This window comes from Plutella xylostella, chromosome Z (assembly GCF_932276165.1).
Source record: "Plutella xylostella chromosome Z, ilPluXylo3.1, whole genome shotgun sequence".
NCBI classification, from domain to species: Eukaryota; Metazoa; Arthropoda; class Insecta; order Lepidoptera; family Plutellidae; genus Plutella; species Plutella xylostella.
The window spans coordinates 11963301-12107479 of NC_064012.1; the positions used below are offsets into that span (position 1 = coordinate 11963301).

The window sequence follows — 144179 nt, forward strand, 5'->3', positions numbered from 1 at the left end:
TAGTGTCTCCACGCCTTTGCAATGTAACAAGACATGGGAAGCTGTTTCATCTTCCTCCATGCAACTTCTGCAAAGAGGAGTGGTGGAGATTTTCATGCGATATAGGTGTTTATTTAACCGGCAGTGGCCTGTTATGGTACCTATCACGACACGTAAGTTTGCTCTGTCCAAGCATAATAATTTGCGTGTTAGTTTAGTATTAATTAGTGGTACAAAAGCTTTTGTTTGTTTGCACTCGGCACTGTTACTCCAGAGATTGGTGTGGCATTCTGTCGTTCGGGAACGTAACCAAGAGCGAATTTGGTTGAAAGGGATCGGTACTATCGGCTCTGGGCCTATTGGTGCAGTGTCAGATCCCTTTCGTGCAAGTTCATCAGCAGCGTCGTTCCCCAGCGACCCGCTGTGCCCTTTTATCCACTGGAGGGTTATGTTATTGTTTTGTGAGGCAAGCGATTCTAGAGCTGAGTGACACTCTAGTACTAGCCCCGAAGTTATAGTTTTGCTAGACAAAGCTAGCAGAACTGCAGCACTATCAGATAGGATACGAATACGTTGATTCGTAACCTTTCTAGATTTGACTGCGTTAGCGGCCCGTGTAATAGCAACACATTCAGCCTGAAAGATTGTATTGTATTTGCCTAGTGCCAATGAAAAATGAATGTTTAGGTCATCCGAGTGGACACCAGCACCCGTACCTGACGTTTTTTTGGATCCATCAGTGTATATTCTCAGTTCATATATACTGGACTGATCTTGGTTCTTCATGCAATTGAATGTTGTAGTGCCTATTAAATATATGGATAAGCGGAATTCGATCACCAATGGCTGCCATCATTGGTTGATGTTTTATGGCTTCCAACATAATGGATGTGTGTGACGCTGTTGAGTTATTTGCCCAGAGGCTTGCTGCTCTTAGTCTAAAAGCGGCGGCAGCTGCTTCCTGTTTCACCACGAGATGTAATGGTGGAAGGTCGAGAAGTACCTCGAGTGCGGCCGTGGGTGTTGATTTCATGCATCCTGTGATGGCTACACATGCAAGCCTTTGTAGCTTTTGCAGCTTGTTTTTTACTGAGCTAAGTTCTGTTCTGGGCCACCAGACTACAGAACCGTAAGTTATGGTAGGTCGTATGACAGCTTTGTACAGCCATAATGTTAATTTTGGTTTAAGGCCCCAGGTTTTTCCTAACATTCGCTTACACTGCCAGAAAGCGATCGTAGCCTGTTTTATTTTGTTATCGAGATGTTTATTCCAGTTCAACTTGTTATCTAGCGCTATGCCAAGATATTTCACTTCAGTTGAAAGTGTTAGTTGAGTACCAAATAATGTAGGCAAGCTCATGTTATTGAGTTTTCTCTTGTTAGTGAATAGGACTAATTCTGTTTTACTGGGATTGACTTTTAGTCGATACTCCCTGCACCATTGCTCGACAATCTTCATTGCGGCCTGCATAACGCTACAATGAAGGTTCTCGAATTTCCCACTAATGAGGATGGTGAGGTCATCCGCATAGCCGACTGTATAGAAGCCGCTGCTGTTGAGTCGTCTAAGGAGGTCGTCAACTACCAGATTCCACAGTAGAGGTGAAAGGACCCCGCCTTGCGGGCAGCCTTTAGCTACAATGCATCTGGTTGTCCCGTTTAGGTTGAGTTGTACTGCTCTAAACTTTAACATATTATTTATCCAACCCCGTAGAGTAGGATTAACATTATATTTGGTTAAGGCAATGTTGATACTATCGAAGTTTGTTTTATCAAAGGCCCCTTCTATGTCTATAAAGGCACCTAGTGTTGATTCTTTGTTTGTTAGCGCACACTCAATTTTGTTCACTACGCTATGGAGTGCTGTTTCGGTCGATTTGCCAGCGGTATAGGCATGTTGGCTGTTATGTAATGGTTTTTGTTTGAGATTATTATCTCGTATGTGTCTGTCACAAAGTCTTTCTAGGGTCTTTAGTAGAAACGACGTTAAACTAATAGGTCTGTAAGACTTTGGATCCGTGTAGTCACTTTTTCCTGATTTAGGAATAAAGGTTGCTTTCACCTCTCTCCACTGTTTAGGAATGTAGTTATGTGCTAAGCAAGCCTTAAAAATGTTCGCTAAGCTTTGCACGATAACCTGTTGTCCCCACACTAGGAGCGCGGGGAATATACCATCCAAACCAGCTGATTTAAAAGGTAGAAAGCTGTTTATGGCCCATTCAATTTTTTCAACGGTTACTAATTCTTGGGCGGTTATCCAATCAGATATTGACGGGTTCGAGTGCTCGCTATTATCCCAGGTCAGATCATCAACGAGGCGGCAGTCTGGGAAATGCGTTTCAAGGAGTACTTGGCACGTTTCTTTATCGTTGTTAGTATAGGTTTTATCGGCTTTTTTTAGGCAGCCAAGGTTTTTATTTTGACCGCAGTCTAAGATTTTTCGGACTCTAGCTGCTTCGTTGTTGGATTCAATGTTTTCGCAGAATCGACGCCATGAGTCTCCTTGGCGGATTCTTATTCGTTTTTTGTAATGTTTTTGAGCTTCTTTATATAGCTCCCAGTCAGCATAGTGTCTAGTGTTTTTGGCCCTATTAAACAGCTTCCTAATCTTACGTCTCAGTCTCTCAAGCTCCGGTCCCCACCAGTGGGAGGTTCTGGGCCGAGTAGGCGGAGACGTAAGTGGACATGCTTGTTCATAAGATGTTGTTATACTTTTACTTGTCGTTGGTGTACGAGATTTTGAGTTTTTACAACAAAAATCTTAGTTTTGTTACAAATAAAATAACACAAATGTGTATCGCAGTAATTTAGTAATTTAATTGTTTTCTGTGGAAATTGTTTACGCCACACGGCTGCAGTTCGGGCCCATTTCTGGTATCGCAAATGAGATTAACTGATACGAAGAGATCTCCGTCGCTCCAACACACGCCCCATAGAAGCAGCAATTGAGCAAAATCGGGGGTCAAAAGTCTTCGTTCAGCAACTTGGGAGAAGCCACTTGACGAAGTTGAAGTCTGCAGATGGTAATATCGTTGCCTATACAATATACTAATACAGTCTCCGGCCGACCGTGCGACCTTGCGGAAGGTCGTCTTATCGCTGCGAGTTTATTGAACCTAACGGGACAATGACTACTAAAGTTGTAAAGTGCACTAGTTGCAAAATAGTTATAAACGAGGTGTTAGCGTTTGTGCAAAACAAAGTTGATGTGATGGACGAGGAAAGTCTAGTGCGTCTGTGTACTTCGTCTTTCGAGGAATCAGTAATAGAGGAAGCGAAGAGTTTATTATTTGACTGTCTGGACAAACGCAAGACAACCAGGAGGCGAGGGGGTAAGTCCCAAAGAAATATTGATGATATAATTGGCCTATTGAGAGTGTGGGTTCCTGACTACTTGGGATGTCCAATTAAACGCGAACTCCACATATAAACGTATAATGTTCGTTTCTGCACAGTATTTACAACTTAAGTATATTATAAGCATAAGCTAAGCGCGTAATAAGCAAGGCGGCGGAGCGGCGAAGCGACATAGGTCTTGCGCGGGAAGCGATTTGCGTAGCACTGGCGCGGGCGCCGGTCGACTGGGGCCCGGTTCCTCGCCCCTCGGCCGCGGCACACCCGCACCGCTTGCATGCCCCTCGCACGCCTGGAGTGGTGGCGCGCGTAGTGATGGGTGTAGCCTCCGCTAGTGATGGGACGTGGCGTGCCGCCACATCACCCCCTTCGGAGAATTATTGTCCTGCGGAATAGAAATCGGTAAATTTTACCACGCGCCCAGAACGAGTAGTTTTAGTTTGTGGCGGCGGTGATGATGATGCAGGTGATGGGTTGCAATCTTCAGCTTGTATGTAAGCGGGTTTGCAACGATCAATGGAGACGGTCACTGGTCCTCTTTTAAATAATTCTACAGTGACGGTCTTGTTTGTTCTGGATATGACGCGATGTGGTCCAGTGTATGGTGGTTCCAAGGCACTACGCATGGCATCTTTTCTTAGAAAAACATGGGTAGATGTCTGCAGGTCTTTATGGACAAAGACTGAATGTGAGCCATGCCTGGACACAGGTTGTGGTCGGAGATGTGCTAAATGCTCTCTCAACTGGGAGACGAAATCTTGTGGGTTTGCTGCAGGAGTCTTAGGAGCTTTGAGTAACTCACCGGGAATCCTCAATGGCTCACCATACAGCAGGTCAGCGGCAGAACATTTGAGGTCTTCTTTCCAGGCCGTTCGGAGACCCAGGAGAACCATTGGGAGTGCGTCAGTCCAACGCTGTTCGCCGTGCGCCATGATTGCAGCCTTCAGGGTGCGATGCAGCCGCTCAATCATGCCGTTTGCAGCAGGGTGGTAAGCGGTTGTGTGTCGCAGCTGTGTGCCGCAGAGATCTGTCAAGGCCTTGAACAGGTGTGAGGTGAATTGCCGGCCCTGGTCGCTGGTAATAATCTGGGGACAACCATAACGTGAGATCCAGGCTTCACACAATCCTTTAGCAACGGTTTCTGCTGTTATGTCCTTCAAGGGGAGTACCTCCGGCCACCTGGTGAATCGGTCAATCATTGTTAGGCAGTATTTGTAGTCGTTGGATGATGGGAGAGGGCCAATGAGGTCAATATGTATGTGGCTAAATCGCTCTCCTGTTAATTTGAAGTCTGCCAGTGGAGAAGATGTGTGTCGGCTAACTTTACACTGTTGGCAGGCTTCACAGGTTTTGACCCAGGCACGACAATCCTTGCGCACGGAGGGCCAGACAAACCTTTCTGTGATCAGCTTCGTTGTACTTCTGCTTCCAGGGTGACTCATGGAGTGGCACGAGTTGAAAATTTGTTGACGTAAGTCCTTTGGTACAAATGGGCGAGGCCTTGATAGCGAGACATCGCAGTAAAGTGAGACCATACTACCTGGCACTGGTACTTTCTCCAATTTCAGGGATGAAGATCTATTCTGGAGCAGATCCTGCAATTCTGTATCGCCCTGCTGTGCATGTGCCAGTGTAGCAAAATCTGGTGGAATGGAAATACCTTCTATGCGCGAGAGAGTGTCGGCGGTCAGGTTTTCTTTACCAGGGATATGCCGGATGTCAGTCGTAAACTGCGAAACGTAGTCCAAGTGGTTGAACTGTCTCGGTGAGCAGTGGCGGTCTTTCTGTTGAAAAGCGAATGTTATGGGTTTATGATCAGTGTATACCACGAAATGCCTTCCTTCGACCATATGGCGGAAATGTTTGACGCTTTCATAAATAGCCAGTAACTCTCGGTCATATGCGCTGTAGTTTCGCTGAGCTCTGTTCATCTTCTTGGAAAAGAAAGCTAGCGGCTGCCACTCCTCATCGACCAGCTGTTGGAGTACCGAGCCTAGGGCTGAGCTTGAAGCATCAGTCACGAGGGCGAGCGGTGCGTTCAATATGGGATGAGCTAGAAGCGTAGAATTTATGATGCTTTGCTTACACTTCTCGAAGGCTTGAAGAGTGCCTGTGGTCCAGGTGAGCGGCTGTGAACCCTTGAGCTTTGGTCCTGCTAGCATGTCGTGTAATGGGGCTTGATCTTCAGCTGCATTGCGAATGAAACGCCTGTAGAAATTTAGCATTCCAAGAAACCTTCGTAACCCGTTGACGGTTTTTGGAGGTGGAAAGTCCTGGATCACCTGGATCTTGTCGTCCATCGGTCGGGTGCCAGCTTCGGAGATTGTATAGCCAAGAAACGTTACCTCTTTGACGCCGAAACAGCATTTGTTTTCGTTGATTAGCAAGCCGTATTTGTTCAATCTCTCGAAGACTGCTTCCAGGTGTTCCAGGTGTTCCTGTTTGCTTCTGGAAAAGACCAGGATATCGTCGATGTACGAATAGCAGCAGTCTAGGCCTCGGAGCACCTCATCGAGAAATCTCTGAAATGTCTGTGCGGCATTTCGAAGCCCAAATGACATAAATGGGAATTCGAACATGCCGAAGGGTGTTGTGATCGCTGTCTTCGGAATATCAGCTGGAAAAACTGGAATCTGATTATATGCCTTTATGAGGTCGATTTTTGTGAATACAGAACATCCTGCGAGCCTGCTGGAATAGTCCTCAATGTGTCTGATCGGATACCTGTCTGGTACTGTACGTGCATTGAGGGCACGGTAATCTCCACAGGGTCTCCAGCCGTCTTTCTTAGGTGCCAGGTGTAGTGCGGATGCCCATGGTGAGTCTGATTGGCGAGCGGTACCATCTCTTATCATCTCCTCGAACTGAGTTTTTGCTATCCTCAACCTATCAGGCGCGAGACGGCGTGGTCTGCAGAAGACTGGAGGGCCTGGTAAAGTACGGATGTAGTGGACTGTCGAATGTTTGACTTCTCGCTGCACACCAGATGGCTTTGTAAGTGTGGGGTACTTGGCTAACAGGTTGTGGTACTCACTGTTACCGGATATGGCTTTGATGCTCGGCACGTGGCACTGTCCCATCGATCCTGGCGAGGAAAGTGAAGTCACGGTGTCTAGTAATCGACTGTTCCTGCAATCAATAAGTAGGCCATAATGAGCGAGGAAATCGGCACCGATAATCGGCTTGTCCACACTTGCGACGACGAAGTTCCACACGAAATCACGCCGTAGTCCAAGGTCCAGGTGTATTTTCAGAGTGCCATATGTATTAATGATAGTACCATTTGCAGCTGTGAGACTGTAGTCGGTTGGAGTCCCCGATCGCCGAAGAAACCGACGTGGCAGTACGCAGAGATCTGAGCCGGTATCAATTAAATACTGAACCTTTGATTTCCTATCCGTGACAAACAGGCGGCTGGTTGCTCGACAGTCGCTCGCCGCATTTATTGACTGTCGTGTTTGTTTCCCGAACGGAAGTTGCATGGCTTGGTGCATTTCTGTGCTTTATCGCCGAAAATATTGTGGTACCAACATATACCTGCGACACGGCTTCTGCTACGGCTGCGGCTCCTGTTCCTTGGCCTGGCTGCCACGTGGCGGAAGGGTGCGCGGTGGCGGCCATCTTGTATGGAGAGCTGCGCAATTTGCTGCGAAAGAGCAGATTCAATCCGCGCCGTGATCATGGTATCTAATCGCTGTAACAGAGCATCAAAATTATTTATAGGTACTGGCGGTGCACATCCTGATCCTGCACCCTGTAATCCTGACGTGGATGCGACCTGTAATGTAGATGGCGGCGAAATCTCACAAATTTTGTCGGCCAGCTCGGCTACTTCTTCTAAGGTGCCGGACTGTGATATTATAATTGCCTGCACGTGCGTAGGTAACCTGTTGGCCCACATTCCTCTTAAAAAATCCTCAGAAACTCCTCCGTCGGCCAATGTCTGAAGGTGTCGTAAGAACTGAGATGGTTTCCTATCACCTAATTCCTCTCCTGCCATTAACTGGCTTATTTGAAGCTCCCGTGAAACAGATACTCTCTTAGTTAATTGTTGCTTCAGCTTTTCGTATTTGTCATTAGCAGGCGGCTTCTTAATTAATTCTTTAACCTCTCGGGCATACCTGTTGTCAAGTTGCGTAACAACGAGATTAAATTTAGTAGAATCCTCCTTGATGCCGGACAGCTGAAATTGCGCCTCAGCTTGTGCAAACCAGCAATCGGGATCTACGGACCAAAATGGCGGCAAGCGCACCGCCACGCGGTCCACCGACGCGCCGGGCGTCGGGGCGGAGTCTTGAGAGGCGTCGTTGCTGTCCTCTGGTCGCTGGGGCGGTATAGCTTCGTACGTCGTAGGCCGGGCCATTTTATTTCGCGAGCGCGTAACTTTATTCGGAGGTCACCAGATGTGGGTTCCTGACTACTTGGGATGTCCAATTAAACGCGAACTCCACATATAAACGTATAATGTTCGTTTCTGCACAGTATTTACAACTTAAGTATATTATAAGCATAAGCTAAGCGCGTAATAAGCAAGGCGGCGGAGCGGCGAAGCGACATAGGTCTTGCGCGGGAAGCGATTTGCGTAGCACTGGCGCGGGCGCCGGTCGACTGGGGCCCGGTTCCTCGCCCCTCGGCCGCGGCACACCCGCACCGCTTGCATGCCCCTCGCACGCCTGGAGTGGTGGCGCGCGTAGTGATGGGTGTAGCCTCCGCTAGTGATGGGACGTGGCGTGCCGCCACAAGAGCAACGCATCATGATGAACTGCCCATATTCGTTGCACGGGATCTTCAAAAATTACCGCCAGTCACGTTTGACCATATTGATGTGACAAGAGTCCTCAAAGATATAATTGTAATTCAAAACGAGCTTAAAGGGATACAAGAACATTTTATTTCGGTATCAAACTATGCAACCATCGAACAGGTAGAAGAGTTAAAGTCAGAAATAGAAAAGCTCAAAACGATGTCGACATTATACAATTATGAGACTAATGTTAATAGGCGTAGAGGAGCTTTCTGTTTACAAGATAGTTTCGAGTTTAATAGCGGTCCTATGGGCCTACCCCCGAATGCTAACTTGTCTGTAACGGTCAGCGATGAGTCACCGACACCGGCCCAAGTGATAACTACCTTATCGCCATCTCTTGCTGACACCAAAAGGGCAGATATTTCTATCCCGCTTCCGCACATGACAAATATGGTGAGTAATCCTGCGCAGTGCCAAAACAAGATCCAGCTATCTCCCTCACGCGACTGTATTGGCGATATGCGCGTCTTGCTCCCACATGCGTCAGCTGCGAGTCCCGCTAAGGAACGCGTGGAGGCCACTACCGCGGTTACGACAGCTATGGCTCAAGCGATATCTCCCTCGCACGAGTGTAAGGACACAACACCCGTCCTTCTCCCACACTCATCAGCGGTCTGTCCTGCTAGAGAGCGCGCAGAGGCCACTACCGCGGTTACGACATCCACGACGCCCGCTACCAGAAACAACACGATACTGGTGTCGGAGGTAAACACTCCCTGTAGCTACGCCGCAGTTACTAACGTAACAACGGTAGGTGTGACTTCTAAACCATCAAACGAGGATGAATGGAAGTTAGTGAAGAGACGGTCCCCCAAAAACCGGTTTGAAGGAAAAATTGGAAAGGCTAAGGTGGATGGAAACAGTAAGTTCCGAGCAGCTGACACTATGATACCACTTTTTATTAGTAACGTCGCAAAGGAGACAACCCCGCAAGATGTTAGTGACTACATATTCAACAAAACAAAACTTATAGTGAAACCGCGAAAAATTAATATGAGAAAGGAAAGAGCCTACAATGCCTACAAGATTTTGGTACCCAAACACAAAGTATCAATATTTGTAGATAACGATCTTTTATGGCCTGATGGGATAAGTTTCAGACGGTTTGTTTACATAAATAAACAAAGTAGCCCCAACAAAAGCCCGGGCACTGTAGATAATAAGAATAGATACATAATTTTAGGTAATGGATAAAGTCACAAGATACCTAAGCACATTCGTCACATTTAATTGTAAATCGCTGAAGAGATCAATGGATAGTGTCAGGGAACTTTGCAAAACAGCGGATGTAATAGCCCTCACGGAAACATGGCTGCAGTCAGACGAAATTCAACTCTTAGGCACTGTGGATCAAGGTTTCGGATTCGTCGGCAGCTCCGCCGTGGACTCGGCCGCCGGTGTGCTACGCGGCAGGCCCCATGGCGGAGTTGCACTACTGTGGCGTAAAAGTGTCTTCCAGTGTGTGTCCGTGATCAAGTGTGAGAGTGTGCGTCTGGTGGATAAAGCTCAATATTAGTGAGCGCTCGCTATTAATATTTTCTATATATATGCCTACAGACAAAACTGAAAATTTTATAGAATTTATTGACTGTATGAGTGAGATGAATGCTATAATAGAAAATCAAGCTGTAGACTCTGTGTTCATGTTGGGTGACTGGAACTCCCACCCAGGAGAATCATTTTGTAAAGAAATGTTATCTTTCTGTTCTGAACAAAACTGGCTATGTGCTGATATGGCGATACTACCGCCCGACACGTACACCTATATTAGCGAAGCTCACAATTGCAAGCGGTGGCTTGACCATTGCATAGTTACCGGAGCGGCGTGGCGGTCGGTAGTAAGCGCCAAGGTGCATTATGACGTGTTTTGGTCGGATCATTTTCCGCTAGAAGTTGTTTGTGACATTAATATTATTAAGCCCAAGATAGTACCTCTCAACCCAAATAGAAACCAAGCAATCTGGGGTGAAAGAGACGTAGTTCAAACAAACAATTTCACAGAGTGTTGTAATTTAAAGCTAAAAGAAATAGATATACCGCGACAACTTGTAAGCTGTTGTGATGGTATGTGTGGGAATGTGGAACATCACTGTATCATAGACGAGCTGTACGGACGCATTGTCTCGGTGCTGCGTGATGCCGCAGTGGCCAGCGCTCACGTGGGGGGAGAGGCACGGAGGGGCCGGCCGGTTTGTGGCTGGAATAAACACGTACGGGAGGCTCACAGTCAGGCTCGACACTATTTTAATATCTGGGCATTACATGGTAAACCCTCCACGGGTCGTATGCACGAAGATATGTCACTTTCTAGGAAGAAGTTTAAAGCTAAATTGAAATGGTGTCAAAATAATCAAGACCAGATTAAAATGGACATCATAGCCAGTCACCATCAAGCTAAAAACTTCGGTAAATTCTGGAAAGAGACAATTAAATTGAACCCTAGAGCGGGCCTGCCTGTGAGCGTGGATGGAGTAAGTGAGCCTCGGGAAATTGCGAATGCATTTCTTGATCGCTTTAAGGTACAGTCTCCGTTGGGTCCAGCGGCGTCGCCGCGGGTGCTCGCGCCGGAGGGCCGGCGTGCCGGGGACGCACCTGTGCGAGTCTCTGCTAAGCAAGTTGCTAAAATCATTAAGCAGATGAGCCGGGGCAAGTCGCCGGGACACGACGGCCTCAGTATCGAGCATTTGCAATATGCAGGCGTGCATTTGCCAAGGGTACTGGCGCTGTTTTATACTCACTGTATAAGACACGCGTATCTACCTGAGGAGCTAATGAAGACCATTGTGGTGCCAGTGATTAAGGATAAAACTGGGGATGCCTCGGATAAAGCAAACTATAGACCGATATCACTGGCGACCATATTAGCTAAAGTGTTGGACAGTGTGCTTGACTCATATTTGGAGAAACACCTTAAACTGCACGATGCGCAATTTGGCTTTAGAGCTGGATTGTCCACGGAATCAGCCATACTATGTCTCAAGCACACTGTTCGATATTACACTGACAGGAGTACGCCTGTGTATGCATGCTTTCTGGACCTTTCGAAGGCATTTGATCTCGTGTCCTATGACATATTATGGGATAAACTTTATAGCGAGACCGATCTACCTGTAGAGCTCACAGAAACGTTCCGATTTTGGTACCAAAACCAAACGAATTCCGTACGATGGGCTGGTGCAATGTCGGACATGTATAGGTTGGAGTGCGGGGTGAGGCAGGGGGGTTTGAGCTCACCAAAACTCTTTAGCCTGTACATGAACGACCTGATCGAGAGGCTCAGCGGCGCCGCAGTCGGCTGTTCTATTGACGGTAAAATGGTCAACAATATCAGTTACGCCGACGATATGGTGCTGCTGACGCCCTCAGCACGTGGACTTGAACAGCTACTGAGCATCTGTGAAAACTATGCAACTGACCACGGACTCAGGTACAACAGCAAAAAGAGCGAGATTCTAATATTCAAGGCGGGTAGAAAAACATCACCTATTCCGCGACCCTTGATATTAGACGGCTCTCCTCTGGCGCAAGTTGACAAATTTAAATACCTGGGTCACTGGGTGAATGAGGACCTCACAGATGACCTCGACATGGAACGGGAGCGCAGTGCATTATCAGTGAGGTGCAATATGTTGGCCCGCAGGTTCGCTCGTTGCACGGAGGACGCTAAAATAACCTTGTACCTGGCATACTGCACTACATTCTATACGTGCGGCCTGTGGGTCAAGTATACGCAGAAATCCTATAATGCCCTGCGCATCCAGTATAATAATGCCTTTAGGATTCTGTTGCGGTTGCCGAGGTTCTGCAGTGCATCAGGGATGTTTGCGGGAGCGCGGACTGACGGATTCCAGGCAATCTTGCGAAAAAGAGCAGCATCACTGATGTGTAGGACTCGTGGCAGCGGCAACAGTTTCCTAAGGATTATAGCCGAGAGATTGGATGGCCCCTTCCTGCAGCATTGGTCTGGTCTGCACGTCCCGCTCATGCCAGTTCAACGTGCTTTTTAACACTGGGTTACTTGTTTGTTTGAAACTGATTATTTTTTGTGACGTTATATGCGAATAGAATATTTTACTTGTCGTTGGTGTACGAGATTTTGAGTTTTTACAACAAAAATCTTAGTTTTGTTACAAATAAAATAACACAAATGTGTATCGCAGTAATTTAGTAATTTAATTGTTTTCTGTGGAAATTGTTTACGCCACACGGCTGCAGTTCGGGCCCATTTCTGGTATCGCAAATGAGATTAACTGATACGAAGAGATCTCCGTCGCTCCAACACACGCCCCATAGAAGCAGCAATGGAGCAAAATCGGGGGTCAAAAGTCTTCGTTCAGCAACTTGGGAGAAGCCACTTGACGAAGTTGAAGTCTGCAGATGGTAATATCGTTGCCTATACAATATACTAATACAGTCTCCGGCCGACCGTGCGACCTTGCGGAAGGTCGTCTTATCGCTGCGAGTTTATTGAACCTAACGGGACAATGACTACTAAAGTTGTAAAGTGCACTAGTTGCAAAATAGTTATAAACGAGGTGTTAGCGTTTGTGCAAAACAAAGTTGATGTGATGGACGAGGAAAGTCTAGTGCGTCTGTGTACTTCGTCTTTCGAGGAATCAGTAATAGAGGAAGCGAAGAGTTTATTATTTGACTGTCTGGACAAACGCAAGACAACCAGGAGGCGAGGGGGTAAGTCCCAAAGAAATATTGATGATATAATTGGCCTATTGAGAGTGTGGGTTCCTGACTACTTGGGATGTCCAATTAAACGCGAACTCCACATATAAACGTATAATGTTCGTTTCTGCACAGTATTTACAATAGCGTACGTAAAGAATATTCAGAAATGAAATGTTCGATTCAGAAGTTAGGAACCCGTCATGAAGAGCTGAAATCAGAAATATCAACATTAAAAACTCAGTACAATTCATCAGTGACCAACATGACGGATTCGTCCAAAAAACTGATAGTATCTCGCATGATTTTAAGAGGCTGAATACTTTAGAAGCCGAACTGCAAGAGTTACAGCTCCAGAATAAAAAACTGTTGGCAGACATAAATGAGAATAATCAGAGGGACCGTATGCTTAATTTAGAGATAATTGGTATCCCGGAACAACCAGATCAAGACCTACCAAATATAATTATGGATATGGTAAAGAAACTTGGTGTTGAGTTTAATACCGATGACATTGTACATGCTCATAGAGTGACGCCCAAAGTAGCTGTGCAAGGTCGTCACAGAGTGATAATCGCGAAGCTGAAATCTCGTCTCTTGAAGGATGTAATAGTCTCCAACTCACGCAAAGCGAGACTTTGTACAAAAGACATTGGTATCCAGGGGCAACCTAAGCCGATCTACATTAACGACCACTTAACACCGTATAACAAGTTACTATTAAAAAAATGTAAGGAAGCAGCCAGTAAAAAGCAGTACCAATTCGTCTGGGCAAAAAACGGAATTATACGAGTACTCAAGAACAAAACATCTCCCCCGATCACAATCCAGGTCGAAGAAGATCTAAAAAGATTAAACTAATTTCACAAAATCGCTTCGCATCGCTGGGTCTGCTGCTGAAAGTGCTGCGACCGCTAAGCATGCCAAATATAGCATGCTTTCCAAAAATTATATATTTGTGCCTTTTGCCGTCGAAACAACGGGAGTGTGGGGTTTTGAGGCAAAACAGTTTTTGACGAGCCTCAGCCGACGCCTCAGAGAGCGAGGCCAAGACCGACGCTCGGGATCGTATCTGGCTCAAAGAATCTCTCTGGCTATACAGCGAGGCAATGCAGCCAGCATTATGGGAACCTTTGAGCCAGGTACGATAAGAGGATTTCTTTTTGATTAGGTTAAGTAGTCCTCAGCAACCTCCAATCAACAAAAATAATAGTCCTTTGCTGAGGACAGAACGGCGTGGCGCACGCTTGTGAAGGCCCTCTGTACCACTGGGGTACCATAGGACAGCAACAACAGGTTAAGTAGTTTGTAATTTGCATGTTAATTTATTTGTTAATTAATATTCATTGACATTGTTTTTCTATTTTATTTTAATTCTTTACTAACATAGACTAAGGACACATTGTTACTAACACATTTTTATGGATTTAATGGATTTTTTATGGATTTAATACATTAGGTAGTTATATTTAATTGTTGGAGAAAGGTTTTGGCATATATCGCATTGATAGCAGTAATTTATTTGCCATATTTCATCCCGCGGAGATAATTTAATACCGTATTTGCAGTGGCAATATACTTACAGATACCGCATACGATTCATATAAACATTTCAGGACTATTATTGACATTCTTTTTATATTTCACTGTCAATATCGATTGCATTTCACTTTCTTCTAACAAACTTGGCAAGAATACTTTGTCAGGTATTTATTTTGTATTTTATGCATACACTTCTACTTTTCTTCTTAAGTCTATAATGACAACCAAATTTGTGATTCGCACAACATCGCTGCAAGATAAACTTGATAATCATATAGGGTATAACAACATAAACATGCACTGCACATATATATTTTTAACTTATTTATTGCTTCATTCATTAAGTAGTATTCAATATAATATTATCACTAACGAATTAAATGTATTCTTACTATGTTTACTTGAAAATAAAGTAGGCTCATGTGGCATTGTAGCATTGTACTATACTCTCATAAGTATCTCACTTTTTTTTTAGGGATGGCTTTTGGCTCTTGGATATGTCACTCTTTCGAAAATGAATTTACAATATGTTACACGATCAGTTGATATTTTTACGTCGAAGCACGCACATATATCTGGAGTACGGGCTGTAATGTTCCGCATGTTTACTGTCTGTGCTACTGTGAATATTTTTACTTTACCCTCTTATATTAATAGTTACGGATTACCAATTACCACACTACAACTTATGTTTACCTATCACTCTGTTACACTTCGTAAATTGAAGCGTACAAAACATCATATTTACTTGAGTATGATCCTACCTACTAGGTTGAAGCGTACAAAACATCATATTTACAGTATTGTGCAAATTAATGTGAACACGAGTGAAAATTTGAAAAAAATACATCTTTTAGTTCTAAAATAAAAAACAGAGATATATTAATACAATTTAAGTTATTTTAATAGAAAATGTGTCCTCCCTGGCTTTTATAACTTCTTCAACACGTTTTGGCATAGAATCGACATGATTTTAACAGTTTTGTGATATTTACTGGTCTAAAAAACTTGTATGGATTACAGCCTCAATCATTTTAGTTTTTCTTGTGCAATCCGTTTTCCGAAGTCTAACTTTCACGATGGCCCACTTATTTTCAATAGGATTAAGTGCCGGTGAGTTCTCTGGCCATCCAAAGTCATGATATCTTGTTGTCCTTGAAATATTTAAGCATAATCTTGGACACGTGGAATGGAGCCGAATTTTGTTGAAAATCTTATTGACCATTAGCATCAACTTTTCTTAGTTTGGGACTGTTTTTCTTATATAGGTACCGGATGACTTGTGCCCATCGAAGGGATGATGTACTCGCTAAAATACAGTGACTTGCTAGAACGGAGATTAGAAGTTGAACTAAGAAAATTTTATGATAACGGTCAATAAATTTTCAACAAAATTCGGCTCGATGCCTCGTGTCCAAGATTATGCTTAAATATTTCAAGAACAACAAGATATCATGCCTTTTTATGGCCAGAGAACTCACCGGCACTTAATCCTATTGAAAATAAGTGGACCATCGTGAAAGTTAGACTTCGGAAAACCGATTGCACAAGAAAAACTAAAATGATTGAGGCTGTAATCCATACAAGTTTTTTAGACCAGTAAATATCAGAAAACTGTTAAAATCATGTCGATTCTATGCCAAAACGTGTTGAAGAAGTTATAAAAGCCAGGGAGGACACATTTTCTATTAAAATAACTTAAATTGTATTAATATATCTCTGTTTTTTTAAATTTAGAACTAATAAATGTATTTATTTCAAATTTTCGCTCGTGTTCATATTAATTTGCACAATACTGTACTTGAGTATGATCCTACCTACTAGGTATAACTTATTTCACAGCCACTTTTTCAATAACATCCGACCAAAGTTAGTATTTGGGATGTCGACACCCGAGCCTATTGTCATGTTTTTCGTAATTGAATTATTTTGTATGTCGGCAATTCATTTTATATTAGGCCTTATTATAATAAGAATATAGTACACATACAAGTATAAACGTAGAATTCTATTCTGCATTGTGGATGTGCCATTATTCCCTTGCGTAATTAACCTTAGATAATATAAGTTATTAACACATTAGAATCGTTATAAATGGCTAATAATAATCGTAATTTAAGTATCTTTTATCAGAATGTGCGTGGTCTGAGGACAAAATGTATTCAATTCCGAAATAATATTATTAGTCATGACTATGATATAATAGCAATAACGGAATCATGGCTGCACGATGGAATTTTCGACGCAGAAGTAAGCTGTAGTAGTTACGATGTGTTCCGCCTGGATCGCAACCTCAGTCTCAGCGACAAGACAACCGGCGGCGGCGTGATGCTGCTCGTGCGCAGCTCCCTGTGCGCGGCGCTGCGCCCGCCGCCCGCGCCCACCGCGCCCGCCCCATCGCCTGCAGCCGCTCCCACGGAGATGCTGACGGTGACGGTGCCGGCGCGCGCGCTCGGTTCCTCGGCAGACTTGCAATTAGCGCTTATCTACGTGCCACCAGAGACTCGCTCAATCCCTTTCGATGTAGACAACTTTAAAAACGTGGCCCGCGCTATATTTGATTCAAGCCCACATGATAATTCTGTTACTCGGTGATTTTAACCTTCCTTGTCTGCGGTGGAATGCTAATGGTCCTGTATGCTTTAAGCGAGGCTCTGTAGACATACAGAACACAGTATAATAGTGTTGTTAATCATGCTGGTAATACTTTGGATCTAGTTATCTTAAATCTGCCATTCGTCATCACTTCTTCACCTCCCGTTACAGAAGACAAGGCACACCCGTTGTTCACCATCGAACTGCAGGTTATTTCTATCTCATACTTAAAGGAAACCCCTATTCTAAAGTATAATTATAGGAAAGGAGACTATAGTTCTATCAATGAGTACCTACCTAACTAATATTGATTGGTTAGCGCAACTGTCATGTGAATGTGAAACAGAGGAAGGGGTAAATAAATTCTATGAGATAATTGGACATTGTATTAAAAAATATATACCGACAAAAGCGCATTTCTCAAAAAATAAATTTCCTGTGTGATATAGCCCGGCACTATTAAAAATAATAAAAGAAAAGCTAAAGGCGCATAAACGTTGGAAGACAATCGGCAACTTGAGGGACTACGACGAGTTTAGCTGGGTAGATCTCATTATTCCCATTACCCATTGCAGTGGTAATACTGAGACAGCATTCTTTTTCAAATCAGTCTCACTATTCCCATTGAATTACGAAACGCCGAATGGTAATAGTGAGACTTATGTTCTCCTACAAAATGTCTCATTATTCCCATTTGGAGCGGTTTTTTTTAGACGTCGGGTGTACAATAATATATTATCCTACAGAAGAAAAAAACAAATCTACGCAATGTAAAATTTTATTTGGGGTTTTAGTTATTATTTATGTATATCTAATTATTGTATTTACAATGGCGAACCAAAATTCTTCAAACTTTTGTGATGGTATTTGCATTAACATTTTACGCAGTTCGGTTGGCCGCTGTTTTGAGCATATGCAACCACCGATTCTCAATATTTCGTTTTCTGTAAAATAAAATGATGATCAATTACATAAGTACTTATGACAGTTTATTAGGTATAGTTTAGCCAATCAACAACTTTTCAACAAATGGTTTTAGGTGGACCATGTAGGTATGTAACTCAAAAGCTCGTGAAGTACCAACTCGCAGTGGGTGAGTGTGATACACTGATAGTTGATGATAATGATGATTGATTTATTGCGTACTTACAGGAGTCACTGTCAAGGATCCCTTGCATTTAGTTTTATGGCGTTTATTACAACGCCATATACAGGGTGTTAACTAGAATGCGTTTGAGCGGGAAATGGGGGTTAGTATTAGTCTAACCAAGCACGTTTCTAAGAAAAAAAACATCAGAATCTCGAATATTTATGTTTAAAGTCTAAAGTAAAGTGGAAAGTTTTACCTTAATCAAAAACATGGTCACCCTACACAAACACATAACCAATAAGACATTCGATTGCAAAAGAACACACACTGTAAATTTGTTATCAACTTCACTTTTCATAATTTATTTGATGTAACTATGATTGTAATTAATTACACAGTAGGTAATAACAATTATTAAATAAAATTGAAATTATTCATGGTGATTAATGACATACTAATCAACAATTAAAAAGCTGATTGTCATAAAGTTTGATAGATCGTACAGAATATAATTTATGACTTTCTAGGAGCTCAGAACAATAATTAAACCTTTTTACTCAGAATAAGGTAAGCGTTTAGTATTCACCCTTGATACTCACCACATTTTATTTTTCTTTTATTACCTAAAGATGCGTACAGATCGGCCCAACGAACGCCCACCGATGGACATTTATCATACATAATACAGGGGCAGATTGAGCAACGAAGGTCAACAAAACCCGTTCGTTGGCGTTCGTTTGGCCGGTCTGTATGCAGCTAAAGTTAAAAGACCACAATGCATAACAGGATGATAACAGGGTCTACTTCAATGACGAATTGGTTTACTTACACTCGCTCATCTCGATTTGTGTTGTGTACTTGCGATTGAGACGTCTTTGATGACGAATAGTACGGGAATCCTTATAATAAGTATGGCCTCACTTTAAATACCAGTAGAATAATAACAATCTCGCGTATCATAACCATCGAGTATTTATGATAGTCATTACCTTCTCTGTGGATCTAGTCTGTCAGTCAGTCATTGTTGTTTACTTGTTTACAATCATTTTTTACAATTAAGTAGGTATTACCTAAAAGGGAAAAGGTACCTACAATACTATCTTTTGATTACCAAGCCTTGTTCCTCATTTCGTTTTATGTTGTGCTGTGCTGTGAATACGTGTGACCTATGTTATGAAGCATAAAATGAAAATGTTCTGTATTCATAAAAGATAATTTTGTATCAATAAAGTGATACTTATGGAGTAAAATGAAATGTCTGCAATGGATTGGGTACTTTTAGTACCCAAAATCTCGGTAGGTACCTTGACGATGTAGCTCCACGAGTGTGGTGCTGATGCACGCATACTTTTTTATTGACCTTGGCTTTGAATTGTTTGGCCTTGATCTTGGCTTTCAAGTTCATGGTCATTCTGTCAAACGTACCTAAACCTGAATAGGGTGACTATGAAATTTTAAAATGTACTAAATAAAACTGTTTTATGTTGGTCAGCTTAAAGCAAATAAAATACGTTTTTTAATGTCTTATCGTGTTCAGTATCATCAGCTGTATCTACCCTTTCCCGCTCCAACGCAATTAAGTTAACACCCTGTATAATTTCCATTCTTATATTGAGAATGCTTTACGTATTCATAACCCTCATATAACAAAATTTTCCCTTTTCCTCTTTCGATTATCTCAATATCCATTTTGTTAATTTGTGTGATCAAAGATGAATATATCATGTAAGATTCTCATATGATAGATAGATAGATACCTTATAACTTTATTTGTAAAATGATTTACATATGAGAAATGGAAACGTCATTGAAAATCATTATTGTCATTGTGACTTATTATTACTAATTGCCTGTATAGATATCAAAACAAATAAAGAGGTCATAATATCGGGCGTTTTATTGGTCGCGAATAGTAGCGGTTATATAAACGCAATGGGGATAGTGATACAAGTAGTATCACTATTACCATCAATGGGAAAGCTCAATGGGAATAGTGAGACTGACCCGTTTAGCTTACTTCGTGCAAGGCAGTCGCGTGTTCATGACCAATGGGTTCCCCTCATCTCGCCTAATCTTTATTGCCCTAAACTCGTTTCGCATAACTCGTAAGGTCTAAACTTTTTTGGTAGAATCACCATGACTTACGTGGCAAGACTCGTTTCGTCTAAAACTCTTTTGGCACAAACTTAAAACAACTATTTGCTCAAATTGTTGGTATTGGTATAATCTTGTTTCTCTTAATATTATCTTAATAAATAATATTAATATAATAAGTATGTTGTCAATGTACAAATTGTGGTATTTTTCTCCTATATCCCGAAAATCACGATATTGAATGGTCAAAATATTGAAAGTGAATGTCCATTATAATGATTACAAACGCCATTAAACCCCATGGGATCGAAACCTAAAGATAGGTGCGACGACGAGCAAAGCGAGCACATTATCGTCAAAAGCAAAGCGGAGCGCAGCGAAGAAGCTGTGTCAAACTGATATTACGGACCATGACACGGTGTTATTTGGAATTGAACGAAATCATGACCACCAGCCGGTCAAAGTAAAGCCTCCGATAGTTAATACTACAATAGACTACGTCACCTTGGCTTCCGATTTAGAGAAAAAAGATTGGACTTCCATCTATGAGTTGACTGATGCCGATTCTGCTGCTAATTATTTTGTAGACGTAGTGAGTAATGCCATAAAACATCACACTAAAACTGTTTCTGTAAGAAATTCTATGTCAATAAAAAAACCCTGGATCAATGATGGAATGCTAAAATGCATACGAAAACGTGATTTACTACATGCAGAGGCTAGGAAGAAAGTTAACAGAGGTAACTTAATCATGCAAGCAAAATACAAAGCTTACAGAAACTTTTGCAATAACCTTATACAAAATTTAAAAAATAACTACGAATCCAATCTCATTGAAAAATCATCCGGCAATAGTAAAAAAATGTGGTCTGCTTTAAAAAAAGTATGCAATATTACTAAGAAAGACTCCAAAAGCCTAAAACTGCTAACTAACAAACCTAACCCTGCGGATTCCCTTAACGAAGTCAATCAGTACTTTACTAACGTTGGTGGTACGCTAGCTGAGAAAACATTACAGCGGCTTAATAAAACTGAGGTAGACTTGGCGAATGCTCTCTCAGTAACTTCGAGCTCCGGACCACCTAAAGACTCGTTCTTCTTTACGCCTACAGATGAGATAGAAGTCCACAAAATAATCGTGTCTCTTAAATCTGGTTCTGCTCCAGGATGGGATGGAATCACTAACTCTGTTCTAAAACACTCATATAGAGCACTGCTAAGCCCTATAACTTTTATATGCAATTTGAGTTTACAATCAGGTATTGTTCCTGCCTGCATGAAAAGGGCCAACGTCTGTCCAATTCATAAGGATGGCGACGTATTAATATCAGCCAATTACCGTCCAATCTCCCTATTATCTTCAATATCAAAGATACTTGAAAAAATAGTTAACAAACGTCTGCTCAACTATATACATAAGGAGAACATCCTCTCTGATCGGCAATTTGGTTTTCGCAATAATAGATCTACAGAGGATGCGGTAACCAGTTTAGTTGATCATATAGTGTCAGAACTGGATAACGGCAAAAAATGTGTGGGTATCTTCCTAGATCTCGCGAAAGCCTTCGACACGGTGTCTAGGGTGATCTTGCTGAAAAAACTAGAGATTATTGGTATACGTGGTGTGGCTCTAGACTGGTTTCATTCTTACCTTACTGACCGCCAGCAGAGAGTTATCCTTCAGAACCATACCAGTAAATTCAAAACCATTAAGTTTGGGGTCCCTCAAGGCAGCGTTCTAGGACCAACCTTATTTTTACTTTACATCAATAACCTCTGCCTTTTGGACATCCCGCAGGCAAACGTATTTGCTTTTGCTGATAACACCGCTCTGGTTTTCTCGGCTAAAACATGGGATGCTGCCTATGCTGCTGCCAGCTATGGTATTAGTTTGGTTGGTGACTGGCTATCCCACAATCTCCTCACACTCAATGCCGATAAGACGAAGGTAGTAAACTTTAGTATTAGTCATCGGTCTGCTCCCTCTGCTGTGATTCCTGTCTATGCTCACACTTGAAAAATTAGACAAAATTGTGATTGTATCCCTTTCCAGCAGGTAAACTCCATAAAATACCTCGGCGTTCATATAGATAAACACCTTAAATGGGTCAATCATGTAGATGCAGTAAAGAATCGCCTTAGAAAGCTAATATTCGTCTTCAAACGCCTGCGTTCAGTAGCTAATGAGTCGATTATTAAGGTTGTTTATTACGCACTGTGTCAAGCTATTGTATCTTACGGCATCTTTTGTTGGGGTGTAGCTTGCAAAAGTCTCCTAATCAAGGCTGAGCGTGCTCAGCGTGCAATATTAAAAGTAGCATACAAAAAGCCGGTACGTTACTCAACTTCTAAACTTTATAGAGAAACGAAAGTTTTAACAGTACGACAACTTTTTATTCTAGCCACAACTCTGAGATTTCATAAAATTGCCCCTGTAAATCTTGTGGAGAGATCACGCCCCCTAAGACACGAAAAATGGAAAGTTGCAACTACAAAGACTGAGTTTGGCAAAAGACGTTTCGGTTACATGGGTCCCTTCTTATACACTAGGGTTAACCAAACCTTATCCCTCTTAAAAACTACAAGACATATATGTAAACAAAAAGCTACTGCGTGGCTTATGTTACAGGACTACAAAGATAGTGAGCTACTTCTACCGCTAAATACCTAAAGCCACAAATTGTTGTTACTCGGTGGTACTAATATTTTTATATTATTTTTTGTCTGCTTCTTTTTGTTTGACTAATGTTACCTTAACTAAATGAGGATTAATAGAAAAAATTGTCTTGTCGCAAAAAATTTATAAATACTGTGTTACTACTAACCTTCATTCTCAACTTATAATTTTTTTTTTTTTTTTTTTTTATTGTATAGCATAAGACGAAAGAGACTAATCCCTACGACACAGGGAATCCTAGTGTAGGGGTTAGGGATATTATAACACTGATTCAATGTTTTGGCTATCAATAAAGATATTTGTATTTGTATTTGTATTAAGAGGAGCGGAGCGTTTCCCACATTAGGCCACAATACAAGGCACCAGTTTGCGCTATGTAGGGAGACGCTCCATCAAAGTTAAAGCCAAACGAATATTATTACTTTGTATAACCTATGCCATATCATTATTAGGCTATTCAAGATTTGGCCATACCATTATTAGGCTAAACAAGATTATGCGAAATAACTTTTTACTAAAAGAGATTTATGCCATACGATTTTCGGCGAAACGAGACCTTGACCAAACGTTACTATGCAATATAAGATTAGGCAAATAAATCTTAGGCCAAAAAAGGTAGAACCATGACCAATGCTTTGTGATGAATCATGTTGTTGCGCACGAGTGACTAACAGATGGCGTTACTAGTTGCTAAAATAGCTATTAATATGAGGAACTAAAAGATGCGCGAAATGCAGATAATAATGATTTAATAATGTCCTCCTAGCCGAATTTCGACCACGGCGGCCAATCTCAATTGAGATCAGCCATCTACGCAGGAGTAGATTATAGTGCCCAAGTGTGTGCGCAGTACACAGGAGCACTCTCTGTTCCATCACTCTCATAGCCCAATGGGACGGATTGACCGACACGACTGGAGAGAGCTAGGCGCAGGACCGACTGCTTTACATGCCCATCCATGCTTTACATGACAGCATGGATCGTTTTTCACTGTTTCGGACATCAGGTGATCAGCCTTCTATGTCCTAACCAAACTTAGAACCACAATTTAGAAACACAAATTGATGGTCCCACCCGGGAATCGAACCCGGGACCTCTGGGTCATGAAGCGAAGCTTCTACCACTAGACCACAGAGGCAATGATTTATACCGATACGCAATAGATTTTTTCGACGATGAAACCCTTATTTGGTATCGAGCTAATCGGGACATCGTGTCATCATGGGATGAATTAGTAGACCTTTTGTTGGAAACATTCCAAAAACCATTTTACCAGGAGGAACTACTGGATGAAATAAAAAACCGAACTCAGGCTAAAAGTGAAAGCGTTCTCATATACGTAACAATCATGCAAAATATGTTTAACCCACTAAACTACATGAACACCAGAAACTCGCAATCTTACAGAAAAATGTTCAGCCGTATTTTCAACAGGCCATCTGCAGGGAACACTTTTAGTCGGTTTCTAACCTGGTTCAGGTACTTCGGGTGCTTGAAAACACAAAAATTAATTGTGATAGGTTTAAAGAACCGGTATTGAGTAATAGTTCACTTGAACCAGACCTAGCCTTTAAAGGACAGGTAGGTAATTTAAGACACAATGGACATAGTAGTCTAGATATTAATGCCATAAGGCTTAACGCTATTCAGCAACCCAGCACATCAGTAAAATCTAACACTATGAAATGCTGGAATAAGAACGAAGATTATTTGTAAATATTTACAAAAACCACAGTTAATATTTTTGAAAGATTCCCGATGCAATACTTAAGTAGCGCCGCAACTTTAACAAAAAAATGCTCAAACTTATTTTGTTCATCAAATATATTAGCACGGATTTTTTGATTTTGAAGATTCGACATAGTATTTATATAATGTGAAGGTCAGGTGAATTCGAAAAACGAAATATCGAAACTTATTCATTCGATTTGAACGGTACTGATTCACAATTATGTAATACCGGAATATTTACAAAAACTAATTGATGAAATTCACACAATAAGAACGAAGATTATTTGTAAATATTTACAAAAACCACAGTTAATATTTTTGAAAGATTCCCGATGCAATACTTAAGTAGCGCCGCAACTTTTACAAAAAAAATGCTTAAACTTGTTTGTTCATCAAATATACATGATACATTACGGATTTTTGGAATTGGTTCTTTGGAACAGGCTATTGTTTTTATTTTGAAGATTCGACACTGTGTATATATAATGTGAAGGTCAGATGAATTCGAATAACGAAATATCGAAACTTATTCATTCGATTTGAACGGTACTAATTCACAATGATGTACCTCATTCAATTATTGTTAAAAAATTGTCCCTCCCCTATTTGGAGATGTGGGTCATTCATTATAAATGCCACTCATTAATAAATGTCACATTTTTACTATTATGTACAGTCAGCTGCATAAGTAGCTGTATAGCCAAACCAGGAATATAAAAACCCTCGCCATATTGCGGAAAAGCAATAGAACTTTTTTCTTGCACTGGTATCATTAATTCTATATGTCATTTGTCTATTGCTGTCAAACTGTGATGCTGTCAATGCGTAGGGTTTATTAAGCTTTTGTGAGATTTTTGTGTTTCTAAATGCCGAAATCTATCCATAGCCATGAAAGGAAACTAATTTACCGCATACACAAGTATTTGTCGGAGAAAAAGTCCGTGGGATTGGACTTTATTTCTCTTGATAACATAACTGATACTATTGTCAAAATGACTGGTAGGTATTTAGTATAATAAGAGCAAATGAATTTGGCAAATTTGTAAGCTACTGCTTTAGTTTTTATCAACTACTGTTTTTAAGGTATAGAAAGACAAAATAGAAGAAAATTACAGAAGCAGAGGATCAATAATTGAAACATTTTTTTTAAAATGGATTAAGTATTCATGTTGATGGCAGTTAAAGCGACTCATCAAGCGACAGCAAATCCGAAACATCTGAAATTCAACCATTGGCACAATCTGACCATAACATATCATATGAATCGGTTGATAAATAGATAGATAGATAGATAGATAGATTCGAATGATTATCCCTACACTTATTTTATTCAGGCAATGGGTTTAACTTTCTTATTACTTACCTAGTTCATGCATGCAAACTTGTACGAGGCTAAGTATATGTAATATGTAGTTTATATCGAATAAATCGAAGGATGGAAAATATTAAGCTACTAACTCTTGTCTTTTGAATGCTTAAAATAAAACCATTTCAGCAAATATGCCTTTAGGTCAATTTATTTATTTTCAAATTGCTGTTAATGAGTACCTACAATGTAAATACCTACACAACTGTAATCTAAATGTGGGTTTCCTCACGATGTTTTCCTTCACCGTGAGACTGTTGGTACACATGTTACTTACTTAAGTTCCAAAGAACCCATAGGATATATCCTCTCACGGAGTACTGACACTCTTTTCAAAATAAATCATAAAAAATTACAATTATAAATTTGAGCTTGGCCAATTCACATTGGTATGACTATACTTAGTGTTGCAGTCCTCAACGCGAATGTGGCGCTCTTAATACAGGGTTTTTATATTCCTGGTTTGGCTATATACTTTTGAACCTTGTCAATCTAACAAACCGCCTATTAGATCCATACATTAAAGCATTGACGGTTCCTCAGTTTGACAAGGTACAGAAGTGACGCTTCTGACGCTTTCGTTGTTTCACCGTAGTGCAGGAACTTCTTTCGGTTAGTTTTTTCCATACAAAAACAAGATGTCTAATGTTCCTACTCATCATTTAATTAGGCATCTTCAAAACTAAAATCATAATAGATCGCGCGCGGCACTACAATTAAACAACGAAAGCGTCAGACAGGTAGGAGAGACAAATCATCACTAAAAACATGACTCATCACAGCGCTGTCAGCTTACCCTCAACCACCCTCAACCTTAGAAAAGAAAAACACGGACGTACCAATCCGCCGCCATAAGAGGCAGACGGAAGTTTTTAGTTGTGTCATGTTTATACGACCGTTGTTGGTACTTTTTAAATGTTCTTAATGTTTTTTTATAACTTATTTTATACCATTAGGATCATGATAGACCAGAGTAGTTTTAAAATTATTCGAAGATCATAGACAAAACAATAGATTGATTTCCCATGAATTACTTTATTCAGCATCCTAATAAATTAACAATCTAAATTAAAACTTACAAAAAATATTTAAAATAGCACCATTGTTTGATAATAGTATATTTTTCTTCTGATTCTATTGCTATGTCTGAAACTAATTTAAATTCATTACTTTATTGAAGGTTGCATTATTAAAACTAGGGATCAATTAAAACCATTACAAACTGTAATAATATATGTATGCTGTAGATGTATCTATAATAAATAAATAAACATGGTACCTATCACAAGTACGTAACCCTTTTTGCCCATCGTACGCCACTTGAGATAAACTGGGTGAACCGTCGTAAGTCTTTTTAACCGTACAAACCTCTCAAAATCGAAAGAGCTCAACTTTAATGCTTCAAAGCACAAAAATAAAATCAGAATGAAAAAAATCGCGAAAAACAAAAACATTTTCTATTGAAACTATAATGGTTACGCGAACTTACTATGGAGAATGATTATTTAATAGGGAGTTTCTTTTTTTATAAACGGGAACACTTATTTGTCAGTCATGTGTCAGTTTGGCCCATAGTTGACACAGAAAGTTCAGACACAGTTTAGAGTTTATTATTGTTATTCAGTTACAGAGAACTGTTTGCAGAATATAGTTGTGATTAAATTTGTGTTTAAATTAGCTCTTATTTAATTTTGTGAATTAGGCTAGCAGCCTGGAATCCGCCGATGTTTTGGCAGAGGGGTACTAACCGAGTGTTGGACTACCGCCCCAAGTGCCCACCAGGAAAACAGGGGGTTCGCCACAAGCGGCAGAAAACAACTCGGATCATGTAGCCGCAAGACACGGCTTAGATCTGGAGGAGGTGAAGAATATGATACCTGACTGGGAATGGACGCCGTCATTATACTATACACGACAGCGTAAACTTATACAGGAATTGGAGTACTGTTGTAATGAGAGGATGGGAAGCACCTAAGTTTAACTCAAACCTCAGTAGTTAGGTAGATATCGGCTGTCATAAGGCCATCACTGCGGAGGTTGTGTGTTACCCAAAGGCACTATCGAAGAGGGCTACACCTATTGATGCAGTTACACCCAGGGCGAGCTGCTTCTCGGATTGAGGCTGAACACCACCGGTAGAAAGAGATGACAAGCGACATATGTCCTCATAGCCTTAGGAGGCTACTCAAGGACAGTGCGGGGTGGCTGAAGTTAGTGGGGATGTACAATTGTACATAGGTAAATACTGGAGAACACTAACGTACTGGGAAACCATGACGGATTATGTTCCACCGGTCGACATATCAAAGCTTAAGGAGGACGTAGACGACTGGTTAACAGTGACGAAGCATAATGGAGAAAGAGTGGGAGAAACAAAGTACTTTGATGACCTACACCACGGAGCCTGTGCATACTTGCGACGAGAGTGGAGTAGACCTGGTAACCTACCTGCAAAACAAGAGTGGGTAAGGAGCGGTGTTTGGATGCGGGGCAAGGCTGGCACCGGGGGGCAGACGCTGATTGAAATCGATGGCAAGTAGAAGCTTACCAGACACTATAAGGGTGTCGATGCGGCATTGAAGAGCGATAAGGAGATAGAGCTAGCACTGACGACGGTACTGCCAGAGGATTTGAAGATCATGCAGAAAAGCGAAGGGGGGAAGGTGCGGCCCGTGGTAGTGGGAGGTAACGAGTTATGGATAAAATACAGAAAAATGGACTTTCGATCAGAAATAGTGGAGCGGGGGTTATACGGCTCACAGACCAGCCTCTCTTTGCAGGTCCGGCTGGGATAGAGCACATTGACCAGGAGTGGGTGGAGTGAATCCGTGACCCCGCTACGCTCAAAGTACCTCTAGATTAGAGTGCCTTTGACAACCACCAGTCAAAAATAAATAAATGGCCGAAATCGGTCGGACTAATCATGCTGTTTTCAAGAAATGACAATGGGCAGATTGGGACCACCTTCCAATAGCATTAAGACTAACATCGTTGGATAGGTCTTGTCAATAGGAATAACTTTTGCTATGACAGCTTTGTTGTCACAGTTGTCCGTTCAGAGATATATGACTTATAAGTTCCGATACTCGTCAGTTCATCTTACTGCTATTGGAGGCTGGACCACCCTCCAATAGCAGTAAGACTAACGTCGTTGGATAGGTCTTGTCAATAGGAATAACTTTTTCTTTGACAGCTTTGTTGTCACAGTGGTCCGTTCAGAGATATATGACTTATAAGTTCCGATACTCGTCAGTTCATCTTACTGCTATTATTGGAGGCAGAATACACCTCCACCGCTGCCCTTTTTGTCTTTTATCGTCAGTTATTGTTATCCAATATGCCCAGATCTCGTCTGATAGTGTAGATAGTGTAATTATAATAATAAATAATTAAAGAATCACCAGTGCTATTATTTTTCTTCCCAAGAAAATATTTAATTAACCCCCTATCGGAACTTATATGTCATATATCTCTGAACGGACGACTGTGACAACAAAGCTGTCAAAGTAAAAGTCATTCCTATTGACAAGACCTATCCAACGACGTTAGTCTTACTGCTATTGGAGGGTGGTCCAGCCTCCAATAGCAGTAAGATGAACTGACGAGTATCGGAACTTATAAGTCATATATCTCTGAACGGACAACTGTGACAACAAAGCTGTCAAAGCAAAAGTTATCCCTATTGACAAGACCTATCCAACGACGTTAGACTTACTGCTATTGGAGGGTGGTCCAGCCTCTAATAGCAGTAAGATGAACTGACGAGTATCGGATTTTGTATAAGTCATATATCTCTGAACGGACAACTGTGACAACAAAGCTGTCAAAGCAAAAGTTATCCCTATTGACAAGACCTATTCAACGACGTTAGTCTTACTGCTATTGGAGGGTGGTCCAGCCTCCAATAGCAGTAAGATGAACTGACGAGTATCGGAACTTATAAGTCATATATCTCTGAACGGACAACTGTGACAACAAAGCTGTCAAAGCGAAAGTTATTCCTATTGACAAGACCTATCCAACGACGTTAGTCTTACTGCTATTGGAGGGTGGTCCAGCCTCCAATAGCAGTAAGATGAACTGACGAGTATCGGAACTTATAAGTCATATATCTCTGAACGGACAACTGTGACAACAAAGCTGTCAAAGCAAAAGTTATTCCTATTGACAATACCTATCCAACGACGTTAGTCTTACTGCTATTGGAGGGTGGTCCAGCCTCCAATAGCAGTAAGATGAACTGACGAGTATCGGAAATTATAAGTCATATATCTCTGAACGGACAACTGTGACAACAAAGCTGTCAAAGCAAAAGTTATTCCTATTGACAATACCTATCCAACGACGTTAGTCTTACTGCTATTGGAGGGTGGTCCAGCCTCCAATAGCAGTAAGATGAACTGACGAGTATCGGAACTTATAAGTCATATATCTCTGAACGGACAACTGTGACAACAAAGCTGTCAAAGCAAAAGTTATTCCTATTGACAAGACCTATCCAACGACGTTAGTCTTACTGCTATTGGAGGGTGGTCCCAGCTCCCATATATTTTTGCCCATCCTCTTTTAATTAATAGTTAATTTCAGTACCGATATAATACCGATATTATTTAAAGTACCTGTAATTGATGATTTTTCTCTAGTAGTACTTTATCTTAGTAGAAATGTATGGAAGTAAAACATCATTGTATCCCCCCTAGTAGCTAAATGTGGAAAAAAAATCCCCTCTTCTCTACCAATAGGGATAGACCAATAGAGATATGTGGAACAGGGGGCAAGTACCTACTTATGAAATTATAGAGGTGGACCATCACCATTGATTTTCAGTGATATAACTGAGAAATGTACAGTTGTAAAAAAAATCTACTGCTCACCCAGGTGGTCTCGAGAGTTGTACGGTGGCCAAAAAGGGGAACGTAATCTCTCTCATGTGCTAGGAAGAAATATTGAGATTATGCAGTGATTCTAAGTTTAAAAATAGATGTGTTAAATAAGGTATTTTATTAAAATATAACATACACACTTGTTTTACTTTACCCACTTGTTTATTAAACATTTAGCATAATGCGGGTAAACGTTGCAAAATATATATACGGCAATAAGAAGCAGTAAAGGTATGATATACCATTTGGTAGGTAATCTTTTGTAAATTTGCACTTCTTTACATATTGTACCCCTGTAACAAAAAAAATAAACCAAGGGTTAAATTTAGCGTGGAAGCGGTATTAATTCCATCAATAGCAATATATTGTTGTTTACCGAAAATATCAATAGCAATTTTTGTCACTGACAGTACTTTAGGAAAAGTAGTATTTTAAAATCAATTTAGCGATGTAGTTCAAATGCTATGAAGAGAAGATGAGATGTGGATGTATTGCTATTGCTAATAATTTGGTAAGTAGATTTTGACAGCTGGCCACGATAAAACAAACTCAGACAGAAAAGGAGTGCTACGATTTGTTACTTTCAGGACCTGTTTCACAATGTCTGGTTAGGGGCTACCTGTGAGATAAAAGATAAGATATAAGAGATAAGATTATTATATTTGGGAACTATATTTCTTGCCAGCTAAGTTTATTTTTGTCATAAACTTGTATCAGCAAATTAATAGACCAATCGCAACAAAATATGTTTATCCACAAATAAAATAAATAAAAAGTGCCCTCTGGTATGAATTATCAAATAATATCAATACAAATCTTAATCGAAATACCGGGTGGAAAGGCAGACAAAACCCCAAACTTTGAAAATGCATGGACTGATGTTGCTGAATACAAAGTGCAATGGTTCAGCAAATGGCAAGTGAATCTACCGCACAATAACTGGTTGCAAGGGAAATGCAACTGTACTGCATTTTTAAACAAATATACGTAGGTGGTCTGAAAAGTTTCCCACCTCAACGTGAAGATGGCAGCACACATCAATTAAAGTCAGGGAATGTAATCTTGCATCTTTTGACAGCAACACTAAGTTTCAGCGATTTTTGACGCGCGGTTTTTATTTGAACCCCACACCAGAAGCGCCACCTAGACGGACGTATGTCGACCAGATTGAAAAAGGGCCAATTTCAGAGATATATGACTTATATAAGTTCCGATAGGGGGTTAATTAAATCTGCCCATTGTAAATTATACGTCATCTACATATTAAATTCTTGACAGATGTGTCAAAAGTCAGCCAATGATCCCTGGTTATGCTCAAACCTGAAATGGCTACTGTGGCGAAATGGCTTGTATTTAAACCTCCACCCAAAAAATATTCAATTCTACCGCCAATAAATTTGAAATCTCCGCCAAAACGGATAAATCGTCACCAAATCATGTCTACTTAATATTTCAGAAATGAAAGTAATTACATTTTTACTGCATACCATAACACTGTATGAACGCCAGTTAAATTTATTAGAAACTTAAGAAGTTATATTGTATGAGTATCATTTTAGTAACCCTGCTAGACCTAGTGGTAAAGTGGTCCACTGGTGGTGGTTACCACTTTACCAGCGTGTCAAACTAGAGAATGAAGCTGCTTATAACAAATTTTTAAACATTAATGGTCTTCCCCCGGTCACTGTCTTACCCCACTTACTAATACAAAATCATAATAAAACGTTCACTAACGATAATGATCCTAAAAACCCTGGTTCGTGGGTTTCCAACGCAACGACACAGACAGACATCTGTAACCGACCCTGTAAAGAAAACAATAGCATTCCATGAATCATTCATTTATTAGGATAAAGGCGGGATAGATGACGAACTTTTTGAAATATACTTCTAATTTTAAAAATATTGGTTTTTCATAAATAATATCTATGAATCTATCTAGTTTAATCCTTTATGTTTAACCCTTAATCAAATATAGGGAAATTATTTCCCACTTGGTCTGAATCGAAAAAAATATTTTTATTTTTTTACTGGTAACTCTGATCAATATCAACATAAGAAACAAAATAATCTTGATTAAGTTTTACATTTTATTAATGGGAAAACTAAAAAAAAACCGCAAGCTGTCATCGTACGTCAATGTCAAAATCACGATTTCAATTTTTCTGTGTCAAAAACCGGTTTTCGTGACGTTATTTCAAATTTTTTGGAGAAAAAAATCTGGTAAGTACCTGACCACAATATAATTGTAAACTAAACTTGTTTTATAAATGGATTTTATGGTGATTGGCACGGCAAAACTGTTGTTTCTTGTTTTTTCGTAGGTTCAAATAAGTGGGAAATTTTTTCCCACCGTTTGTTCCTGCAGTAAAAAAATACAAAATTTATCTTTACATAAAATATAATGTTACTTTATTGAACTAAGTAATATGTATGGATTTTGATAAGTATACCTAAGCGGTTTATGACTCCTGATTCTTCTCATTTATTTGCAGCATTTTGAAAAAAAATACAAAAAGAAACGTAAAATATCGCTTACTACGAAGAATTTAAAAGAGACTGTCGAAAACATAACTAACATTTCTGATTTATCAGACACAGATTTGTAAGACGACTCATGCTATGGCAACAGTATTAATTCTCCTTCCGATGGTTACCTCAATCAACTTGACGACTGCAAAATATTGTTCTTAATACTATTGTATCATTTTATAACTTTTTTCTAACACAAAAATAATATTTATAAAAAAACAAGCAAACTAGCTTGTATAGAAACTGTAGCAACTAGCTTGTATACAAAATAATATCAAGTGGGAAATAGTTTCCCACTTGATATTATTTTGCTTTGCAATTGCGAAGAGTGGGAAATTATTTCCCACCGCAAAACCCCCCTTTCCCCCCACAAAAAAATAAACATTTTTTTCGTAATCTACGGACCCAACTTACCTAAAAACAATACATCGTTTACATTTTTCTCAAAAAAATCCTCCATTTGATTAAGGGTTTACTGTGCTTTGTCTTTTTGGACCTATAAACTATAAATACAGATTTTGCAGATTTTAGCTTTTTGTAGACCTCCATTTTTGGGGATAGATGCCTACCCCTATGGATAACTATCCATAGTGGGCAATCTGCCCCACTTTGAGAATACTAGCAAGGATAGATGCCCTTCATACTAGAGTTGGAAATAACTGCTGGTTTTGAACAACATGTTGTATCGTTGTGTTAAAATAAACTAACGGTTAATTTAATAGTTAAGTTAATTTTCCGTTTAGTTGTTTTTTGCTTCTGTGTGTGTGAGTAAGTTTTCGTTAAATTAATATTATTTTGTCTATGGCTCTACTCTTGCGTTTTTTTATTGGTCTGTCGTAACATCGTATCATTATTATACTAATATTGATTCTTGTAATGCTTATTAACACACACTGAGTCATAATCTTAAACAAGACAGTAAAATCTTTATTTACTTAGTTTATTTACATTTTCTACCTTTGAAAGCTCAAAACTATTTAAGTGTTTCTCACCTTTATGGCTATATGGAGTTAGTTAAATATAAATATATAAGAATAATCATTATATCACATTATGTATTGATTGCATTTTTATTCACTGTTACTTTAATACGGAAATGATGTAAATTGTCTAATTATTACACTCATTCAAATTTGAGCAAACTTTTAAAAAGTAAATATGTCAAAATTTGCCACAGATACACAATTTCACACAATATGCCACAGAACAGAAAAGGAAATGTAATGACCTTAATGACAGAATTATTTTTTTTACAATGTTACCCCATCAAAAAATAATGTGCCACAGAGTAAATGAAGTGAAGAGACAGATACTTTTATAATGGAAAACACAAATATTACCAGATTCAAAAATATTTTTTTCTTTTTCACCCTCAGAATAGTAATGCTCTATCATTTGTTTCAGTGTCAATTTTTAAAAAGAAAATATTGTAGTTAGTATGAACATTCTAAGGTTTGAATAAAAAAGAGGTCTGGCTTTAAGGTGCCGACACACTAGCGGACGATCGCTCTCGGACGTCTGAAAGCTGAACGACAAAGACGTCCAAGAGCGATCGTGCCACGAACTGTCCCAAAAGACAGTGCACACTATCAGTCGCGGCTGACAGCCACGTCCGTAAGCCGCGTCCGCTAGTGTGTCGGTGCCATCAAACTTTGTAATAAAATATTTTTTAGTAGAATACGACGAATAAGTACATAATAATACCATACTGAGTTTTAACCTATTATTAATACCCATTCAATAATTAAAAACATTCAAAGCCCAATAAAGATAAAATAAACACAAACCTTAATATTTTGTCTATGACAACAACAATGTCGGTAACGTTCATGTAGCTTTAAAAAAACTTCGTTATCGATACGTTCATTCATGTCAAAACAACAGTTCAAAAAAAAAACTTAAGGTGCAAACTTCCTGTCGTTTTTTATCACAGGCAATTATGATTCTTCTATGTGACAAAATAGAGCTCATATTAGTTGATATAGGTGTTCCGTTGTTTACGACTTCGTTAATTGTAGGGTTACGCACAAAAACGAGTCTTCACAAATGACAATACAGTTCATTTTCAAAAATAATTTTGAAATCATTTCGTTGTTTTTTGTGTCATAGACAAAAATGAATCTTAATAAGTGATAATAAAGATCAGTTTCAAATATTTTTAAAAATTAACTTTTAAGTCGTTTAGTTTATTTTAATAAACACAACTTTTGTTAATTCCTAACAACATGTCGTTTTTACAGTTGTAGTTTTTAACGACCATCTCTACTTCATACTGTGTATATTAATAATATTGGTGGGACCATCAATTTGTGTTTCTAAATTGTGGTTCTAAGTTTGGTTAGGACATAGAAGGCTGATCACCTGTTGTCCGAAATAGTGAAACGATCCATGCTGTCGGATGGGCATGTAAAGCAGTCGGTCCTGCGCCTAGCTCTCTCCAGTCGTGTCGGTCAATCCGTCCCATTGGGTTATGAGAGTGATGGAACAGAGAGTGCTCCTGTGTACTGCGCACACACTTGGGCACTATAATCTACTCCTGCGTAGATGGCTGATCTCAATTGAGATTGGCCGCCGTAGTCGAAATTCGGCTAGGAGGACATTATTATTAATAATATTTGAGTTTATATTTTTTGTCTTTTTTTATTTGAAATGAAAAGTATTTTGCAGTTTTAAAATCTTTTTAGTGTCATTGTCATTATGAGATGAATTAGGTACATTATCACAATGAAATTCTAAAAGTAGTTGGTTCATGTTATTTATGGAATGATAAAATTTCAGGATTTTTCATGAATTCCATGATTTTAGTCCAAGAACATACTGGAGCTCACAATCCTTCCTTTTTTGTATTTTCATGGCATATTCTACTATAATCAGTAAAAAGACCAAAAACTTAGTCAAAAGCCCTAGGGCCACCTATACCGTAAAAAATCAGGGCAACTATCCTTTTTGACAAGGATAAATGCCGTAGTATATTTTTAAATAAATAAAAAACTATGAGCCATGTAAATAGTTACATCAACATGTATAGGTACTTCGTGAAACAATAGACTGAAGTAAAAAGAAATATGACGGAATTAATATATATTTATAAAACAGTAAAAATGCACCTCTAAATTTTTAACGCGTTCGTTAAGTGCGCCGCGGTGATGAATTCACATACGAGCGAAACGGGACGTCACCACTCATCGGCGCCTGGCTACCCGAGGTGCTGGGTGCTTGCGGTTTTTAGTTATACAGTTGTTTCTAAATAGCGAGCATGGGATGTTAGGTTTTTTTTAAAATGGGGCATCTATCCAGCCTTTACCCTTAACTTGGTTAACAACTAGGGCTGCCGGTTTCCTTGGATTTGTCCTAGTTAAGAGGGCATCCCGGGAGCGATCGGATGGGGTTATATGGTGTGCCGTGCGTACAGCAGACTCTTCTTCTTCTTCGCTTTTTTGAATAATTATATTGTTGCTATAAAAGACTTTCTTTTGGTGTTCGCACGCGTTTCTGTTGTTAAGTTATCTTTGATAGATTTATCATTCTTAACAATAATAATTAAATTAGTAAATATTACTAACTGCCAGGAAATACAGCTTCTTTTCCACGTCTGTTCCTTGTAACGGCCACCAACCGCAAACTGGCCTCGATTTAGAAAACAAAAACAACTTTCTTCCATCAACTTGTTCTAATTCACATTGTTTCGCGTCAGATACAGGATAAGGCATTCTAGAAATGTCAAGGGTAAGTTCACCTGAATAAGGAAAAGATCATGTTTAATACTAGAGTTTACTAGATATCAATCTTCTGTAAATAAATGTACTAAAAAGTAATGTTATGTCATCATACCTAATGGACAAAAGTCATTGTATGTGTTGAACACTTGAATGTATAGTACTGGAACCATTTTAAAATCATCTAATCGCCCAAATGTTTTATTTTCAACGGTCATCTTCAAATACGTAAAATAACATGAAATTAATAAATTATTATTGTTAAAAATTATAACTTTTTAAATAAAAATCCTAACTAATACAGTGAAACCTGGTTAAGTGGGACCTGGATAAGTGAGAAACTTCCATAGCTGGAACTCATGCTGAGGTCCCAACACTTTGACACTGAATTACCTCTATTAGTGGGACGAGCTAAGTCTCTATAACTGGGATTTGTTCTTTCGATTTATCATCATAGTTTTACCTCTATAACTGAGACAGCGAGTAAATTTTGTATGCATAAACCTCTGTAACTGAGATAACATTGTTTTACTCATTCTTATTCTACCCACAAATTCCACACGTAATTCCAAGTACGTAAGTACAAATTTTGAGCTTCAGTTCAGTTCAATTCAATGTTTATTACGATGAAGTTTTAGTTTCGCTTTACTATACATACATGTTTAAATTAGAAAAATGACAAAACGAAAGCTACAATCGTTATCATTATGTGAAAAACTGAATTTAATATCCGTTTATGAAAGTGGGAAGACACGCGAAGAAGTTTGTGCTGAATATTAATTAATTAATAAAAATTATATATTAAATTAATTTTATTTAATGATCGCACCTGTATAACCTGTATTCTCACCTCTATTAATGGAACCTTCTGTAAATGAGACAGACATTTATCTATACCTGTATATCTGAGACACTGGGTAAGTGGAATACCTCTATAAGTGAAACGATATTGCAGGACCCTTGAAGTCTCACTTAACCAGGTTTCATAGTGTCTGTCTGTCACGCCAAAACTACTAAACCTACAAGGTGGGCCAAAAGTAATCACCCTATGCATTTGTACAAATGACCGCCATTTTCAAATTTGTTTTGATTTTGGAATTGTAAAGGTTCAAATAAACAGCTACTATCCTAACTAATATTATAAATGTGAAAGTAACTGTGTCTGTCTGTCTGTCTGTCTGTCTGTTACTCTTTCACGCCAAAACTACTGAACGGATTTGAATGAAATTTGGTATACAGACGGTCTAGACCCTGGGAAAGAACATAGGCTACTTTTTATCCCGGATTTCCCGCGGGAAAACTTTTTAAGGCGAAGCGAAGCTCGCGGGAACAGCTAGTATTATATATTTTTAAATTTTTGCCTATACTGGTACATAGGTACCCTAATAGAGAGACTCCCCTACAGAACTACTGGGAAAAAAGTTGAAGATAAATAATTAAAATAAATAATACCTCGTTTTTTTTATGATCGTAGTAGAAATTAAAAACCATGTTCCAGTCAAGTAGAAGAATCCCGGTCGGGTCTCTATGTAAATTATCTGTTGTTTGCATATTTTCTTGGTAACCGCCCAACCAACTAATAAAATAATTAATGTAACTTGTTGAATAATTTCTAAATATAAATTCAATATATTGTAATGATATATTTTGGCGAGCCTAATTAATTTAAGATGGGGTAGCTGTTAAAGACTGGCTGGAAAGGTGGAAAGCTATAAATCGCCTACGTCTAGTAGTGGACTCAAATAAGCTCAAGATGAAGATTTAATATAAAATTATATTCACAAAATATTATTTACGCTTTTATATATACGGCAATGGGCAGGGGCGTTCTTGCTTCCGTGTCTGGTCCATCGTCTATTTTGTCAAAGTGTACTCTTAGCTCATACTCAGTGCTAACAGTATCTTCAAAGGTGACGGCGGGTGGCGGAGCTTTGGTGCTTTGCAAGTCGTAAATGTCTACCCACATTTGGAGTTTACCCTAAATTAGATATCACAAGGGTAAGTGAGAATCGGCTATGTAGAGGTATTGTAGTGGCAGATAGACTTAGGTACGTTAAGGCCGCTCGGCCACCACTTTTCGTAGAGATGCAGTCGCTTATTTACCATCGATAAAGTCGCGATCCAGTCAGTAACGAACGAACAACTATCTCGATGCAAACGCGATATTATTTCGAATGCGGCACAAAAATGGTTGTGATAGGTTCTCTCCCTAGTGATGCAGTCATGCATCTCGTAGGTCGTAGTAGTCAGGCGAGCGCGAGCGGCCTAAATACGAATAAACATACAGTCAAAGTGATACGAGTGAGCAAGAATTTTGACTTGCATTAAATTAAATTATTGTATAAAAAAATAAAAACCGTTTCCAATCCCGGCTGATCAGGGTTTAAATAAAGAGATCTTGTCTCCACGTGTTCAGGAACCAGAGAGTATCCACACACTGGTAAGGTATGCCAGTTATGTAGTAAGCTAAGACATACATTTTCCTTTTTTTCTAACTCCTCCGATACAGACCCCTGTGTTTCTGAAAAAAAATATTATTAGGTCGATAGTACAAATTAGGAATAAGACGTGGAAAAGATCACAAGACAATACACTTAAAAAATTTAGCGTACCATACTCTATTTCGTCTCTGTAAACGACCCCGTTAACGATAACACTGCTACTATCCGGAAACTCAGGTGGCTTTAAATGATTTTTGCGGCACAGCTCATCCAAAATAGCTGATGGCTTTTTGCTATCTCTCCAAGGCACTGGTCCATTACTTAAAATAATTCAACAACATTAATTAGCATTTATTCTATTTCATATAAGGTAACTAACAATCGATCTTTTTTCCGAAAAGGTTTTTTAAGAAAAAAATACGCACTTTCTATATTCCATCGGCAATCCTACACGCGCTTTGTGTTTAGTGTAGACCCGGTCTTCCAGGTCTATGACAGTACTACCGATAAGTTCGTCATTCGACGCCCCATCAAAGTCGTAAACAGATACTTTAAGACGATAGTCATCGGGAATCATACAACGGAATTCATATGACCTGGTAAAATCAACAAAATGAAAATACTGCTTCTGATCATGAAGATGACACAACCGCCATGTGTACGGCAGAAAGGAAACTGATGAGATACTGATTATTAAAGAGTCAACTTATTTTTTTCGTAACTGTTAGTGGTAAGTATGTTAATCACAATTTGATTCAATATTAATTTTGTAAAATTGTTCCCAATTAACACGTTCGCTGCGTTCCGGGGACTTTCCCGCCCCGTACGATGACCATCAGTCGGTGCGGTAGTGAAAATGTTGTGTCTATTCGCTGGTGCGGATAGACGGTAGTATTTTTACGGTTTTTGGTGGTACGAATGAGATGACTAGATATTTGTGTTTCTTGCTAAAAATTAAATCAGTTGAAATCGTATTCACTCAACGGGTATTATAAAACCCGTTCCGCACCAGGAAGCAAGTTATTGTCAAGTGCGTTACGGGGTCTATTAACCCCGTATACAGGATTATTTTCCCGTACGAGGTTCTGAGCTCGGTTGAGTAAGTGCGTTTATAAGTGCAAGACGGGATATCGATAAAAAAGAAATGTATAAGTTGCTATGAAAGTTTGAGAAAATCTATGAGCAGTCGGGAAGCTGATAATAAATAATAATTATAATAAAGTGAAAACACTGTGTCGTAAGTGCAACAAAGCATACTGTTTGAAGTGCTTTAATTTAAATCATTAAACTAATATACTTACCTTAATCCTACATCCTACCTAAGTCACCTATTATGCCAAAAAGATATGTTCTTGTGTGTTGATTGAAAATAAATATTTTCTAAAATTTGTCGATAGTTCTATTCCCATCACCATAATTTTATCGATAAATAAATGATCTGTGTGTAACAGGGCTCTAAGAACCTCGTATCTGAAGTTTTCCAGTGCGTTACGGGGATAAAAGCATCCCGTACTTTAATTTTATGAATAAGGGCCTTTTTTTTGATCCGTGGTCAACTTTAACCATTAGTCAAGTCACTTGTCAAGCATGACAGCTGCATACAAATGACAATGGGCAGATTGGGACCACCCTCCAATAGTATTAAGACTAACATCGTTGGATAGATCTTGTCAATAGGAATAACTTTTGCTATGACAGCTTTGTTGTCACAGTTGTCCGTTCAGAGATATTTGACTTATAAGTTCCGATACTCGTCAGTTCATCTTACTGCTATTGGAGGCTGGACCACCCTCCAACAGCATTAAGACTAACATCGTTGGATAGGTCTTGTCAATAGGAATAACTTTTGCTATTACAGCTTTGTTGTCACAGTTGTCCGTTCAGAGATATTTGACTTATAAGTTCCGATACTCGTCAGTTCATCTTACTGCAATTGGAGGCTGGACCACCCTCCAATAGCAGTAAGACTAATGTCGTTGGATAGGTCTTGTCAACAGGAATAACTTTTGCTTTGACAGCTTTGTTGTCACAGTTGTCCGTTCAGGGATATTGGACTTATAAGTTCCGATAGTCGTCAGTTCATCTTACTGCAAAAATACATTGCGGGTTAGCGGTAATTAATAATACAATTGCTTGTTAGCTGCCATTTTCTTAATAAGCGTGACAGGTGAACTGTCACTTCACAAAGAGGTCACCATATACGATGACCACAAACACAACACTCCTCCACCATTAATTTTAAAACTACATTTTATCCTATCGGAACTTATATGTCATAAATCTCTGAACGGACAACTGTGACAACAAAGCTGTCAAAGCAAAAGTTATTCCTATTGACAAGACCTATCCAACGATGTTAGTCTTAATGCTATTGGAGGGTGGTCCAGCCTCCAATAGCAGTAAGATGAACAGACGAGTATCGGAACTTATAAGTCAAATATCTCTGAACGGACAACTGTGACAACAAAGCTGTCAAAGCAAAAGTTATTCCTACTGACAAGACCTATCCAACGACATTAGTCTTACTGCTATTGGAGGGTGGTCCAGCCTCCAATAGCAGTAAGATGAACTGACGAGTATCAGAACTTATAAGTCAAATATCTCTGAACGGACAACTGTGACAACAAAGCTGTCAAAGCAAAAGTTATTCCTGTTGACAAGACCTATCCAACGACATTAGTCTTACTGCTATTGGAGGGTGGTCCAGCCTCCAATAGCAGTAAGATGAACTGACGAGTATCGGAACTTATAAGTCAAATATCTCTGAACGGACAACTGTGACAACAAAGCTGCCAAAGCAAAAGTTATTCCTATTGACAAGACCTATCCAACGATGTTAGTCTTAATGCTGTTGGAGGGTGGTCCAGCCTCCAATGGCAGTAAGATGAACTGACGAGTATCGGAACTTATAAGTCAAATATCTCTGAACGGACAACTGTGACAACAAAGCTGTCAAAGCAAAAGTTATTCCTGTTGACAAGACCTATCCGACGACATTAGTCTTACTGCTATTGGAGGGTGGTCCAGCCTCCAATAGCAGTAAGATGAACTGACGAGTATCGGAACTTATAAGTCAAATATCTCTGAACGGACAACTGTGACAACAAAGCTGTCAAAGCAAAAGTTATTCCTATTGACAAGACCTATCCAACGACATTAGTCTTACTGCTATTGGAGGGTGGTCCAGCCTCCAATAGCAGTAAGATGAACTGACGAGTATCGGAACTTATAAGTCAAATATCTCTGAACGGACAACTGTGACAACAAAGCTGTCAAAGCAAAAGTTATTCCTGTTGACAAGACCTATCCAACGATGTTAGTCTTATTGCTATTGGAGGGTGGTCCCAGCTCCCATATATTTTTGCCCATCCTCTTTTGAGTGGTTTTTAACTAATGGTCGCCATTTTTGACCAATGGTTGAGTTAACTAGGGATCAAAAAACTGGCCCTAAGTTGATAAGTTTTCCTCCTGTCAACGTAGTGGAAAAGAGTAATGTAGCAATTTTCATACTGTTTCCGTTGGTATAAAAAATAATACAAAAAAAATGATTTTTTACAATTTTACAGGTGTTTGAAGTGAATTGGGTATGCAGGGCGTTTTTATCCCCGTAACGCACTGTAAATAATTTTATTACGGGCATGGTCGACCCCGTAACGCACCGTGGTTTAGATTGAGAGTTTGAGCTGCCGCAGTGAACGTGTTAACTTAAGTGCGGCTTGCACAACAAAGTTAATCAAAATTAAATATATTATTATCTCTTGCTCTGACAGTATAATTTTTAAGCACTTTCGAATAGAACGCTCGCACTCGAACTTTCGCAGATCTATTCACCGCCATTTTGTTGTTGACAGGTTGACAGCACTTTCGAATAGAACAATCGCACTCGATTCTATACGTTAGCTCCGTTTTTTCCGGATCTGGATGCAGAGCAAGAGGCAATTGGCAAACGATTTAATTTTGATTAACTTTGTTGTGCAAGCCGCACGAAGTATCCTAAAAAAGCAATGTGTTACATGTGGGACAAAATAGAAGGAAAGCAAGGAGCCAATGATTTGAGTTGTTGCTTAACGATTCAATTTGGCTACATGCATTGGAAGGGAGTCTTCCGGACGCTGCCCGTAGCAACGCACTGCTTTGTAGGGATTTGTATAGGCGTCGGCAAGACGCTCTAATATAAACAAAGATTTAAGGTAGTTTCTTCCAATTTCAGACTTATTTACCTCCTTATATTATTTTAAGAACCATAGTAGTCAATAAACCCGACATACTGCGCTACGTTTACAAAACAGGTACTATGAAAGTTGCTCAGTATGTCGATTTCTTTAACCTGTCGGCGGGAAGTACTCTGAGGAAATTCCAACCAATATTTTTAGTAATGTATGTATGTACCTACCTTCCAAAAATGGGATTTGATGATTGCGTTACATATTTTTTTCTATCTTCAATTTTCTTTTTACCACAACTTATAACTATATAGGGATTAATCGAGTTGTCTTTTGGTTCAAGTTTTAAACCTCTAACTACGTAACATCTCACTAGGAATCGAGTTGGATCATTTCTAGGGTAATCTTCGAAAAAACTGAAATTATAAATTAAAATTACGGCATGACACTAGACAAACAACTCCACAACCAAAAAGGAGAATGGCCAAATCTCTATGGCGCCATGACCCGCAAGAGCAGCCATTGATGAAACATATTATTATATACTGATGTGTAGCCCATGACTACAGTATATCCTGGCGTAAACTTTATTATTATGAGGCATGGGAGAACGAAGATATAGGTGCTGAAAGATCAAGTCTTTGTACTGTACTACAAGGTGTGCCAAAAGTAATCAGTTGCTCTTATTTATACAAATAGCCGCTAATTTCAAATTTGGTTTGATATTGGTGGACTAGACAAATGAAGAATTCATGTTCAGAGGCCATGGAGTAATATACTCCCCAAGGTCGCGGAATAATTGTGTATATTCAGTTTTCAGCTCGCCTTTTTTTTCGTTTTATCTGACATTTTTCCCTGCAAAATCGCCCGTTTTAGACGGTTTTTGTGGGGTTTTTTGAAGACCCGTGTTTATGTGAATAAGCCCGTGTCTCTGAAAGCCCTTAAGGACAACATTCGACACGAGTGCGAAATCTCTCGCCTGAAGCTCTCGCTGCAGTGATGAGAAATGCCATACAAGGGAGCCCATATAGCAATCAATTGTGACGGCCCCCATTTGGCCGATATCATCTTATAGACATTACCAATAAAATTGTAAAGGTTCAAATAAACATAATAAAAAACAGAATCGGAGTTTTTCAGTTAGAAAAAATATTAAAATGAGGTTCTTTAGATTATGAAGAAATCTATATTTATGATATCATGTCACATTCTAACTAGTCAATCTGTCTAATATACAAACACACACTGCATATTTAGAATTGTTTTATTTGATCCTGTAATAATTACTTTAACATGGTAGCAGAGCGCTCAATAACAATATAAATAGTGTATAATGTATAAATTTTTAAAAGTGGTTTAGATTTTTTTAAATATTTTTTCTTCATTTAGAACATCTTTATCACTGAATAAAAATAGGTTTGGTTAATGGCTGCAAAGCGGATCAGATTTGGCCATTCTCTTTTGTATTTTGTATGTAATTTGGTTACCTACCAAGAAAATATCGACTACCTTATCAATGTTACCAAATACGGCAGTGTCGTTCTGATGCATTTGACCAAAAGTACTGGATACTCAAAACTATCTGTTAACAGGGTTAGGGTTACCTGTTACTAAGCTCGACTCCTGAAGGTGTGACAGCTAAAGTGTTGTGTGGAGGCGGCCACGAATATATTGCAATTCCGACCTTAACAGAACCGCAATAAAGCTGATTATCTTTATCAGGTCTACCGACTTTTTTTCCACAATATAGTTTTAAGGATGAACACCAATCCTTAAATTTTGAAAATTCTGGCTGTGCTTCTAATTCCGATTTGTAGATCTGGATGAATAAGTACATATTTTATATTATATCGCAACCTTAACCCATACTTATAAAGCTAAAGGTTTTTTTTATCATAATGACGATATTGGATTACGTTACGGGCATATTAATGTCCGATCAAAATTTTCCGAGTTCTCCATTTAAATGAAGACGAGGACCTCAAAGAAACATGGAATTCATGACAGGTCAGCAACGGTTCGCAGTAACATTGAAGATGTACAAATAATTTTTTTGTAAAAAAATATACTTTATTATGTGTCAAGCTAGCAATGGCTACTTCCTTCGCTATAAATACCGTCTACCTAGGGGCCTACGTTTCCCGTTTGAAATCCGGAATTACCTTAATCTAAATAATAATATTATGATAGGTTGTCATTACGATATGAGGTATGGAAAAGAATGGACCAAGGGTAACGGTAAGTATGAGGTGTTGACATCTATCCGAAACAGCAATATTTTTTGGGTTGTAGGATTATTTTTGATAATTCTAATTTTCCCGGAAACTAATATCACGGAACAACTTCAACGGAATCTTTGGGAATACACGCGTATATTCTATAACTAGGTAGGTACAGCACTTATCATAAATGGTTTAGTTAACGAATGCTATTTGTCAACGACACCCCAGGAGAATGCTTTTGGGGATGTCGTTGACAATAAACATAACCTTACGTTCCATTCTCCCTGTATTAATATTTACTTTCCATTACGACTGCATTTTAAAGATTCTCGATTTTCATATATCTCTTTTTTTACCAGCTTCTAAAAATCTAGTAGGTAATTTATTTATTTGTGTACCTATACAGTGACTCTCTAATCATGGTACTGTCATTACGGAACCCGTCATTTTCATAGCGGTACAAAACGTCTTTAGGAAGCTGCCGTTCTCCTTTGAGCATGGCCAATTCACATTGGTATCACTATACTTAGTGTTGCAGTCCTCAACGCGAACGTGGCACCCTTAATACAGGGTTTTATATTCCTGGTTTGGCTTTAACGCGCATCAGAATATTACTTACTAAAACCGTAAAGATTTTATTCAAACTGTAAATTAAAGTTTTTATAAAAATTGGGATCATTTGTTGTCGACATCATTTGTAAGTGGAACTTTTTCATTGCTCGTTTGTGTAGAATGGTGAGTAGTCAGTAACAAACATTATAGTATATAAATTATGATACTTACAGTAATTCTGTATGGTTCGTCATCACTCGATATCTAAAAAACAAAAATTATAGGTATTAAAAAAAATACCACCATTATCATGATATTCGTAAGATAGTTTAAGAGATCCGATAACACAATAGTATCAACGCCTAAAATTAAAAACAATATATATAGTATCCATGGTATAATGAATTATAAGTAGGTATATCAAAATGTTGACGTAGTTAACTACGTAACTAACTACGTCAACATTTTGATATACCTACTTATACCATTTTTGACTCCATTAACGCTCCTCACTATGCAGAGTTTAAAATGACCCATTCTTTCTTTATTATATATACATAAATAAACAGACAGACCATTGGAGCGTCACAAGAATTATGATTATGAAAATTGAAAAAATAACAAAATCTACAGTTTTTCAACAAAAATATTGTGGAATAAATTTACAATCTCGACTCGAAAATGGAGCAATTATTACGAAGACAAGAGGATAGGTTAGAGGCGCTAGTGTTGATGATCCTTTTCGAATTTGATAAAAAGAAGAAATACTGTGACAAGTGACATGATAAAAATAACAAACTTTCAGAATAATAAAAAGCTCGAAGGAAAGAATATTTTTATTTTTTGTGAGATATTCATGAACAATTCTCTACATTTGTGGTCCTAACGAGTCCGGCATGGATCGACCATTACGTCATAGTACAAGATTAAATAAAGATCAAGTAAGTGGTGTCCAACAAAGTATGCCTAACAACCAACAACCGAGAGTGCCGTGCTCCAACCGATCATCGAGCACGCGCTCCAGCGCCGCGACCATGCGCCGGTTGGCGGAAGCTCAGGCAGCTCGAGAACTTGCCGAGCTAGAAGAGAAACGGCTGGACATTGATCAACGGCGCCTGGAAGCTAAGCGCGCTAAAATAGAGGCTAGGCTAGAGGAACAAAAGGCCCAAATAGAAGTCAAGGAGGTGGAGAAAGCCTCAAATCGTGCCTCGCTGTCACGAGTGGCTTAATCAAAATTATTCAACGCGGGAACAAGCTAATGATGCTGGTGAGACAGAACAGTAAAGGCCTCTACACACCAAAGCCGCTGACCCGGCGGCATAGCCCGGCGGCCTAGTGCCGGCGGGTTAACATAGTACAAAATGAGGCATGATTGTACAAAATGAGGCCGGCGGGTTGAGCCGGCGGCCTAAGCCGCCGGGTCAGCGGCTTTGGTGTGTAGAAGCCTTTAAGTAAAACCCATCAAAGCTACAACCACGACTAGTAAATACCACATTGAATATCAAAAGCCAATCATGCACGACCATAACGACGCCATAGTAAACCTCACACGTGCGATCACCAATGGACTTAAGATAGCTAATCACTCGCCCAAGCCTGAACCGATTCGAGGTGATAAATTTGCTAGGCTGCCTGTCAGCTAGAGACCTGCCCAGGTTTTCTGGTGATGCACTTGAATGGCTGCGCTTCAAACACGCCTTCGAGTCGACGACGAGAATAGGCCAGCAGGGCGATCACGAAAAATCATCAACAATAATGTTATTAAAGTGAAAATTAAATTCACATTTGAAAACAAAACCAAGAACGATGTGTAATAACAGCTCTAGATACATAATATAATTCCACAACTGATTGACAATTGTCCTCCTTTTCTTCATTTGTTAGTCGTATACCTCGAAATCAAAAAATCCTTGTAGCTTTTCACCTATTCGCATTTCACCTCGATAGCGTTTTTTGTTGTAGCGTATAATATCGGTAGTATATTTTGTTACTAGCATATATTTTTAACAGATTTTTACAACAGTAGCAAATTTTTATGTAGCATGTATTATCAATAGCTTATTTATTAAGCTGCATATATTTTGAATAGCAAGTAAGTATTTTATGGCGCATCTTATTTGGGTCGCATATTGTTGTAGTGTAAAAGAAATATCGCGATAAATGTACCTAATAATGCATTACAAACAAATATCTTTCAAGGTGAAAAGCGACTACAGTGAAGGCAGGCAGGAAAGTAAATCTACTATGATTTTTTCAGACAATTGTCAGTAGCGATCAAAAATTATACTACAAGAATAAAAATCTATTTAGAAATTTTGATATCGCGGCGAAATGCGAATAGGTGAAAAGCTACAAGGATTTTTTGATTTCGAGGTATACGACTAACAAATGCTTTTCTTTCCGAACATAACGATCTGTACCCGTATCATGAAAATTCGAGCTAACGAATAGAATCGAATGCGACTGCGACTACTGTCAACTTGACAGCACTTTCGAACACTTTTTACCTTTCGAATGAGTTTCGAAAAGAATGACCACAGAGTACATAATATTATTCTGACAATGACCTATGGAATGATAGCTGTCAAACTTTCGCAAATCTATACACCGCCATTTTGTTGTTGACAGGTTGACAGCACTTTCGAATAGACTATCGAATAGAATATGCTGCGGTTTTTCGTGATACGGGTACTGCACAACATTACGGCATAGTAACTTGATATGATGATAGTTATTTTATAATTAATAAGCTTATGAGATTCAAGATTTTAAAACTTTATTTCGCGCCAATTTGATAAAGTCGCCTTTGATAAGTTTGACAGCTATGGTACCTCTTGACCTCAGTCAACAGTGGCGCCAACTGGTGAGCAAAAAAACGGTAGTCCCCATTACTGTTGTTACGTCTATTATTTTGTATGGCCCCACTCACGCTATAGTTACCGAGCGACAACCGAGTGATGACCGAATTGGCCGGGCAACAGACTTACGCTCTAAATAAATACGGCAGATGCTCGGATCTGCCACGGTCTAACGTATTTTATTTACCTTAGAGCTGTGAAATCTTATCCACCAGTCATTGTGAAATGTAGGTATTTGGTTAATGATAACTTTTTCTTCAGCTTTAACAATAGGCAGCAGAGCGCACTCTTCGTCTAGTGTTCGATGTCTATTTCGCATTCTCCACCAACTAGATGTACTTATTTTAGATTTATTTAATCCTTCTGTACTGGACTTCCTACTTCCGTAAGAAATTTGGCCGTGTGAGTTGTTTTTGTCTTGATTTCGTTTTCTAACACACAGAAGCTGATTAACTGCAACAAGCAAAATAAGAAGGACTAAGGGAAGGACAAACTATTTACATTTTTATTTGTTAATATTCTGATTTTGATGCATCGTTCCATGTTCTTTAATATTATAAATTTTACAGGATAATGAATATATTTTTTCGCGAATTTTGACATTTTGATATCATTTTCGGGCTTAACATGCTGCACACGTAGGTTTCGGCATAGTATACCCTTTTTGCAACACCTGTAGGTATGTTAATCAATATGTGAAATATTAAGCAGATCTAAGAGACCATCACGAATATCTATCTATAATGCAGTATTTGAAATACAGAGCTGTACAGTTACTTGTGATCTAAAATGCAAATACTGGTTAAAATAAGCAAAAATAAATTTATCATGCTGGCTGTCCTGCTACTTTTGAAATTTGATTAGATAACGAAGTAATGTTCCCATATATGTCGAGAAATTTTTGATATTCTCTGTGCCTACCAACTTTTGGCGATTTATTGTGATAACTAAATTCTGACATTACATTTGTTCATCGACTAATGGAAGACGTGCACAGCGACTTCTGGATTGTTATATATTATAATTTATATAACGTTAAACGTTTGGCGGGAAAAACCATCATAGAGTAAATAATACGTATATACATAGAGTAAATAATATATACCTACATAGAGTAACAGCCGGTTCCGATAATATAGCTATCCTGGATTAAAAGTTAAATTTTATCTATCTGTAACTGCCGTTTCAATAAAAATATGTCACTATGCCTATCTAGGATTAACGGTAGATAATGCTGTAACTATTAAAATGACGTTCTTTAAATATGAAGAAATCTATATTTATGATATTATTCTACCTTGTCAATCGTGTAATATACAAAAACATTGCATAGGTTATAGAAACCGGCAGTTACTGAAACTGGCAGTTAGTCAACGACGACCACACTCGCAAAGTCACCGTCTGATATAGCTCCTTATAAAAGAATCTTATTGTTTATGAAACCCAAAAAAGATTCTATTTTTAAACTGATAGAGGTGTAAGTGACGATTCTTGGCGTCAGATTTGTCGCGAAATGAAGAACAAACCTATCATAACTAACTTAAAGCCCTTATGAAAAAAATGCGGCCTCTGGCGGAGACACATTTTGACTGTCGCCCAATCGCGTATCAACAGCCGGGTCCACACCAGACGATCCAACGCGATTCGTTTACGGGCGGCCAGGAATTTTGTACGTAAAATTACAGAACAGAGTACGTACGCATCACTATCAAGGATCGAGGAATATTAGCAATATTACCAATTAAATTACCTTGAATAAAGTTTTGAGGAACAATAGGTCCTAACATAGAGTCCCTTTTCGTTTTTGGTAGCCAATTCACAATGAACTTTGTAGGGTTCTTTCTATTATAGCCAAGAAATACACTTCTCCCAAATGTACTTTTGTCGTAGAGTTTCACTCGAAGAGTCGACCTCAAAACATCGTCAAGAGAAGCTTCAACTATGTTCGACATACGGCAGTTTAAGAAATTACAGTTGCATTTTTCCATCGGTATAGCGTCAGATTTAATCTTAACCTCATCCATTTCTAAGACGACACATGGCTTCCGAGTTGCTTTTACATCGCGCAAACCCCACCAATATACATCAACTCTGTAAAAAATGAACATTTGTTTAAATCTATCTTCTATGTACCTACATAAATAAAAATGTTGCCTAATTTTAACTAGTACACTATAGTTTTAAAACTGCATTTATAATATTAATATTTTTTTACTTGTAAGTAGTGCATACTGGCTTCAAATAGTGTGGTATGCTTTCTATATTTCCTATTTGGTCGGTATTGGTGTCATCGACGGCTGAACTATTACTGCAAAATACAGTTGAGCCAATAACAGTTTCCGGCACCTATAAGATTTTGTTTATTAGTATATTAGGTTTTAATTTCATTATCACAAACCTCAATCAGAAAGGCTAGCACCGAGCGCTTTTAAGACGTGACAAAAAATCTCCGTCTGGGAGTGTGCGACTTTTGTCACGTGTTAAATGCCCCACGCATGCCCTTCAGCAAAGAATAAAAATACTTTATGCAAACCTGTACCATCTGCAAGGACATTTGGATTTGTCCCTTCAATTGGTGATCATGCTTTATATCATACCATCGTAAGCGGGGTGCGTCCTCATACCCAATATTGTCGTTTATAACTGGTGTAGCATGGAAACGACCAACTAATTCAATTTTACTCTGAAAAAAGCGGGACAATTGTAAATTTCCATCATTAATTTGCCAATCAATAGTATTTATGAATGTTTGTAACTAATCTAGATGGACATCTACGATACTGTTATTGCGCTTTTTCGTCTAGTGTTCTTCCCGTGGCCGAGCAACCGTAAAAAACGCTAAAAATATTATCAACGTAAATTCTGAGGATACCTTAGTTTCAGTTGTAGATGCGTATATTTCGACTATTACGTCGGGCGGGCTATTTAATAATCTCTCTGAAGAAGTGAATACCATTCGAACAATCTTAATGACTTCGTCCCATATAGGGGCAACACCCTTACGAGCCTGTAAAAATATTTAAAAAAATTACAGACCCGCGACCCTGCTTAAACACACCCAGCACCTACGAACGCCTGATCGACTGATATAGGATGTGGTCAAGCTGTGATTTCGTGTGAATAAAGATGAGTCATTCATCGTTGGATAGGTTTTTTCAAGTGAGCAAAAAAATGTTATGACGACTAATCCGTCGTCCATTTTGAAATATATTCGTCGGAAGCAAGTATTTTTCAGCGACATTGCACGCTCTCTCCTAATGACAGTTAGGGCGTAATACAAAGTAATATTAAAATGGGAGAAATTTCTTTCAACTGGTTTTATTTACTGAGATAATTAAATAATATAATATTATAAGGCGAACGGAAGATATTGCGCAAGATTCTTGGGCCGACAATAAGAGAAGATGGGGGGAATGGAGGCAGAGGTACAATCGGGAGATCGAAAATATAGTGTCCGAGCCAAACATCATTCGAGAAATAAAATCTTCCCGACTCCGCTGGCTAGGACATGTGGAGAGGATGGGAGAGGATCGAGCCGGAAGAAAAGCCTATCTTGGTCAACCTTCTGAGTGTCGCCCGGTGGGGGGGCCGAGATACCGCTGGAAGGACGAAGTCGCCAAAAGAGCTGGAAGTGTCCGACTGGTCAGATTTGGCACAGAATAGAGAAGATTGGCGCACTTAAATGTCGGAGGCCAAGATCCACTTCGGGTCGCAGAGCCAGCGGAGTAAGTAAGTAGTAAGTAATATTATAATGTATGATGATCATTTGTTATAAAAATTCAAAATGAATGTGAAATAATCCTGTGAAAGTGGCTGTCTTTGTTATCATACAAATGTATTGTTGCCTGTAATATTTTAGAGTGAATATTTAATTTAGTTTAGGGCAGGTGTTGCAAAGTAACCGAAATCAATATTCGGAGGTTTTGTTATCTATGATGTCTCTCGCTCTTTGACAAGAAAACCGGTCGTACGTAATTATATTTTTATTTAAAGCGAAATCCTCTTATTATTTCTAATAAAACCCCAACAGAAAAAATAACATAAACATTAAAATTACAGAAATAAAATATAAAAACTTTCAAGGTACGATTATTCCAATTGTACAGTAAATCAGGACTAGTGACGACTGTAATCACGATTACAGTCGTGAGCATATGGTATGGTGGTTTTTTTTTACTTATAATTTAAATAATATCTCAAAACTTAATGCTAAAAGCATTTTCTTCCAGTCAATCCGCAGGAAGTACAGGAAAAATAGGTAATAAACAAAAAAAATAGAATAAGTCACTTAGGGCTGATTTTTCAATAATCAGATAAAAGTTATCAGGGCCTCTAGTACGAGTTTTGCAATTTATGTAAACGAAAAAAGTTTTGGTTTTCTTCTGTCACCTGCATACATTATCTGTCAAAAGTTTCATTATAGTTTCCGCTAGAAGCGCCACTTTGTATGTGAGAAAACTGACATTTTTATAGTTTTCGACGAACTATCAAACCTGTACTAGACGGTCTGAGGAATAAAATTGTTGCTGTCACTGTCTAATACAAACATTCAGATGTGAGAGCATCATAATTATTCCTCAGATAACTTTTATCTGACTTTTGAAAAATCAGTTCTTAATAATATAATTATAACCATCGATAGGCGAGCGCACTATCAAGCGGCAACACTAGTTATGTACTAACGCCGCTCCTGAAACTTTTCTCTTACCTTTGTTTCAGCATAATGATTTGCCGCGTAAATTCGTACAAATGCATGGAAATTTGAAATGCTTTTATCAAACTTTAATTTTGCTTTGTAAATAAATGCTCTACATTCGATCATCTGCAACACAAACATAATATATATTATTATTACTCTGTTTTATTTTATGGTAGTTGGACATTTGGTTCATGGTTCATATACCTGGCTGCTGACTGGTTTGCAACCGTTGCACACTGGGGGCCTTACATAAAAGTGATAAGTACTTTGAAAGTATTTTTTTTAAATTGAAGGTAGTGTAGTACAATAACAAATAAAACGAGGAGTAATTTTGTATGCCCTGCCTGTCAATGGACTAATGGACGCACCTTATGTAGCCAGCGGACGTCAGTTTTTTTAAACCCCTCAGGTCAGAATGGAAAATCACCCTTCATAACTGGGCCATGCAGCCAGAAAATGCTAATACAATGTGACAAAATCGTCATTTTGCCCACTGCTTGCAAACGTGTTGGAGAAAGATAATCTCAAGGACACTGTAAGACATGGTTACCGAAAGTGTGGGTAATAAACCTTTTAACCCTGACGCAGTTGATTATGGAAAATGTGTTTATAATACTCAAGAGAAACTGAATCAAAGATCAAGGAACAGTAGCAGAAATAATTCTCTTTCTACTCCCCTAAAGCCAAAGAAAAGGAATGTAGCTGCCATAAAAGTGATAAAATACCTAAGAAAGGAATTGAGTCTGGAGTTGATTTTACAGCAGTTTTGGATATAATAAAAACATCCCAAGAAAAAGTCTGCAACCAAAACGAATCCGAAAACGAATACCAGATTCTGAGCATACCAGACTCGCATGGAACCAGACTAGGAAATCACCAGAAGTAAAGATAGCAAAAAATAGCAAATGCATACATACAAAAATATGTAAATCTGCAACCTAAAATATTATGCTTCACGCCTTTGTGTAGCTATCTCCAGAACAACGTTTGAAAACAAATTTAACCTTTTTAAACCTTACGTATCCTCCTTGTGCGCTAGCTCCGTCACTGTGATGAGTGTGTTAGTTTAGATTGTGATTTTCAATTAAAGTTAAATTAATGAAAAAAATATATATAAAAAATGGACACTAGGATACCCCGTGTTGTGGGTACTAATCTCTTCCGATATTGTGCAATATAACTACTTATAAAATTAATCTTAATGATACTTAACTATATCCAACAATCATTATAAAGCGTGAATTTTTAATTAACTTAAAAATAGAAAGTACCGATCATGAATAGGTAACTGTATGTTAAACAATTCAATAAAGTTATACAATTAATAATTCAATAAGTTATACACATAATTATAATATTCAGCATCTATGCAATGAAAATATATATTATAGAATACATAAAAACAACATCAATTATAATTATATTTAACTTGAAATCAACGTTTTAATACTGTGTAATAGTAGTTTCTTATAGGTAAATCTAGTAAATCTGTGGCTTCATCTTACTATTTTTAATTATCATCTTCTAAAAGCTCCATTAGCTCTGTTTCGTGAGACCCTTTCTGTCAGTGCTGCCCGTCTCATCAATGCGCTTGGTAGTGAATGAATATATCTTTCTAAATTATCATTTGAAGGCAATTCTTAATCATTATCTTCGAGTACACTATCTCTGTCGTTTTTTTTCATGACAACTTTCTTAGCTTGTGGTTTCGTTTCGTGATTTCAGTTTCGGGCTTATATATAACATGCTACACATAACAGGACATTGTTGCGTGAATAAACACTTATATATACCATAAGTAACTCAACTAGTCCCTTATCTAGGACTTGTAAGTGGATGGGCCTGTTGAACATAATTCTGCAAGCTTGTCCACCTACTACAGAAACAAGATTATCTATTCATGGACCAACAGAGCGCCTATCTCAGCTATTGCAATACCCAGGCTTGCTGCTCCAGTTTACTCGGGAGCTAGGCTGGCTGAGTTGAAATTAAGGAGATATGTACTAAGGTTCCACTCGAGAGACACGTACAGGACCATCGCCACCTCTCAGAATAGAATAGATTAGTGGATTTTCTATAAAAGAATAAATGTTCCAGACTTGTTGACAAGATAATGCGAAATTGTTTGTCGAACTTTTTTTATTACATGACAACTATGGTTCATAAGATCCTCGTTCATACTCATAAAATAATATTGTATTTTACTAATAGGACAACTCAGTGAGGAACAGTACGAAAACTTCCAGAAAGTATACGATAAGTGATATTTAAAACAGATGTTCATTGCATGAGACCAACTGTTATCCTATCTTTTCGCAGCAAAATATCCCTTTTTTTCATGAAGATGCATTTAAAATTTTTAAAGAGAGTAATTTTGTCTGAAATTATGAAAATAAAAAATGAAATAAAATTAAGTACGTACCTAACAGTTTTTTTATTATTTTGTTTTTAAATATTTACTAAACTGTTGATTTTTGTAAAAGTTATTCGTCAATTTAAATAAGAACGTTCATCATAATAAACATTATCGCCCCAGTGTGCGTCGCATCGTCGATTAAATTTTCTTTTTATAAATAAATGTTCCAATACTTATTCTAGTCCACGGCTCAGTTTCATACTTGAGTAAAGCTACCTAAGCATGAATAGTCATAGGCAGTCATAGCACGAGACCAGAAAATAGTTTTACTTGCCGTTCCCGCAGATTTAAGCACTAATTTGTGGCCGTCCTCGAGGCGTGTTAATTTCATTCCACTCGGGATGTTGGTGTTGAATAGACTGCGCTGTTTGAACAGCCCCATCCACATGCAAAGCTCGATCTTTGCGGCCACGCAAGAACAGCTGGTGCTAGAATTCGGGTGTGCAGGGCATTTTATTGGCTGTAACAATGTAATTTAATTTCTAGTAGGTAGTGATAACTTATGGTGTAGATACGTGGACACCGGTTGGTAGGACTGGAAGGCTACTCTCTAATACGTTGCGTCGCGAAATACGAATGTTAAAGTCCATTCGTTGATGACGGCATTATCGGTACAGTGCCACAAACTTATCTGTTCCGGTGACAGCTCACGTAAATGTGTAATATTTCTTAATTCTATTAGATAGAGGGTTTGCCAGTAGTGGTAATTCGCTCTTGTGGTTTCAATAAACCCATCTAATCTATATCAATATATAATCCATTAGTAAATAATGAGATATGGATCAATTTAGTTCGCTTTCACCGGAACAGATAAGTTTGTCGCACTGTACTCTGTAACAACTTCGTGAGTGAACGAAATAATGTAATGAATGAATGTACCTATTGGTTGGGCTATCAAGTAGTTAATCGGTGAATGACCGGTTTTATTTTGATGTGATTAGAAACGGGCAATGTTTTTCGGCAATTTGTGGCTGCACCATTGGCTACTTATTGCCGGCTATCTTGATGGCAGAGCACTACCCATGGCCGAGATATGTGTTGCAATATGGCTGCAATGGCTTATGTTACAGACTCCTAAACGAGCTTCACAAACCGAAAACAATGGCTGACGAAGCCTCATCGCTTGTTACACCAATTTATTCTGAAATATCAAACCATCTTTCCTTTTTACTATTTTTATCTTTGTAAATACCGCTTTTCAAATCCCACATCTCAGGGTGTATGTTCACTCGTTTCTCGCTCAACGCCGCCGGTCGGACCACCACCAGACATATTCAGATCTAAGCAATATCTAGTCAGTATAAAATATCGAATACCAACTTAATAAATACATTTTAAAACGAGGCTTTCTAATAGTTCCATAAAAAAAAGTACTAAAATCGTCCCATAGATGGCCGCCAGTGATACAGTGGTATCAAAATAGGGGTTGGGCGACTAATGTCTACATGGAATAATGACAAAGTATAATAATGTCGACAGCTCATATAATGTCGAAAAATAATAAAGTTTTTTGTCGAGGCATAAAAATGTCCACATGTAAAATTACCATCAGATTTTTGACGAGGTATAAAAATGACGACACAGTCGCCACATTCGATCTAACAACTAGACGTACGTGCATACTCCTTGCATATCTTTCAAGTTGATTACTGGCAACTTATATACGGCCTTGCTTCCAAATAAAACGCAAAATACTTATATCAGGTTTTTTACTCTTTTAAAGGAAAAATTGAACCTCTACATCAAGGAATAACTTTGGCTACGAAGTGGCTGCAATTAATGCTGTGTATGCAGTTTTTCCAGGCCTAAACCCTTCCTTCATTGGAAGGAGACCCGTGCCCCAGCAGTGGGGACGTAATGGGTCGTGATGATGCAGTTTTTCCAGAGGCTAAGCATTCGGGTGCTTTTTTCACTTTCAGAAAGCTATTCGAAAAAAGTACAAAGTAATCTAAAGAAATATGGCACCAACTTCAAAAAGAACAGTTCCTGCTTAGGTATATTTGTACTGTCACATACGAGTAGAATTTGTGTAAACCTTAAATTATTTCTTACATTTTAGTGGTTTTTTGAAGTCGGTTTTTTAATTGTTTTAATTATTATTTTATAGTTTTTAGTTTATTTGCAAGAATTTTCAATCAAAAGTAAGGTTCCACTGATACCAAAAAGTCAATACGAATCATTCAAGCCTAAACACGAAGTAGTTGCTATATACCGTTGAGGAGTTCCCCTGACTGCCTTCCGTTTCCATCATCAGATCAGCTCAAGGTCACCATCATTTTTTTTGTTATAAGAACTATATTTACGTTCTTAATTTCATTAGAATCGGTTAATATGTGCCCAAAATGGAAATTCATACCCTGTTTTTACCCCTTTACCCACCCTTGGGGGTGAGACAAAATTCTGAAAAAAATGGGACCACCTGGGAGCTCAACCTAATACAACAAAAAAAGAATTTTCAAAATCGGTTCATAAACGGCGGAATAATCGGTGAACATACATAAAAAAAAAGATTCCCAAGAATTGAGAACCTCCTCCTTTTTTTGAATTCGTTAAAGAGGTGATGAAATAAGCCTGTTAGAATCATCTGAAGGCAGAAAATAATCAGGATGGTCTGCCTCTTACCACTTCTTCCACAAGAATACATTTTAGACAGCTGGAAAGCAATAATAAAAACAGCAGCAAATAGCGATGAATGGGCCCCATTCCGAAAATATTTTGTTAATTATTGGCTCAATAAATATCCGACGCGTACTCTGAATTGCTCAGAAACTCACCATAGAACGACCAATTTATTGGAGGGATGGCACAGACGTCTCAATATAAAGATCCCTAAGAAACCATCCCTGTTCTTTTTCATAGATAAAATAAGAAAGGAATCCATACACTTTGACTACATAATAAAAAATCACATTTTTTACTCATCCAAACCTAACAGAAAAAAATCAGTAGTGCTTTTTGAAATGGCATACAAAAATTACTTAGGGAAACTAAGCAAAAAGGCGATCACTCCGTTGGAGTTTATTAAGAAGATGCTGTACATAAGTTGGAAATATAACACGCAATGAATTCGGTGTATAGTTAATAGTAAGACGAAACTTTTACGTTTCATGTGTTTGTATTGAGAAATAAATAATTAGTTTGCAATATTTATGGTTTTTATTTTTTCGAGCTAGGCGTCATATTAGGGGCAGACCAGTAAAGCTTTGTTTTGATTGGTTCGCGTCTTGACTACACGCTCCCCACTTCCCCTCACCACTCTGGTCTACTTTATGCGATGTCTAAGAGATTTTTGGTCCGTGGGCTTAGCCCTACCTGATATGCTTTATTTTTATATTTGAAAGGTCGTCATTACTATATGTGGTCATTTTTAAACTAAGACATTTTTATGTGTCGTCATTTTTATACTTCGGTATTTTTCCTTGTCGACATTATTATACCTAGAAGTCATTTTTATGTTTGGAAAGTCGACATTATTATATTCGTCATTATTCCATGAAGACATTAGTCGCCCAACCCCAAAATGATTATCCCCCGTCAAAATTGTAAGACCTGACAAAATTGAGATTGAAATGACAATGGGCAGATTGGGGCCTCCAATAGCATTAAGACTAAGGGTCAATTCAGACGTACCACAACCACACCACAACCACGCGGTGTGGTCGGGCGTATATTGTGTATTGACAATGAATAATCCAATTCACACGTGCCACATTTTGCCGTTGTTATCGACCACCTGTGTAATACGACCACATCGCAACCACATCGCAACGGCAACGCCGCCACGCGGCGGCGGCACCGCGGCAACCTGTTCTCCGTATAAAACTGCACACGACGACGTGGTTACCACATCGCAATGACAGCGACAATGCAACCACATCGATATTTTGTCGCTGCCACAACGCAACTGCAAAAAGCCGCTGTCACACAATTCACACATAACCACAGCTTGACCACATTATGTCGCTGCGACGTGGTGTGGTTGTGGTACGTGTGAATTGACGCTAACATAGTTGGATAGGTCTTGTCAATAGGAATAACTTTTGCTTTGACAGCTTTGTTGTCACAGTTGTCCGTTCAGAGATATATGATTTATAAGTTCCGATAGGATAAAATGTAGTTTTATAATTAATGGTGAAGGAGTGTTGTGTTTGTGGTCATCGTATATGGTGACTTCTTTGTGAAGTGACAGTTCACCTGTCACGCTTATTAAGAAAATGGCAGCTAACAAGCAATGGACAACATTTCAAAAAACTAAAGCTGCTATAAATCGAAAACCATTTCGAGATTTAGCTCTAAAGGTCACAAAAAAAATGTTTTTGTATTTTTTGGATGTATCATTTTCGAGAAAATCATAAAATAGTAAAAAAGTGCTGATGACGTCATGCATCAGGTGCGATGCATTTTGATGATCAAAGCCTATAGATTTAAAAACAAAGTAACTGTCACTTTCATTTTTGATTGACGTTGACGTTTTATCGTGACGTTGTTGTTTATTTGGGTCATTTTCATTAATTCTGTTCTGACACTTTCTGACCTTTTTTTTATTTATTATTAAGAGATGACCTCTATATAATATGTCCCAAAGCATGCCACCGCCTACACAGCTGAAAAAATGCTTCTGCTTATTTTTTTACATGATAAGTACCTACTTTCCATCATCAGAAATATCAAGGTCATTTGAAAATGACCCATTTGTTGGTTGGCATGTAAACAAAGTTTAAATGTCACTTGTCAGTGTCATTTATGTTTTTTTGCGAGACTCAGGCAATAGACAAAAATAAAAATTGAGCCTAATATGTGACGTCACTTCCGGTTTTAAAATTATTAAGTTTAAAGTTAAAAATAACATGCAAAAATTTATGTATATACAAAATAAAAAAATACGGGTCCCCTAATTTTCTATAAACTTTCCGAATAACTAATAAAAATATAGGGTAAAGAAAATGAAATGTTGTCCATTGTATTATTTATAATTACCGCCAACCCGCAATGTATTTTTGAATTGCATCACAATCTGATAATAGTTATGGAAGATTTCCGCAACTGTGTGATGTGTAGGCGTGGCCTTTATCGTGGCAGATATCAGCGACATACTCTGACAGATAATATACCAAGAGCGCAACTAGAGATTGCTGCATTCAGAGTTGGAGGTGAGTGTGTCTTCTCGTTTCGTGATCTTATTCTTTTATAAGGGTGTGGCCACACGAGCGTTAGCGCACACTCTTCTGCCGCGCACAACTCACAAAATTACGCTCGTGTGGCCTCACCCTAATAAAGTAATTTTTTCGACCGAACGACCTAACCTGCATTTTTTACCATTTCCAGGTGTTATTTGACAACACCAGGAGCGTGTGCCATAGATGCTGGCAGAGAGCTGTAAATGCTGCTAGACCACCTGTTGCAGCAGAAGTACCTGAGGCTCCCGAAGAGAATGAACAAAATGTTAATGTATTCATGTTCCTGAGTACAAGAGAGCACCAAAAAACACAGGCATTGTATTTTCAACAACTGTGTTAATGATACCCGACACAGAATACCAGAGGCCATTAAACTCCACACCTTCTGTGAACACAAACTGTATATACCCGAGGAAGCTAGAGTATGCAGAGAACACCTAGAAGGCAATAACTAGGATGAGCTGCCTGATTTTTGTAATATAAGTCATGAGTATCGGAACTTATAAGTCATAATTATATCTCTGAACGGACAACTGTGACAACAAAGCTGTCAAAGCAAAAGTTATTCCTATTGCCAAGACCTATCCAACGACGTTAGTTTTACTGCTATTGGAGGGTGGTCCCAGCTCCCATATATTTTTGCCCATCCTCTTTTGAGACACCCTACTGCCGCTTCACGGGTTCGTTACTGACGTAGATTAACGTAACTATTATATCACGGTTCACCATAAAAACGGCGCTGTGATTGGTAGAACGCGCAATAAACGAGTTTATCGACGTCGACAACAGATGCGTGCTGCTACCGCTGTTTTAGATCTTCATTCGCTTTCAATGTATGGCGCTCAACATATAGGGATACAACGTATTGCCAATTCAACGTTCAGAAAATTCAACATAACGGGAATTCAACTTAAAGGTCCTGAAGGTTTTTTTAGTAAACGACGAAGTTGTTTTGTGGAGTGAGCAACATTCTTCTAGATATAGAATAACGAGTACTAGTACTACTGTACTTGTTATTCTATGGTAAGTATTAATAGTTGACGATTTTTTTAATAACATTATATTATTTTGTTAATTTTGTTTTTTGGTTTTTTGGGTGGACCCAAAAGAAACCAAATCTAGGTTCGGCCGATTATATGCCACGAAAAATAATGGTTTAATTTTAAGCAGTGAGAGCGCCATGTATATTTATGTTTTTTAATGAACTGTCAGACAGCAAGTCTCAAATTGCTACGGCGAACGAGAAAAAAAACAAAATTAGACTACGAACTCTACTCCCAGAACAACTATCACAAGATGGATTAATAGATATCATATATATAGCACCGCAGCTGGGGGCAAGAAAAGTAAGAACACACCACTGATAGAGAAATCAATCATTTGGAAGATTATTATACCTAGTTTACTTGTATGCTTATTTGGCAAGAAATTATTCTAAAAAGATCCAAGATTTTTTGTAATATATACCTATTTAAGACGTGACAAAAGTTTTATATCGCGCTCACATCGCACAGCCTCAAGAGTCAGCGCGACGGAGAACTTTTGTTACGTCTTAAATGCGCCCCGTACTAGCCCTTCAGATTGATAAATTTATCTATCAGTTGTGGAGAAATAATCTAAAAGCAAATGAGTGTCCTATCCCCCAGCCGATTTTTATGCCTAGTTTATTTGTATACTTCTTTTGAGTTTTTTACTGAGGTAGACATGGTGAGAAGGGGGCACGATAAATTTATACTAGCAAAATTCGAAACAATCCGAAACTAACGACAAGACATTTTAAAGCATATTCAGACCTAAGCGACATCTAGTCAGCACTTATTATTATATAACGTATCGTATACGACTCGGTATCGCTTAGATCTGAATACAGCTTAAATTATGGAATGAGAGGCTAAAGCGCCATTTACGCGATGCCTTTTTCTTGTACATTCAAGGGCAATAATTGAATGCAATACATTATGCGCAATAATAGATCTTCAAGAATTGTAATGTAGGCGATTATTATTTACAAAACTTATAACAAATCAAGAATGTAAAGAGTGTCATTTATTGCTTCAATTTAATTTTATGCAACAGACAAGAAACATGGCTTCGTGTACATTTTTTCTTTTTTTTGTCTTATTATTCTGTCTCAGTGTGTCAAATAATGTATCTTTCTTTCTTTCTTTCTAAATGCCGCTTAAATCATTGAATAAAATGCAACGAATTTGTCAGTTGCAAATTCGTTCCATTTTAGCCTCTCAGTCTGATGAATGCAATCGCAGAGTCGTTTCGAGCTGAGGAAAGAACGCTCATCTATTATGATATTCGAAAAAAAACGAAGCAATCCGAAACTAAAGTCAGGACATTTAAAGGCATATTCAGACCTAAGCGATATCTAGTCAGTATAACATAATAATATATAATATACGACGAGGTATCGCTTAGATCTGAATAAAGCTTAAATTATTGAATGAGAAGCTTTCTGACAGTTCATTAAAAAAAGTCGTCCTTTAGATGGCCTTTAAAAAAAACCTCTTGCTCTGACATTATACTGTCAGAGCAAGAGGTCATAGATTTAATTTTGGTTAACTTTGTTGTGCAAGACGCCCTTAATAAATAAATTTTAAAACGAGGTTTTCTGACAGTTCCATAAAAAAGTACTAAAATCGTCCCATAGATGGCCGCCAGTGATACAGTGGTATCAAAATAGTTATCCCCGTCAAAATTTTAAGACCTGACAAAATTGAGATTGAAATTTGAGACACCCTACTGCCGCTTCACGGGTTCGTTACTGACGTAGATTAACGTAACTATATCACGGTTCACCATAAACACGGCGCTGTGATTGATGGAACGCGCATTAAACGAGTTTATCGACGTCGACAACAGATCCGTGCCGCTACCGCTGTTTTAGATCTTTTCACTTTCAATATATAGGGATAGGTACAACGTATTGCCAATTCAACGTTCAGAAAATTCAACATAAAACGAATTCAACTTACTGCCGGTTTCTATAACTCTATCTATCCATTACTGGTAGTTACTTTCATACGACTTTGACATAATGAAAAGTTACAATCTGTCAAAATCGTTTGAAAGTAACTATCAGTTATACGCTGAGTTGCAGAAAGGTACTTTAAGCTAATGTCGACCTTAAATGACTAGCTGCCCTGCTTTGACAGTATACGGACAGAAAGAGACAGACATATATTTAATGCCGACATTAGCTTAATGTCCCTTTCTGCAACTCAGCGATAGATAGATAGAGTTATAGAAACTGGCAGTTAAGGGTCCTGAAGGTTTTTTAACTAAGCGACGAAGCTTTTTTGTGGAGTGAGCGACATTAACTAAAGCTGTTATATGTAAGTATCATAGAATAACGAGTATTAGTACTACTGTACTTGTTATTCTATGGTAAGTATTAATAATTGACGATTTTTTTAATAACATTATATTATTTTGTAAAACTAATAAGCTTTTTGGGGTGGACCCAAAAGAAACCAAATCTATGTTTGGCCGATAATAAGCCATGAAAAATAATCGTTTAATTTTAAGCAGTGAGAGCGCCATCTATATCTACTTTTTTCTAATGAACTGTCAGACAGCAAGTCTCAAATTGCTATGGCGAATGAGAAAAAAACAAAATTAGACTACGAACTCTACTCCCAGAACAACTATCACAAGATGGATTAATAGATATCATATAATTATATAGCACTGCAGCTGCGGGCAAGAAAAGTAAGAACACGCCACTGATAGAGAAATCAATCATTTGGAAGATTATTATGCCTAGTTTAATTGTATGCTTCTTTTGGCAAGAAATTATTCTAAAAAGATCCAAGATTTCTTTGTAATATATATTTACATGGAACCGCGGCTGGGGGATAGGACACTCATTTGCTATTAGATTATGTCTCCACAACTGATAGATAAATTAATCAATCTGAAGGGCTAGTACAGGGCGCATTTAAGACGTGACATACGAAGAGATTTTTATGCCTAGTTTTTTTGTATAGGTACTTCTTTTGAGTTTTTTACTGAGGTAGACATGTTGAGAAGGGGTCACGATAAATTTATACTAGCAAAATTCGAAACAATCTGAAACTAACGACAAGACATTTTAAAGCATATTCAGACCTGAGCGACATCTAGTCAGCACTTATATATAACGTATCGTATACGACTCGGTATCGCTTAGATCTGAATACAGCTTAAATTATGGAATGAGAGGCTAAAGCGCCATTTATGCGATGCCTTTTTCTTGTACATTCAAGGGCAATAATTGAATGCAATACATTATGCGCAATAATAGATCTTCAAGAATTGTAATGTAGGCGATTATTATTTACAAAACTTATAACAAATCAAGAATGTAAAGAGTGTCATTTATTGCTTCAATTTAATTTTATGCAACAGACAAGAAACATGGCTTCGTGTACATTTTTTCTTTTTTTTTGTCTTATTATTCTGTCTCAGTGTGTCAAATAATGTATCTTTCTTTCTTTCTTTCTAAATGCCGCTTAAATCATTGAATAAAATGCAACGAATTTGTCAGTCGCAAATTCGTTCCATTTTAGCCTCTCAGTCTGATGAATGCAATCGCAGAGTCGTTTCGAGCTGAGGAAAGAACGCTCATCTATTATGATATTCGAAAAAAAAACGAAGCAATCCGAAACTAAAGTCAGGACATTTAAAGGCATATTCAGACCTAAGCGATATCTAGTCAGTATAACATAATAATATATAATATACGACGAGGTATCGCTTAGATCTGAATAAAGCTTAAATTATTGAATGAGAAGCTTTCTGACAGTTCATTAAAAAAAGTCGTCCTATAGATGGCCTTTAAAAAAAACCTCTTGCTCTGACATTATACTGTCAGAGCAAGAGGTCATAGATTTAATTTTGGTTAACTTTGTTGTGCAAGACGCCCTTAATAAATAAATTTTAAAACGAGGTTTTCTGACAGTTCCATAAAAAAAGTACTAAAATCGTCCCATAGATACAGCCGCCAGTGATACAGTGGTATCGAAATAGTTATCCCCGTCAAAATTTTAAGACCTGACAAAATTGAGATTGAAATTTGAGACACCCTACTGCCGCTTCACGGGTTCGTTACTGACGTAGATTAACGTAACTATATCACGGTTCACCATAAACACGGCGCTGTGATTGATGGAACGCGCATTAAACGAGTTTATCGACGTCGACAACAGATCCGTGCCGCTACCGCTGTTTTAGATCTTTTCACTTTCAATATATAGGGATAGGTACAACGTATTGCCAATTCAACGTTCAGAAAATTCAACATAAAACGAATTCAACTTACTGCCGGTTTCTATAACTCTATCTATCCATTACTGGTAGTTACTTTCATACGACTTTGACATAATGAAAATTTACAATCTGTCAAAATCGTTTGAAAGTAACTATCAGTTATACGCTGAGTTGCAGAAAGGTACTTTAAGCTAATGTCGACCTTAAATGACTAGCTGCCCTGCTTTGACAGTATACGGACAGAAAGAGACAGACATATATTTAATGCCGACATTAGCTTAATGTCCCTTTCTGCAATTCAGCGATAGATAGATAGAGTTATAGAAACTGGCAGTTAAGGGTCCTGAAGGTTTTTTAACTAAGCGACGAAGCTTTTTTGTGGAGTGAGCGACATTAACTAAAGCTGTTATATGTAAGTATCATAGAATAACGAGTATTAGTACTACTGTACTTGTTATTCTATGGTAAGTATTAATAATTGACGATTTTTTTAATAACATTATATTATTTTGTAAAACTAATAAGCTTTTTGGGGTGGACCCAAAAGAAACCAAATCTATGTTTGGCCGATAATAAGCCATGAAAAATAATCGTTTAATTTTAAGCAGTGAGAGCGCCATCTATATCTACTTTTTTCTAATGAACTGTCAGACAGCAAGTCTCAAATTGCTATGGCGAACGAGAAAAAAACAAAATTAGACTACGAACTCTACTCCCAGAACAACTATCACAAGATGGATTAATAGATATCATATAATTATATAGCACTGCAGCTGCGGGCAAGAAAAGTAAGAACACGCCACTGATAGAGAAATCAATCATTTGGAAGATTATTATGCCTAGTTTAATTGTATGCTTCTTTTGGCAAGAAATTATTCTAAAAAGATCCAAGATTTTTTGTAATATATACCTATTTGCATGGAACCGCGGCTGGGGGATAGGACACTCATTTGCTATTAGATTATGTCTCCACAACTGATAGATAAATTAATCAATCTGAAGGGCTAGTACAGTACCCGTATTACGAAAAACCGCAGCATATTCTATTCGATAGTCTATTCGAAAGTGCTGTCAACCTGTCAACAACAAAATGGCGGTGTATAGATTTGCGAAAGTTTGACAGCTATCATTCCATAGGTCATTGTCAGAATAATATTATGTACTCTGTGGTCATTCTTTTCGAAACTCATTCGAAAGGTAAAAAGTGTTCGAAAGTGCTGTCAAGTTGACAATAGTCGCACTCGCATTCGATTCTATTCGTTAGCTCGAATTTTCATGATACGGGTACAGGGCGCATTTAAGACGTGACATACGAAGAGATTTTTATGCCTAGTTTTTTTGTATAGGTACTTCTTTTGAGTTTTTTACTGAGGTAGACATGGTGAGAAGGGGTCACGATAAATTTATACTAGCAAAATTCGAAACAATCTGAAACTAACGACAAGACATTTTAAAGCATATTCAGACCTGAGCGACATCTAGTCAGCACTTATATATAACGTATCGTATACGACTCGGTATCGCTTAGATCTGAATACAGCTTAAATTATGGAATGAGAGGCTAAAGCGCCATTTACGCGATGCCTTTTTCTTGTACATTCAAGGGCAATAATTGAATGCAATACATTATGCGCAATAATAGATCTTCAAGAATTGTAATGTAGGCGATTATTATTTACAAAACTTATAACAAATCAAGAATGTAAAGAGTGTCATTTATTGCTTCAATTTAATTTTATGCAACAGACAAGAAACATGGCTTCGTGTACATTTTTTCTTTTTTTTTGTCTTATTATTCTGTCTCAGTGTGTCAAATAATGTATCTTTCTTTCTTTCTTTCTAAATGCCGCTTAAATCATTGAATAAAATGCAACGAATTTGTCAGTTGCAAATTCGTTCCATTTTAGCCTCTCAGTCTGATGAATGCAATCGCAGAGTCGTTTCGAGCTGAGGAAAGAACGCTCATCTATTATGATATTCGAAAAAAAACAAAGCAATCCGAAACTAAAGTCAGGACATTTAAAGGCATATTCAGACCTAAGGGCTCCCACACATAAACACGACACGATGTCGCATCGTGCCACGACGCGGCGTCGTTTCACGATACGACGTCGCGTCGCGGAAATTTACGACTACCATCGTAAAAAAAACACGACATCGTAACGTAAAGTTCCGCGGCACGATGCCGTCGATACAACATTCATTCCCTAAAAATGGACCGCAGTAGACGCATACTGCTTCTGCTGTTAATAAGAAGACGAAGAAAGAAAAGACAGATACTCAGAAGATACTGGATCCACCCATTTCTTTCAACAATGAATAATGGGAGTCACTTTTTAAAGAAGTACAATGCCTTGAAAATAGACCACAACAAGTTCGTGTATCGACACGTAACGACGTCGCGTCGAGAATTTACGCGACGCGACGTCGTATCGTGAAACGACGCCGCGTCGTGGCACGATGCGACATCGTGTCGTGTTTATGTGTGGGAGCCCTAAGCGATATCTAGTCAGTATAACATAATAATATATAATATACGACGAGGTATCGCTTAGATCTGAATAAAGCTTAAATTATTGAATGAGAAGCTTTCTGACAGTTCATTAAAAAAAGTCGTCCTATAGATGGCCTTTAAAAAAAACCTCTTGCTCTGACATTATACTGTCAGAGCAAGAGGTCATAGATTTAATTTTGGTTAACTTTGTTGTGCAAGACGCCCTTAATAAATAAATTTTAAAACGAGGCTTTCTGACAGTTCCATAAAAAAAGTACTAAAATCGTCCCATAGATGGCCGCCAGTGATACAGTGGTATCAAAATAGTTATCCCCGTCAAAATTTTAAGACCTGACAAAATTGAGATTGAAATTTGAGACACCCTACTGCCGCTTCACGGGTTCGTTACTGACGTAGATTAACGTAACTATATCACGTTTCACGGTGACGACCGAATGGCGTAGTGGTTAGTGACCTGACTACTGAGCCGATGGTCCCGGGTTCGATTCCCGGCTGGGGCAGATATTTGTTTAAACACAGATATTTGTTCTCGGGTCATGGATGTGCCCGTAAAATGGCAATAGGCCCGCCCCCTATTACATTGGGACTAACATAACACTCTGGCGAAAAGTGGGTGCAGCAATGCACCTCTGCCTACCCCGCAAGGGAGTACATTAGTACAAGGCGTGAGTGCGTGTTTTTTTTTTAATTTTTTATCACGGTTCACGATAAACACGGCGCTGTGATTGATGGAACGCGCATTAAACGAGTTTATCGACGTCGACAACAGATCCGTGCCGCTACCGCTGTTTTAGATCTTTTCACTTTCAATGTATGGCGCTCAACATATAGGGATAGGTACAACGTATTGCCATTTCAACGTTCAGAAAATTCAACATAACACGAATTCAACTTACTGCCGGTTTCTATAACTCTATCTATCCATTACTGGTAGTTACTTTCATACGACTTTGACATAATGAAAAGTTACAATCTGTCAAAATCGTTTGAAAGTAACTATCAGTTATTCGCTGAGTTGCAGACAGGTACTTTAAGCTAATGTCGACCTTAAATGACTAGCTGCTCTGCTTTGACAGTATACGGACGGAAAGAGACAGACATATATTTAATGCCGACATTAGCTTAATGTCCCTTTCTGCAACTCAGCGATAGATAGATAGAGTTATAGAAACTGGCATTTAGGGGTCCTGAAGGTTTTATAACTAAGCGACGAAGCTTTTTTGTGGAGTGAGCGACATTAACTAAAGCTGTTATATGTAAGTATCATAGAATAACGAGTATTAGTACTACTGTACTTGTTATTCTATGGTAAGTATTAATAATTGACGATTTTTTTAATAACATTATATTATTTTGTAAAACTAATAAGCTTTTTGGGGTGGACCCAAAAGAAACCAAATCTATGTTTGGCCGATAATAAGCCATGAAAAATAATCGTTTAATTTTAAGCAGTGAGAGCGCCATCTATATCTACTTTTTTCTAATGAACTGTCAGACAGCAAGTCTCAAATTGCTATGGCGAATGAGAAAAAAACAAAATTAGACTACGAACTCTACTCCCAGAACAACTATCACAAGATGGATTAATAGATATCATATAATTATATAGCACTGCAGCTGCGGGCAAGAAAAGTAAGAACACGCCACTGATAGAGAAATCAATCATTTGGAAGATTATTATGCCTAGTTTAATTGTATGCTTCTTTTGGCAAGAAATTATTCTAAAAAGATCCAAGATTTCTTTGTAATATATATTTACATGGAACCGCGGCTGGGGGATAGGACACTCATTTGCTATTAGATTATGTCTCCACAACTGATAGATAAATTAATCAATCTGAAGGGCTAGTACAGGGCGCATTTAAGACGTGACATACGAAGAGATTTTTATGCCTAGTTTTTTTGTATAGGTACTTCTTTTGAGTTTTTTACTGAGGTAGACATGTTGAGAAGGGGTCACGATAAATTTATACTAGCAAAATTCGAAACAATCTGAAACTAACGACAAGACATTTTAAAGCATATTCAGACCTGAGCGACATCTAGTCAGCACTTATATATAACGTATCGTATACGACTCGGTATCGCTTAGATCTGAATACAGCTTAAATTATGGAATGAGAGGCTAAAGCGCCATTTATGCGATGCCTTTTTCTTGTACATTCAAGGGCAATAATTGAATGCAATACATTATGCGCAATAATAGATCTTCAAGAATTGTAATGTAGGCGATTATTATTTACAAAACTTATAACAAATCAAGAATGTAAAGAGTGTCATTTATTGCTTCAATTTAATTTTATGCAACAGACAAGAAACATGGCTTCGTGTACATTTTTTCTTTTTTTTTGTCTTATTATTCTGTCTCAGTGTGTCAAATAATGTATCTTTCTTTCTTTCTTTCTAAATGCCGCTTAAATCATTGAATAAAATGCAACGAATTTGTCAGTCGCAAATTCGTTCCATTTTAGCCTCTCAGTCTGATGAATGCAATCGCAGAGTCGTTTCGAGCTGAGGAAAGAACGCTCATCTATTATGATATTCGAAAAAAAAACGAAGCAATCCGAAACTAAAGTCAGGACATTTAAAGGCATATTCAGACCTAAGCGATATCTAGTCAGTATAACATAATAATATATAATATACGACGAGGTATCGCTTAGATCTGAATAAAGCTTAAATTATTGAATGAGAAGCTTTCTGACAGTTCATTAAAAAAAGTCGTCCTATAGATGGCCTTTAAAAAAAACCTCTTGCTCTGACATTATACTGTCAGAGCAAGAGGTCATAGATTTAATTTTGGTTAACTTTGTTGTGCAAGACGCCCTTAATAAATAAATTTTAAAACGAGGTTTTCTGACAGTTCCATAAAAAAAGTACTAAAATCGTCCCATAGATACAGCCGCCAGTGATACAGTGGTATCGAAATAGTTATCCCCGTCAAAATTTTAAGACCTGACAAAATTGAGATTGAAATTTGAGACACCCTACTGCCGCTTCACGGGTTCGTTACTGACGTAGATTAACGTAACTATATCACGGTTCACCATAAACACGGCGCTGTGATTGATGGAACGCGCATTAAACGAGTTTATCGACGTCGACAACAGATCCGTGCCGCTACCGCTGTTTTAGATCTTTTCACTTTCAATATATAGGGATAGGTACAACGTATTGCCAATTCAACGTTCAGAAAATTCAACATAAAACGAATTCAACTTACTGCCGGTTTCTATAACTCTATCTATCCATTACTGGTAGTTACTTTCATACGACTTTGACATAATGAAAATTTACAATCTGTCAAAATCGTTTGAAAGTAACTATCAGTTATACGCTGAGTTGCAGAAAGGTACTTTAAGCTAATGTCGACCTTAAATGACTAGCTGCCCTGCTTTGACAGTATACGGACAGAAAGAGACAGACATATATTTAATGCCGACATTAGCTTAATGTCCCTTTCTGCAATTCAGCGATAGATAGATAGAGTTATAGAAACTGGCAGTTAAGGGTCCTGAAGGTTTTTTAACTAAGCGACGAAGCTTTTTTGTGGAGTGAGCGACATTAACTAAAGCTGTTATATGTGAGTATCATAGAATAACGAGTATTAGTACTACTGTACTTGTTATTCTATGGTAAGTATTAATAATTGACGATTTTTTTAATAACATTATATTATTTTGTAAAACTAATAAGCTTTTTGGGGTGGACCCAAAAGAAACCAAATCTATGTTTGGCCGATAATAAGCCATGAAAAATAATCGTTTAATTTTAAGCAGTGAGAGCGCCATCTATATCTACTTTTTTCTAATGAACTGTCAGACAGCAAGTCTCAAATTGCTATGGCGAACGAGAAAAAAACAAAATTAGACTACGAACTCTACTCCCAGAACAACTATCACAAGATGGATTAATAGATATCATATAATTATATAGCACTGCAGCTGCGGGCAAGAAAAGTAAGAACACGCCACTGATAGAGAAATCAATCATTTGGAAGATTATTATGCCTAGTTTAATTGTATGCTTCTTTTGGCAAGAAATTATTCTAAAAAGATCCAAGATTTTTTGTAATATATACCTATTTGCATGGAACCGCGGCTGGGGGATAGGACACTCATTTGCTATTAGATTATGTCTCCACAACTGATAGATAAATTAATCAATCTGAAGGGCTAGTACAGGGCGCATTTAAGACGTGACATACGAAGAGATTTTTATGCCTAGTTTTTTTGTATAGGTACTTCTTTTGAGTTTTTTACTGAGGTAGACATGTTGAGAAGGGGTCACGATAAATTTATACTAGCAAAATTCGAAACAATCTGAAACTAACGACAAGACATTTTAAAGCATATTCAGACCTGAGCGACATCTAGTCAGCACTTATATATAACGTATCGTATACGACTCGGTATCGCTTAGATCTGAATACAGCTTAAATTATGGAATGAGAGGCTAAAGCGCCATTTACGCGATGCCTTTTTCTTGTACATTCAAGGGCAATAATTGAATGCAATACATTATGCGCAATAATAGATCTTCAAGAATTGTAATGTAGGCGATTATTATTTACAAAACTTATAACAAATCAAGAATGTAAAGAGTGTCATTTATTGCTTCAATTTAATTTTATGCAACAGACAAGAAACATGGCTTCGTGTAAATGTAAATCATTGAATAAAATGCAACGAATTTGTCAGTCGCAAATTCGTTCCATTTTAGCCTCTCAGTCTGATGAATGCAATCGCAGAGTCGTTTCGAGCTGAGGAAAGAAAGCTCATCTATTATGATATTCGAAAAAAAAACGAAGCAATCCGAAACTAAAGTCAGGACATTTAAAGGCATATTCAGACCTAAGAGATATCTAGTCAGTATAACATAATAATATATAATATACGACGAGGTATCGCTTAGATCTGAATAAAGCTTAAATTATTGAATGAGAAGCTTTCTGACAGTTCATTAAAATAAGTCGTCCTATAGATGGCCTTTAAAAAAAACCTCTTGCTCTGACATTATACTGTCAGAGCAAGAGGTCATAGATTTAATTTTGGTTAACTTTGTTGTGCAAGACGTCCTTAATAAATAAATTTTAAAACGAGGCTTTCTGACAGTTCCATAAAAAAAAGTACTAAAATCGTCCCATAGATGGCCGCCAGTGATACAGTGGTATCAAAATAGTTAAATTAAATTTTAAGACCTTTCAAAATTGAGATTGAAATTTGAGACACCCTACTGCCGCTTCACGGGTTCGTTACTGACGTAGATTAACGTAACTATATCACGGTTCACCATAAACACGGCGCTGTGATTGATGGAACGCGCATTAAACGAGATTATCGACGTCGACAACAGATCCATGCCGCTACCGCTGTTTAAGATCTTTTCGCTTTCAATGTATGGCGCTCAACATATAGGGATAGGTACTTACAACGTATTGCCAATTCAACGTTCAGAAAATTCAACATAACACGAATTCAACTTACTGCCGGTTTCTATAACTCTATCTATCCATTACTGGTAGTTACTTTCATACGACTTTGACATAATGAAAAGTTACAATCTGTCAAAATCGTTTGAAAGTAACTATCAGTTATACGCTGAGTTGCAGAAAGGTACTTTAAGCTAATGTCGACCTTAAATGACTAGCTGCCCTGCTTTGACAGTATACGGACAGAAAGAGACAGACATATATTTAATTCCGACATTAGCTTAATGTCCCTTTCTGCAACTCAGCGATAGATAGATAGAGTTATAGAAACTGGCATTTAGGGGTCCTGAAGGTTTTTTAACTAAGCGACGAAGCTTTTTTGTGGAGTGAGCGACATTAACTAAAGATGTTATATGTAAGTATCATAGAATAACGAGTATTAGTACTACTGTACTTGTTATTCTATGGTAAGTATTAATAATTGACGATTTTTTTAATTTGACGAGCTTTTTGGGGTGGACCCAAAAGAAACCAAATCTATGTTCGGCCGATAATATGTCATGAAAAATAATCGTTTAATTTTAAGCAGTGAGAGCGCCATCTATATTTATGTTTTTCTAATGAACTGTCAGACAGCAAGTCTCAAATTGCTATGGCGAACGAGAAAAAAACAAAATTAGACTACGAACTCTACTCCCAGAACAACTATCACAAGATGGATTAATAGATATTATATATAGCACTGCAGCTGCGGGCAAGAAAAGTAAGAACACACCACTGATAAAGAAATCAATCATTTGGAAGATTATTATGCCTAGTTTAATTGTATGCTTCTTTTGGCAAGAAATTATTCTAAAAAGATCCAAGATTTCTTTGTAATATATATTTACATGGAACCGCGGCTGGGGGATAGGACACTCATTTGCTATTAGATTATGTCTCCACAACTGATAGATAAATTAATCAATCTGAAGGGCTAGTACAGGGCGCATTTAAGACGTGACAAAAGTTTTATATCGCGCTCACATCGCGCAGCCTCAAGAGTCAGCGCGACGGAGAACTTTTGTTACGTCTTAATAAGAAGATATTTTTATGCCTAGTTTATTTGTATACTTCTTTTGAGTTTTTTACTGAAGTAGACATGGTGAGAAGGGGGCACGATAAATTTATACTAGCAAAATTCGAAACAATCCGAAACTAACGACAAGACATTTTAAAGCATATTCAGACCTAAGCGACATCTATAGTCAGTACTTATATATAACGTATGGTATACGACTCGGTATCGCTTAGATCTGAATACAGCTTAAATTATTGAATGAGAAGCTTTCTGACAGTTCATTAAAAAAAGTCGTCCTATAGATGGCCTTAAAAAAAACTTAACAAGAATAGTTCCGTTCTGTACCTATGCAATATTCAACTGCAGAAATATAGTGGTTCGTATACGTACAGTGCGACAAACTTATCTGCTCCGGTGAGAGCGAACTAAATTGATCCTTATCTCATTATTTGCTAATGAATTATATATTTATATGATGGGTTTATTGAAACTACAAGAGCGAATTACCAGTACTGGCAAACTTAAAATCTTGTAGAATGAAGAAATATTACACATTTACGTTTGTGGCACTGTACATCATTATGTCGATGTTGACCAACTGACACTGACAATAAGCGTCAATTCACACGTACCACAACCACACCACGTCGCAGCGACAAAATGTGGTCAAGCTGTGGTTACGTGTGAATTGTGTGACAGCGGCTTTTTGCAGTTGCGTTGTGGCAGCGACAAAATGTCGATGTGGTTGCGTTGTCGCTGTCATTGCGATGTGGTAACCACGCCGTCGTGTGCATTTAATAGGGAGAGGAGGTGGCCGCGGTGCCGCCGCCGCGTGGCGGCGTTGCCGTTGCGATGTGGTTGCGTTGTGGTTGCGATGTGGTTGCGATGTGGTCGTATTACACAGGTGGTCGATAACAACGACAAAATGTGGCCCGTGTGAATTGGATTATTCATTGTCAATACAAAATATACGCCCGACCACACCGCGTGGTTGTGGTATGGTTGTGGTTGTGGTGTGGTTGTGGTACGTCTGAATTGACCCTAAAACATTTCTCCCACTACGCGACTCTCAAGCGACGCGACTGCGATGCAACCCTTTGCTCGCATATATTTGACCAGTCAACCACGCGTCGAAGACCCGTTTTTATAGGCGATCATGAGTTGCGTCGCAGTCGCGTTGCTTGAGAGTCGCTTAGTGGTAGAAGGGGCTAAGTGTGGCCGGTATACCGTGAAATCACTCAATACGCTGGATGTTGGATGTTTTGAGAAAACCAACATGAAAACGACCCACCATACAGAATTTCTAATAGTATGTAAAGTTATATATATGAGTCGGATCGATACTATTTTCTAGTAGGTAACCCATTTTGGTTTTGGAGTATTTAGAAAACCAAACTATACCGAATAATGAAGTCAACAACCTTCATGAGTACCGTCCTAATTCGACCGCAGTTCAACCCACACTGGTCGGGTATCACAGAGTATACAATGTCTGCAGGAGATAACTTATAGTAGGCAACGCGCGAGCCTCCGCTTAGAAGCCAAACCACGACGTCGGACCACGCCTGAGGCATCTGCAAATAAAAATAACCATATTGTAAGAAAAGTTTCACGATTCTATTATATTCTTTCGTAATCAAAATCAACACAGGCCACTTAGGGTATGGCAAAGATTTGTACCTAATTCTACACCATAGAGAAAATAATACTAGTGCGTGTCGCAGCACTTATCTCAGGTGTCGTGGACGCGGCCAAATAGGAAATAATTCAGATGCTGTCGTATCTGAATATTTGTATCAGACAGTGACAGCAACAATTTTATTCCTCAGGTAACATTTAACTATAAAATATTAATAATTTAACTACTAACAACAGCTAAATTAAAATACATACCATATAAATAAGCTTTTTCATGTCCGCCACCAAAGCCTTGCTACTGAACAGCATATCTTTAGCGCCTCGCCTCGTGTCCATCAGAGAGCTATCATGTCCAAGCTTGGCTTGTTCCGTTAGGTTCTGGTATATTTTGTCCTGAAAAATTCACGACTCCATAAGACCGTAATATGGTGATATGATAATCACATAGCAAAGCCTATGCGCAGCTGCCAATGACTTATTGTAATGCCTTCGCAATTTGTTACAAAACACATAATATATAAATTAAATAAAGTCTAAAACTCTTTGCATATCAAAATTTAACAGTATTTCATAAATTGTTTGTTACAGCGTATCATAGGTATTATCTGTTTGAATTGATTAAATACAATCAGATAATAAATCAAACAACAAAAATAGCTAAGTACAATACGTACCATTTCCTCTGCCTGTATAGCAAACTGTTTCTCATCTAGTTCCGTGCTATACTTCTTTAGTACAGTAGCACTTTCGTCGGTGGTAGTGAACTGAACAACGTCTAAGAACTTCATTATTTGACTGATGATCTCGTCACGGGTCCTCTTCATTATGTCAATCAGTTCCTTGGCAGACCCGTAGTCAAACCCTTCCAGGCGGCCCTCTACTTCTTTGATAGCGTTTTCCTGTATTACCAACATTAATATTATAGTAGATTTCCTGGTAGCCACTAAGTATACTAGCTATAGGTGGGCCAAAAGGATGACAATATATTTCGGAGAATTTATACAGATTAGTCAATACACGACACAAACTCAAAAAATATGTACTGCTAGTCTTAGTCATTAGGACACATACGGTTTTTTTCCCTATTTAAGATAATTCGAATAACATAATAATTAATCCTACCAAATCATAAATCATGCGTTGTATCATATTGTTTCGGTACATCCGGAACCGGAAGTCTGGTAGCCGTGATGCCAACTGAAGAACCGGAAACCCGTTGGAGAAGTCCATGTAAGGACATTCAGAGGCACTGTTGGTTATGTCCATGGATTTAGTATAGTGCAGTTTTTGGGCACCTGAAATTTATAGTTAGGTAGGTGTTGGTTAAAAGGAAACTGATGAAATATGTATAATTATATGATGTGATCCTTGCGATTCACCTCTGACTACCGCTTCGGGGATTAAGGTGAAGTGGGCCAACTAGCGCCGCCGCCGCCAATTGAAAATAAATCATAACTTTTGAATGTGTTTTTACCAAAACGGCCACGTTTCACGCCCTCTTCATGCTAATTCCAAATTTAAAACCTAACTCTCAATACTCTGTACCTAAACTATACTTATACTTCATTCACGGAAAAGACCAAGACGACTTATAGAAGTTAATGTAAAAAAAACTATAAAAACTGAAATTACTAGGGTAAACAACATTAGCGGCGCTAGTTTACCTTACACTTCACCTTAAAGTCGTAAGCATAATAATAATATGTACTTACGGACATCGTTGATAGCCTTAAGGAAATCTGTAACAATAAAAATCATAAATTAAATATAAATTAATAAGTACTTTTCTTTTTCTCTTTAAGTTAAGTTAGTTATTTTGGTCTCATTAACATTACACAAAGTATTCAACGACCTCACCTACGGTAGCATTTCCGCACAAAATTTATTTTTAACATTGTAAGTAAATCAGATACATATATTATGTCATATTATTATTTTATCTTATTTAGCTTTGTGGAAAATTAACACAGAACAGTTCAGTATGACAAATCCTTGTATACTGTTCCTTACCGGGGTCTTTAGGTACTTCCTCACTGTTTATTTCACCCACAGTAATGGCGACGCCACATTGTTTTCCAATCAGTTTCTTGTCCAACATAGATACTTCTAATATAGGGCAGTAAAAACTGAAATCTTCTAACATCCATAATGTTTTCTGAAAAAAAGAGGTAGGTACTAATATAAAATTGTAAATAACTATTATTACGCTCGTAGATATGTATATGGCAGCTATAACATAAGTGTTGCAAGCCTGTTAATACTGTGCTATAAATCATCAGACATCTCTTACGTTACGTAAGACGTTAGAATGGGACAGCATGAGCCTGTCCATCATATATTATTTATAAGGTTTCTACTCGTATATTGGCATACATTATATTGCTTAAAGCTTAAATTAGTTAGATTGAGACACCAATAAAATTTAAAAACTTACAACATCTACAGCTTCAACCGCTTCCACTGAAGTAGTCCTTACGCTCTGTTGGTAATACGGTACTACCGTCTTCAATGACATTAGGACAGCTCCCCCATAGAATGGGGTGTCCACTCCACTGTTGTAAGTTTGTCCCGAACATGATGTCGCATTGAGATGAAGAAGACATGGTCCAAACGTCGGCACAAACCCTGACGAAGACAAGGTGTCCTAATATTAATATTACATAAATATACCAGTACAATAAGGAAGGATACTTTCACAGTTACAGTGGTATCTCAATTGGTTTCTGAGAAATGCGTGATCAACTCTCAAACTTCTGTAGATATCATTTGAGATCTTTGGAATGTAACATGTAAAATTTCTTCAATATTTATACAAAAATGGGGAACAAATGGAAATTGGTAGAGTACGACATGAGGTTGCAGTAGATGTTATCCCTGCAATTCCAATAAGAATACCCTTAAAATCTCACAGGAAAAGCAATATAATTAAATAAGTATGTACAATACAATAAATTTACCATTTTCCCCATCATGACATATTTGGGAGAGCTTCAACTCTTTGCTGGCAATGACACGATTGTTCAGTCCACCTGGTACACAGACTTCCAGAAGAATCGTCTGGCTCAGGTTAGGAAACATTTCCACAATAGATATTTGCTCATTGAACACTGGATTGTTCGTCCTTGACTGGGTGCTGGTTTTAACCTTGAAATGAAACATTAACTTCATAAATTAAGGCAAAATCTCAAAGGCAACTCCAACATAATCCATGCACTTAAAGGCAATTTAGGAGAAACACTTATGTGTTGGGAAAAGTATGCTTTAAAGGGTAATCTTATTTATTATATTTTTTCTTATTATAAGCTATATTGAGTTTCTTGCAAAATGTAAGAGTACCTTTTAGGGTAAAACATTTATCAACATAAAAACTAATAGGCTAATGGTTATGGAGAAAAATCACAATTCTTTAAAAAAATATTTATAAGTAGGTATAAAGTAGGCCATTTATAAACATAGGTGGGTATAGTGCCTACATGATATGAATTAAGTAAATTTAAGGAGCCTGGAAATGTTATTGACTAAATTAATAAGAATTACGGCTGAATGGCATAGTGGTTAGGGACCCTGACTGCTATGCCGAATGTCCCGGATTCGATTCCCGGCTGGGGCAAATATTTGTTATATGACAGATATTTGTACTCGTGTTTTGGTTGTTGATAGTTGTCCGACACCCATAATACAGGTTGGGGTCGGATGACGGTGTGTGAGATGTCCCCACATATTTATTTATTTATTTATTACAAGATGACTGTGCAGGGTAGGGTGTTCTTTTGAGCCATGTTTATAACATTATTATTACTATCATCATACATACACCCTGGCTGCCTCAGCTGAGAAACATAAAATTTTACAGAACCAAGGACTAAGGACAAACTTCCTTACATCTAAGGGACACAGTATTTTTATATAGGGCCTGGAAATAAATATCCTACCTTTCTTATAAGAAACTAAGTTCAAAGGAAAACCTAAAATATTTTGAATAAACTTACAACCAGTCCGCAGAAAGTTATCCGAACAAATGTGTTAGGGGGCTTGGCAGAACGCTTATCAGCTTGGTTAACTTCATTGGGAAGGCCATAAGCTCCATAAATTCCAATCACATAGTTAGCCCTCTGTTGTTCTGATCCCGAAGGTAATAGGTCTCTGCACAATATAAATAGATGAGTTATTGACCTTAGATAAATAAATACTGAAGAACTGATGATACTGGGAGCATAAACAAGTTTTTGAGTGGAGGCTGATGGACCGTCCATTGTTAAACAGGTAGCCATAGCAGATGGATTAGGAAGGCTGAAGACACTGAATTATGGCCTTGTCAGAGACCTAGGTTCATCTGAGGAGGATTATGGGCTGATGAAGATGAAATAAACACCAACTACAAACTAGCCCCCTTATTCATAGAAAAATTATAAGACATTTTAGCTACCTATGGAACTGTTTTGTCCCCCTCTGTTTAAGATGAAATAGGATTTATTAAAATCCTTGAATGGAAAAGTATAACCATGAAACCCATGTATGTAGGTGGTGCTATTCTAGTTAGAAAGTAAAAACTGAACTGATTAGGTACTTCATCATCATCATCAGCCCATAATCATCCACAACACTCGGTCTTCGGTCTTCCTCATCCAACCACTACCTAAGCTACCCGCCTAAGGTCGTCAGTCCAGCGGGCAGGAGGGCGTCCCACACTGCGTTTGCCTATTCGTGGTCTCCACTCGAGAACTCGTCTACCCCAACAGTTATCGCCGCCGCGCCGTGCTAATGCCGGCTAGTAGAAAACTAATAATTCAAATGTTAAGAAGGTAGGTGTATAGGTACTCACAGTGTCGATTTTCGTTCATCAACTAACGTCGAAGGTGGAATAGAATCGTCCCTCGGAATGATGGAGACGTCTAGCTTGAGAAACCCCACCGGTCCCGTTGTCGTGTCTTTTGTTGCGTTGAGTTGCACCCATTTCTCCAGCACTTGGTGATCTGAAAATTGAAAATTTATAGTTACGGTTAAAAGTTTTAGTTTTGGCAATGGCCGCCGCGGCCGCGCCGAAGCCGCCGGTCGTGGCTCATGGCGATGATGACTAATAACGAACTTACTATGTATTTTGAACTTTTAAAAGACGGGTAATGTACAAAAAAATATACTAACTTAGTTTTTGTCACATACAAATTGCAATAATTTAAAATAGTTACAAAAAAACTAAAATTGAAAACTTTGTTCCTACTTCGTACTGGCTATCCGACATTTTGGTAAAAAAGAAAAGAAAAACCATAAATTTTGTTTTGTAAGTAAATCAAAACCACAGACACATAAATTATATGGCAGAAATGGCCAGTGTTAAGGCGCCAACACACTAGCGGACGCGGCTTACGGCGCAGCTGTCAGCCGCGACTTACTGCCAGTTTCTATAACTCTATCTATCCATAACTTACTTTCATACGATTTTGACATAATCAAAAGTAACAATCTGTCAAAATCGTATGAAAGTAACTACCAGTTATGGATAGATAGTTACAGAAACTGGCAGTTAAAGGTATCTATCTAGGTAAAGGTAAGGAATGTAGGTACAATACGCGGTTCAAACTATCGGATGAAAGTCGCGGACGTAACCTTGAAGGCGCTGACACATTAGCGGACGCGGCTTACAGACGTGACTGTCAGCCCCGGCTGATAGCGTGTGTACGGTGTTTTGTGACAGTTTGTGCCTGATCGCTCTCGGACACGTCTGAAAGCTGAGTCGCGAGCACAAGTTTCGAACCTCCGTTAACGTTGCGTATCGTCAACTGTCACTGTCAATATGTAAGGCAAAGAGGACATGGCATATCCACGAAAAAAATGCGCTTACCTAAATTTTGGTTTCAATTAAAATGGCGGCGGTTTTCTTGAAAAATGTAAACAAACAAATTGTTTGACAGCTTTGGTTTCAATCAACATGGCGACCGGTCGCAATGTTGTAATTTTAGGCAAAGACAAAACTACTGTTGTCCTTTTTTACGTACGATAACACCAATAAGTTAAAAAGAGACGACGATATATTTTTAAGTACCGATTTTTATGCCAGGTCCTCTCTTTATTCCTTTGTCATTGGGCAAAGTTAAAGTTCGAAAAGTGACATTTGTTTTTTCCATAATATGTTAGGTGGAATTTCACCAAACGCTAAACGTATTTAGTAGCCTGTCATACGTCTGTCAGTAAGTACAAAATGTATTTAAAATTTGATTTAAATACGTTTAGCGTATGGTAAAAGTGACCCTTCGTGTAGATTCGAAAAAAGTATCGAATCCGGTGCTCGCTACACTGAACGACAAAGACGTCCGAGAGCGATCTGGCACGAACTGTACCAAAAAACTATCTGTCACACTATCTGTCGCGGCTGACAGCCGCATTGATGCGAAAGCTGCGTTCGCTAGTGTGTCGGCGCCTTTACTAGTGAGGTTTTATTAAAATTTACCGAATCGAGATTCGAGCCGCAGAAGTTATAAAAAAACTTTTTGTTGAGACTTATGTATATTAGAATAATTCACTACCTATTTGAAGTAAATACAATACATAAGAAGTAGTATCTAAATATTTCCTATAATAATATTATGTACATGTACATTATGGGTAGTGTAAAATTAATGACTTATACTTACAATCGTCAAACGATACACAAATATAGTCCAATTACCGATTGATTAATTAGATTTATGAAAAATATAAAATTCCGTTTAACTTTAAGCTCCATCTATTGTCGAATGTCAGAACCAACACACTTATAAAAGCGTTGGAATCCTAGGTAGGTACATGAATAGACGACTACTCGAAGTTCGAAAGTTAAATACTAGATGGCATTGTTTTGAGGAAAAATTTATATTTTATTTTAAAGTCAACTAACTTATAGGTAACTAGGTATAATCAATCTAATAGACTATTTCCGTTTTTACTTTAAACTTTATCTATTGTCGAATGCTAGAACCAACACCAACACACTTATGAAAGCGTTCGGATCCTAGGGATATGAATATGACTTTGACTACTACTCGAAGTTGAAGTTCTAAAGTTAAATACCAGATGGCATTGTTTTGAGGAACAAAAGTATTTTATTTTAAAGGTAACTAACCTACGCACAACAGAGCCCTTGGCATGAATTTTCATCGTGAACGTGACGTGAAATTACTCGATGAATTTTGTAGGGAAATTTTAGTTCTGCTACCGACCGCCAGGGGCGCTGTTCATATTTTCATACAAAACTACTCGATGAACTCTACTTCACGTTCACGATGAAAATTCATGCTAAGGGGTCAGAACTATAAACATAAGCGTACAAAGAGTAGACTTAATTTAATGAATGAAGAAAAAAAATCAATAAATCATGGGCAAATGCACCGTACTTATAGTTTTTGAAAACGTAAATTTAATAGTTTTGTAATATAAGTAGGTAACCTAAATAAATCTAGGTACATTATACGCGATGTCGCAAAGGTTAAGCCGAAAGGTGACCGAGGGGGGTAGGGGGTCATTCTAAAAAAAAAATGGTTACGACTTTTGGAACTAGTTACGTGAGATACTTTAGTTGGAGGCCCGGGAGCAGGTTTGGTTTTTACTTCACGACTATTTAGATCAGAGTCGTGAGCACAAGTTTCGATCCTCCGTTAACGTTGCGTATCGTCAACTGTCACTGTCAAAATGTAAGGAAAAGTTAGTTTCAAAAGTGACATTTGTTTTTTCCATATGTTAGGTGGAATTTCACCAAACGCTAAACGTATTTGGTAGCCTGTCATACGTCTGTCAGTAAGTACAAAATGTATTTAAAATTTGATTTAATTACGTTTAGCGTTTGGTAAAAGTGACCCTTCGTGAAGATTAGAAAATAATATCGAATCCTATGCTCGCTGCACAGAGGTATACGCAACGTTAACGGAGGTTCGAAACTTGTGCTCACGACTCAGGGGTTACTCTATAATTATCTATACTGACGAAATACTAATGAACGGTTAACTCGGCATCGGCACGTTTAACGTATCGAGATAGTCGTGGATGGCGCTCCAGTAGCGCTCCGAAATTTTCGTCATACATAGAGTGACCCCCTTGCCAAGGCTGGCCCTAATTCCACATGTGGCCTACCTGTCTGTGCCCAGATAGTGCCGAGGTCTATGGTGGCTTCTCCAACCATCCTCGGAGGCACGTACAGGCTGCTGAGCTCCATCACGGCGAGCCACACGGACGAACGCACCAACTCACGCATGTTCACAAACATTTCGAAAGTAAACATCTGCAATGAGAACATTCATGTCACAACTTACAAGCTGAACGTCCAATGCCGGCTAAACTAAGTTAGTTCGGATAGTTAAGCCAGTTTTTTTATACCTACAATGCATATAGTTTGCGGTGGACGTACGAAAAACTGGCTCAACTATGCGAACTAACTTAGTTTAGCCCAGTGTTTTTCAACCTTTTTCATGACGCGACCCCCCTGGTATAAAAAAATATTTCGCGACCCCCTTGACCCTTTCGGTTTTTTATCATGTATGTATGTGTATGTTACAGTATTCCCAATATTCATTCCATACGACGTATTGATGGTCTCCATAATTAGGATTCAAAGTAGTACATACTTATCGGATTTAAAAACACTTATTTTAGAATTACACACTTAGAATACGTGTGGCCATACACATAGGTACGTACAACTAATGCCATTGCGACCCGGAATTTCTTTTCCGAAATTAGCTTTTCTATCTGACTTTTTTGAGCATTTCAATATCTTGAATGAAAGTTTTCAACGGTAAAATGAAAGTAAAAAGACAAACTACCTGGCTTTACAAAAAAAAAAATACTTGTGGGCGTCGTCTTTGAACCAGGCAGGAAGGCCTACCCACGCTACGTTGTCCTACTCGTGGTCTCCACTCGAGAACTCGTCTACCCCAACGGTTATCGGTTCTTCGGCAGATATGACCAGCCCACTGCCACTTCAGCTTGCATATTTAGACAGCTATGCCAGTTATCTTAATCCTCTGACTGACGGAAAACCTCATTTCCGATACGATTTATCAGAGAAACCCCAAGCATACTCTCATACAGCTCTCTCCATAGCACGCAGAGCGACTTTAAATCGGTGGACTAGCCCCACCGTCAGTGCCCACGTCTCTGCACCATACGTCATCACTGGCAGGACGCACTGGTTGAAATATTTAGTCTTCAGGCTCTGAGCGATGGCCAAGGAGAATATGTGCTGACGAAGTTTTCCGAATACAGCCCAACCCAGTTGGATGCGCCTTGGAGCCTCCTTGTCGAAGTTGCTTCTGCCTAGCCGAATTTTCCTTTTGTCTCCCCGAGGTAGACATATCTTGCACAAATTCGATTGTTGCCTCACCAACGATCATCGGCTCCAGTTCGATGTGAGCATTATACCTATATGACTTTTGTCTTGTCCAAATTTATACCCCGAAGCCTACACGTTGGGAAGGAGCATTTAGGCCACTTCCATCATCCAGCTGAGTTCCTGCAGAGATTCTGCCATAATAACGATGTCGTCCGCGAAGCAGAGAGGTGTGTCATGTACTCGCCATTTATACATATGCCAAGTCCGGCGGCATCGTACAGACTCCTCAACTCCTCGATATAGCGCCATTCGATTTGAAATCTCTGCAACGCTACCAAAATTTCCCATGTCTCGATGGTGTTGAAGGCGTTTTCATAGTCCACAAAGGCTAGACACAGAGGCTCTTCGGTATTCTGTGTAATCTGCCTTACTGTGTGGATGTGGTCTATTGTACTAAAACAGATCCATGAGATAATTTAATTAATAAAAAAAAGTCTCAGCCTCAGTCTCATTTAAGATTTTTTTTATTTTTAAAGTATGAGTACTATTTGTATTTATTGTTTTTGTACTAAAGTTCCCAGTTTTTTCGCCCTTTGGCGACCCCCCTACAGAAGCTTCGCGACCCCCCAGGGGGTCGCGACCCACAGGTTGAAAAACACTGGTTTAGCCGGCAGTGGATATTAGGCTACAATCTGGCAAGTTACAGTATTGTGCAAATTAATGTGAACACGAGTGAATATTTGAAAAAAATACATTTATTGGATCTAAAATTAAAAAAACAGAGATATATTTATACAATTTTAGTTATTTTAATAGGAAATGGGTCCTTCTTGGCTTTTATAACTGCTTCAACACTTTTGGCATAGAATCGACATGATTTTAACAGTTTTCTGATATTTACTGGTCTAAAAAACTTGTATGGATTACAGCCTCAATTATTTTAGTTTTTCTTGTGCAATCCGTTTTACGAAGTCTAACTTTCACGATGGCCCACTTATTTTCAATGGGATTAAGTGCCGGTCAGTTCTCTGGCCACCCAAAGTCATGATACCTTGTTGTCCTTGAAATATTTAAGCATAATCTTGGACACGTGGCATGGTGACGAATTTTGTTGAAAAACTTATTGACCGTTATCATCAAATTTTCAAAAAAATACACTTATTAGAATTTTAGAACTAATAAGTGTATTTTTTTCAAATATTCACTCGTGTTCACATTAATTTGCACAATACTGTACCTATAGGTACAGTCAGAAAAAGAGAGATGAGGGATCGTAAAATTGAAGCGCAGGCTCATTATTTTGAATTTTACGATCCACACATGATATGAAAAATACGTAACCCATAGGTATAGATAGAATGTTTGTTTGAGTCTTAGGATCAAGCTGCTTGCGCTGGGCTGGCACACACACACCTCTTTGTTCTACGAGTTTTCGAAATTCGCGAAAAAAATAATTTCTTTTCCATAGAAACTTGCTTGGTTACATGACTTTTTGGAGAACGATTTTTTATTCGCGAATTTTATATAATCGTGAACAAAAGTTGTTCAGAATGACCCCCAGAGTCACCCCCTTTCGGCTTAGTATACCCTTTTTGCAACACCCTGTATAGCCTAGTTTGTGTCCCACTGCTGGGAGAAGGCCTCCTTTTATTCATTATATATTAGACAAAAATTGGTTGCTGTAATCAATTAGTTCGACTGATCGGCCGCGACTGGCCAACTCAGCGGTAGGTGTTGGAATATTGCCTACCTCCTTGTAGGCTGGTTCCTCGGTCTTCTTCTTCAGAGCAGTCCTGTATTGTTTTTTGCCAAGCACCACCAGCACGTAAGAGTTGGCATTTTGAGGGTTAGTCCAGGCCAGCTTGTGACCCTCCAAAATCTTCACCAATATCTGTTGGGAACAATTTTGAAAAATGAGTGCTGCAACGGTATATTTCCTAAGTACTTACATCAACATTTTTACACAATACCAAATATGGCATCCAATTGAACACAAATTGCTTGAATGAGTACTTGAATATTCACAACTACTGAAATCCAAGTTATGTTTAATGTAGGCAAGTAAAATTCTTTCTAAAATTAAGATGAATTCACGAGGACAGTTCAGTTACTACTTACCTGTTACCTATGCTGGACTTTAATTACCAGCTCTTTTAATGGAAAATGAACGAGATTGCATCCTTGACCACAATTACGTCTGAATATCTGAATGTAAACTACCTGCTATAAACGTGACTAAAACAAGGCATTTTACAAGCATTCGGCTGTATTTGTATAGCTTCATAACTCGGCGAAATTAAGCAATTACAGCTGAACGATGTGGATCTCGCTTCGAATTAAAATCTACACCTTTAAATTATAAATTACTTTACCATATAGGTACAAGCATCGAGACTTCAATGGCCAGAATAATTGTGAGCTGCATCGACCGCTTTCCATATGTTTTTTTTATGGAAAAAAGAAGCTCCGTTCTTGAAGACTGGACCGAGCGCTCAGGGCTCACACGATACATTATTTATGATACTGTACCTGAAAGTATTGTGGCATCGCTTCCGGATCCAAGAAATCGTCCTGCTCTTTCAATTGAATAACTTTTTGTGTCCTTTTCCTGGTCAGCGAAGACCGCTTGTGCATTTAAAGATGTAAAATCCCTATAAATAAATCAAAGTCGCGACAGTTTGATTGCCTTGTGTTTGCTGTGTTGAGGGCTGACTGACGCGCTGTCAACCGGTTTTCTTTTTCGTGCACTCCCATGGCATCCCGCCTCCTCAATTGGCTGAAATGAAATTAGCAAAAAACGGTCGGCATGCAGCTTATTGTTTCTGCCGATAGAATATTAATTTGTCCACTGAGCTGCGTAGTAGAATACTACAACGATATGCCGGTTTGCATAATTTCAGTAATAGTGCTGCAGTCGGTGGGGAAGCTTTAAAATAATACATTTTATTTTCAACTCAACCAACCTTTTTTGTTAAAGTAGCCAGTACTAATGAAACCTTCTACGAATCTGACAGAAACATAGACACTGGTATGGTATGATATCTCAGAATAAGTTCAGGTTTTAGACATTAATTTATTTCCCATAAGATTAAAGCTCAATTAAAGTTACTGGACGCTTTAGCTATTGAACGGTTTTGTCACTCTCTGCCACAAACTTATCTGTTCCGGTGACAGCTCACATAAATGTCTAATATTTCTTAATTCTATAAGATTTTAAGTTTGCTCGTATTGTAAATTCGCTCTTGCGGTGTTAATAAACCCATCTAATCTCTTACAATATACGATTCATAAGTAAGTAATGAGATATGGATCAATTTAGTTCGCTCTCACCGAAACAGATAAGTTTGTCGCACTGTACAGAGAGTGACAGAGAGTGACAAAACAGTTCAATAGCTAAGCGTCCTGTAACTTTTTTATGAATAAGGGTCAATTCAGACGTACCACAACCACACCACAGCCACAACCACACCACAACCACGCCGTGTGGTCGGGCGTATATTTTGTATTGAAAATGAATAATCCAATTCACACGTGCCACATTTTGCTGTTGTCATCGACCACCTGTGTAATACGACCACATCGCAACCACATCGGATTATTCATTTTCAATACAAAATATACGCCCGACCACACGGCGTGGTTGTGGCTGTGGTGTGGTTGTGGTACGTCTGAATTGAACCTAAGGGGGTAAGTATTTTCTCGTCGTTTCGCATTACAGGTCCTTCCCCGGAAGAAGGGGGATCTATATAGGGCTTACTATAGAAATCGAAAAACGAACGAACGCGAGCTGAGGTACGCCTTAATACAACGGCATTAGAGTCGTGGTCACAGATTAAGTGCCAATTTCTCCATAGCCGGTTAGAGCATAACCAGGTTTTAGTGGTTGACTTTTGACACATCTGTCAAGAATTTTATGTGGAGATGACGTATAATTGATCATCCTTTCCCTGGTTAAATACGATTTAACCGAGTATTGTGAAATTGGAGCTAAAGAGCCTATGTCTCGTGGTTACTTCGACCATTTACAATCAAAGCGTGGTTAGTGCAGCTCGCTCTCTTTGATTCCCATAGTAACCTCCTAGGTTCACTACTGCCAGAGTACCAGCCGAGGAAAATACTAACATACGCCTATTTTTAACCGACTTCGAAAAAAGGAGGTTCTAGGAAGAATAGAAATAATTTATTAGGATTACGGTGCCATATTTCTTCCTTATTTCTTCAGACAAAATATCACCGCACCAACATCAAAAAAGAATCGTACCTGCTTAGGTATATTTGTACTCCCACATAGAGGTGTAAACCTTACATTATAGTGGTTTAATGTTTTTTTAAGTCGGTTTTTTATTTATTTTTAATCCATTATTCCTTTTACGATACCATAGAACAACGCGGACTCTGGTTTCAATGGATACTATCGATATTTGGTTGATTTCCAACGTCGCGTCGACGTATAGTATAGAATCTACTTATCGTCTTTCTTCTATAAAATATACCAGTATTAAACCTACATACTTACATGCAGAATTTGGGTTAATATCATACCTAGCTCTCGAAATCCGTTCGATAAAATATCTGCTTATAAACCGATAACGGTGCAACTCTGTGCTGTGGTAAATACCCCGAACAGGGGGATCACTCTTTATGACGCAAAACTAAGTTTTAAAGGCTGCTGCACGAGCCACGACTCTATCTCGTTGTTTTTAACGTGCCAATAGTACAGCACGACACGACAGCTCTTGTTTGTTCATTTTTAGGCTTCCGTACCTCAAAAGGAAAAAAGGTACCCTTATAGGATCACTTTGTCGTCCGTCCGACTGTTGTCTGACTGTCTGTCACCACCCTTTTTCTTAGAAACGAGAAAAGATATCAAGCTGATATTTCGAATAGATATACAAATTTACTACTACATTTACATACTAGAGGTATGCTCGAACTATTTTTACCCGACTGCCGACGACTGCCGAAGGAGGAGGGTAATGTTTTTCGAGTGTTGTATTATGAATGTATGTATGTATGTATGTATGTTTGTCTGTTTCTTTGTTCCCTCCTGTAGCCTAAACGGCTTGATAGATTTTGATGTATGAGGTATCGTTAGAAGCGTATTGATTGCGCGATGGTTATAGGCTATGTGACATTACATTAAAATGTACATAGCGCCCTCTAGGGGACATAAAGTGATGATCAAAAAAATAATATTTTTCCAACTATGTCGTGTGGGGTATCAAATGAAAGGGCTTGATTAGCACATTACAAAAATATATGAATATATATGCATATTGTACGTAAGTAAAGTAAGTAACCAAAATTATTGAAATTAAAAAATGTTCATAAACTAAAACTATTGACATAAAATTTCATAAAATAAAAACAACTAAAAAGTTATAAATAAAAAAATGCGGCGGGGACCAACTTGACCGCCACACAATGTATTTACCTATCTAAGTAACATTCAGCTAAATGGTGAACCCTCTTCTGGTCCCCGCCTGCGATACTTTCCATTAACATTGGGGCTTGTTTTCATCTTTTTAGCGTGCAGTCGGGTTTTTTGTTTGTTTATAATTTGATTCAGTGATTTGTTTATGAAATATTAAGCTTCAATGTGCAAATTTTTGTTAGACTCAAGTGTCCCCCCCCCCCCCCCTTCTGGCTAAATGGTTGGTCCAAATAATATGAAAAAAAATTACAGATGTAGTACATAAGGAAAACTATCTCAGGTACTTAAGTATACTTTACAAGTTTAAGAGTGCCTATATTATTATAATAGGCAATATTTTGATTACAAACTTACATTTAAAGTTGCAGAATTGACCATCATGTATATCGATGTATGGCATTTTTTTTAAATTAAAATAAAATTTATTATCTATCTTTTTAAAATATAATTTCAACTGCAAAGTTAAGTTTGTTTTTTGAGAGAGCTTATCTTTGTACGGAACCCTCAGTGCGCGATTCCAATTCGCACTTAACCGGTTTTTTTGTCAGTAACTCAGTATTACTATAGGGTAACGGTAACTACTAGTACTAGGTACTACTTTAGTAATGAAACTATCAAATATTGTTATTGCCATCAAGTACAATTATTTTCAAAAGTAATTTATTTTAGAAGTTTTAAAATAGAATGATGTGAAAGTGCGAAAAAAAGTAAATTCTAATTATATTATTTCGCTTACAGTATAAATGCCTTCTTAATATTTTTAATAGTTTTGAAAATGTGTCCTTTTCTAACGTAGGGAGTAGCAGCTGTTTGGTCCGGCTGATTATTAATATGTTAGAATGACTATAGGTATCCATTTTTTACTTAATAATTCATTGAAGTTATTCAAGACCAGCTTCCGAATTTCGCGCGTTTTATCTTCTACCGCACCAAGCCCTCGTTAAAATATTTTGTATAGATTTATACCACAGCATTGATATTTTAATGAGCTTATCCATGGCTGATCTATAGGGTGTAACTATTTATTGACGGCCCAGTTACATTTTTGTCTGACGTATCTGAGCAGAATGTTATGTTATACCATCTAATTAGGTAATATGCCGCCACCAGGAATTCAATAATAGATGAGGACAACAGATTGTGTGACTATTATATCTTCACAGTCCACACACCATCTAGGGTAGAGACCGCTAACTCGGCCAAACCCCCAGTAGTCGGCCCTTTGGGTTTAAAACCGTTAAGAATATCTTAAATTGCTAATGTTTTGGAACGCAGCTATGATGATAGGATTCAGCTTTTCAAGTGGTCCTCCCGAGTCCTCCCTGACTTACATAAGTAGGTACTTGGTGATTTAATAATATGATAGGTACCTATAGCAATTCCATAGTAAACACATAAATTCATTATATAGGTATATTCTCAATTAATAATTATAATTATAATATTCTATAATAGTCGCTAAAGCCAAAGGATTAGGTCAAATAAACTGAACGCCAATACACTTTGATTAAGTACATTTATTCATATTTTTTAAATAAACCTTCATAACATCACTTTTTATTTCATAAAATAAAAAATAACATTACTTTCTTCGTATTCTGTATCTCCTTAGCTATTTTACAATATAGATAGGTAACGTAACAAAATGAATTGTAGATATTAAATATAAATTAAAGAAAATTAGTTAAAAGATAACTATACATTTTAAATCACAGAAATGGCATATTAAGAAAATAACAAATACTTAAGTATCATTTGAACGGATTCAAACAAAATAAAAATAATAAAAATAGAATTAATACACAGCTTGTTTAAAAATTTCTACCTATAGTAAACCGATAGACGCTGTCTCAGCACAAATAATAACTTTTGGAGAATCTAGTAAATAAATACTACCTAGGTAGGTACTAGACCTGCTTAGGTCACGTAAAGTCCTGTCCTGTATCCAACATAGATTCCATGAAGAATGAAATAATAAACTGTTTTATATCAACAACATTTGTTAAGTTAACTTGTGTGTAAATTTTGGTTAGGTTAGGTTACTCGTACATGAATATTTTTTAATTTTTTTTATTTTCATTCATTAAGATATATTTTTGCGCCAATCATGTCATTTGACATACTATTAATGTTGTTCAGAAGTTGTTCAGAAGTCACCCTCTTTCGGCTTAGTATAGATACTTAATTTTTTTTAACATGACATGTATGGAACAGCATAATACGTGTTCTGCAGTGAAAAGTTGTTTGGTAATTGATTTATATTAAATTCTTGACCACAATTTTTTGCTTTATAACTTCCTGGCCATGTAGCACGGGGCACGGGGCCCGGAAGCAAGACGCGACAGACAAGACATAGAAAAGTTTCATCTATGTGTGAGCGCGACATAATACCTATACATAATTATATTCGTTTGCATATTTGTGACCTACTTTTGCATAGGTAATAATGATTTATGCTCATCATAGTCATCATCTTCATAACCATCAGAGCTCATAATCGGTTACTTGAGTTCTCTTACGAATTACCTTATTTGACTACTTTTCTGATGTGGTTCAATATAAACCTGTATGGCTTTTATTCCATATCAGTTTCAGACGTTTCTGAACGTCATTACCTTGATTTTTTTGTCTTCAGACTTTTAAATTGGGATTGACACTATTTGACACAGTCGATTTTAGCTGTGCGGCCAAAATCGTGCGGCTTTAGGCACCCGTGTAGGTAAACCCCGAAAGTTACATTTATCTAGTACAAATTGATAATGTGCAAAGCCTAAGTAGCTACAACTTAAACTTACACTTACATACCTAATCAACTAAAATTTCTGATTTTACATATATTTGGTAAATAACATACGTGTAATACATATATCATGTAGGTACTTATTCCTAACCATAGCCTAAGGAGTCGAGTCCCACTACAACTACATACTTATAAAGTAGACAAAAAGCCTCATCTGTTTTATAATACCTACTAACAGAGTGTAGCAAGAGTCGCTGTTGTCGGATACGACGAAGAGGACATCATCATAAGATTTTTGTTACAAAAGGCCTGTTTTTGTTGTCTAATTTCTTAATGACGACCGAATGGCGTAGTGGTTAGTGACCCTGACTACTGAGCCGATGGTCCCGGGTTCGATTCCCGGCTGGGGCAGATATTTGTTTAAACACAGATACTTGTTCTCGGGTCTTGGATGTGCCCGTAAAATGGCAATAGGCCCGCCCCCTATTACATTGGGACCAACATAACACTCTGGCGAAAAGTGGGTGCAGCAATGCACCTCTGCCTACCCCGCAAGGGAGTACATTAGTACAAGGCGTGAGTGCGTGTTTTTTTTTTTTTTTTTAATTTCTTAATGAATTCAGTGCAGTTATGTTCAGAAGGCCACCAAGGAGTAAGATTATGGGTTTGGTAAAATTTCTTTCGTTTTATTTATAAAAGACACTAAGAAAATAATGGTCACGAAATTTTGCAACATAAGCGTAGTCGTATCTGCCACTTATTCATACAATTTCAAAACTATGTAAGTACCAACTTGTATCATGTTCTTATTATAAACTAACCAAAACCTCCAGAAACATCGTCCTATTTCAAACATCAGACGGTCGGATCGGTGACAAAATATTGTTTTTTAAACTTAGGAATACCTTTAGATTAGATACATACATAAGTGTCGTGTTATGTAGTACATTATAGTATATTATACTCACGACGCTAATCCCCTAAGCCCTAAGGGGTATAGTCAGAGGTGACCCGCAAGCGGGCCACTGGCTTTTCGCTGTACCTTAATTGTACTCACGTAATAATCGAAACGTATGCCGTTTTTGAATGAGTACAATGCACTTAGAATACAATTCTAGTTGACTCGATGTGCAGGTTTCCTTTCGATGTTTTCCTTAGCCGTAAGAGCACGTCTACAGAAATCATTGGTGCAAATAATTATAAGGCAGATAAATCTGACCCCTCTCAGAAGCATTGTTACTATGAGAGGGGGGTCAGGTTTCTCTGCACATGACCGTACATGGTACGTGTTCGACTTCTCGAAGTGCGGTCGTGTTTTCTGTCGCTCCCAGTCGCCTTGATTTCTTAAGTTTAATTTATTTTAAATATTTAAATTAATTGAATCTACTCAAACTCGGTACCTCTCTTACTATCTTGTGGATACTTCCATTGCTGGTCGGCGCCATCTTGGAGCGGGTATACCCTTCCTGCTCACCCGACGTGACGTCACTGCGAGATTTGTGGTAATAGACATTTATTACTAATAAATAAATCACAAAAGCTGAGAGGCCGAACCTGAGGATCGAACCTGCACTCGGAGTTTCTCGGCGGGCTTGGAGACTGACGCCTTAACCAACTGGACTGTTGGATCAGTGCGGCACATTGCAAAATTAGGCATCTGTAGATTCGCCCATCACTGCTCGTGCGCTACTCCTACACCGCAGAATGTCTTTCAAGCTGCAACGATCGCCGCCTGGTCAGCTTCACCACTCAAACCCAGACATTTCAAGCGACCCGGATAGATGCGGTTCCGCGAATAGAAAGAGAAAACAACCTGAATGCGATCTCTCAGATGCTTTCCGTTCGTTTTCCATTGAAATGAAGAAAACGCTTCAGGACTGGAAAGCCGATCTAGATGGTAACCTCTCTAAAATAAGCTGCACAATAAACAAGATACAAACCGATCTAGACCAAGTTGTATCCGACACTACTGATATCAAGAAAGACATCGGTATTCTACGATCGGAGCAAAACAGCTGCAAAAATAGATTGAGTATCACCGAAAATAAAAACAAACATATTGAATCCGAACTTGCGACCATCCAAGACACTGCTTCTTTTGTATCAAAACAATATGACGACATTGAACAGAATTTACAACACTTAAAAAAACAGCTGAACGAAAAATCTGTCTCATCAGAAAATACTTTATCTTTGGAAGCTAAAATTGATAGCTTGGAACAACAAGCTAGACAATGCAATATCGAGATCCTAAACGTTCCGGAGAAGCGTGGCGAGAACCTCCTTACACTCCTTGATAGCTTTGGTGCTGCCATCAACATGAATATACCGCCACGCGAGATTGTCGCTGTGCACCGTGTGCCGCATGCACTCAGCCAGAGCTCAAAGCCCAAAAACATAATCGTGAAGTTCCAGTCCCGCATACTCCGCGACAACGTACTGACCGCGGCGCGCGGGTGCAAGGAGCTTACTTCAGCCAAGTTGGGTGTATCGGGCAATGCGCAAAAGGTCTTCGTTAACGAACACCTTACACTCAAAAATAAACAATTGTTTCGAGAGGCACGCGAGGCGGCGAGAGGACATAACTATAAATTTGTATGGGTCAAAAACGCAACCGTCCTCGTCCGAGAAACAGAGACCTCGCCCATATTCGCCATCAGATGCGCAAAGGATCTGGATAAAATCAAACCGCGTCCCGTGGTTACAAATAATTAGTAAATTTTTCTCTATATGTTTAGATATTATATTCTCTCTTCTATACACTTTATGTTTTGAAAACCTGAATTATTCTTCAAATGCATGTTATAAAAGTAAACAGATATCAGACGTAGTCATAAACGAAACAATAAAATGTAATTGCATCTTTTACTCCATTCAATCAATAAGAAATCGCTCACATTTTATAAATATAGTACATTATGCACATACCTATAGCGTACGGATTCCAAGTAATGCTCGCCATCAATATATCATTATTTATAGTCACATTTTCAATCCAGTTACTAAATATTATCATTTATATTGTTCAACTAAATGTCACATAACGAAAAAATAACAATATTTTACCAGAACTGTAGAGGTACTCGCACTAAACTGAACACTATCTATTTCAATATTTTGTCCAATAATTACGACGTCATAATAATCACAGAATCGTGGCTAACTCCAGAAATTAATGACAGTGAATTTATCGATGATAGATACTCGGTATTTAGGTGTGATCGCGATCGCATAAAAACGAATAAAAAGGACGGTGGTGGCGTATGGATCGCTGTTCTTAAGGAACTGAAAGCTGTATTACATCACCCATATTTGTCTGTATCACCTCACATAGAGCACGTTGTAGTAGAGATACCTGGTCCCTCGTTGGGTAGAAAAAATTTAATAATAGCCTCCTATATTCCACCTAACTCTAATGACTCTCTATACATGACCCACCTCGAAGCTATGCACAAACTGGTTGATAAACCAGATGTGGATGGGTTCATAATTGTAGGTGACTACAACTTGCCAGCTATTCAATGGGCGCGTTCTAACACTGAAAATTCTGCACTATCATGTTCGCGCACCGGCCGAGTCTCGCAGTATATTGCCGATTTCATGAATTTTTTCAACGCATACCAATTTAACGACTGTAAAAATTGTAACGACAACATTTTAGACGTACTTATCACTAACAAGGAATGTTCCCTGACAGGCTCACAAAATCATCTCTGCCCACCAGATAAACTACACCCTCCACTCTCCGCCACCGTAACTTTTAAGACTTCCTACACGCCTCTGAAACGAAAATTGATATCTAAACTAAATTTTCACAAAGCAAACTATGACCTTATTAATCGCGATATTACCAACACAAACTGGGATGATATTTTGTCACCACTAAAAGCAGACGCAGCCCTCACAGCTTTTTACAATAAAATTCATAGCATTATAATACAGCACTGTCCTATGTCTTCACCCAAAAACTCCAATTACCCATTTTGGTTTTCTCCAGCCTTAATCCACATTTTTAATAACAAAAAAAAGGCATGGGTAAAATGGAAAAAATACAATAATTTATTTGATTATGAAATATTCTCACTTTATAGATCACGTTTTAAATCTGAGGCCCGTAAATGTTACTCAAAATATATAGAATCGGTCGAAGATAATGTATTCAATAACAGTAAATATTTTTGGACATATATAAATAATCGCAAAAAAAAACCGGGAATTCCCTCCTCTATGTGCTATAAAAACACTACCGCTAATGATCCCACAAATATTTGTAACCTATTTTCCGATTTCTTCCACTCCGTCTATGAACCGTCCACGCTATTGGGTGATAATTTTATTCCGGTACCTGACTACGCCCCTCACGATTTATTTATCAGTGATATACACATCAGTTCCCATAAAATATGTAGGGCACTGTCCTCAGTTGACCCCACCAAAGGCCCCGGCTCTGATGGAATTCCTCCTGTTTTTCTTAAGAACACCGCTAAGGATATATACAAACCCCTTTCATTAATTTTCAATAAATGTATGTCGGAAGGAACATTTCCTACAGCGTGGAAACACGCCAACATAATTCCCGTACACAAAAGTGGGCCTAAAAACAACGTAGAAAAATACCGTCCTATCTCGTTGCTACCAGCTTTGTCGAAGGTCTTCGAGAGATTAGTGCATGATGAAATTTACCCTTCGCTCCATAGAATAATTTTGCCTGAGCAACACGGTTTCACAAAAAATAGATCAACCACTACAAACCTCATGGTCTTCACAAATTTCGTATTTCAAAATCTCGATGACAGAACCCAAACGGATGCAGTCTACACTGACTTTCAGAAGGCCTTCGACAAAGTTGACCACGAGCTGCTCCTACATAAAATTGCGTTCAACGGCATTCGGGGTAATTTACTTAGGTGGATGGTATCCTATATTTCTAACAGAACTCAAACAGTAGTTATCTGCGGTCATCAGTCCAATACTATCCGAGTAACCTCCGGTGTCCCTCAGGGGTCTATACTGGGGCCTCTACTCTTTATTCTTTTCATTAACGATATTAACACTTGTTTTAGAAACTCAAAATTTTTACTCTACGCTGACGACTTAAAAGCATTTAAAAGCATAAATTCACAAAATGATTGCCTACTATTCCAAGAAGATCTCGATCGACTTACAGAATACTGCAATAATAATAAACTACATCTTAGCCTTCCAAAATGCAACTTTATAAATTTTACAAAAAAAAGGAAAATTACGCAATTTCAATACATGTTATGTCATTCACCACTTAATAAAGTAGACGCCCTGAGGGACCTGGGAGTCATTCTCGATTCTAAATTACATTTAGATCAACATATTGATAGTATTGTGAGTAAGGCATATAAAATGTATGGGCTAGTCATGAGGTCAACCACAGACTTTTCACGTCCTGAAACACTTATCCACCTCTATAAAAGCATAATCCGCCCACAGCTTGAGTATGCGGTACCAATCTGGAATCCCATATATAAAAAATATAGTGACGCAATTGAAAGTGTTCAACGCAAGTACCTCCGTTCAGTACACTTCCGAGTTCATCGTAACCGCAACCACCTCTCTTACACCGAGTTACTGGACGAATATGGCCTCATTCCACTAGATTCAAGGCGACTTATCTTGGAAGCCGTAACGCTGTACCGACTTTGTCATAGCCACTTTGATTGCACAGACCTATCTAATAAGCTGTATTATGTTGTACCTAGAACAGTGGTGCGGCGGGAGGCGCGCGCATACCGCATGTTCGCGACGAGCCTGCGTCACACGAACGCCGGCCGGCGCGCGCCTCTCTGCCGCATCGCTGATTCCTACAATAAGCACTTTGAGCATATTGATATGTTTTCAAAATTTGCTGATTTTCAAAACAATATACACAAAGTTTTCAGAAATTAACTAGATAATTAAAATTAATTTGTTATTATGTTTGGATTACTACATATTTGCATTAACTATACCATATTTGCACAATATTAGCAACAGGTTGCTTCCTAAATCATTACAGAAATATCTTCTTTTTTTTTTTCTCGTAAACATCACTTTACTTCCACTATCAAATCACCAATCATCGCACTTCTAGATTTTGAACTGTAATAACAGTACTATGTTAACATACTTGTAGACAATGTTGTGGGATGTATATTAACATAATTATATTTAATCTAAGTCTACTTAGTAAGTTTTAATGTACATCTGTTTATTGTCTCAAATAAATAAAAATAAAAATAAAAATAAATGGCAGGATTGAACCCACGACGGCTCCACTAATAAGAGCTCACCCTTAACACCACGACTCCAACTTAGCACTTCATATACATCGTTACTGTATACTAGTTATACTTAATCGTCATATCGACGGAAACGAACAAAACTCCCTTCCGTAAGTACAGGGTGTCTCGAAATCGTAACTGATCACTGAGGTTAAGCAACAACTGGCATGGTCAACCATTGGATGGGTGATCAATTTCAAGTGGTGCTTTTCTGGACGCTTCCGTGCTTCGGACGGCACGTTAAGCCGTGGGTGCTGGTTGCTGCTTCGGCAGCAGTCGTAAGCCAAGTCAGAGGCCTTCGGGCAGCTTGAAAACATCTGACAGTCGGGTTGCCCACTTACCCGACCACTCTCTCAGTACAAGCTTGCTTGTGTTGGGGTCCACCAAACCGTTCTAGGTCAGCGTGGTGGACTAGGCCAAAAACCCTTCCTTCATTGGAAGGAGACCCGTGCCCCAGCAGTGGGGACGTGATGGGTCGTGATGATACCCTTTTTGCAACACCCTGTATGTAGTACATCTCAAGACCTATTTTTCCATTCATCAATGCGGTGAGATTACTTTCGAATAGTATACACTCACGAGCAATGAAAGAGTTCCACATTCCATTGCTCACTGGAATTTTTTCTTCGCTCGTGAGTATGCGTATATATGTATACTCATCCCCATCTTTGATCACCAACCAACACTATAAAAAATCCTCAACTTTTCCGAAATAAGGTGATAAAAATACTGATCAACCTTTTGGAAACCACCATTTAGAAAGAACTAACTTATTGATGGTCCCACCAGGGTTAGAACCCGAGATGTCCGGGTGTTGAAGATATTATTACCCTCTACACTATAGATTATTTTATAAACATTATTTCTACAGTGCGGCATCATAAGTACCACAGCTTACGTATAATTAGGTATGTGCGAACTGCGAACTACCGACACCATTATACATTTAAGTGAGAATAAATCACTTTAGATTTCCAATAAATTAATAATTTTATTATTTACAAGTTGTATAAATTTCTATACTCGTAGTTACTACATACTATGATACTACTAGGATAGGTTCCTATGTTTAATTTTGCGTAACTATGTAGGTACCTATATTACAAACCCTACTATGGTGAATTAAGTTATGTTTAAAAGTTCCCTTCTTAAAATGGTTTTAACTACGGCTACGTAGTTTCATATATACTTATCAATACGATTACCGCGATTACGTACTATGTAACATAAAATATGTACGACTATATAAATATGTTTTGCATGTACCCAATGCAATGATCAATAATTATGTGCTTAAACTATCGAATGCTTTACGAATTCCTCTTACAGTGTCTATTAAGTACTTAAGTACTGATTAAAATCCATCTTAAATACGTATAAGTAGTTAGTTGCCCTACAACATTGAATTTGTTATTAGTTACTAGGTAATCACTTAAATTTTCTACCGTACCTATATATGGCTTATATTAAGAAAACTTATCTGGGCTCTGTAGGTAAGCCGTCGCAACTGGCAGCTAAACGCATTCGGTTTGAATAGCGTTAGGACTCATACATCGAAACAATCCGAAATAGCCCTTTTAAAAAATCACACGTCTCTTATATTACCGCTATGTATTACACATTTAAGGTAATTATATGACACAGATAAGTAAGTTTACTATTACGGAGACTTTTAACTTTATTCACGAAAAAGTCCCCAAACTTGGGCATCCCTCTAACTTTCACATACCATATTGCAAAAGTGGAATAGTTAACCGAATAAAAAACAGAAAAAAACTGTGACTTGGCAGCTCAATACAAATTCTTTCTTGAAAAGAAAAAAATCTCCTTCCCATACAAAAAACATCTAACCAACAAGTTATTATGAATAAGCAAACATAATTTCCTAAATTTTACATCAAACCCCAGACCTATCTTCTTACTATGTACACCACTTTTGCAACACTCCGTCTAGAACTAAGCATGTTCCTGAAAAACCTCAAAGGTGGCGTCATCCCCGTGTCAGTAGAGTTCGCTAAACGTCATCTGGTGGTTAGCATGGGGCGTGTGGACCCTCATGTCCTCTATCGTCTGGAGAGGCTCGGCCAGGATCATCTGGCTGGGGGCCGGCGGAGACACGCCCGACAGCAGGCCCCCGTTGTTGCTGTGGTGCTCGCCTTGACCTAGCGACGCGTGGTTCGAGTCTTGCCTCATTATGTTCCGGCGCCACTTCGCGCGCGCGTTTTGGAACCAAACCTAGAATGAATACGTTGGAATTGATGAACTATGTGCGGCCTGTACCTAGCAGTGGGTGATGGATTGGTTGATTGGTGATGAAACAATAAACTAAAGTGTCTAGATATTTATAATGACTCCCCAAATCTTTGGAAGAAGAACATGCAACCACATTACCATCTCATAAAAATTCGCCACATACTTACACCCCTTAAAACGTGTCCCCAGTAGACAAACTGTTAGCGACCCACTGAGTTTGCGGCGTATCGATTTAGTACGCTCTGCCATATATGTATTTGAAAGGGAGTGTCCACAGTCTGCTAGTTTAGTGCATAGTTTGCACCGTTACGCGCGCTGACTATCTCAGTATCTCGCCGCTAACACTTTGCCTAGTGGGGACATTGCCTAAAAGTGTAGCCTAGTTCTGTTACTGGATTGCGTTTATCCTTATGTACTTACATATACTAGCAAATAAAAGGTACACAACTAGCCTTTAAGTAACATTCATTAACCGCACAACTACTAAAAAAATTGTCACAAACCTGTAGCACCCTTTTCGAGAGACCTGTCTTCTGCGCCAGCTGTTTCAGATCCTTCGCGTCAGGGTTCTGGTTGATGGCGAAGTAGGACTTCATGGTGCGCAGCTGGTGGTGCTTGAAGCTGGTGCGCATGCGCTTGGTGCGCTGCGTGTGGCTGGAGACGGAGCCCGGGGACGCCACGGACGAGTCGTAGGCGAGGGACTCCATGGAGGATGACAGGTCACCGCGGTGGAGGATTTCTGGGGAGATTGGTTAGTCGTTAGGAGTTGGTGGGTTGACTACAACTTCAGTGTTATCAAGTCGTATTTTTAATTAGAATTGTTTTTTTGTTGTTAGAATTTTGAATAATTGTGAATAATATTGGAAGCTCGTGATTAGTTAAGTAAATTACATTTGCTTTTGCTCACTCATCTCCGAGATAGGTAGACAAACATTTAGCCAATTTAGCACCCAGTCGGAACCCACATCCGGTTCCGGCGAATGGAAGATCTGCGGAAGCGTGACACAGTCCAGTGACCGCCTTGATGGGACTCGGACGGAGGCTGCGGTGTTAAGGTACGACGCACCCAAAGATTACCGACAAGACAGTTCTATCAGTTCAGATGTCCCAAGAGTCCCGAGCACTAATCATTCACGAGGTCATGTTGCAAAAAGATAAGAAATGGTATCGCCTGAGGGTATCCCGCAATGTTAAGCATGTTTCATACATCAATTCTTTCTTTACCTCCTGCAAAAGTTTTGTAGTATGAAGATGTTTAATTATGTGGATTATTTAATCCAATCTTAATATCTACCAAAACAAGCTTTTAACACATCTAGTATATTACCATTCCGTTTTTCTAAACGTTTTATACGTTATATTAAGAAATATTATTAAATGAATTACCTACATTGAAGGAAAACATACAATTAGATATCAAACTTGAACTGCCCATTAGACAGTATTTTGAACTACTTAATAAACACTTAACAGTGAAACAAAAAAGAACACAACATCAAAGTGGATTATTAAAAAAAAACGCTTTCTTCCTACCTCTCTAATAAAATTGATAATTTATTAAACATTAATTCATCACCATTTACAAAAACAAGGACTTTTAATATGAAATAAAAGTAAAATTATAATGCCGTTTGTCTAACTTTGAAATAGACCACCAAGTGGGCAGTGCCACCTGTCACAAAAAACACTCGTGGTGAGGTGAATGTTTTTTTACTATCTTTGAGGGACCTGTAGGTTTTTTTTTCTAAATCGGTACCTTCCTGTTTTATTCAATCTTTGGCGCTTACTTTAGACGAGCAGCACTTACCTACTAATATTTTTCAGGCATTGCAGCATCGCAGGCATTTATTGAAATATTTAGGAGTGGTGAAACAATCTACCTACGCAGAAAAAACAAGAAGTCTCCAATCTCAATCATATTTATCACTATTACTGTACCTAGCTACGTATTTTTCATTAGCAATAGGTATAATATAATAAACAAAGACCCCTAAAAGGTGAAAAAAATATTAATTATCCCAGATTCATGCTTCGATGCGCCGACCTAATTGTTTAAGCAGATTAAAATCTATTAAAAATTATATAAATATAGAACTCGTATTCCAAAAACATAGCTGTTTAGATTACGAATGTCCTTCCGTGGGCATAAATCGTGGACAGTCCGGTGCATAAATGTTTACTCATGAAATAAGTGTTAGGAATATAGGCATTGTATATTTGATACATTGGATATTGAATATTGATTGCATTTGTTTGTTATTTTTAATATTTTCATACGTTTTACAAAAGTTTAGTGCAGACCTTAGGCAGGTAGCCAGTAGTGGCTGGATGAAGGACAAGTGTTGTGGCGCTCCTTGGGAGAAGCCTATGCCGAGCAGTGGATGATTATAGGCTGGTGATGATGGTGACTTTATAGACGAATTTTATTGTTAATTTTAATAGGCTCCGAAAATATTGGGCAAGTTTCAAATAATTGTAATTTCATGTATTAGTATTACTTACATAATATGTTCGTATGGTAAAGCTACATCATCTTGAGTGAGACCTATTGGTCAGAAAATCTCGTGGACAAGCAAAAGCTCCCGTGATAGAAAAATCTAAATAGTAATCCTTGCAATACATTTAAATTTTAACTCTAAATTTTATCGTTGACAGTACTTAAATTATTAACGTATGGCTAGGCGAGGTAAGGGTCAAAATATAACACAAAATCCCACCTTAGGAGCCAGCTAATTAGTAAAAACATTAATAGAAAAGATCGCCGAGATAATTTGCATAATATTGTACAGAAGTTAAAAGGTGGAAAAGAGGGGGCATCTAGGATGGGTGTCTAACGGACAAGTAAGAAAACAAAAGCATTACTTACCAAAAAAAACAGTTTTATCGGTATTTGTTTCTGTGTCTCTAGCCATGTGATATCATCAAAAATCTCTATCGTTATATTATAAACTTGCAAAAAAGACGAAACATGACGGATCTCAATAATATCTCTGGCAGTTTCAAAGACGACGTTACTCACATTTATGTACGTTAGTTCTAAAATCAGCATGCTAGTAATTAAAACATACCTAATCGCCAAAATCAAAACTGAAACCCAAAAGTGATTCCACGAACGGGCGAGTTTCCTTGGTGCAATCGCGACTGGCGAGGGCTCTTCCCATATCTGAGATCAGTTTTGCATACAAAGATGTCAGCGGAGCGGGCCACTTGCCGCGATGCCCGGATAAGGCACGAGCCTGCGAGAGCGCCCGCAACCCTTCATTATTTGTGTCACGCGCTACAACCAGCCTTGTTTATGTTTATTTATTTTGGTCAGCGAATCTCGTAGTTCGGAGGCGGCCCGAATTCGCATTTGACTTTGTAGTCGTTTGTTACGTTATGATTTCGATGTATGTTTCTTATACAACCATAGAGTAACATACTATAATCCTCTAATAGTCCTAAATTATTTGATCGATACAAACATGTATCATAATCTCCGAAGAGACAAGTTTGCAGTAGGATTAAATCGCACATACCTAAGGGGGAGCATATTGCTAAATTGCCGAAGACAGAATAATTATGAATGTATTAATCTACCTCGCTGAAGACAATATCTCTAGTGTAGTGAAGCGTTGTATTGATTGCAGTGAGATGAGCTTAACGTTACAGTCGAATAGAAATGTCTGCTCATTTAATTTCTTAGATTCTAGTGGAATATTAAATGCAAGTGCAAATTGTATTTAACTAAACACAAGCAATTGCGGGGTGGTGGGAATAACACTCCTTTCTTGCTTAATTTTATATAGTGTTATAATTTCAGAAGCTAACTTAAGTAATAAGTAATTAGATAAGTACTTATGGAATAGTACGTACTCTTAAAAAAATCGTTTGTTTAATTTACATTTTAGGGCTAAGTCACAATAAAAACTGTGGCTCTAAATATATACCGTTAAACTTGTTCTCCAAAAAAATTTACAAAGTGAAATAATATTGACGAAACACATCAGTCACGTTTACCGTATGCCGTCATGCGCCAAACGTGAGTCGCGGCCCCGAAAGCTCCCAACCTGAATAGTAGATTTCACCTCAATGCATCATTTCGACGTTCTTTATAGATTAATACGAAACCAACCCTGCGGGGAGACCCAACTTCGGAAGGCATAGGCCTCTCGCTCTAACCGCACCCCACCGCCAACAAAGGACCGAGATGGAAATATTTAAGGAACCCGTCTTCCATTCATTAGACCCAGACGTAAACGGGGTTGACTAGCATTCAGAAGGTTCCCGCTAAGGTCTTAACAAAATTTTATCTGTCTAGAGATATTTGAGAATCCATAGTATACAAACCGTGGATTAGATATAAATGCAAATAAAAACATAATTCAACGAAACGTTTAAAATTTCAAATATACCTATAATAATATGGTTGGCTGTGCGTAAGTCTTGTTGAGGTTTACTGAGCAAATGATATAAAAAAATAAGAACTTAGTAGATTTAAAAAAATGCAAATTAACTATACATATAAGAGTGGCTTCCATATTTATTAACAAAAATCTTAACTTGATAGAAGTATTACAATATTTTTTTTTATGTCTTATATCCATTTGGGAAACTCAGCGTGTTGATTAATAAAGTAAGCTTTCGTAAACTCAACAGATGAAAAACTAACGATAAATAAAACGATTTAAGAATATTTTATGTTATGCTTGTGATGAATAAACTCTAAAAACACATTCACAATAATTATGCTGCATGAACCCTGGCTACTTTTCAACACAGAAATTAATAAAAAAGTTATTAAATACTGCTAAAATACTCACCTAAAGCAGTGCTAGCCATCCTCATAGTTTGCACCTGCATGTCGTCTGGAGATCCCTGAGGCAGCTTCCTCTTCCTCGGCCGCCCCTTCTGTCCTGGAGTTCCGTAAAATTGAGACAACGCTTCTCCATCGCCTTGTAGGTCTTGACACCTTCGAAAAGATTGCTTAAGGTTAAACCCAAGGACAACTAGCTCCGCCAATTGAATAAAAAACATAACTTCTGTTTGAAAATGTTTTTCCCAAAACGGCCACGTTTCATTCTTCATGATAATTTAAATTTTTAGAACCTACCTCCCAATACCCAGTACACAGAATGTAGAAGTTTTACTATTAGTAGGTTACATTTCAGTGACCATTTTTAGGTGTGGAGGCAAGGAGGATTTGACCCCTAACACAATCTACAGGGTGTTATAAATACTAGGGGTAGCAGCCGTAGGCACCATAGCCGTCATGGCTACGAGAAAACTTTTTTTGAAAGTTCTGTGAAATTGATAATATTAAAAGGCAGGCAGAATATTAATTCACCTGTGACCTGTGATGCAAGGTATGAACCAAACCAAACATTTAACTACCAAATATTTAACTTTCAGCAACACGATAGCAGTAGAAGGTATATTTTATATATTTTCTCAAATATTCTGCTCAACCGATGCGTTTCTCATGTTCTAACAGATTAACATCATTTCCCATTTAAGTGAATTTAAACAAAAAAAAAAAGTATACACTTACTCCATAACAAGTATGACCTTTAACGTATGCATGTTAGGAGTAAAATTCCAGGTTGCCTCCACATCTTTAAATAACCTCAGTAGGTACTGTCCCCAGAGCATGGTAATTTTTTTAAAGCCCAATGAAGGAATCATTGGAAGGAGACCCGTGCCCCAGCAGTGAAGACGTGATGGGTCGTGATAATACTGATGAACACGAAACCAACCTATAAACAGCGCCAAGTTCATCCTCGCAGTACTCGTCGAGACAGGCGCTGTCGTAGTGTGGTCGGCAGTAGACCATGCCGTCCCTCATGCCGAAGACGTCCCCCTTGGCCAGCTGCGTGCCGCAAGCCGCGCACGTGAAGCAGGTGAGGTGGAACACCATCTCGCGCGCCCGCATGACCAGCTCGTTGGCTGTGATGCCCGTGCCGCATCGCGCGCAACGTTTCACGCAGAACAGTCTGGAAGGTTCTTTGAGTTTCAGTGTTTTGTTTTTACAAAGGTTTTGGATAAAGGTTTACATTCATCTGAAGAAAAATAAAGAAATTAAGATAACAATCAGTTTTTCAGTAACGTTTTAGAAACTTAATAATTGCTTCAAATCAAGTTTAGTTTCACGCAAAACAATCTGGAAGGAAGGTTCTTTGAGTTTGTGTGTTTTGTGTTATATTTTTGTTATTATTATTATACTAGCTGACCCGCGAGCTTCGCTTCGCCTTAGAATGTTTTCCTTCCCGTGAGGGATAAATAAGTCATAAATACATAATATATTATTCGTATCCCATCCGAACCTTGCGAAATATGCAGGATGTGCACTTACATAGAAGAGAGCTTTCAAGTGAAAATAAAGTTTGCGCGTTGGGAAGTTAAAAGTCGGGATTTATACGAGCAAGTTTATCCGTGACTTCAAGTTTATCTATTCAGTGTAGTGTGAACACAGTCATAACCCGTTATTCATAGAAAAGTTATAGAACGTTTTATATGAATAAGGGGGACAGAATATAATTATAATTTTATAATTTTTTTTACTGTGTGGTGTAGTTTAGGTTAAATTTATACGTGTTATCTACTATGTTCATATAAGGTTCATACGTACTATGTGAGATATATACTAAATAACACTATCACAGTAAAAGTTTTTGAAATTCATCATTATTTTACGAGTAGTGTAAGTGCGACATACCCCTAGTCAACTAGAATAATAGGGCTGGTGCACATATGTTCAAATTGCCGGCAGGTCCGATTCACCTTTACAATGTTGATAATATGGGGTTCGAGTGTCAGATTTGTATGTTGATTGTAAACATGAGGTCCGATGATGTATTATGGTATCAGGTGTAATTTCCCTCGCAGATTGACATAAATTGGAGTTGAAGCGCAAAGTTTCACTTTAATTTACGGTAATATTTGTTCTTTCTAATTGTTTACTGAACTAAGGTAGGTAAGTTGAAAAAGTAAACCAGTTTATCAGTATTATCTAGTTTCATAAATATAGATAATATATGACATATCAAATATAAGACATACCTAACTACTTATCTAATTATAATTAATATTTTTGACTTTAGGTTTGTGTCCCGTCTTCGTAAATAATTACTTAACAAAACATCATTCCATTTAAGTATAAAACAAAAAATATATATGTATAGACAGCTTTGGATCAAAATGTTTACACAAATAATTATAGTGTTCCTCCTACCTGATATTTTATAAAGACGTGCGTAAATACTGGTTTTTCCTAAACCTCTTAACAACAGACATATTTGCAATAAAACTCATTACGACAAAAGTTTACATTCACCTGAAGAAAAATATATTAATTAAGATAACAATCACTTTCAGTAACTTAATAATTGCTTCAAATCAAGTTTAGGATTTTTTCTTTGACAAACTCGATCACGAAATCATGGCACAAGTTCAGATTACCGGTACTTGATAAAGGGGAAGCTCTGTGTTACATTGCCACCGTAAGCTACCATTCATTAGTAGCCATTGCAATCTAAATAAACGAAGGTACGAATAATTTCAGTATTCTGTACAGAGGGATGATTTGATCACCCATCATCTGAACATACAAGTAACACAAATATCACGTCTTTCACATACATCCGTCAGGGAATATCTAAAGTCGAATCGAGCTTATCTTGTTTAAATGATCATCTACAAAAAATGCTTCGGCTACTGTTCTGAAAACCTTGTCATAGTATTCTTGTTTCAAGAGCCAAAAGTTCCGAGAGGTGCTTGAAGTTTGACAGGTGTGGGAGCGGCCGCCTGGCGACTGACTGACTGCCGGCAATTACCGCGCTTGACACTTGTCAGTGGACTTTAACAGTTGTCCGCTTGTCGCCTAGTGTGCACCGCCCTTTATTCTGTGGATTTTCGTGTTAACGACGCTGCGGCGATTTTTGCACAGTTGTGAATTATAACGTTACAATAACGTAATTGCTATACGAATATACATACGTATTCATAATTATGTGTATACGAATTTTATTTTATCAATAGGATAGCGAAGAATCACTTTACCTTTAATCATGTAACCTTTGAAACAATAAAAAGAGATATTCGCAAAGCTTTTCATTAACAATTGCATAGCAGGAGAGTGATTCGCTAATAGAGTAATAGTTATTCGCATTTAAATGATATATGTAGTTTGGTTAAATTCGCGAAGTGCCAAAACACTTTTCTTAATTAAGACCTTATGATTATGACCTATTCTTAAATAAATATTAGATTAGGAGGGCTAATAGACACTACTACGCAACGCTGGCTACTTACGTTCACTCACTGTTTCATAATAAAGATGCAAATGGACGGCGAACGACATGAGGTTATAGAAAAACGTCAAAATCCACTATCGATAAGTGAAATCCAGAGTAAATAGTAAATAGTAAATACATCGAAAAAGAACCAACACGTATGCTGCAACTGCAACCTCATTTCGCGCGTCTGAATACACCTACCGAGTATAGTGGCGAGACACTATCCTCGGCCAATTTACGGCTAGCATTTGAACGAGTGCTCGGCCGAGGATACTGCTGTCTCGCCGCTCTACTCGGCGGTAGATGTAAAGCCAGGGTTATATTAGAGCCACCCCGCGCGTCACCGAGATGTAACCGCTTGCAGTCCCACGCGTGCGACACGCGGCGTGCCTCCAATATAACCCAGACTTCATCAGGGTATTCCCATGCTCTCTCTCTCTAACCTGTAGTAATCATCCTTGCAGTAGATGTTGCCGTCTCTGGAGAAGCAGGTGAGCTCGGAGTCCAGCGGCAGGCGGCACTCGCAGCAGCGCAGGCAGCTGCCGTGCCACTGCCGGTCCACCGCCAGCAGGTAGTAGCTGACAGGGAAATGAGAAATAAATATACAGAGTGCTGCAAAAAGGGTATAAGTACTAAGCCCAAACCTACGTGTGCAGCATGTTATATCCCGAAAATAAAATCAGAATGCCAAAATTGGCGAAAAATTTACAGGGTGTTAAAAGAGCAGTAGACGGAGAGTTGAACTAAGGGGGTCATTCTGAACAACTTTTGCACTAGGTACTGTTGGAAGCCTCTCATCATGATCATGGGCCTTTACGTCTATGAATGACAAACGATTTAGTTAGTGCCTGGAACAAGGTTTTTTATAAAAAGACTGTACTGTACCCTTTATAAAATGCATCTATTTACATGAAATCAAAAATTCCATAACTCGAAGTTTTTAGCGCCTCTCTTGTGGTCTGAGTTGCAGAGGTTCTACTTGATTTCATCGGAAAACGGAAAACTCTAATCCGATTAAAATTATTATAACGTGACCCGCAATGAAATCATTCAAATTCACTGAGTGTTCACGCAGTGTTGTTTGATAAAAATATCAGGCAACACTGCCAAAAGGTAAAAGACGTGAGTGTGTGGTTGTTAGTATGGGGTAAAATTCGTGCGGTGGGTGGCGGCGTATATATAACAATATTTTTTGTACTTAATAAAGTATATATTTTTTGGCACTGCTCAAAATAGAATCCTACTTATACACGGCTTGGTGTATCGAAACTCACCGATCCTGGATCCGGCCCCCGCACCCCGCGCACTCGTCGGGGGGCGTCGGGGAGCGCTCCGAGCTGTCTCGCTCCTTCAACATGCTCCCGATCCCGGCCTCAGACCCCAACCCTCAGATGTCAAGGTCCACAGTCGCCTGACACGAGTATTCGATCGGCCCCGTCGACATAGCTGTCAGTTTTGAGGATAGGTACGCGACGCTCAGTTTTGCTGCGAACCTGCGAACATCGGAGACAAATGTGAAATAAATGAATTTCGCTCAACTCGGTGTTAGATTTAATATTGGAATAGCTAAAGGAGGGTAAAATTTAGAACTTCTTTGCGCAATTTGTTTATTTCTAACATAGTTATGAAACTTCTTCATTTCCTAGCATAGGTTACCTATCATCAAACTGAACGATGATAAGAATAATAATAAAAAAATAACTTAAAAATCACTTAAATAACAGTGGTCCATAACTATCGAAGATAGATATCAGTGCACATACTTACATAAATACATACCTACATACAGATGAATTGATAACCTACTACTTTTTTCGAAGTCTATGACGCTGTTATCATTGACCTATTGGCATTATAGGGAAATATTAATTGCGAATTCATGTTTATATAGGTATAGGTATAGATTTGGATTTATAAGTATATTCAAACACTTTTATGGATTACTTATACATTTAAAAAAAATCCTCAGGGCAACAGAAATGAAATCATAGATGGGACAATATACCCTACTACATACCAACTGATAATTCTAGCTACAAATATACAGAGTGCTGTGCTTAATGCTTATACAATACATTCCAAAGCACAAGTAGGTAGATATAATATTATAATAAGATTAGCAGGTAAATATATCATGAGATTCATGAGTCTCACAATCTGTTTAGCATACCTACGTTCGTTGCTTGGCTTTACTCTTATTTCAAAGGACGGGTTTAGCATTCAGCATACAATAAGGAATATAGAAGTAAGTATATTATATGGAAATGCCGTTTTTATCTTTTATTCAGAAGACAATGGCAGACTGTGTCTTTATTTTTGTTTGTCATCGATTCGAGCTTACCCAGTGGGGCCTATGTAACGAATGCCGTCTGTATGCACATAAGTATTAAGTATGACTATGCAATATAATGCTGTTGTTTTATTTGTTATGAGTATAAGTTACTTAGTATATGTTTAGTATGTACGTAAATGTATGATGATTTTTGAAAATATGTAGTCTTGTAAAGTCTCATAATTTACAAGTATTTTATTTATATTTAAAAAGTACTTCTTCTAAATATAATTTAATGATTTTTTTATGTCATAATATTAAGTACTCCTTATACCTACCCAAGTAAGTACGGTCTACGCACTTATATCATAACATTCATAAAAATATAAAGAGTTGTAAAATTAATGTTTCCTACATACATTCGAATTCATAAAACAGATTTCATCCTAGACTGAATTTAAATGTATCTTTAACACCTTCGTAATCTACATCCGTATCAATTTAAAAATGCAAATTCTTATTTGTAGGTTAGATGGATAAGATAGAGCATCAGCTTCAAACAATGCTGATGTGGCCGGGTAAATGAAGATACAAGCGAATAAACTTCTCACTGTGAGTCTTTACTTAACTAAAGAGTCTACTCGAGCGGCGTTTTAATGGAAACGTAGCTTTTAAATACAAACAAATCTACCTGGATATACGAGATTTTTATATCATAAAGAAGAAATATTTGTACCAAACAAAAGTACCCACATACTTAGAACGTATTCAAAATATTCATCACTATTTTGTAAAGCAATGTATACATGTACACTGTCAATAACAAGAAATACATTATTTATTCAACTTTTAAAATTATTAATTAATTATATTAATAAGTGTGAATAATTTGAGGATTTTAAGTTACGAAAATGTCTATTCTATTCGATTGTTACGGCTCTAATAGCTGCGTCTGCGCATATTTTTCGCGCTCTGTCGACGGCGCAGGACGGTCGTGACTCGGCCCTCCTCCGAGCCTTGGGCTTTTCATTCCCGGCTGGGATCTTTTTGAGAGGTTACTGTTGGAGCTTTTTTTATTTATTTTCTTCTACGTTGTTGTTGGTTTTTGCAATAGCTGGTAACTATACTAAGGCAGTTGTCTAACACTAGATCTCCAGAATATGCAGAGATGCAGGTTAAGCTTTGTCATCCATAGGCCTCGTATAATCCGGCAATCGCACGTATATATGTATTATGCTAAATTATTTTAAAAAACTTATTTACATACGTACCTACCAAACCCACCAACCGGCTATCCTATCAGAGACGAATGGATTTGGAGAATGCAATGTTAATATTCTTTTAAAAAATGTAATTATAAAAATCCTTCTAAATAAACTTTGGTTCTGTTAACGACAAGCCGATAAACTAACTAGATAGATATGGTGGTAGGTGCATAAGTTAGTTAACTACCACTAGAACAGTAAATAAAACGCTGCACTTTAATTGAATGCACTGTCGACGAAAACCAAGCCTAAAAACCTTAATAGATGGGGAAACAAAAACCAACACACATGTGTATTAATAATCAAAATAATCCGCCTCCCAAGCTTCATTATTACATCATCCTTTATCTTATTCCGATTCTCAAAATATAGGCAGGTTCAGAATATAATGATGAATTTTCATTACAAAATTCATCCACATTTTCCGCATTAATCATATTGTAGTATCGATAATGCTACCGTAATTTCGTTATTCGACGTAAATGGCTTAGAAATTCCACATTTTGTGATAATGAAGCAGCGATATTGTATATTAATTAATGAAAGCCAGGCAAGGATACGTGAGTACGCTCGGTGCATCGCGACGCGTTCATATCGATTATGTCGGCTTGTGGAACAGTTAACTTCGACATGCCGGCGAGTGTACCAATTAAATATCTATAATTGCAAATAGCCACCTGTTAACAAGACTATTAAATTTACGCAGGTATTTACCAGTTTGTACGTCGGCTTTTGTTCCAAGGTAGATATTTTTTATTTGTCTTAACTTTATTAAAACACTTTTTCAGTGGGTGGACCAAGAATACAATCTATTAAAGTGAATTTATAAGTGGAAAGACGAGATTAAGTAACTAAAGATAAAAATAATGGGAGGCTGATTGCTGGATTAGTTATGAGCGTTATAATTGATATCTAATAATAATTTACTAGATAAGTAAGTACTTTATAATCTAAAATCTACATTTAGCCACCAGTCAAGTAATATTGCTAGCCAAATGTCACTTCGGCGTTAATTTAGTTTGGGGATCAGCCTGTGAATTGAGCTTTTTGACCTCTCATGTCAGCCACAGGGTTCATGGATCACCTTGACCTCCTCTTTCATACACTAGACGTATGTTGACGTATTATGATGAAAGATTCACTGGTACGCAGTAAGGCACATGCGGACGCTATTTAGCAAAAACCATTTCAATCCACATTTTGTGGGTTGGAAGTTGGAACGTTTTCGCAAAACAGCGTCCTTTCGTCCTTTTATTTTAAAAATAAGAGGATATGCAGAACCAGAACGGTTATATTCGTGTAAGCCAGGCCCAGGGACGTACACCCCCACAGATAATAGGATAGTATACCATGTAACTCGACTGTTTGATATAATGTTCAATACCTACCTAAATGGTATATGGAAAACCATCTTTTTTTTAAACATACAACATTTCTCGTAATTATCTTGGACTGTCATCGATAGAAGAACTATAGAAGGTTACGCAAAATAAAATTCAAACTGAAAATATTGAATTTTGTACCAGTGACATGCAAAAAACTGGTCTGGGGCGACCATTTTCAGAAAATTTATAAAAGTGTCAATCTCAAAAACTATCGACATTTTACTAAGGTCATATAGCGATATTCTGGTCACTCCTAAGGTGTTCTATCAGCCCTCCAAAGCATGACGTAAACTTTGGGAACATCCTGTATAGAATAAGGTTTTTTACCGTATGAATCATATACATATGAATCAGGATTTTGCATAAAACGTTAGGTAGTTCATAATACATACACACTACAGTGTTGTCTATTTTTTTTCATAAATCTGAAACCTGAGCATTACATGAAACTCATATTGAAGAATCATACTCAGAAAATATATTTTTTACAGGCGACATATTAATCAGAAGGGTACCGGAACCAAGACCATATGAATCAGATTTTGACCTTCTTTTCACCTGGATGTAGGCATACTAGGAGCACCTCCATCTACTGGCTGGTCCGTTGGAGAGCTGGCGTCCAGCGAGCGGACAGCCATACTCCCATTGCCACTACAAGACCAAGTATGGTCATCAACATGTTACGACATATGAATCAGTACTACATGCCGGACACTCCTTAATTATTTATTCATAAAAAAACTTACGTATTTATAAGTACTAAATATTTTTTTTGTGAAACGGAAACTCATGGCCCTTTGATAAAAATTTAATTAATGTTAATAAATTAAAAGGGAAATGTGATACTGAACATTTTGTTCCTCAAGCTGGCAAACGGACGCTCTATATGAATCAGAATAACACACTTCAATTTTTTTTTTCAGTACTGAAACAGCATTGACTGATAAAATGAGATTGGTTACAAATAGAGATACAGCTAGACTGTACTGAAAAAAAATTACGTGTCATTATCTTAATTGGTTACAGAGATATCCTCAACGCCGTCGAAAATACGGTCCCCATGAAGAATCACCCATAATTTAAAACACAGTGGCTCCAATGTAAGGGTCCCTAGAGGTCCTAGTCTTTGCTGTGCGACAAAATGACTGTAAACTGACAATTAAAAGGACCTCAGCCATACACCGGTACTTACATGTTGGCGTTAAGATTGTTACATTCCACCAATAACTAATACAAATACCATACCAAATTACATAACGGTCAAAGCTGTAATTGAGCAAAAATATGTATAGTCCTCCGTTTTTTTTTAAATGATTTAAAAATTCTCAATTCGTCTGTATGTATTGAATTATTCGTAGTAGAACTTATTGGTGTTATATAAAGTTTGACAAATTGATAGATAAAACAAAAAATCAATGCTACTTAAAAAAAACTACTTTAAAAAATACGAAAAGTAAAAGGTAAGAAATAATTTAATCTTATGTGGTTGTTGTGATGTCCAATTTGGTATCAAACATTTTTTTATCTGGATTTTATATTAGGTACCTAAGTAATTTCACTTTGCAGGGATGGTCACGGTTAGATTGTTTTTTGCAAAAAATAGTTCATGTATCACTCAACAATTCTCGATGTTGAGTTTACGCAATCACGTAATCAAATAGAGATCGTGTAGTCATAAAGTAATTTTCATTTGTCTTCAACGGTGGCTGAACACGGATGGAATCGGACACTATAATAAATTCGTGTCAGTAATACTTGGCGCCATATTTAATTTGATTTTTATTACTAGTTATTAATTTTATTATGAAGACTGGAAGCGGCAATTTGTTCGGCCAAACTTTGAGTAAATTCGTGTTGTGCGCAGTTTTTCAACGAAGCATTGATATTGTGTGTTGAATTGTTAGATCTATGTACATTATCTGAGTAATGTAAGTTGATATGTATAGGATTACCATAATAAATATTGTACACAATTTTATGCACTTAAGGAAAACTCATTCGTAAATATATGAATATTAATTCATATGTTAAATATGATATGATAACATAACGGTTCTACCTTTTTTGGCATAAGATTTATTTGCCTAATCTCGTATTGCATAGTAACGTTTGGTCAAAGTCTCGTTACGCCGAAAATCGTATGGCATAAATCTCGTTTAGTAAAAAGTTATTTCGCATAACATTGTTTAGCCTAATAATGGTATGGCCAAATCTTGAATAGCCTAATAATGCTATGGCATAGGTTTATACAAAGTAATAATATTCGTTTGGCTTTAACTTTGACGCAGCGTCTCCCTACATAGCGCAAACTGGTGCCTTGTATTGTTTCCTCTGTTTGGAAAACGCTCCGCTCCGCTTCGCTGCGCTCCGCTTTGGTTTTGATGAACATGTGCACCTAACACGCTCCTCCTCGCTTTGCTCGTCGTCGCACCTATTTTTAGGTTTCGATCTCATGGGGTTTGTAATAATTATATTGGTCGTTAACTTTCGATTTTTTGATCATACAATATCGTGATTTTCGGGATGTAGGAGAAAAATACCACAATTTGTACATTTACTACATACTTAATATATTATTTATTAAGATAAAATTAGGAGAAACAAGATTATACATAGGTATAGACGAACATAAATTTGAGCAAAACTTAGGTGTTTAAAGATTGTGCCTAAAGAGTTTTAGACGAAACGAGCCCTATGCCACATAAGTCTTGGCAAAGTGATGGTTCGGCCAAAAAAGTTTAGACCATACGAGTTATGCGAAATGAGTTTTGGTCAATAAAGATTATGCGAGATGAGCGGAACCCTAACATAACGCTTGTCTTATTATAACTATGTATCACGAATGAATGTACCCTGTACCCGGCCTGGATAAGTCTCAGGTGATGGGCATGGGTAAATGGGTATGGGTCTGTAGTCTGTACCGCATGTATTGCTACATCGTAGACCATAAGCGTTTCATCACAGATCTATTTTTTTCACAGCGTCAAGGGTCCTGAATAAGTATTTGAGCATATTGTAATTTTAATACTCAACTCTATTTTTTATGCGTTCCCAAGATAAAAAAAAATATCGTTAATATTACAATTACTAGATGTCAAGGTGTTCATTATCAATATATCAATATTTGCGCTGAATATTAGGTAGCTATTAAAGTATAAAACAAAACACTTATATGGCTATGACAATATCAAAGCGTTTGTGATTTACTTAGAAATGAAGTAACAAATACTAGCAATTTTTTTTAACTCTTAGTTGCTATTCCTTTTATAGTTCGTTCATTTTCATTCCGTTGTCTGTAGACGAAACAATTTACTTACTACGCGAGAATTTGTAAATAAACACCCAGAGAATTGCAATTGCAAAGGGAATACCGTACTACGTAGACTAAATAAACGGAGGCGTCACTATCAGTACTATTTACGCTAGACTTTACTCAATTAACTGGAGACTGAACTTTGTATGTAACCTTGGTTTCACTAGGAACCTTCAAACGTAGTGGAACATTTTGTACTCGTACATTTAAAATATTTAATTTGTCAAAATACTTTACTTAATATTTGAAAATGAATAAAGTTTGCTAACGAGTAACATTACTAGTGGATCGAATTCCTTGGCTGGACAGTTATTTCAGTTATAATTACTGTGTTAAAATATGAACCAGCTCAGAAACGGACAAAGCTGGCTCAGTAATCAGCATCCACGTGACATCATTTTGCTTTAAGCATTGTTTTAATTTGGAGCAGCTCGTTGCTTCCACAGCTTGTTGCTTGAGTGTAGCGGCGTCTAAGGTTAGAGCTTTCTTCTGAGATAAACATAAGATACGCATGAAAACGCCTCTAAGGTAAAAAATATTACCTTTTTGTATCAAATTTTACAACCAAGAGCAAAATTATTTTTTTGTTTACGCATCCGATCAGTTTAGTCTAACACGAGAAGTAAGAATAACTAAATCGGATTCATCATCATAGGCCTCTCCCAAGGAGCGCCACAACACTCGGTCCTCGGCCTTCCTCATCCAACCACAGCCGGATTGAATTAGAGTTTCCTCAAACTTCCGCAAAGTTAAAGAAGTAGGTCGCAAATGTTCTGTTACGACTCACTACGAATGTAACATTAATTTTATATTTTAAGTTTATGACACTATTGTTAACTTTTATTATACAAAGGTTTGTTTCGTGATAACACTAGCTGTAACAAGAAATCATAATAATTATTTAAATCGTATAACTTTATCACACAATTTTTGATACGTTTTAATAATGGACTTGTAATTTTATGCCTCAGTTTGAACAATAAAAGGTTTTATGGTATAAAGACCCCTTTTCGGGTTTCACAGCGGTTTATTAAACTCAAGTGTTGTAAACCAATAAATAAAATTATAAAGTTTTGTTGAGCTCGCTATAACTTTTTTAAATTTCCATTAAAAAAACTTGCCTAACTAAATACGCTGCAGATGGCATTACGTTAAGTACTTGATCCCTCTTAGTTAATTACTTATGTAAAAGAGATTGAAAAACCAGTGTGGTTATGAGGAATGCAGCCAGAAATATTGACAAGCAAGCCCAAAACACGTATCTTAGTGACCAGGTGACCACTCAAAATCTGTAAATAAAAACAACGATTGGTGGCGGTAACTCACCAGCTCACACCAGCGCCACTCACTCGCGTGGACACGGAACAGGACACTCGCGCACACACGTAAATGATATTTAGAAAGAAAATACGATTATATGTACAAAATAAAGCACTGCAGCGCCAGCGGGACACGATCACAATAGAGCTGAGCGGAACGTTTGGTGAGCGAACTATGCGAAATGCGGGATCGCCGCGAAAAGCGGGGAGGGAAAAAAATTGCCTCCCTCTTTACCCCACTGGGGCGGGCTATCATCCGAGGGGAGTCTCTGGAAATGTAACATAGGTTTCACTTTTACAGCTATAAATTTGATTTAAGAGTGTCGGGGCTGTGTGTCGTTTCGACACCTAGGTTTTTAGCAGTTTTTACCTGTCTATTATGACCATCTTCCCTAAGTAGGTCTGTACTATTTTTTTTCTACTTTTTATAATTGACTTTAAAAGTTTTGTGTAGGTAATATTAATAATATGCACCTCTACATTTATTTTAAATAATGTACAAAACTATTTTTTTTAATTCAAAATCTCAACGATTTCACCTAAAGATTGCGGTTTAATATGTACTGATTACTGATCATTTATTTATTCGTTTGTGCACAAAACGGTTCGAATTACGGTTTCAATTGCCATTCATTACCTACATTATTATTATTAAATAATTAATCTTGAGTAGGTACTCAAAAAAAAATATAATCGTTAGATCTCGAGGAACCTATATGTTTGGGTAAGTGTCTATTATTTACATATTTAATGGGTAAGTACATCCTGGTATTAAACAGAAAACATCGTAAGCAACATTTTCTTTTTTGTGTAGGTAGGTAGAACTAATCACAATTCATAAAGATATGTTCTTCATAATATTTTAAGCAGCTTACCTTGAACCATTCATACTTTTGCTAAAGTCGTTTTTATTTGTATTTAACGTGAATGAGTTATGTTAATTTAAATATTTAACACATACATTTTGATGTTACGGTTTTGAGTAGATCCATCAATGTAAGGTTATCGTACTGTTAATATGTATTTCCTTGGGCCAGACAAAAACTTAGTTAAGTCAGAAATATATTCTTATGAATGAAAAATCTGATCATAAAAAGTATACTTCGCAGTATTTTCGTGTTTTAGACCATAAAATTCTAAAATTAGTTAAGAAACCAATTTTTTGAATGACAGCCACTAAAATTAAAAATATAGTGATAGATCTACGAACAACTATACCTACCTACTTACCAAGTATACCAAGTTACCAACTCCAGTTAATTGATTAATCCAAATAGGTGTTTTTTAAGTTAATCATTGTTTGTACAAACTTACGAGTATATCAATTGGCTGATGAGTGTTATTTAAAACTTTAAATAAAATAAAAGGTCACAACTAATTTTTGCTACGTAAGTATTATTATTTAGTACTTAGATATTTTTTGACTTACTGGGATTCATTATTAAAAAATAAAGTTATAAAAAAATTTAAGTAGATTAACGAAAATATCTAAATTATTTGTACTTAACCACCTGAGTTGGTTTCATAACTGAGAACGTTAAATTAAGCAGAACTTATACATGCATGACATAAAGATGTCATGCTTAATTTAACGTTACGCTGCTATTGACAGATTTTTTAGAAAAGTTTTGAGAAGGACTTATGTTTGAAAACTAGATAAATATCAAATGAGAAAATGAGCCACAGTTAATCAGAAAAGTGTGGTAAACGTAATGTTAGTGTTTGCAAATTCAGAATTTACTTTTCTAGGTACAGGTAGGTCAGGTATGTATATGTATAAGTAAATACTTTATTAAGTAACAACAGTGAGATCAGATGGTCTAAGTCATGTGTATAAAAAATAAGACTTATGTATGTGAGTACTTATACTTAGCTTCAATCTAATCACTAATCTACTTATCAATTACGCTGTAAGTACTTACCTTATGTAAGTGTACCTACTTACTAATTTCGCTGAAAAGAAAACTATAAATACTTACTTATTGTACTCAATGACAATTGGAAACCAACCAGTACTTAATAATGAAAGCTAACGATAAAATAAAGAGCCGACCTAGCAGGAACAAATAAATAAACATAAGTACTGTTTACCTTCATTTCCATGAATGGACGATATTATTATAGTCTACCCTACTGCATGAAACTACTATCAACTATTACTATTTTCACTATCCATGTCACTATCACTACCTACAGGTCATTTTGTTGATTAATAAATTGTATTAAGTGAAAAATATATACAAAAAGGTACGAAATTAAGATAAAATTTATTCAAAAACAAAGTCACGTGTAAAATTCACTATGATTACTGGCAGCTTTACCTCGCTACTCGACACGCGAACCGGCAACGTAGCGCGTGGCGGTAAAATCCGCTCCTGTCAAACTACAATGCGCATTCAACTGTTCCCAACTTGAAACGCTGCTAGGAAGACACTACGCGACGCGAGGGGGCGCTACTGAGTTGCGACGTTGCCACGCCTCTCGCTCTATCTGACCAATCTGCTTTGGATTTTCATCAAACACGCTACTGAACGACTACAGCGCCGTATCGCCGTCCCTTTCTCGATAATCAAACCGACATAGAAACGAAGCATATGACTGATATTGCTGCCAAGCTAGGCCATATTTTTATGATATTATTTTGGCTCGTTCGATAATGATGAGAATAATGGTAGGTATTTCAAGTTTGTGTCTCAGAATCACAGCACCACTGTTTAGACGCAAGCCTGACAAGGGTTGTCATTCTCCTAACAAAATAATGGTTTATTTCCTCAAATATAATTTTATTTTTGCAAATATATTTTTGCAGAGAATATACAATTTAATTAATTAATTTATAACTATTCTAGAACTTGATGGCTAATATATTTCAGGTTATTTGGTGCGAAAGGTACTAACGGCAAACGGTAAACAGATGACATCAGGGTAAACAGAGCTTTATGTCGTTGAGTATTTCAGTTGTGCTGATCTCTGATTAACTTACTCGAGTGAGAAACTGGGCCTAGGATCGAGTTTGTGTTTGAGTACTTATATCGAATTTTGTAAAACATATTTTAAAAAAATGCAATCATAAAACTAATGTGCGGTAAACCATAACTATATTATTTTTTATTATTAGTATCCTTGTTGAAGATGGATCATAGAAGTTAATAAACTAAATAAGTACTTACTTAGATTAGATGGATTATGAAGAAATGCTGTGGTTTCGAAAGGGATAAAATCTCGCCTCTCATTCGAGAGGCAGTGGCCGTGGATTCAAATCCAGACATGTACCAATATATTTTTTAGAAATAAGGAATTTGGTCTTAGGCGCTGTAGCTGTACCCACGCTTGGGATGAGTGCATAGAGTATATTTTTTTTACTAGCGATGAGTGACAAGACCACATGCCAGACCACGCGTCTTCCTACTCTTACCGTGGAGGAAAACATCGTGAGGAAACCTGCACGTCTAGAGAGTGAACTCACCAACCCACAGTGGACCGGGGTGCTGGGAAATGGTCCAAGCAGAAGGCATAAGCCGTTTAGACCTTAAGGGTATGAGCTCAAAGGTTCATTAGAGAGAGCCAGGTGCAGGCTCTCTAAAACGGCTCAAACGGACTTCTTACTACCTCAAGTTTGATTTAAAATATATTATTGCAAGTTAAGTTACTTATTATTTTAATTTTATTTTAATTAATACCTACCTTAAATTAATTGAAATTATCAATTTAATTTCTCAACTACAGTCTTTATAATATTCGCAATAAAATCCTAAAGTTTATCAAAATTTCCATAAACCCGATGAAAAACATTCATCAGCTTCCAAAAACCACTAACCGTTAATAACTTCAACGAATACCATGATCATAACCGTAAATAAACAGTCAAGCGCAGTGCACTTAAAAATAGCTTAGAACTTAATATTATCTTTGTACGTGTCGGTTTTCACATGAAAGGCGCATGCTATTTCGGCTCGGGTCGAGCGCTCGAGCGCTAATTATTATAAATCTGTCAGCGCTGCGGCGCGGTAGCCGCGCAGTGACAATATTTGTTTACACGTTGTAAATAACGTGGAACAAGCATATTCGATGTTAATCACGTGTTTTCGTTAAGAATGGATGTGGATGGACGGCTGTGTTCTGAGCTGTGGGGTACTGTTCCGTCAATTAGCTCGTCTTGTCCTTGTTTTGTGTGAAATGAGATTGCTGGTGCTGGATGTAGGTAAAGTTAGCTATTTTTAATACTCTCACCAGCAATGAAAATGTGCCATTCACAAAATGCCGAAACCAAACATCACAATCATTTTAAAACCTTTTTTGAACAAATTATTTAAGTAAGTACCTACTTACTTATGTTTTTACTTTTTAATAGTCTAATGCGTTGTTAAATGTACTTATTTAAATATTGCAGACGATGACGTCATTAAGCTCTCTCTGGATGAGATTCGGTTTTTCGTTACTCGTAAGTGTAGAGAGTAGATTATACGAGTAGTTTAACTGCCAGTTTCTATAACTCTATGTATCTATAACTGGTAGTTACTTTCATACGATTTTCACATATAATGAAAAATATATCGTATGAAAGTAACTACCAGTTATAGATAAATAGAGTTATAAAAATCTGGCAGTTAAACAGTTTAAAGTCTCCGAAGATTAGTGCTTCTTCTTAATTATACAGGTTCTAGGTTTTTCCTTTAGTCAACCTCATGTCAGAGGATATGACGTGATACAAATCATCATTTCGCACCCTTATTCCAATACCTATACTACGCAAAAAAATTAACAAAATTAGTGAGTTAGTAGAGGACCTATACTCAGAATTGGTGTCTAATCCAAACCGTCATCATACAAAAAAATACCAAAAATTTTATATGGTGACGGTATTGAAATAAAAAATTGCACCCTGTTTTGATAAAGCAAAAATTTAAAATGGCAATTTTTTTTTTGGGTACTCCTTGCTACAGCTAGCGAGTATCAGGATGAAATTTTATGGCATGAGATGAGATGCACACAAATACCTTTGGCTGAATGTATCTGTTCCTATAGGTACATAGGAATTGAGAATTACCTTGATTTATTTTACTTAGGTATTTTCATTAGAAGTACAAAACAGGAAAATGATTATTTGAGGAAAGGAAACCCTTTGATTATTTGAGGAAATAAGCTTCATAATAACAAATGCTTTTTAAAACATTGTAATGTAAAGTTTTATTTACGTTCTTATCAGGTAGGCTCGTTAAGCTTTAGTTTATCTCAAGCAGGAAAATCCTGCTATTTACCTATATAAAAACCAACTCCATAAAAAATACTTTACAGATTTCAGACTAATGAGTTTATCCAAAGCTGCTTAACTGTTTACACTCCCTAAGATAATTAAGTTAATTAGGTAAGTACCTACGTCGGTGCACTTAGGTATGTATGTATGACTGTATAGATAATTATGAGGTAAGTATATTATACAGGGTGTTAAAAAAGGCGTATACTAAGCCGAAACCAGCATGTGCAGCATGTTATATCTAAGCCCGAAACTGAAATCAGAATTTCAATATTCGTGAAAAAAAGATTTAATTTTCCATAGAAAGTTAGTTGGTCACGTGACGTTTTACTATGAGGAATGATATTTTATTTAGCAAATTTTGAAAATCTGATTTCAGATTCGGGCTTAGATATAACATGCTGCACATGCTGGTTTCGGCTTGGTATACCCTTTTTGCAACACCCTGTAGAGCCGTGGTGGTGTAACGGATAAGATCCTTAGAGGATTTGCAGAAGGGTTTGTTAGGTTTCAGACTATTCCAGTCAGCCAGGTGCGGAACTAACACCTGCACAGTGAATATTAATATATAGATTTATTAATATAATAATAGAATAGAAAGGTATTTTATTGTACTATCCTGTAGATTGCAATAGTTACATACAAATACACTCACGAGCAATGAAAATGTTTCAGTGACGTATGGAACTATGGACCGTTAATGGCAGGTGGAACTTTTTCATTGCTTATACCTTGTTTCACGGAGAAAGACATCTGACAGAACTCTTATTACATTCAAATAAGGGTAGTTCTTGTTTGTATCAGATGTCATTCCAAGTGAAACAAGGTATAGGGTACTATGAAAAACAGAAATATGTTGGCATGAAAAATAATTTCGTTTAATAAGTACGGAACCAATCGTGTGGAAGTCCGGCTCACGCTCGGAAGGTTCTTATCTTATTATTGGAAGTATTTGACGTGAGGCACCCCATCTTAAGTCATATTATAAGGCAGTGGTTCTTGGCACAATATTATTCAGTTACTAACATTACAATACAATGCTGTATACCTCGCCTTTGATGTGTAATTGGATGCGCATTGTCACATTTTGTAACAGTGTAGGATATATTTATTTTAACTGAAATTTTACAGCCGGTGAGCGACGTTGTTGTTGACATATTTTTCAGGAGTAATGGTTTGCCATTGCATCCCAGCCATCACAATCCACACTGAACTGAAAATAAAACTACAACATTTCCACGTACGTATTTTTCGTACCTTCTATGTTTATTAAGTAAGTATCGTAAAATAGTTATTTTGCTAGGAATTGACGGCAGATGGACAAGCAAATTAGCATTATTATACCGTGACCATCAGGAACAAGAAGGTGAAAAGTCTAACACCATCTAATTCACACAAAATTAAGTTAACACCTTCATCCACAAACCTTTATCCGAGGCTTGCATATGGAACCCATAGTTGTAGTTGTAACTACAACTATGGGTTACAATTATGGGTAAAAACATAATTGTAAAACAGATATATTTTAATTATTATGTGACACGCCATCTTGTTTGCATACTATCTCAAAGACGAACAATAAATAAAATGTTTTATTAAATAGTATATGTACTTATAAATATTATAGTAGACTATACAATAAATTCAACACTTCAAAATAAGAAATAAATAGTAGGTAGGTAAGTACTTACATAAATATAAAAATCATTGCGAAGGTGCCTGTCGTAATTTGTGTTATGATATAATGAGTCAGAGAGCCAAAGGAAGATTTAAACGTCATACTGAAAAACATTATTAAAAGGAAATGAGAAATTATCTAGAACCTAGGTAGGTAATTGCAGCCGAAGTCAAAAAGGGTAGGTATTTCACAGTAGTTTATTTTTTGATGTACCTAGTTCAATAATGTATTTTCTTTCATTGCTCATTTTTGCAATCGTTTCGTAAAAGGATTTTTGTTTTTAATAGAAGGCATGAAACGTTTTCATTCGAGCTTTAGAATTTATTGCAAAACGGTCACAATTTTTATACTGTTATCAGTTTGCGCCGCTCACAGGCGACTTAAACGCGGGTATTTGAGAATTGTCCCGCAGCGGATTATTTTTAAAATATACCAGTAATAATATTTCATAGATATTTTGAAGAAGAAAAACTAAAACGCACATTTAACAAAAATCACCATACAACGTAAAAATCAATTTTAATAATTTATATAGCTACCTTAATACTTAATAGTATTTTTTACAGATTTTTCTCTGTCTGGATTTCCGAACAAAATACATTCGCGAGCTATGTAAAATTTCCAGTTACATCTGACATATGGAACATCTATGGCAGGTCAATGGCAGGTGGAACTTTTTCATTGCTCGCGACTCTCGCGAGTGTACCTTGGGCACACCGTCTGATCGCACCTTAACAGCTGGTAGAAATCTATAGGGACTCCTCTTGGACTCATGTAGGACACAACCTCGTTGCATATTTATATCATATGCCATTTATTTATTCATAAACACTTTACTATACTTAGAGAACACAGTTACAAAAAAGGGACTTAAAAGTACAAAGGCGGGCTTATTGCCAAGAAGAAATTTATTCCAACTAACCTTTGTTTGGTAGAGAACATGCCATGTTGAAATCATTTTTGCAATTATTGATTCAGTTAAGTAATAAGTATTTACTGAAAATATTTAATTTCAAAATTATAAGCCAATTTATTATCCAGTATTAGACATTCGTAGTATATACTTAAAACTATTCCATTTTATAAATTTTAACATACGTTATGACTGTTTCCTTGCGAAGCAGGAACGAGGAACTATTTTCCACTAAATAATTAGTATAAGACCTTAGTACTTAAGTATATACCCCGTATAAAACCTAACCAGAAACTGACTGCAGGTCCAAGAGGGCCTGCAACTTAATTTGGTGATTGGCTGTAGGCTGCCGTCATTTTAATTACATATGAATACGTGTAGTATCGAACTTTTGCCCATTGAATTTATAATAAAGTATAAAATAGAGCCTACTACAGTTTTATAAAGTAAAAGCATAATGTTTACAGCAGCACTTGTCGATTCAAAACATTATGTAGAGCAGGTTTCGGCTTTAAGCTAACGATATTCGTCGAAATCGAAAAAGGAGTTTTCGGGACGAAAAAATTTATACCCACCGTAAAATATATATTATATACTTTTATTACGTTCGGCAGATTGCCTGTAATTAACAATTTACTGCACTCACTCTATCAAACTTGAATACGGATCTTTATTTAACACGTGAGAACTCGGAGCGCACTATTCTCAGAAATGTTACCTTTTAACTTTGAAATAAAGATGAATCAACTTTTATTGAACCGCTATTGGGTGTTTTTTTTTCGTTTTAAACCATTATAGTGACCGCTACAATAACAACTGCTCAAGTGTTCCATAAAATGTGTATGTTTTTTTGTATAGCATGCAGGGTTGAGTGTTGGGGAGTTTCTGTCGGCGCGGCGCGGTGCGTTTGTTTACAAGAGGTAGCTCCGCGGTCGCAAAAAATGTTGATTTAGGAGACTGCCAACTCCGCCAACACTATTCTTCTTCGAGTGATGAGGTTAACACTTTTTTCAAGTAACAATTTGGGTCAGTACGATTTATCTTGTTAGTATAAATTATCCTGCATTTCTTGTGAAACCTTCGTACGACTGCTTATTTCGTAGTTGATAATGAAAACATACACATGAGACCAACTGAACATCATACACTATGCTCGATACATGTGGAAAAATAAAGTAATATAATTGCTATTAATTTATATTATAACCTTGAATAAATGTTTCAGCATATATTATAATTACTTATAAGGATTTACATATAAATCTAACGCTTGAATTAACTACCTACTTACTTAAATAAAAAATATAGGTATATTAATGTATACTTACTCCATTGTAATAAGGAAGGCATAGAAGTAAATTATTTCCTATTATAAGCTACAAAATGACAGCTATACTTTTCTTTTCAACGTGCCCTAAAAAGTAACAGTATACATACTTATAGTGTGAAACTAAAATATCGTGAATTATGTTACTTTGAAATCACATTCGAATCATAAATTTTACATGGAAAATTAAATTATATTAACTCTTAAACTACTATTCGAAAATAATTTATTTATACAATGAGGAATAAAATAATCTTCTTTAACTTCAGGCGATTAGTTTTCTTGAACATCCAATGGTGCATTAAATCAATGTTTCCGCAGCCTAAAGCTCAAAAACTAATTAACTAACGCGTTCGTCAAAACATGTGCTTATTTGTTTTATTTATCACTTTACTTACTAGTAAAATCAGCACGACATGACGGCGTAGATATAACTTCCTTATTCCAACTTGACTTGATGATTTTAGCAACCTTTTTAGCAGTGCTTGTTTTCAAGTACTCAGTCTCCATGCCCCCGCTGCAAGTATTCCATCAAAACAGTCCTTCTCAAACCCAGCACGTTAAACTGTCAGAGGACCAACCTCATTAACACCTTCCTCAAACGAAACTACCTCTTACATCACACACAACAGGGCAAAAGATATTGTTTTAGCAAATTAATTCGGTGTCGTACATCAGGTGCCTCAAAACACACACGGCCAATGATTCCAATAGTTATGCAAATGGTCCTCGGCTGTAATGAGTGCTGGCCAGTTATTTAGAGTCCCGCCGTAAGTCAAACGCTCGTTCGCGGGCGCAGGGACTGGCGTGGAGTCGAACTTTGTCGTTTATTCCACTTAAATTTTTCATTATTGATGAGGAGATTCTATTTTGATAAATGTGTAAACAAAAGGTTTAAAATTATGAATTATGAATGGTATCACCAACATTTATTTTATTGTAAAATAAACAATTCATAACAATTACCTACTTGTACCATACAATATAATATGAAATAATTTTGTTATGTAAAAAAAAAATGAATTTAGGTACCTATTATTTAAAAAAAATATGAATTGACGATCGAAGTCTGCTTATCAAGCAAGTAAGTAGATAAGTACTTATAGCGCAAATACTATAGCCAGTTTTAAAAATAAACGTCTGTATCTACATCTACATAATGTAAATAAATCTACAATTATAGGTTTAAAAAAAATATTACTTAATTATTTTGTATTGTCTTTCTCTACCAAGGATTCAAATTAAAACAACAATCATTCCAACATACATATTTAAACCGACTCCACTGCTTTCCCTGACACCATCTTACACCCAGTCCAGCGAACGAAATTAATAACACGTTGATTTTTAATTTTTGTTCTCTTGCACTTATTATTATTTAAACTAAATTTCGAAGTTTAATTTATGACTATTTATATAACATATGTTGATCATTTTTCAATGTATCCACACGATTAACACTTCATTGCGGTGTTAATCTTTGCTTTCGCCTTTGTTTTTGGTTCACTCGAGGTGGTGGTGATAAATATTGCGATATTGGCGAACTCTCTGTCGAAATTCTGTAAACGATTTGAGATTCAAAAATAAAGGAAATGAAATAAACCAGCAACCCACAATATGTCAGGAGAGAATTTGTCTCATTTAAATTAAAAAAATCATAGTTATTACCTACTTAATGGTTTTTAACTATTTACGGTCTCAGCTAAGTTTAGATTTGTACAAATAAATAAATTAATCCTCATGAGGCCATAGTAAAACAGGAACAGCGAACTCAGTGTATAGGTATACCTATTGACGCTAACACCGACTCTGTCAGGGAATTTTTAAATTATTATAATTTTCTTAAATTATATTCTAATAAATATAATCTAAGTAGGTACTCGTATAACTCTCACCCACATGGAATGGAGCATGCATATCTCATACACTACATGTGAAAGTGGGCGGTTGGATTTACCTCTAGGTACTCTTTCGAAGATTATGTGACAAAATGAAACCGGCCAAGTGTAAGTATATCGACGTACCTACCACCATAATTATGCGGTAGGTAGTATTTATTATAAAACTTATATTATTATAATGATTTGTTTTTATAGCGGTATCTTAAATGCACAGGCTATGGTAACTTCAATTGTTTCCATATAAGTTAAGTACTACAATTAAGTTTAATGGAAAACGATACCGGCGCGGCGAACTGACAACGGAAGTTCAGAAATTGCATTCCGTTGCCTGCCCAGCACGCATACGGAACCCTAGAAACTGTTAACGATTAATACGGATCACAGGCCGCCACCCATGGCCCTTGTTCGACCATCCTTTCAGCATATGGATCGATATATTTGTCTTATAAAACAAAGCCTCAAGTTATTGAAAGTCAACTTAGCCTAAAGCGGAGCCTATAAATTTCGAGTCTAACCCAAGAGAATTGGCCGCGGGCCGCTTGTTTGAATGATAAACTTCCGATATAACTTTTACCCGGAGTACCAAGACCAAACTCAATATGTTTTTTTCTACGGCTGTTACCTCGGGGCTGCTCGTTGAATGACTGGCTGGGTAACTGTATCGGATATTTTTACTCAACAAGACCGCATAAGTAGAACTACGCGACCCGACATATCCATACATACTTTTAGTAAATAAAATGCAATTTTAATATAAATATAATTATATTTATGAGTAAGTACTTTAAGAAGGGTCCGTAGCCGAGTAAGCTTCAGTGATCTAAACTGATCACTGAGGTTAAGCAACAACTGACACGGTCAGCCATTGGATGGGTGACCTGTTTTAAGTGGTTCTTTTCCGGACGCTTCCATGCTTCGGACGGCACGTTAAGCCGTGGGTCCCGGTTGACTGCTGCCAGCAGTCGTTAAGCCTAGTCAGAGGCCTTCGGGCGGCTTGAAAACATCTGACAGTCGGGTTGCGCACTTACCCGACCACTCTCTCAGCACAAGCTTGCTTGTGTTGGGGTCCACCAACCCGCACTAGGCCAGCGTGGTGGACTAGGTCTAAGACCCTTCCTTCATTGGGAGGAGACCCGTGCCCCAGTAGTGGAGACGTGATGGGTCGTGATGATGAGTACATACTTATTTGTTTTTAATTCTCCTTAGTATTCATAGAAATTACTGTTTATAAATAATACATTATCTTGTGCATTCGGTTCGGGATATGCCAACCGGATGACCAAACAGTTATCAGTATAGTTAGCAGGTATACCTAGGAATTGTCCAACCCATTGCCACTGCCAAGACCATTCAGTGTTTCTGTTTCTGCACCATGCGTCATAAACTCTTGATCACCGACAGGACACAGATCTCGCTGAGCGTTAAAGGCCTTAGTAAAATATGTTTTATGTGTGTCCAAGGATTTATTTTTCAAATGATTTTAGTATTTACAGTTGTGTTTGGTATACTAAAATAATGTTTTTTTATTATAGTAAATACTTTAAAAAATATATTAACAACAGAAAACAAAGAAATAATTTACCTACCATATTCGTAACGTCAATCACGTAACGTAATAGCCCACATTTATTTAATTACTCGCCTTCAGTATAGGTACTAGGTATATTGCCGTTATTTTCTTTTTACATCATCATTGTCAGACCGGAACAGCTTTACATGGACAATCTTATTAGAATCCATTTGTACCCATTGCATATTTTCCAATACACAAACGATATGCGTCTAAAATCGCTCACAAAAGATATTGTACTTCTTGTAACTTCGTGGCCCAATTATGTGAAAACCAGACTCCTGTATATAAAATAAAGAATACATTATAATCTTCTACTACGGTAAGGTTTAAATGAAAATATGAACACATATTTATTCACCTTTTCGCAAACAGACGGAACCACCGAACAGTTACGTAGAGACGCGGACCCGCCGATCTCTCGCCTCCTTTAATTAATGGACTGGCCCGAACATCAACCTTATTTCCTTATTTGCATTTCTAAATCGAAATCCGTTACAGGTATGTAATTTAGCATTTGTAATTAAACAATCAAAAATAAGTGTGGGTCACTTTAATATCCAGTAAATCATACACGGCGGGCGCATCAGTATAAAATGGAAATGAGTAATTACGCCATTTCGTTTATGCGACAGTAAAATCGAAGGTTAAGATTAAAATCGATCTCGGTTTGTGTATTTAACCATAAATTTATGATGGCATTTATTTAATGTTTTATCGTGAGAAGCAATTCCGGAGCACATAATCCTCTTTCATCGAGCGCGGTGATGGTAGCTACATAAACGAAGCCCTGCCTCTGTAATTAAATCTAAAGAGCTTTTTAAATTGTAGCACGTTCATACACATTACGGCACGATACGAATGTATTTTGAATCATATAATTAAGTAATGGTATGATTTCCTTGGCTGTATTTAACAAACTGACAAAAGGTGCTTGCAGCTATTGAACTAATATTACTAGTAATATTATAATATTAGTTCAATGCTTGCAGCCAAGGCACATCCACAGAGTTGTGTTTACCAGTGGAATATTGAATTAGAAATATTTATATAAACATAATTAATTAAGTACAAGAAACATTTGGAATTGCAAATGGATGTAATGGTATGGTGCATTCACGATGATGTATGCTGTGTTTGCTTTGGAATCAAAAACTATGAGCAAACGTCTAATTGTTAGGTCTATCAATCAATTTAAATATTAATATCATAGGACATAGAAGGCTGATCACCTGATGTCCGATACAGTGAAACGATCCATGCTGTTGGATGGGCATGTAAAGCAGTCGGTCCTGCGCCTAGCTCTCTCCAGTTGTGTCGGTCAATCCGTCCCATTGGGCTATGAGAGTGATGGAACAGAGAGTGCTCCTGTGTACTGCGCACACACTTGGGCACTATAATCTACTCCTGCGTAGATGGCTGATCTCAAATGAGATTGGCCGCCGTAGTTGAAATTTGGCTAAGAGGACATTATATTAATTAATAAATAATGACAGATTATAAGCTCTTGTATTATATGAAAAAAAAACAATAATGAAAATAATGCTTTTAAACCGCTTTGCTACTAAAACTGTCAACCGTTTTTTAATTACCGCTATAGCCATCAAAATTACCCAACTCGGAAAAAATCCCGAAATAAACACATCAAGTTTAAAATGTCCATCGCACTACCTGTTACTACCGTAATAAAAGTCCCAATGTCTTGGGCTGATAAAAGAGCTATTCATCACTAAATCAAAACATTCACCAGCCAACTTTACGAGGGTGTTACGTTATAAAATAATCCTACCTAACAATCAAACTTTAGTGATCTCGGCCTGAGAGCCGCCGCCGCCGCCACTAAAACATTGAGAAACAGAAATATAAATTAAAAGTTGACTGGTCCTCGGTCTGGGCATCTAAAATTTTATATTATTACATTCAAGTTTTAGGTAGGTTTGTAAATTTGGTCATCGATCAGATATATATCAGAATAGGAGAGGTACTTACTTACATACCTAGGTATAACAAACATAAACATATATGTATATAGTAAACACTTGATTTCGTTAGTTTCATAAAACTCACGTAACGTCACGTCACGTCACCTCATAAGAATTATAAATAACTAGCTGTTCCCGCGAGCTTCGCTTCGCATTAAAAATTCCCGTGGGAATTCCGTGATAAAAAGTAGCCTATGTTCTTTCTCAGGGTCTAGACTCTAGACCATATGTAAGTATACCAACTTTCATTCAAATCCGTTCAGTAGTTTTGGCGTGAAAGAGTAACAGACAGACACAGTTACTTTCGGATTTATAATATTATTACCTATACTCTGTTCATCTTATTATAGAGCTTTCACTATATTATTGTATTTTTGACGTTCCCTTATGTCTGGTAAGTAAAGTTGGTTTTCCTTTGCAGTCATCAAACATGTAGTGTAGGTATGGGATTTCGAATGTCTAAAAACCAATAATGGACAGATTATAATGGTTGTTTGACGTTTGTTGTTTGATCTGGTAAGTCTGTTGGTTTTTATTTGCAGTCATCAAATATGTATGTGATTTCGAATTTCAAAAAATCAATAAAAAATGGACAGAGGTTATATTATTATTATTAATCGCGAGCAATGAAAAATTTGCATTCAAAGAGTTTTTACTGAAAATTTTACCGCAATATAATTTTACGTTTTTAGTTAGTGGGAAATATTTTGATGCACTTTTAAAATGTATAATTCAATATTGCAGCTAGCCTTCTCTGATTTAGTGCTATGCAACTAGAATTTTTTCATTGCTCGCTAGAATATTTAGGCCTTTAACTGTAGGTATAGAGAACCAAGTCTAGTCTCATGAGTTGTATGAATTGCCTAATATTGTTTATCGTTATGTTAATATAATTTATCAAATCTTCAGTTCGCAAAGGAAAACTTCACATTCAGCATGTCAGTTCCCATGACAGCATGCTAAATATATTTTATTTAAAAATTAAAAATATTTCCTTGTATGTATAAAGGGGTGTGTATAAAGCAAATTGGGTCAAAACAGTCGTCATCACGTCTCTAGTGCCTGATCCCCGAGAGCCCGTTAAGCAGGTAGAGTAGAATGAAAAGCCACTATAATGGGCACGTGGCGAAAAATAATAAAGTTCGTAAAAAGGTTGGTAATGAAGCGAAACGCGTGGCGAGAGCGTGCGCGGACGCCGCCTAATGAACCAGCCCCGCGCGCTGCGACCGCGGGTAGGGCGGGAAATACGAGCCCACTTTGTATTCCGATCCGATAGCTCCCGATTGACACAATAATTAGTGGGTCAACTAAATGGTCCCGATGAAGATTTACTGTTTTCCAGTTTCCTCGCCATTTGACGCGCGGTGTGTCTGCTATTAAGTTAACGAGATGGCAATGAAGCAAACATTCCTTCATCATGACTTCTTAGCTGTAGGGTGGAATGTTATCAGTAACTTTCCCGTTGACAGGTGAATGTACCACCAGCGACCGTGTGTATGTACGACCAACTCTGAATTGTGAAAATAATTATTAAGTATCAATAATTCGGTCATTTTAGTTGATCTGCAATACGTTATAAGATTAATTTATTAGGCTCAAAATACAATGATTACACGATGAATTAAAATAAAATAGAAAAACAATGTCACTTAAAGAATTACAAAATAAAATTAATTAACAAATAAACATGCAAAATAACAAAATACTTCACCTAATCAAAAAGACCTCCTCTTATCGTACCTGGCTCAAAGGTTCCCATAATGCTGGCTGCATTGCCTCGCTGTATGGCTAGGGAGATTCTTTGAGCCAGATACGATCCCGAGCGTCGGTCTTGGCCTCGCTCCCTGAGGCGTCAGCTGAGGCTCGACAAAAACTGTTTTGCCTCAAAACCCCACACTCCCGTTGTTTCGACGTTATAATATATAATATAGTACGGAACAGTTTGTCCCATATAGACATGCCGACGGGAACGTGACTGATAAAATTCTAACAGGAAATGTTTCTGTTGTCATTGTTAACAATTTACTGAATTCAGTGTTTTTTTCTTTCAGTATCCATGCTAGAACATTGAACAAAAACATTTATGTTTTTATTCAATCAATTTGTTAATTAATTTACTAATTACCTTCCCGTCGATATATAGGTACTGCGCAGTTTGTGAAAATTGGGTCATGTTTTTAAGACCTTGCAAACATTGTTTGGCCCACTTCTAATTCTGATATACCTACAGGGTGTTGCAAAAGGGTATGTACTAAGCCAAATCCTACGTGGCCTTAGATAGTGGCTATATTAGGAGTATGTGAGTTGTAGCGTTTTTTGGGAGAGGTGGATTTTCAGTACATAGTAGGTAAATAATTACGGGCTGAGGTTTAAACGAATAAAAATATTATCATTAATACAGTAAAATTTATTTGGTTAAATACCTATTTTTTATTACTTGATTACACGAGTTGGGTTAGGTTATATTACTTTATAGTATTTTTAGAACTGTGATAAGCGGAGTTAAAAGGTCTCCACTAAACTTCGATACTGGTAGTTAAAAGGTCATCGGTTTTATTCTTACAGTGGCATTTCCTTTTTGATAGATCCCGCTAGTTAGATTGTATTAATTCGAAATGGGATTGTCGTAATCTCTTCTGAAAGAGCGTGCTGTAACGGATGGTTTTGTACCACCTTCAGGAAGTAAGTAAGTATGAGACTGGTATTGTATATTCCAAACAGTAAAGTAATTTGTCGTATTTTGGTATGTATTAAGTACAATATGTTTAGACGGCTGAATGGTGTAGTGGTTAGTGCTATGCCGAAGGTCCCGGGTTCGGTTCACGGCTGGGGCAGATATTTGTTTGAAGACAGATATTTGTACTCGGGTCTTGGGTGTTGATATTTATATTTAGTACGATACATACTATCTATGTATTTGTGTACCTAGATATATCAGCTGTCCGACACCCATAACACAGGTTCTGCCTAGCTTATAGGGTCGGATGGCCGTGTGTGAGATGTCCCCACATATTTATTTAATATAAATAATTTTAGTAACGAATTCCACTTTATGATGAATGAAACCAATTCCCAACAGTACTTATGCTTTTGGAGGGGTGTGGAAAAATTCTCGTTTTAGCCACAGACACGAGTTTAAAATTAAATGCGTGTGGTTTAGCTGACAATTGGCGACCAGTAATTTTCATGTTACATTAAAAAAGTAGGTACCTATTACTTATTTATTTATATGTATGAATAATATCAATAACATACATAGAGGTATTTAGTTGCAACTAAATCATTTTTGAAAACGTACTTAATAAATTTTCTAAACAATATTATCTGAAAGATACAATAATAACAAAAATAGACAAGTGCTTCTCTGACTTTTTTACCATTTTTGTTTTGTTTGGTCCTTTCAGGCGTTATATCAGCTGGGTCTAGGAGCGGTAAAACATTGAAAGTACCTTATAAGAAACTTTACAGGGTTTTTCCAATAGGGTAATAAGCCAGAATAATTATTACGATAACACAAAACATCCAAATCTGAATACAGTAACAGTACAATGAAAGCTCATAAGCTTCGCGCGGTCAAGTAAAAAATGGATTCGTAACGATATTTGCCAAGTCCATCCATAAAAACTACAATACGTATACGTACCATACATGGGGCTCGTGAAATTTATAACATTTCTATTTGATCTCTACTCTACCACCCTCCGTAGCTTCACTGGTACCCATTGTTGTTGACCCTCGTGTTTAGTTGTAAAAAGCGTGTTCCTTTATGTACAGAACCAACAGAATGCATATTTGTCTTGTAACTTTCGAGTGTTTTAGGTGACATTAAAATATTAACGGGAAGGGTAGCTTTTATTTGTTTTTTTTTGCAGATTATTGTTTGCTATTTGCTCAACACAATTGGCACTGATTACTGTAGTGGCTTATTACACGCAGGATCATTGTACCGTACTTCATTCTGCTGTTCTCAGTGGAATTGTTTTTCCTTTATTCGGATGGTCTTAAAGTCATGATATTTTAGACAACTGATAAATCAAATACTGATGATGGTGTATGGTATGATGTATGATGGGCCTCCGCCTGCTGAGGGTGCTGATCTTCGTCTCCGTCCCTGGGTTTAGTCCATGTGACTATGACTATGGACTCAATAACGTTTTGTATAAGTAGCAGTCATGACAAAGGTATTATCTTATTTGAATGCTCATGGATTGTGTGCCTATCATAATTTATTGTATTGCTACATTGCTACCTTTTTGCTATTGCTCATTCTGGACTGGAACTAGGTAAACCTCTACTATCACATTTAAAAAAATACCTAAATGTTCCTCAGTTTTTTGAGGAGTTTATTGTGCTCGAAGTTAACAGGAATCTTTTCGGATTAAGCAAAACTTTTTTTTCAATAAGTACAGGTAATTAAGTATATAATTACATTTCTAGCTTTTAACTGCAGATAACTATTTTATACTCGTTCAATGTCGTTATACTTAAACGTGGAAGTTTTTATAAACTGACGCGGCGATGCTCAAGAAATTGGATTAAAACTATCACATTAAATTTGTAATCTTTATAATTTTATCACTAGTTAATAATAATAATAATTGATTGTTAGTATTCAATAATTGTGATGATTCGCCGCGTCCCGAGGGGCGCGGCCGGCCCTCGCGCCCGCAATAATTGGGAGAGGGGCTCCGACGAAATTATCCCCTTGTTTGATCTGATACATCATTATGTTAAATCAAGCGCATCTAACTGATGTGTCGCCAAATATCATCATACACCCGACAGGTAGGTCAGATTTAACTGAAACGATTACATCACAAATTTAAAAAAAAACATACTGTGGAGTGTAGAAGGTATTTCAGGTACGGACTGATATGAAAGACCACCGCAAGATAAAAAAACCCATTAATGGTGTAGCAGATAGTCAGTCTGGCGCTTAACCCATAAAATACCACTTGTCTTTTATTTCAGTCAGCCTTTGTTCGTAATAATGTTTAACAACCATACAACATAAAACAAACATCTGCACGCAAATTACTTTATTCATTTTTTTATGGTATAAGGACTGCACGCTACAACTAGGCATCAACAGCTAGTGTCAATTGTAAAGCTCCGTACACACTATAAGCACTTCGTCACGCCTCTAACCACAATTTACAATAATGAAGTCGGAGTGAAGTTATTGTCAACGAACAGATTCACCCGGTAATTGTTCCATTCACTGGGCAACCGCAACCCTTTGCCTAATTTTATGGTTTTCGCTAGTGATATGATAATTATCTTATTTTGATATATGGTATGACAATTTGTGTTTGTTCGCGCGCAACTGATGTCTTTTTTAGGGTTCCAGAGGCGCAAGAAAACGGGTTTGTTTGTAAAATGACACGCACTTATATTTTAATGATGTAACACGGGATGCGATATTGGTTTTTTAATTCCTTGATAATGTTATTATTATGTAAGTACAAAAAGTAGGAATTTACTATTTAAATACATAAGAACGTTGCTAGATATTTCCCCTAATCTGCGGTCTAGAGCAAAAGACGATTTGACATCTCAATTGATACGTATACAAAGTGACTGCCGCGATCTTTATCTCCATAGGAGACACAACAAACGGAGATTGTGTAGCAGATCCTATCATACAAGTACTGTTACATTTATCGTGAAGTCAATCAATTAAATGGGATCACTGATGCGTTCGTGAAAACAGGTGACACGACACTGGAAAGTGGCAGGTGCACATTACACATTGTGCTCTCGGCTTACTTGGTTCAATGCCTGTAAGGGTACGTACGTACGAGAATTTTACTAATTTAATTGCAATTTAACTGATAATAATTTGAATAATCTGAAAGAGACTTCGTTAAGTGACTGCTGATACTTGAACATTTAATGAATACCTAGCTATTGTATTTAAACAGAAGGAAATCATTAAGTACTTAATAGGGGTTTTGCCAAAACATGATAAATTGTATAGATAAGTATAATTTATTATTAAAAAAAATCTTTCTAATTCAGTATAAAAGCGTTTGAATTTATTTGAATTCACTCTCAGTATATAGGTAATTAGGTAAATACTCAATAGTTTTAGGACGCAGTTTTTATGAGATCTACAAATCAACTATTTAAGTTTATTAGCTTAGCCCTCTAGAACAGACAATCGACTCTCATATTCTATACGCTCAAAAAATCAAACTCGTAGCTGTTACAGATAAAAATAAAATAAATTTTAAAGACGACCGGATGGCGTAGTTGTTAGTGACCCTGACTACTGAGCCGAAGGTCCCGGGTTCGATTACCGGCTGGGGCAGATATTTGTTAAACACAGATATTTGTTCTCGGCTCTTGGATGTGCCCGTAATATGGCTATAGGCCCGCCCCCTATTCAATTGGGACTAATATAACACTGGCGAAAAGTGGGTGCAGCAATGCACCTCTGCCTACCCCGCAAGGGAGTACATTAGTACAAGTTGTGAGTGTTTATATATTATTAAATTTTAAAAAATACTTCTAAAATGATTTTGATAACTTATGAAATCAATTCTACGTTTCAGTACAATAATCGGAAAAAGAACATACAAATACAGACGGATTGAGAACCTCGTCCATTTAACGGAGTCGGTTAAAAAGTAAAAAGTCACGTCGTATGTGCGGAGTTAGAGGGGCGCCCTCCCCTGCCCGTCGCGAGTCAAGCGTCACTTCAAACAGATTGACCGGATTAGCCCCGGCTCAGCTGTGTGCACGCACCCTAATGTACACCTGAGTCGGGGAAATGCGCCTGTAATTGGTTAAAATTTTGCACTTCGACCGGGCACTAAAACTCTGCTGCATCTACTATTTCATACAGTAGATGAGATGTAACTTTCATTTCAATATTATTTGTTGGTTCAACGTTCATTCTGCTTTCAGTTGTATAAATTCTATGTATAATGTTACTATAAGGTACTTACTTACTATGTACTGTACTTTAAAGTAAGGTGCAGGTGAGTTATTCCGAAAGGTTTTGGGTGAGTTGGATGCATGTTCGTATTTTGTCAATTTATGAGGACTGGTTGGGTCATTTTGAATCATGTAAGGACGCTTTGTATACTTGAATATACTACCTAAAACTCTGTTTAACAGACTTCTCTAAATACCCATGGAATTCGTAAATATTTTAGTTTCAAAAGCTGATATTTTTTTCTTTGCACGAGGGTAATTTCGAATGAATTATTCCGAAAAACATTTAAAAGTAGTTTTAGGTAATTTAATCTAAAGGACCATATGTATTTTTCGATCACCTACAACCTCACAAAAACTTATTTCGAAATATTGCCTAGAACTGCCCAGAAGTACTTATACACATTTATATGATATTTATAATTCCGAATTACCCGATCCACAGAATTTCATAGTAAAATGTTCCAACATTCGGAAGTACCCTAGTTCGCTCATTCCGGAAAATACAAAAAAAATTAAAGCTAGGGTTTTTAAACTCCGAACGTTGTGAACAAAAACGACAAACTTTTGGAATAAAAAACAATCAGTTAAGTAACTTAACTGATTTCTTAATTACCGATGTGCGGGTAATTCCTAAAATTCAAAAATCCGGAAATATGCACTTTTTTACTAATTTGACGTTTTAACACGCACGCTCGGTCCTAGCGCCCTGAGTCAACCCAAGCGAGGTAGAAGATTAAGTTGCCATCAAGGTGAATGGTTCTACGGTTCAAAGTATGGCTGCTTTTGGAAGAAATCGGCAAAAATCGGAATTACCCGAAATTCGGCATTACCCACCTGCACCTTACACCTAACCCTAGTACCACAGAGATAACACTATACTAGCTGCATACCGTGACAAAAACAGGGTATGATTACATGTCACGATTTATGATCATTATAGCTATTAGCTACCTACTTCGTATATTCCGGAAATTCCATGCGAACTAAGCTCGCGGGATAGATACTAACTAATAAAAAGAAAGATTCGTTGATTGTTACAGTATAACTTACCTAGCAATGATTAACGAAGTGTAGTGTAGGGCCTATTGACATACGGATTAACACAAATGTCAGGTGTTTGGTGATACAATAAGCATGCACCCCTATAATGCACCTGATCAGCCACTGGAAAATTGGATTCAATGGCAGATCTGTGTTTATGGACATACATACCAAAAATATACAACCATATACGTATATGTTTTGACCACCGCTACCATAAAATATTTATTAATGTACGAATATTTTTCA

The 144179-nt window shown here is 37.5% G+C and overlaps 4 protein-coding genes across 9 annotated transcripts; 2 read left to right on the forward strand and 2 right to left on the reverse strand.

Moving 5' to 3' along the window:
- The first annotated feature begins 12624 nt into the window (after positions 1–12624).
- LOC119694884 lies at positions 12625–13678 on the forward strand. The gene is made up of 2 exons (XM_048632914.1): positions 12625–12829; positions 13062–13678. Exons 1-2 carry the CDS (start codon positions 12625–12627, stop codon positions 13676–13678), a joined length of 822 nt encoding a protein of 273 aa, XP_048488871.1.
- A 13249-nt stretch (positions 13679–26927) lies between these two features.
- On the reverse strand, positions 26928–89575 carry LOC105390319 (dysferlin). 6 transcript variants are annotated; one of them, XM_048633021.1, is made up of 34 exons: positions 89302–89497; positions 88523–88663; positions 85575–85722; positions 82393–82447; positions 82297–82341; positions 81464–81617; positions 80432–80618; positions 79909–80099; positions 79485–79629; positions 79187–79213; positions 78597–78769; positions 78149–78373; positions 77730–77867; positions 77258–77410; positions 56669–56854; positions 53988–54101; positions 52152–52286; positions 51813–51962; positions 51495–51625; positions 51030–51370; positions 49467–49732; positions 46653–46685; positions 45252–45466; positions 43878–44063; positions 39910–40080; positions 39656–39804; positions 39401–39564; positions 38840–39021; positions 38496–38619; positions 37159–37261; positions 36891–37063; positions 32530–32600; positions 30954–31088; positions 26928–27064 (listed from the first exon to the last, which is right to left on the reverse strand). In XM_048633021.1, exons 1-34 carry the CDS (start codon positions 89404–89406, stop codon positions 27001–27003), a joined length of 4980 nt encoding a protein of 1659 aa, XP_048488978.1. In that variant the 5' UTR covers positions 89407–89497; the 3' UTR covers positions 26928–27000. The 6 variants fall into 6 exon arrangements, with proteins under 6 accessions (XP_048488978.1, XP_048488975.1, XP_048488977.1 ...); XM_048633018.1 differs by having other exon boundaries at positions 82297–82447; XM_048633020.1 differs by having other exon boundaries at positions 30932–31088; positions 82297–82447.
- A 7075-nt stretch (positions 89576–96650) lies between these two features.
- On the forward strand, positions 96651–97661 carry LOC125491303. The gene has a single exon (XM_048632921.1). It carries the CDS (start codon positions 96651–96653, stop codon positions 97659–97661), a length of 1011 nt encoding a protein of 336 aa, XP_048488878.1.
- Positions 97662–101648: 3987 nt separating this feature from the next.
- On the reverse strand, positions 101649–113254 carry LOC105390316 (LIM/homeobox protein Lhx9). Its single transcript, XM_048632937.1, has 6 exons — positions 113040–113254; positions 112209–112343; positions 109228–109464; positions 108295–108443; positions 103996–104231; positions 101649–103474 (listed from the first exon to the last, which is right to left on the reverse strand). Exons 1-6 carry the CDS (start codon positions 113120–113122, stop codon positions 103241–103243), a joined length of 1074 nt encoding a protein of 357 aa, XP_048488894.1. The 5' UTR covers positions 113123–113254; the 3' UTR covers positions 101649–103240.
- Positions 113255–144179: the final 30925 nt, after the last annotated feature.

Excerpts from the sequence above, each read along its gene's own strand:
- LOC105390319 (XM_048633018.1), bottom strand. The coding sequence starts at position 89,406 with ATGCACAAGCGGTCTTCGCTGACCAGGAAAAGGACACAAAAAGTTATT. Across the intron at positions 80,100-80,431 it reads ATGTCATGATGGGGAAAATG|GGTTTGTGCCGACGTTTGGA; the intron begins GTAAATTTATTG and ends TGTCTTCGTCAG. Across the intron at positions 51,963-52,151 it reads CATCTACAACTGAAACTAAG|AGTAAAATTGAATTAGTTGG; the intron begins GTATCCTCAGAA and ends CGCTTTTTTCAG.
- LOC119694884 (XM_048632914.1), top strand. The coding sequence starts at position 12,625 with ATGACTACTAAAGTTGTAAAGTGCACTAGTTGCAAAATAGTTATAAAC. Across the intron at positions 12,830-13,061 it reads GACAACCAGGAGGCGAGGGG|TACAATTCATCAGTGACCAA; the intron begins GTAAGTCCCAAA and ends TTAAAAACTCAG.
- LOC125491303 (XM_048632921.1), top strand. The coding sequence starts at position 96,651 with ATGTCTTTCAAGCTGCAACGATCGCCGCCTGGTCAGCTTCACCACTCA.
- LOC105390316 (XM_048632937.1), bottom strand. The coding sequence starts at position 113,122 with ATGTTGAAGGAGCGAGACAGCTCGGAGCGCTCCCCGACGCCCCCCGAC. Across the intron at positions 108,444-109,227 it reads GAACTTGGCGCTGTTTATAG|GTGTCAAGACCTACAAGGCG; the intron begins GTTGGTTTCGTG and ends ATCTTTTCGAAG. Across the intron at positions 103,475-103,995 it reads TCTCGAAAAGGGTGCTACAG|GTTTGGTTCCAAAACGCGCG; the intron begins GTTTGTGACAAT and ends TATTCATTCTAG.